This window comes from Colletes gigas, unplaced genomic scaffold, assembly GCF_013123115.1.
Source record: "Colletes gigas isolate AHSC1104 unplaced genomic scaffold, ASM1312311v1 Colletes_gigas_Sc00012, whole genome shotgun sequence".
NCBI classification, from domain to species: domain Eukaryota; kingdom Metazoa; phylum Arthropoda; class Insecta; order Hymenoptera; family Colletidae; genus Colletes; species Colletes gigas.
The window spans coordinates 9,122,987-9,267,165 of NW_025106641.1; the positions used below are offsets into that span (position 1 = coordinate 9,122,987).

General features: G+C 40.4%; 6 protein-coding genes across 11 annotated transcripts; 3 read left to right on the forward strand and 3 right to left on the reverse strand.

The window, feature by feature from the left end:
• Positions 1-34,130: 34,130 nt before the first annotated feature.
• LOC122398819 (protein patched) lies at positions 34,131-86,182 on the forward strand. The gene is made up of 11 exons (XM_043399039.1): positions 34,131-34,349; positions 48,134-48,326; positions 62,260-62,449; positions 62,992-63,061; positions 67,684-67,781; positions 68,479-68,692; positions 81,495-81,902; positions 82,636-84,474; positions 85,033-85,521; positions 85,745-85,868; positions 86,037-86,182. Exons 1-11 carry the CDS (start codon positions 34,131-34,133, stop codon positions 86,180-86,182), a joined length of 3,990 nt encoding a protein of 1,329 aa, XP_043254974.1.
• A 3,024-nt stretch (positions 86,183-89,206) lies between these two features.
• Positions 89,207-91,978, forward strand: LOC122399239 (guanylate kinase). 4 transcript variants are annotated; one of them, XR_006259253.1, is made up of 6 exons: positions 89,615-90,041; positions 90,159-90,426; positions 90,506-90,729; positions 90,799-90,906; positions 90,987-91,167; positions 91,896-91,978. XR_006259253.1 is itself a non-coding variant. In XM_043399773.1 (5 exons), the coding sequence occupies exons 2-5, from the start codon at positions 90,170-90,172 to the stop codon at positions 91,910-91,912; spliced, it is 606 nt and encodes a 201-aa protein (XP_043255708.1). In that variant the 5' UTR covers positions 89,207-89,316; positions 90,159-90,169; the 3' UTR covers positions 91,913-91,978. The 4 variants fall into 4 exon arrangements, 3 of the variants coding, with proteins under 3 accessions (XP_043255708.1, XP_043255706.1, XP_043255707.1); XM_043399773.1 differs by lacking the exons at positions 89,615-90,041; positions 90,987-91,167 and adding an exon at positions 89,207-89,316; XM_043399771.1 differs by lacking the exon at positions 90,987-91,167 and having other exon boundaries at positions 89,614-90,041.
• On the reverse strand, positions 90,156-96,504 carry LOC122399238. Of its 3 annotated transcripts, none has more exons than XM_043399769.1 (4): positions 96,127-96,504; positions 95,464-95,503; positions 92,881-93,926; positions 90,156-90,212 (listed from the first exon to the last, which is right to left on the reverse strand). In XM_043399769.1, the coding sequence occupies exons 1-3, from the start codon at positions 96,176-96,178 to the stop codon at positions 92,891-92,893; spliced, it is 1,128 nt and encodes a 375-aa protein (XP_043255704.1). In that variant the 5' UTR covers positions 96,179-96,504; the 3' UTR covers positions 90,156-90,212; positions 92,881-92,890. The 3 variants fall into 3 exon arrangements, with proteins under 3 accessions (XP_043255704.1, XP_043255705.1, XP_043255702.1); XM_043399770.1 differs by lacking the exon at positions 90,156-90,212 and having other exon boundaries at positions 92,646-93,455; positions 93,570-93,926; XM_043399767.1 differs by lacking the exon at positions 90,156-90,212 and having other exon boundaries at positions 92,646-93,926.
• A 1,978-nt stretch (positions 96,505-98,482) lies between these two features.
• Positions 98,483-103,611, reverse strand: LOC122398958. Its single transcript, XM_043399227.1, has 5 exons — positions 103,212-103,611; positions 102,465-102,791; positions 101,206-101,464; positions 99,852-100,321; positions 98,483-98,811 (listed from the first exon to the last, which is right to left on the reverse strand). The coding sequence occupies exons 1-5, from the start codon at positions 103,609-103,611 to the stop codon at positions 98,483-98,485; spliced, it is 1,785 nt and encodes a 594-aa protein (XP_043255162.1).
• A 6,426-nt stretch (positions 103,612-110,037) lies between these two features.
• On the forward strand, positions 110,038-112,005 carry LOC122398959. The gene has a single exon (XM_043399228.1). It carries the CDS (start codon positions 110,038-110,040, stop codon positions 112,003-112,005), a length of 1,968 nt encoding a protein of 655 aa, XP_043255163.1.
• Positions 112,006-115,027: 3,022 nt separating this feature from the next.
• On the reverse strand, positions 115,028-121,250 carry LOC122398960. Its single transcript, XM_043399229.1, has 4 exons — positions 120,049-121,250; positions 119,319-119,617; positions 118,525-118,788; positions 115,028-116,730 (listed from the first exon to the last, which is right to left on the reverse strand). The coding sequence occupies exons 1-4, from the start codon at positions 121,248-121,250 to the stop codon at positions 116,489-116,491; spliced, it is 2,007 nt and encodes a 668-aa protein (XP_043255164.1). The 3' UTR covers positions 115,028-116,488.
• Positions 121,251-144,179: the final 22,929 nt, after the last annotated feature.

Sequence of the window (144,179 nt, forward strand, 5' to 3'; positions counted from 1 at the left end):
CGTTGCATTGTGGTATTGTTTTTGTTGTGTATGTTTTTTTATTATTACTAATCATTACACACTATTCAGGGTCTTTGGGCAGTATTTTAAAGCAAGATTTAATAAAACATCGTCCTTTGTTTTCGATTTATACGCGATCGTATTATACGACACAGATAATACTAATATTTTTATTCATTGAACAACGCATCATTGCAACGTTAAGTAGAAAGATGATTCCGTTTCACGTAGAGATTCTTGGCGTTCCTGGACCTCCTACGTCAAGGTCGGTAATCCCACAGCGCTTCCTGGTGCTACCGTTTACCCCGTCGCGAGGGAAAAGAAGGATACGGCCGCATAATCTTGTGCTACATTTCGCGGTTTAAGGTTACCGAAAATATCCTGTATCCGGACATTGTGGGGAGCTGTAAAGCCAAGAGTCCACGTGGGTGGTCAGATCCCTAGGACAATCCTTTTGGTGGTTTCCTAGAAGACCGAGATTTCCAAAGAGGGGGGAAAAAAAGCAGTTTGGGCAGCGTGTAACGGGCGCGCGTGACTAGAAACAAAGGACCCCGTGTGTGGACGTTCGAAATATTGCGATATGATACAGTAGAACCTTAAATCGAACTGATCGACCCTTTCCTAAACAATCTTCCCTCCCAACACCGAAAATTTGAACAAATAAATTATTTCAAATCTTTCAATCTGGGATTCAAGTTCCTCTGTTGATCCATTTGGTTTTGCAATTTTTTACACTCCGACAAAGCTAATTTTTAACGATTTGAAAGATCGAAGAGCTCGAACAGAGGAAGATAGAAGTATTAAAATTTATAAATCAATAGAAGGAGTAAACCCTTGCCAGCTTCCCTTGCGTTCGCCATCGATTACAGAGAATGTAACAAATCAAATTTTAAATGTAATTTCGACGAGATTCGGGTTAATGAAGTCGACTGTCGGGGAACACGAATCAACAGGTGAAATTGCCTCCCCACTCTGTTTTCGAAGCACGTGAAATTGAACGTGCTAAATTTAACGCGCCAAGAGCGAAAGGGTTAATGGGTATGTACTCACGTGAGTTCCGGAGTAAACGGGAAAACGCGTTTTCGAGTGAAAGCGGGGATTTTTACGAACCACTCGGGACACTTTATCGCCGACGTGGCCCCATCGATGGACGATACCTGGATTCCACGTGGATAGACCCGTCATCGTGAAACGTCTTTACGTTAATAAACAGGATTAAGGGGGCCCCCGTAGGCGCAGGCTGTGAAACTATTAAGCCGGCATAAATCATATTTCGTGAACGGCCTAATCCGTAATCCCCCTACGACCAACGTTTCATCGTGCAAGTACAAGTGCAACGTGGACGAAAATTTTATTTAGAAAATGTGGAAAGAAAAAATATTGCTTTTTTTTCAAGAAAAAAGAATTGGAGAAAATACTCGTCTTAAATACAAAAAACATACTATTTTAAAGAAAAGTAATGAAACTTTCAAAATTTAAAGTAACCTATGTTACACTGGTTCTATTGACCAACGAATTTCATTGTACGATAAATAATCGAAATCTAAGTTATGTAAGGGGACCACACAGATCATCAGAAGGACCTAACTCAACAGAAAGAGACGTCCGTTGTTCGGGAAATAAAAAGACCAAGTGGCTCTGCTCCGAAACTCGTGGGACAAAAAAAGGCAATTTTCACGTCAGAGTTCCGAGAAACGAATCATATATCAGCAAAGGACCTAAAATAAGACGATTAAGTTCCCCGCGAGGATATATTAACGAAGATTCGGGACAAAGTAATATTTTCAGGCAAAGATGGTTTCAATACCTCGCGTCGAGATGGATGTTTGCCAAGGGAACCAAATAAAGGAACGGACACGGAGTTCTCTTGCTCCTTTTTTTTCCTAACAAACATTTTAACGATCCACCGTATTTGCCACGACGACGTTCGCATAATGTATTTTCAATGTTTCGTTTTTATCGCCGGGCGATAGGCAGTTTTCTGACAACGAAACACTTACTGCTCTCGGTGAGCCAACATTGATCACTCCCGCGTTTCGGATAAAATAACATTAACGTTACAGATCTTATCCGGCGTACAGTTTAGAATTTACAATACGATACCTGGTCGCGGTCCGGTTACGTTTTCGCGAGTGTCGACATATCGTTTTAGATATTTCCGGTTATACGTCCGACCACACACGACCATTCCCATCGTTTCGAGTTTCCATGATTAATCTCCTCGCGTTGTCCCTTCTTCTGCTGCTCTTTTACTGTTATGTAAATTCTCTCTATTCTACACTTTTTCTAATTAACTGTCATGGAACTCCAATCTCTCTTTCGATTGTTACTGCTTTTATTTGACGTTCCATACTGTTCAAAGGGACCGTAGACGAATTCAAAATGGTATTGAAAAATTGTTACAAAACTCGACTGGATTTTTGCAAATTTATCATGGAATAGACATTTATTTCCCATTGCATTATATATTTCTTGAAGTATCTATAATCGTTGGTAATTCTAGTGTTAATACTCGCTTATAAGACAACAATTTTATTTTTAAATTTAATTTTTCGTGAATATGTATAGACATGTCTATAACAGTTCACATCGATTTATTTTACATATTTTGTTATAATATCCTATCAAAGAAGTCTTTTGTTATTTCTTTCAATGCATTACTTTTACATGCATTGTGTACTTATGAAATTTACTTTTATTTTTGTCACTACATACTCTGGTTGAAAATTAGTCACAACTGCAAACGAAATGACCCTTTCTCTACCTTTCAGTAGCTATGTAAATGCTAATATTTATAATTTGTGCAAAAGTAAAGTGTCACATGATAACTACTGAAATATAGAAATACTTTACTGTACACCCAGCATGTCTGAGTAGATAAACGATTGAAAGGAATATACATAGGTGTGTTTAGCACGAAATAAAACTTACCATGGACCCTGATAACTGGCTAATCCCATTTCACGGTGGCACAGTTCGGTGGCTGATGGCGTAGCTTTGATGTAAACCGTGGCGGACGCTGTCCTCGGTCCCGATAGGTAAAATACAGACGAACAGGGATCGTTACTCCGTTAAAGTAGCTCCTCCGACTGTCATTATCTCTTCTCGAAAGTCAATCTGACGCAGCATGATACGAGGCGGCCTGTGAGAAAGTGCACACGTGTCCGTGGCTGAAGACAGGTAGCCAGTTTCGAATGTTCCCACACGTAGTTCGACCGCGTCCATAATTAATGTCTGACACGGTACAACTGGGATACATAAAATGATACTTTTTATCTCTGGAACGAGCAACCATAAAAAAATGTTGCTCCTACGAGTTCCGTTGCTCGTACACGTCTACATACGCGAGACGTTGGCCGAGGGAACCTTTCGGTGTGTCAATCACCAAATGTCACGCGAACCATGAACGAAATTATACAAATACAGAAATCACGAGGCATCTCAGTCTTCTTTGACGTTTAAGAGCTCGTTAGAAATTACTGTCGACTGGCATTCCTTCGATTAATTTCATTACACGGAAATTACACGTTCCCCATCTTTTTATTGCAAACTACAAATTCTATTTTCACGTTACGCTCTCTGGAGATTTCTCATATTTTTTTCTAACGATTTTACCTTTTTTTTAGGGAGATGCTACTTCTGGATGGAACAAGTATTGTAACCAATTGTCGACTTCGAACAAGAGAAGGAAGAATTGTAAGTACAGAATTGGCCATTTCATGTGTAATAAATAGTTTCGAAGGCTCTTCTAAATTTTTTTAAATGGGAGATGGTATTATTCGAGTCTTGTAATGTTGAATAGTTACTCGAACTATCTTAAAAATTAACCTGATAGTAACTAATTAAAATTAAGTTATTTTGAATATTACATCATGACAGTAACCATTAATGTTCATAGTTAAATCTTCCAATGATGTCACACTGTCAGAAAATTGATGAATTTGCATTTTTGTTTATTAGGAATAAAATAATTTTGACCTGCAAACATTAAAGGCTTGTACAACAATAAAAAGAAATTGTTCAAATATTATTCACATTATAACAATAATATGACTATTTTGATAATCTAGAAGGTTTAATTAGAAACAAAAACGAAGTTAATATTTCGGACGATTTCCACGAAAACAGTTTGCAACGCTTTATTTGGGCCTCATGGCACCAGCTGCTTACCTTTGAAGGAAGCGCTGTAAATGGCCACCTTCGGTCCAAATACGAGCCTCCGGAGGTCTTGTAAACGGAGTTTCTCAATCTTTCAAACACGCCAGATATTTTGTCGGATTCGTTAGCAGTCGTCTCGCGCGCGCGCGTTGCCGAAACATCTCAACGCTGGCGACGGGCGTTGAATAAACAAATGTTTTCGAGTGGTCCCAAAAATAAAAATCCGGCGGATTTAAATCCGTGGAACGAGCAGAGGCCCGTAGGTTCCGCAGGACCTACCCATCTGTTAGTAAATCGTTCGTTCCAGAACCGTCTGACTACTCGGCTGAAATGGGGCGGCGCACCGTCGTACATAAATCACGTATGACATACAACAGCTAATGGAACTTCTTCCAATAACTCATGCAATTGATTACTCGAGAAATTGACACGTGATCGGCCTGTTAATCTCCCATTAAGAAAAACAAGCAACATTGTTTGCAGAATGGTTCCTCGCGTCTAATTTCAAATTTGTCAGGAGCAACCAGACAAAATAATAGTAGATCTCACTCTGTCGATAAAGCAGGGTATCGACTGCCACCTGCTGGATCATCTATTGATCATAGATCAGTCTGTAACGTAACAAGCTTGGTACACTTAATTAGTTTTCACATTACTTGCTGAAAATGAAACATATACAATTTAAAGAATACATTGTGCAGTGAAACCTCAACAATTTTCAAAATGGTGGATACTCTTGAAACATAGAGCCAAAAATATGCAGTCTAACTGAACTATCCATTCGGTGTTTCGTCTCGTTTGACAAAGTGTGAAGTGTCAACTTTTATTTTTTCCACATTGTTGGAACCTCAACTATTTTTAAAATGGTGGATACTCTTGAAACATAGAGCTAAAAATATGTGTTCAAACTGAACTATCCATCCGCTGTTTCGTCTCGTTTGACAAAGTGTGAAGTGTCAACTTTTATTTTTTCCACATTGTTGGAACCCCAACTATTTTTAAAATGGTGGTCACTCTTGCAACATGGAGCTAAAAATATGCATTCAAACTGAATGGAAACAGCAAACAAATCGAACTATCCATCTAGTATCTCGTTTGACAAGGTGTGAAGACCCAAGGAAACGCGTATTTCAATTCGTGCAATTTTTATTTCCCCCTCCCCGATTCGTGGACGATTTCGTCGCAGTGTGGGCCCCGTATGATCCCCACATTATTGGAACCTCAATAATTTTTAAAATAGTGGACATTCTTGCAACATAGAGCTAAAAATATGGATTCAAACTGGATGGAAACAGAAAACAAACGATCCATCTGGTACCTCCTTTGACAAGGTGTGAAGATCCAAGGAAACGCGCATATAAATTCGTGCAACTTTTATTTCCCCCACCTCTCCCCCCTCGATTCGTGGACAATTTCGTCGCAATGTGGACCCCGTACGGTCCCCCCACATTGTTGGAACCTCAACAGTTTTTAAAATGGTGGATACTCTTGCAACATAGAGCTAAAAATATGGAAACAGTAAACAAACCGATCTATCTGGTATCTCGTTTGACAAGGGTGTGAGGACCCAAGAAAACGCGAATATAAATGCAACTTTTATTTCCCCCCCTTCCCCGATTCGTGGACGATTTCGTGGCAGTGTGGGCCCCGTACGGTCCCCGTGCAGTCACGTGGTTTTGTTTACCCCGAGTGTTCCCGTCGCGGCGGTGGTAGTACGGTCGGAATCGTCCGTGGCGAGTGTACGTACGCACGATCCGGCGGATACACCTTCTCGTGCAGGAACACAGGCTATCGTGGTTATTAAGGAAACAGACGAAGGAACGAAACGAAGGAACAAGCGCGTTGGGTGGTCCCGCCCCGCTGTTTATGGGGCACTGCATCTGCTGGCCCCGTATAACCCTCCGCGCTCGACCTGTGTGGTCCCACCTTACGTCCGACTTTACATTCGATTCACTACTTGCTAATGGTAGTTGCATTAGCATTAGGTGGCCGGTCGACTGTCTCCCGTGGCATTATACGCCGCGCGGACGGCCTCTGCTGTTACGCGATTTTTCGACGCCCGATATTGATCCGGTCGGGGGGATTTTTCTAGGCGTGGCGCGGAGAAAAATGACAGCTCGAACGGGGGGCGGAATCCACCGGTGTCCGTTGACTGGTTGAGAAAAGGGCACCGATTAAGCCGATAGAGACCATAGACTTCGCTACTTCGGGGACGATTACGTTTCAGCGGCTCGTAAATCCAAGAACCTAATGGCGGCCGTTGGAACCGTTTTCTAATCGAACCTGGACGAATTTTATGCGAACCTAAACGCATTTTATTGTCGATGCTCAGGTTTTATTGCACGATGTAGTTTTTTAATTGCGTATGGTTTATTTTCAACAAGCAATGTGAAAACTAACTGTACGAAATTAATTGGTGATCCAGGTGGCAATTACCTACTCTGTTTCATCGACAAAGGTGAGATTCACGAGTATGATTGCTCGTAAATATATTCGTGAATTTTTCCCACGGGAATACTTTGTTAATTTTACCATTACAAGAAGATGGTCTGGAAATTTAGTGCAAAACCAGTAAGCTTGAAAAGATTCTTCAATCTTTTATTTTTCGATTTCTTAAAAATTTCTAGTCTCTGATCCACGGCTGAAATGGGCCCCAAAGCCTATACATTTTTCACATTTTAGAAAAACGTGTTAACACTAGAACTACCAAAGCAGTCAAAATGCCTCATTCGTGATTTCTAATAAAGATTAACCATAATGTTCTAGAAAAGTATTGAACTATGGAAATTTCACTATAGTAACAATCGCGACATCTACGTTACTATACAATATAGCCATCATATTCTGCCATCTAGGTTTCGTTAAAAGGTGCTATACACGTAGTCGACCTATATTATATACTTTGTATATAAATACTATAAATGTACAAGTATAATTTCTTCAAACAACATTCCACCACCCATAAAAAAGAATGATTAAACACTGGTATATATCGTTTTAATTTCTCTGGTACAAATAAGTACATATAATTGTCGGTAGTTCTAATGTCAACGTCCTTGCATCAACCAGCATTTGCTCAAAGTTCGAAATAAAAAATCGAACGAAACACGTTCGAGCGCCACGGTACGCTTTAATGGCCGAGAGTATAGGAACCCGGGGGGTTGAAGAACTTTTAAGCGGATGGTTTGCGGAAGCAATTAGCACCCTCGAAGGAAGCTACGCGAAGGAATGTCGGCCGACGTGCTTGCCGCTTTTGTGAGTCGACGTTGAACGCGATCGGGCAGCGGCGCGCACAGTCGGAGAAGAAAGGCCCCGGGGGGAAGTACGGACAGAAAAAAAGTCGGGTATATCATATAAATAACGCGACGCGTAAGAACGGTCGGTGCGTTTTTACGCGGTGCGGCAGAAAATGGCGGTACGCAATCGCATAACTCAGGGAGCAACGATTGTTGCCCGCGTACCGAAAAGACTCACGGGGGTGGGAGAGGGAGACAATAAGATCGTGTATTTTATTTACCCTCCCCTTTTCGCGGACCTGCCTCGTTCACCCTTTTACTTTCCACCTTCTCCTCGTTGGCCCCAGCGACAGGATCGTTGAAGCAACGAAAAAGGATTCATGATAGGTCGTGGTAGCTGGGCCCCCGAGAGAAAGGGAGGAAAGAAAGCAAAAAGGGAGAGAGAATCCGGAGCGAGAGTGGGTTAGCGAGAGAACGAGAGGGATGGGGAGAGCGAGAGAAAGGACGGAACGGTGGAGTACGAGAGGGAGAGGGACGAGGAGAGGCGACACAACGCGTGTGGTCCACCCCGTACCGGACGACGAGCAGGACGAGACCAGAACGACGACAGCATCTTATCCGAGACCTCCGGATCGATCGATCAATGGCGAGATCGATGCCTTCTCGGTCGAGACCAATCGAGTACGCGGCACGCTCGGGCGCACAAGTATTTTTCACCCTGCAGGCGGCGGCGACGACGATCACGAGGTTCGCTGCACCCATCGAACCGCTATCAGAAGCGAGGACGACGGTACGCGTTTCGAAAAAAGTGCTTTTACTTTTTCGAGTACCATTACTTGCGCGTCGCGCGGCTAATTTTATTCCCGACGATTTTGGCGGACGGTGATTCTTACGAAGGGACAGGTCGAGGACGTTGCTTTTTAAACGATAGCAGGTGCAAGTTATAGTATGTACGTGGTATCGAGGAACCCTGATAGGGCTCTTCACGATGGGATTTCTGAGATATACTAATTTATAGTTTGGCGTTACAAAATAGAAGAATTCTTTAATTTAAGGTGAAGCTTTTAGTAGTGGGTGTTCAAATCCCCATAAAGTTACTTTTTTATTATTTTCAAGTGTAAAAATATATTTCTTTTATTATGTATATATGACATGAATATTAAGACAAAAAATTCTTCAATTTTTAATACAAAAAAACTGTAGTACAATAGCATTATATGTCATCATCGAGTAAATTTTGTATTAATAATTAGTATCGACGCTTATGATTTTCAGACATATACCAAATGTAGAATTATTTTACATTATTTGGTAATGATTAATATGGATGGCTAATATAGAAAAATACATGCTACATATGATACCATTTTACTACTGTACTTGTTACTATTTTTAATATTCAAAATTTAAGGATTTCTCTCTGAATATTTCTCTCATATATTCGTAATGAATAAAATGTATTTTTTCATTTCAAAATAATAAAAGAAAAAAAGTAACTTGCTTCATACCTGATCTAGCGACTTAACCACATCCTCTTTTGTAAATGAATTTAAATAATTCTACTACTTTGTACGCGTCAAACTTTAACTTTAACAAACTAGAATATCTCGAAAACGAAGGCCCATTCTGAAGAACCCTATTAGAGATTTTTGATACTACATGCACTTGCTACCGTTTCAAAAACAATTTCCACTACTGTAAAATCCTCTTGTTAGAATTGGACAATTTTGCAAGAGCCTTTCGTGCTAGATAGATATTTAGCTGCTTTCTCCAACCTTTGAAAAAAGCAATTGCAACGCAACTAGCAGAGTTCGAACATTCTCATGCTTCCTCCCGATAACATCGACGCAAGATTGAATTCCCGGCAAGCACGCAGCACCGTCATCCTCGATTTTGGTCTTATTTCATCGCGTTAGATCGCCACAAGCTGCGAACGCCCCGGCGTACACGATCGTTTATTAGCGGCGTAGTTTTTTTTGCAAAGCGAACGATAAACACGGAGCGTCCAGTTAGGCGGGATACGGCGTTGGTCGGTGTAAATCCGAATATCGCACCTAAAGGGTTAAGTGCTCGAGGATTTATACCGACGAGACCGTGCGGTATTAATAGTCGGCGGAGTACCAAAAAGATTCACTACGTTGCAACCAGCAATTAGCCATCGCGCGGTAAACGAAACGTCCGCGCCGCGATGGGCGAGTAACGATCCGATTGGCCTTAATTCTCCCGTGAAACGCTAAATCTACCCTCGAGCGGGTTACGGAGCGGGATCCAATAAAGTGAAAGAAATGGTTGGAAACACCGATCATTACCGGGGGTCCCACCGTTCGAGTGCTCGCGAGACGGTAACGTTTTCTAAGTATCCACGGGGCCCCGGTTCGGATTCCGCATACTATTTATTACGGCGTAACCATATCTTTCATTACCTTTACCTATAATAACACCCATTCATCGTCGAGCCGGCTCCGGGGCCCCGATATCCTCCGCCGTCGGTCGTTGGGTCCCGAAGGTGAACTCTCCCCGTGAATATGACGCATACATAGAGAAATCAGAGCCAGAAGGAGGAGGACAGGAGACAACAACGGTTGCTCCTGGACAGAGGACGAAGGAGGGCGAACCAAGCCGCCGTCGTTGGAGGATGAGGATTCCCCGTCGGCGTACCGGCCAGGGAGCTAGAGAGAGAGGGGGAGAGAGAGAGATAGAGCGGGCCACCCACGTCGAGGGCGCAAAGGCGATATTTAGCGGAAGGCAAATCTCTCTGGGGCCACCCACGTCGGCTCCTTCGTTCGTCGTCGGGGCTACCTTATTTCAGGGTGCAACCCGAACGAACCAACGGTCGTGTTGGCTCTCTCGTACGGTGCGTGAGCCACTGCTGGAAGCATCGGTGGACGATGGATCCAGGGACGACCGATCCACCGTCAGCGCCCCGATTCTACCGCTAATGGGACGACCCGACGAATTCGTTTAATGATCGACCGGCTGACAAATTTGCCTCGAAACCGGGCTACGCCTCTGCGGCCACGGAAGACAAATTGCGGGACCGCCGTGAGCCCGGATGTATCGGTATATCGCGATCGTTCGTGGAAACCGTACGAGACAACTAATTTTTGTGTGTACACGGGCTCACGAAAGTAGAGTTCCGATTATCCGGTACCCGGTTATCTGGAATGTCCGGATAATCGGTATGTGGTTGCGGGGGTCGATTATCATCATTTTTGGTCGATACATGTACCCTCGAAATTCTACGCACTTTTGAGAAAAAAGATTCTTTACCGAAAATATGATGTGAGGCCAGAAATAATTCAACGAAATGCAAATGTTTAGAAGATCGTAACTTCTGAACGGATTGAAGGATTTTAATGTTTCAAAATGCAAATAATGCGTATTTTAGTGAAGAATATGTGGAGATTCCAAAAATAATCGAAAAGTTATTCCTTAACACCGTAAAGTGAGAAAATCCCCATAAAAAGGGTCCAATTTTCAAAGGTCCATAACTCCTACAATAGTGAATATATTTCAATGAAATTTAGTATGGAAGTAGAGCTCATGGATACCTACAAAGAAGTATTAGACAACTTTTCCGTACAGCGTCAAACAAAATTATTAAAAATGAAATACGAAGTTTTAAGAAAAATCGACAGGTGGTAGGTGTCTAAATTTTTCGACGAAAAAAAAAATTTCAAATCGGTCTGAAAAAATTATTTTCGGTTGCAGCGGTTAATTTCAATCATTCTTGGTGAATACACAAATTTTCGAATTCCTACGCATTTTCGAGTAAAAAATTCGAGTAGGTTCCTAAATTTTTCGACGAAAAAAAAAATTTCAAATCGTTCTGAAAAAAATATTCTCGGTTGCAGGGGTCGATTACAATCATTTTTGGTGAATACACATATTTGCGAATTCCTACGCATTTTCGAGTAAAAAATTCAGGAAGGTGGAGAAATTTTTCGGCGAAATTGAAAAATTTCAAATCGTTCTAAAAAAATTATTTTTGGTTGCAGGGGTCAATAGCAATCATTTTTGGTCAATAGACATACCCCCGAAATCCTACTCACTTTTGAGAAAAAAATTCGAGTAGATTCCAAATTTTTCAGTGAAAAAAAAAAATTTCAAATCATTCAGAAAAAATTATTTTCGGTTGCAGGGGTCGATTACAATCATTTTAGGTGACTAGACATACTATCGAATTCCTGCGCATTTTCGAGTAAAAAATTCGAGTAGGTTCCTAAATTTTTCGACGAAAAAACAATTTCAATTAGTTCTGAAAAAATTATTTTCGGTTGCAGGGGTCGATTACAATCATTTTAGGTGAATAGACATACTATCGAATTCCTACGCATTTTCGAGTAAAAAATTCAGGAAAGTGGAGAAATTTTTCGGCGAAAAAAAAATTTCAAATCGGTCTGAAAAAATTATTTTCAGTTGCAAGAGTTGATTACAAGCATTTTTGGTGAATACACATATCCCCGAAATCCTACTCATTTTCGAGAAAAAAATTCTTTACCGAAAATAGAATGTGAGGCTAGAAATGTTTCTGTAATTTCATTTTCTGTAAGGGCAACCATCATATTAATAATATTTCTAGCTAACATCGAATATAAAGAAACATTGTTCGATTCAAAGCTCGCGTCACAATTTATTTAAAATCGAATTTTGCCAAAATGAGTAGGAAAAAGTCAGAAACAAGTAATTCAGGAAGAGAACCAATAGTATAATGGTACAAATAAGGAAAGTCAATGAATAAAATTGCAAAATTTATAAGCAGAAGTAAGTCCACGGTTCACTATATTCTTAAAAAATTTACTAAAGAAGAAACCATTATAAATAAACATCGCTCTGGTCGATCAAAAATATAGAAAAGAGTGCAGCATATTTGGGCCGAATAAAAAATTAACCAAAAAGATGGGAATGAATAAAATTAAACAATCTCGTAGGAAAACATAAACTTTCATATTTCGTACTCTCTATAGCGATAAGAAAAGTATCCGAAATTGTTATCTAATCGAAACACATTAAAATTACAGTTCCTTTCCAAATATCAATCATTAACAGGCAATTAGCTGAAACAGAATATTTCTGTAACCATTAGCACCCGAGCATACAAGATTCGATTAATTTTAACGACCCCCGAAGTGTGTATTCATAAATGACAAAACTGAAATTGAGAAAGAGACGCAATAATACACGATAGGCGTGACCGGCAATAAAATAATCGTAACGCGAAATTGATTTCGCGTATTACCGAAGCAGCCTATTCGCGTCATAAACGTTCATCAACGCTGCCACGATCGAACCAGTTCACCTAATTATACCGCTAAATTCGCTCGAAGTGATTTCAACGGGAGTCGTCAATGCGGCGCGGAAAACGCCGGGAACGCAGCCACGGTCTAACGAGAAAGCTTTCATAAAATTCCTACGGGATTTTATGACGGAGTTTACGATCGATCCCTCCGGGCAATCCTGGAATGTGTACTTGCTATGAAAAAAAAAAGACAGCGAAGAGAAATCTTGTATTCGCTGGTCGAGCCTTTTCGAGGGAAGAACAGGATGGAAAGGAAATACGTGATTTACGACAATCTGCGAAAATTCTAGACGCACCGGTTCCAGAAATGAGATAAGTTAATTATCGACCCGCGGATCCCGGTGTAATTGAATTAAATTGTCCCGGAAAGTCACTTAATTAGCTTTAATGGGCGACGCGGATACCTCGGATCGCCGGAAATATGAAAGGAAAACTATAAATTGCCTGTTGATCCGCGTAAACGCATGTTAAATAACCGAATTACTGATTACATTTAACGATGATATTTAATGGTAACGATTTAAAACAATATTTAGGAACGTTGGCGGCCGTGTAATTTGAATGGAGGGACAGATTGTATCTTATTATAAATCAATCTGTTCCATCGATCAGGAAATTACTTTTCTCGATATTAAATTATTTCAACGTAAAGATCGATCTCGGTACATTGTGAATTACACGTTAATACAAATATACCCTGTTTTCAGATGAACTGTCCAGGAGTGTACGAATCCTGGTACCGAATAGCGTCCTCCACTTTCTGGGTAAGTAAAAATGGCGATCACAAATTAATTTCAAACTCTATCAAAGGGTATTGATGCTTAGAAAAACTTTGTTTACGATTCTTTAGAGACAAATATGCTGTTACAAACATTTCATGTTATTAGTCCTCTTTAATCTTCTATTTTCTGGATAAGTAAAAATGGCGATTACAAATTAATTTAAAACTCTATCAAAGGATGTTGATGTTTCGAAAAACTTTGTCCACGATTCTTTAAAGGCAAATATGCTGTTACAAAAATTTCACGTTATTAATTCTCTTTAATTTTCTATTTTTTGGATAAGTAAAAATGGCGATTACAGATTAATTTAAAACTCTATCAAAGGATGTTGATGTTTCGAAAAACTTTGTCCACGATTCTTTAGAGACAAATATGCAATTACAAATTAATCCTCTTTAATTTTGAGGGTTGTGGAACTTTTTCCAAAAAAACGTACGGTTGTGAAATTGTTAATATTGTTTCAACTCTGACGCGAAACAGCTACGAGGGTCGATCTTGCTCGCGATCGGCCGGAGGGCAACCAAAGTGGATTCGCTTAATACCACCGAAGAGGGTTTCGCGAGTTTGCGTGCACGGGAACGTCATTACGCTCCCCGGTCGGAATAACACGTTGCACTCGTCTTTGCTTACACGGTGTACATTGTGAGCGAGGTAAATTAATAATTGGAGCATTTAGTAGAGACGGACGGGCTGTCGCTGCACGCCTCAACCACCCCTTCCTCCTCGGACCGTGTACAGCGACTTGCACACGTACACTACCGTCCATAAGTTCATACTAACTTACCATTGCATTTACTCGTTACAAATTAACATTAGATCCCATTAGGTCCCATAGATTCATGCTCTCGACATTCTCAAAAAGAGATTCTCGCGTAACAGTTCCCTTTTTTATTTTTTTCGTAAAGAATTAAAAGTTTTATTTTAATGGGCTTTTAGGGGCGTGAAGAGGAACCCTTAAACTGTAGGAAAATATTTTTTTAGTCCATTTTTTATTATTCGTTATTAAATAGTAATTAATCTTATCTAACGATGTTAACCATGATGTACTAGTACTGAACCTATTTTAAACAAAAAACATGGAAAGTTCACGAAAGTATAGCATATTGAAGACAGAAATATTTTTCTGATATAGAAATTTTTCTTTCTATATAGTTTTTAAAATTTTTTATATTTTTCGTCTAAAATAGCTTCAGTACCAGTGGAAATCATCCAGGTTAAAGAAAAATTTTCATTGTCAATTCCAATTTCTATAACGTACATTGTACACCAACATAACATCGTCAGATAAGATTAATTACTATTTAACAAAAGATAATAAAAAATGGACTAAAAAAATATTTTCCTACACTGTAAGGGCCCCCCTTCATGCCTCTAAAAGCCTAATACAATAGAACTTTCAATTCTTTCAAAAATAAAAAATAAAAAAGTAACCTCTAAATTCCAACGTTGTTGCACCAGAATCCTCCCTTAAATTTGATTTTATTACCTCCACGGTGTTAATTTAACTCCGCGCGTACTTAAGAGCCCGGTGACTTATGGACGAGAGTGTACGTATAAAATTGTAATGCAGAAAGACCGGCGTAAGGGAATTAAGAAAATGAAAAGAAAAAAAAAAAGAGATCGTCGAAAGAGGAAAGAGATTGATACACGGAGAAACGTTTACGGTGCAAACCTTGTTTCTTTCTGGTTATAACATGTTGCCAGAGCGGTCGCTATTCGGAGCAACGTCGCGGCCAGTGATTGAAATTAATTCGTAGTTTCCACTGACGGACTTTTATCGACGATAATCGCATTGTAACGTTCACGGGTACGCGAGACATACAACGGGTCGGTCACGAATACCTTGGCCGCGAGTTTTGTAACCTCGTGTTATGCAGATTTTTTCTGGCCACGCGGGCCGTTCTTGGTCGTAAACACGGCGCCCCGCGCGCCGGATATCGTCCGCGTTCTTCGAGTTCTCTTGTTCCTTTAATTTCGAAATCACGCCCGGTCTAACGTCGTTTTATTTATGGCCGCGGATAGATTCGTACCGTTTCCTGTCGCGCCAAGGAGAAAGGAGCGCGATTAGGACACCTTTTGCCTCGCGCTCCGGACGACCATTTGTACAGAAAAACTCGCCACTCGCGTTTTATCGCACGACATTGTCATACAGGTTTCAAATCTGATCTATCTTGTTATTAACAGCGGCTATAAACAGCACGAAATTGCAAAATTGTTTAACTAAAAAAAATTCCCCCAAGATACAGAGTCGAAACGCGGCAGAAATTGATCTCTTTTTATGAATTATCGAACGTTGCAGATTGAATTTGATTTAATCAAATCTAATTTACCTTGTTATTAACAGCGGCTATAAACAGTACGAAATTGTAAAATTGTTTAACTAGAAAAAATTCCCCCAAGATACAGAGTCGAAACGCGGCAGAAATTGATCTCTTTTTATAAATTATCGATCCTTGCAGATTTCGTTGAAATTGAACAAATCACGGATACAAAGACGATTTAAAAACCCACGTGCTGTCGTTTGCCTCCAAAACGGTTGTTCCAGCACGATAATAATCTAAAGCATCCGCCAAGAAGGTTCAGGAATTTTTATGCACTGAGAAAATCGACCGAAGTTATCCGGTCCCCTGATGCAAATCCTTTAAAACTGGCGCGCCAAACTAATTTTTGGGCCAACTTACACAAACTATTTCAGACTGATCAGCAATATTTCCCAGACTCATCAGTAGTTGCCATTCAATTTACATATATCGAAAAATATCTGGATAAATAGCTCGTTCCTTAACTTTCGACGGTGGCTAAATTTGTCAGAAAGTAAATATCGCCGTTTGTCTTTCAACGATAAGAATCGTTTGAAAAATCGGGACTGGCGCTGTATTTCACCGGGAAAGGTTAATTGTGGGCAGAAAAATTTGGCAGATCACTGTCCCCTGTTTCGCGAAATTTGCCTAATTCGATCGTTTCTACGCCGACTGGATATTCCTTACAAGGGGACAGAGGGATAAATAAAAAGGGGAATCGGTTGGCTTCGACAGGTAGATCGACTTATGTAACGGACGAGATTGTTCCGTTCGGGATTCGGGCCGTGTCCAGCGTGTTATCAGGGCCCCGCGATACCCCAGGCGACATTTTCTCCGGCTCGCGACGTGTTTCGAAAATTCGCAAAAGGAACAGGCCCGTTGTAGCCCGTGCTAAATGCGGACCACCCGGCCTTCATCGCGACGGAAGTTGTACCTTTCGAATCCGTCCACGGGAGATTTGCGGCCCCGCGGATCTTTTCTCGCTGGAATTTGCCTAATTCGCTCGTCTCTAAGCGGAACATGTGTCCGCCAAGCGTGGTGTCCCATCGTGGGTGCAACGAAATGATTTACGGGGCTGGCGTGAATTTGTTTTCGACGATTAGTCGATCGTCGCCGTTGCGCTTTTCCGCGACGAAATCGACGCAAATTAAATTCCTCTCGAGTTTCATAATTCGAATTTTTCATAAATTGTATGAATTATCGTATGTAAAGATTGTACGAAAGTGACTGTTTTCTGTTTTGGAACTTGGAAATGCTGACGAAAGGAGGACGATGATATCGAAGCAATCAAAGTAGCCGCGACACGCTTGCTGGAGGCGATCTCGGAATAACAGCTCCAAAAATCGTTCTGGTCCATTATTTCATTGCTCCCAGCGCTCCATCGACGCAGAAGGAAAATATTAAACGAAAAAGTAAGTGATTTATAGCAACAAGACCATTGTTTCATCCTTTACAGCGTCGGTCCGGTTATTTATTAAACAGACTGTGTAGATCAGCGTTTCTCAAACTGGTATCCTCGAGGTCTCAGGAAAAATTTAAATCTAATTTAGAACACTTCTTTAAGAACTATTTTCACAAATATTAACAAAATAAATATTTAAGAAATCGTTAAACAATGGACTAATTCGATCTCCAAATTTTTGCATAGTTTCGTGTTTACTACCCTTAATTTATGAGAACCAGTATATATAAACTTTGCATTTCAAAAGTAATAAAATATTTTTGCACTACTGACCAATAAAAAGAAAATTTCAACTCATATTTATATACACAAAAAAAAAAAAGAATTTAATTCCACCGTAGAGGGACCTTCGGAAAGGAAAGTTTGAGAAACGCTGATGCGTATCGAAGTAACGCAAAGTAAGTGATAAATTCAATCTTCCGTAATTATGAATAATTATAAGGTTGAGCATTCGTCCAGAGGACTTCTCGGAAATTTTCGAATGCGAACCGTACCGAGAATCGGCAATTTGTAACAAAAAAAAAAAACAATCTAAGAGAAAAACAACGATACCATTCGAAACCAATTATAAAATCGATTACGAGATTTGGTCTTAATTCATTCGACGTCCACCGGAACTTTTTCCTCGAAAACAATGTTCCAACGTTACCGGAAGTGATTTATCGCGCGCCACGACGATATTACGCGACCACGCGTACACGCGGGCAGATGCGTCGCGAGCGTTTCTATAGAGAGGTCGTGCAATCGGGATCTGCTCGCGAGATAAAATTTCAATTATATAATTTCACCGTCCGCATCCACGGACGATCCGGCTCGCAATTCATCGTTAGTACGATTTCAGCCGCTCACGCGTCGCGAGCGGGCCCGGCTTGGTGTGCGTACGAATGCGTGTACGTCTTATCGAGGTATCTAATCCTCGTATTCCTCGATCGTGGACCACCCAGGCGGTACACCGCGGAAGTTGGCACGCACGATTTGCACACGCACACGTTCCCGCGACTCGCGCTAGCGTATCGCGAACGACGTACCGGGTGTACATCGCGGCAGACGCGGGGCATTATCGAATCGCGTTACTCGAACCCTTGTCGTACGATTTAATTACAAGCGATCCTTCAAACGTACACTGTTGGGTCGCTGCACGCGAAACGGCCCTTTTCGCCATTCGAATCTCCCGCCTTTCGAAGTCGACTCCTGCGTTGCAAATGGCGTCGTATTCGGTGGATTTGAAAACCCTGCACCTCGCGAATTAATAAACATACGCGTGATTTTTGCAATTACGCGCAGTGGATGCGAGTGAATATTAGTTATTATCGAAAAGGAGAGAATTTAAGAAATTTACGTGCATTGGTATTGGAAATGATTGGACTACCAAGCATTGATTTGAAAAGAGTGGAATTCGCCATTTTAGAGAAAGTTGCAGAGAGAATTGATGTTCGTAAAGAGAGTTTAGATTTTAAATTTTGTTTAGTGTTGTCCTTGGTATGTAATTTGAGTCCTAGTTTGAGAAATGGACGACGGTGTTAACGTATACTTCTGTCATTGCAAACGTCGATGTGCTGGACCACTGATATCTAATCTTTCTGTTACTCTTTAAACGAGGTTCTATCTTTTCAGTAATGGTTCGAAACAAACTGCGGAGGGCCTGAACAATCTTTCAAACACCCCGTAGAATCGACAAAGCCCACAAGGCCGTGTCCTGCACGTGCCCGGTACCGAACGAACGAAAGTGTCGATGGTTGTAGCGCATAAGCGATAGCAACGCAACCGTTTATTTATGGCCGGATGATAATTACTCTTCGTGTACTCAATCGATCGTCAACGTTCCGCACGCCTTCGTAGCTTTCTTTCTACGATGGGAACAATCAAGGTACACGGCTGAAAAATCCGCATTAGACGAACACCGTGTCCCGTCTAATTGTGAACATCCATTCCTCGAGAGAAGGACGATCGATTATAACAACCGAAAATTTTATCGCTCGAAGGCGTCGTAACGTTTCTAACGAAAGGCAATAACGAAGCTGTTACTCGCGATGAGAGATATCACTTTGATTCTAATCGATGAACCTCGAGGTTGCGCCAGTATTCGATTTTTCTAATTAGTCAACGTTTCTATTTTAGATATGCTAGTTTCTGACTCGATGTGTCCACCAAATGCCTTGGTACCTTGGTAGTTTTAACACTAGAACTACAGACACTTATGATGTATTGTATCAAAGAAATTAAAACGATAGAACGCGAAGAAACAAGTGTTTATTCACTCTTTAATGGAAGACTACGTTTTGCAAAAATCCAGTCGAGTTTTATAATATTTATTGAAAAGTACGAATGTGTAATTTAAGACCAGTTTAGTAGTTCCAGTGTTAAAATGATTGGAATAATGTTGAGTTTCTAATAACGTTATATACGTGCAAAAATCCAGTAAATTTTTTACAATTTTTATTAGAAATTACGAATGTGCCATTTGGATCAGTTTGGTAGTTCTGGTGTTAAATTGGAATAATATTGAGTTTTTAATAACGTTATATACTTGCAAAAATCCAGTAAATTTTTTACAATTTTTATTAGAAATTACGAATGTGCCATTTGGACCAATTTAGTAGTTCTGGTGTTAAAATGATTGTAATAATATTGAGTTTCTAATAACGTTATGCAAAAATCCAGTCGAGTAAATTTTTTGCAATTTTTATTAGAAATTACGAATGTGCCATTTGGATCAGTTTGGTAGTTCTGTTGTTAAAATGATTGGAATAATATTGAGTTTCTAATAACGTTATATACTTGCAAAAATCCAGTAAATTTTTTACAATTTTTATTAGAAATTACGAATGTGCCATTTGGACCAATTTAGTAGTTCTGGTGTTAAAATGATTGGAATAATATTGAGTTTCTAATAACGTTATGCAAAAATCCAGTCGAGTAAATTTTTTGCAATTTTTATTAGAAATTACGAATGAGCCATTTGAATCAGTTTGGTAGTTCTTAAGGGGGAATGATTGGAAAAATGTTAAGTTTCTGATAAGGTTATGTGGTTGTAAAGAGGGTGACGAAGTCTATCGGTGCATAAAGTTGCAGTTAAACGGATGACCCCGAAGGTCTTGCACTCTGGTTGGTGGATCGCGAGTGGAAAACATCGCGATCGTCTGTTTCGGTCAGAGTTGAAGGGGTTAAAGGGGAGCAACGATGTATTGGATCGAGGTAAAGTGCGAAGTAGAGACGGGCCCCTTATAATAGCGCGGCTCGTTGGGTGGTCCAGCGTGGCCGCCGTGGGTGGCCGCTCACTAACACCGTTTCGATATTAAGCACAGCCACGTGCAACGTATACGTATTGCCGGTGATATAGCCGCGCACACGGCCGGAGAGGTGCGTTTAACCGCAATATATCATTTTACTTAGCACCGAAGCGGAGAACCTCCACCCGGTGGCCCACGAACCAGCCAGGAACGTAACAAGTATGTTCCGTGTCAACTTTACAACGACAACGTAGCAGTATTTATGCACGCGAGATAAGTTGCTTTCTCCTCCGCGGAGTTCGAATCGGTTGGAACTGGCCGGGAGAAAAGAGAGGAATTCCGTTGCCCGTCGTTTCCTTTTCAAACGTTTTATTCCATTTTTTCCCCTCCTCTTTCTTTCTATTTCCTTTTCATCTCGCTTACTTTTTTTTTTTATCCTTGCCTCGCGCCGCGGAGCCAAGTCGGTCCTGACGACGATGTAAGCGTTCTTTAACGAGGATGTAAATCGCGTACGGTGATTCGCGCGTTCCTCGTCAAAAAATCGTACGCTTTATCGCGGATTGTAAAATTGTAAATTATAGGAAGTTCTTGTTTCGAATTGCCGCAAGGCTCTCGAACGACCAAGTTTTGTCGTTTCTCGGAGAATCGAAGGAAATCCGTCGAATCGAAGACGAAGTCGACGCCCTTCCCGAGCGCCCTACGTGGGGAGTCGTGCTCCTGTCGACGTACAATGAGATGAAAAATAACGTGCTTGGACCAGGTCGGGTTAAAGGCTTCGTTGCTTGCACACAAACCTGCTCCGTCTCTCTCTCTCTTCTGTACAATCTGTCTTTCTTCTATTCGTCCTGCTGCCCACCCTCGCCCCGGATTCCGCTAAGTCAATTCCACGTTGAGGATACGGCAGAGGCGTCAGACGACGTGGGTGGTCCCCGTCCTACGCAAACAGAGCGTACGAACGGATACACGCTGGTTGAACAGGTAGTGCGCGCGGAAATTTACCGAGTTTCTGGATTCCGGGCCTCGAGAGACCCAAAACCGCCAGGACGATGGCGGCGGGTGGTGCCGCCGCGAGCCACCCTTGTTTTTACGCAGAAGCGTACCCCCTGTGCAACGACGACGGAAAACGTTCGGACGCGTGGAAACAATGTCCAAAGCCTTTGCTCCGATAACTTGGGCTAAACTGGTCCTTCCGCCCAGGGAACTGCGGTTTCGCCCGCAGCGATTGTGAGGCTTATTTTATGGCGGCGGTTCATAATGGACCGTGTATGTTTTGTGCGCCGCTCCGGCATCGGAAACTCGACGCTGGGCGAATCCGCGAACGCGGCGCCGTTATTTTTATGATATCTCGGTCGACAGTTTATGGACAACGACCAACGAACGTCTGCTTCGAGTGGATTCGTTCGCAACAGCGATTTCTTATCACCGTGCGCTTAAATCTAGCCCGGGATTGGGCTAAATTTTAGTCGGATAACGAATGAGAATGTTGTATAGACGATTAGAATTATTATAAAATTTTTAAGAAAAATCGACAGGGGTGACTACATTTTTCGACTAAAAAGTTTTAAATCGTTCTGAAAAAATTATTTACGGTTACAGGGGTCAATTACAAGCATTTTTGATGAACAGACATACCCCCGAAATCCTACTCATTTTCGAGAAAAAAATTCAGTAGGTACCCAAATTATTCGGCGAAATTAAAAATTTCAAATTGTTCTAAAAAAATTATTTTTAGTTGCAGGGGTCGATTACAATAATTTTTGGTCAATAGACATATTACCGAAATCCTACGCACTTCCAAGAAAAAAATTCGCACAGGTGCTAAAATTTTCGGCGAAATTAAAAAATTTCAAATCGTTCTGAAAAAATTATTTTCAGTTATGAGGGTCAATTACAATCATTGTTGGTCAATAGACATACCCCCGAAATCCTACTCATTTTCGGGAAAAAAATTCAGTAGATACCCAAATTATTCGGCGAAATTGAAAAGTTTGAAATCATTCTGGAAAAATTATTTTCAGTTGTGGGGGTCCATTACAATCATTTTTGGTCAATAGACATACCCCCGAAATCCTACTCACTTTCGAGAAAAAAATTCGAATATATGCTGTAATTTTTCTGGGAAATTAAAAAATTTCAAATCGTTCTAAAAAAATTATTTTTGTTTGTAGGAGGCAATTACAATCATTTTTTATGAATACTCAAACCCACGAAATCCTACGCTTTTTCCAGAAAAAAAATATTGTTTTTTACGATTAACTTTTGTTCGAAAGTTGAATGGGAAAGTTTATTGCTTTTCGTTTTTAAAAATTAAACGAGGAGAGCTTCCCTCCGATATCATGTCACGAGACCACCATCGAGCTCACCCGCTACGGACACGTGAACCCATACATACGCGTGCTCCTCCCATATTTTCGACGCCGCGCAACACTTATAAAAGCAGGCAATGCTAATTCAAACAAAGTTATCGTTCGGTAGATATATATTTAATTCTTTTCTCATTTACATACGGGCACAGTGGCGGCGCACGGAGCACAATGAGCCATTGTTGAGAGGCTCTGGTTCAGGTTCAATGGGCGAGGACCATCGGGGAGGACTTCAGTTAGCAATAATTCTTCTAGGCGAAATTAGAAACGCCGCTTAAGCGACTGCAGAGTCTCCCTTTTCCATAGATTTCGAGAAAATCGCCGAACAATCGAAAGTTAAAGCTTCAAAACTTCTCAAACTGGTGACTTTTCGCCTAATAAAATTTGAATGCAAATATCGTTTAAGTCTCCCAAACGATGGACTTCAAATTCGTTTTAATTTGACTTTTACTATTTCGCGTTCCAGTACAAGGTTTCTTTAATTTCTGCTTTGTATCGTTACCTTTGGGAGTCATTTACCGCGCAAAGCTTTTCACAGAACGTAACAAGAGTCTCCGAAAAAGCTGACGAACGAAGCAAATTAATTGGTCAGGGTACGCCGAGCCTGGAAACATTCATTTTTCAAATCGCTACCGTTCCCTCGTTCCCTGTTATTTCACAAATTTTACAAGCGCCCGTGGAAGGCGATCCGCCCACAACGCGAACTAGCATGGAAAAATGAAGACAGGAAGATCACGAGCGTGTACGTAGTGAAACGAAATAGCGTGAAGCCCGGATTATCTGTTACACCCTCGTCAAGGTGTCCCGTGTAGCCTTCGAGATTCATCCTGATAAGAATTTTCATGCTACGATAAATATCTCGTTAACGTGAGCTTTGGACGGAACGGTGAGCTACGCACGAAACCTTAAAAAGGATTCGACCTACGCAATTGGGGCCCTTGCAACGCGAAAACAGTTCTTTTAAAATTGATAGTTACTTGGAGTTATATTAACTTTCGAAACGGGGTTTTTAAAATTGATAGCAACTTACAGTTTGGATTCAGGGTAACCACGATGTAATCCAGTGCCCTTGGTCGATTTGCGCTTTGACCATATCGCTTTTCGTCATGGCCCGCGGTGAGCCTACGGGACCACCGACGTCGTCGCAATTAGTAAGACGGATATTCTTCTCCCTTGTTCTCTTGCTCCTATTCACCTTTACATTTTGCCTTTCCTTCAAGCGTGTGCTCCACTTCTCTAACCATCTCTCTCGCGCCCCTGCCTCCGTGTCTTCTCCGCTCGTCTCCAGTCTTTTCTTTCTATTCCGAGCCTACCTGTGAACAAATTTGCTTACAAAGTCCAGGGCCGATGTTTGGAGCAATCTACCATCGTTTAATTCTCATCCTCGGTTTTCTTTGCTCGTCATTTCACTGTACAGGTGTCTTTTTTTAACAGTCAACGCTAGAACCACCAAAATGGCTCATTCGTAATTTTTAATAAAAATTGTTAAAAATTTACTGTAATTTTATTAATTATTATAATATTGAGCTTGAAAGCTATGTATTTCACAGTGAGACCACTATTCTTTAAATCTCATTTTTCATCAATATGTGTACACGTGTACCATCGATTTATTTTAGACATTTTGTTATAATCTTCTATCAAAGAAGTCTATTTATACAATTTACTTTCTTTTCTTTTTTTGATATTGCATACTCTGGTTGAAAATTAGTGACCGCTGGAAAGGAGAGGACCCTACCGTACTTGGTTACACACAGCGCAATTACGAGTAGCTATGTAACACAGTAATTAGATACAACTATCCGTGCAGAACGTCGTTAATACCTTTCGAGCACTGTGGTTAAGGGCAGTCAGTACGATAGAACACGCGATATGCTATGAAACAAACATTTATTGCGAAAATCATTTCATTAATCTTCGCGATAGCTGCTTCTAGCTTGTAAGTACTCAAATGCACATAATTAAACCTTCGTATCTCTTCCATTATTTAGTTCTCTAAGAACAGAAGTACGCTCGGGCTTGTTCTTTTTCATATTTAATTTATCGGCGTAAATAATTTATTACCGCGCCAGGCCAGCGAGGAATCCCATTTACTTTTTTGCCCGGTGCGTACAACTTCATTGATATTTAGAGCTTTAATAAATGCAACGGGGGAAGAAACTGACGACATTTTCAACGTATCGACGTCAGAGTCTCTTCAAAATATTATAAATTATAAATTGCAAATGATTAACAATTGAGAAGCAAAGTGGAGGAAAGAAGAATAAAATGCAAATGTAAACAGTTTATTCGACCGAAGAAGACAATAACGGTGATGATGATGAAAATGAAGATGAAGATGAAGACGAAGATGAAGACGAAGCGAGTGTATGCTAAACGAGAGAAAATAAAAGGACTGATGAAGAAGAATTGCAGAGGCAGCAGCACGGCGGTTCGAAGTACACATAATTTTGCAAATTCATACGTTGAAGAGGAAGGAGTTACGTAGTAAACAAAACGTAAACATAAACAGTTGCAACAGTTTCTAATTAGAAAATTGTTAACTATTTCTAAATAGAGATAGAAATTTTTAGAGTTTGTTATCTCTTAAGTGCACGAAGCTCATTTCCACTTTTCATTCATAATTCAACTTTTTTCGATGTACCACTCTAGTTAATTAATTTGCTAGGTTTTGCATTACCGTATCGTGTATAGTGCGAATATAATTAGGGAGAGAAACCACTGTGACGAATCGGGAAACTGGAAATTTTACATAACACTAATTAGAAGAAAAAACACAATTTATACTATTCGACTAGAATTCGAGTATTAGAATTATATCCATTGGATATTAAAATCACTCGAGTGTTCGAACATTTGAATACAGAAAATTGCTCGATTTCTTGTTTTAGAATTTGCAGTGAAAAATTACACCCATAACAATTAATATATCCATACGAAAAAAGTAGTTCAAGAAATGTACTTTTGAAGACATTTATTTGTTAGAATTACCCCCCAAAAAATTGCTTTTATCTTCAGTCGTCGTTGATTTCCCCCCTCGATTTATTCGTCTTCGTACAAAGTTATTCCATTTTCAAAATGGCTGCCCGGTCGGGTCGTAGCTGCGGGTATCGATCATCGTCGCTGGACGTAAGGTCGTATCGCTAACAAACTTGTCGCAACCGCAACAACTTGTTAAGAGCCACCGCGATGGAGGGGGGTTGGGGCGAGAGGGGGGGGGGCAGACAAAGAATCCGCCGAGTCAACGAAGATAATGACAATTCCTCGTCCGGAACGGAATTCGTGGAGGGCACGACGAAGACCGGAAGTCGATGTCCCCGCGGCCTTTCGGCGCCGCGGCGGGAACAATGGCGGGGACGTATCGTAGATAATCCATCGGCGAAAAGCACCGGTAGCGGCCGTAGATGCAGATAGCCGCGGGTTACGATCTCCCCCCTCCGTCCTTCTCCCCTTTTCTCTTCGTCGTAGGTATATACCTATAGGGAAGAGTAACGATTCAGCTCGTTACAATGGTAAAGGACGAGATCCTCTCGTCGGCACGGGGCTCTCGTACCGGTCGCGATCCTCGACATTAGTCATCTCCGGGCTTAACGATGTTGTCCGACAATGTTGCGAGATAGGAAATTGACGGACGGGAAAACGAGGGAAGAAAACGACTGGGAGAGTCGAAACAATATTAGATCGCGGCACAGCGTCTGTAAGAAGAATGAAACTTAGGATAGCTCAGGATAGCGGTTGGGTGTTCCAAAACTCTATTTTATCGCGATTTCGTGATTTTCAGGGTCGCGAGCCTTCTTTTACCAAATATCCTGATCGATCCTCCTTTAACTCTTTGACTGTCACGTCATATATGAGTGATAGGATTTACCATTAATTAAATCTCATCTTAAGACGTCGAGGAAAATAAACTTGGGTAGAATTTGTGAATTTTAACAAGGTTATGAAAATAAGTACCGAAACAAATTTTGGGTTATCTAGTGTCACAATGGTCTAAAATCAAAATTTTACTTTCGAAACGCGCCAAGAAGAAACACATGGCCTGCTTCGGGCAATTTATTTCGATTTTTCCGACACGTCGATCGCCGATATCCGCGATGTAAATAATTTTCTCGCGAACGAAGGAAGGCGACTTTGCCTCGTATTTTAGCGCCCGACGAGCGTGCAACCCGTTAATTGCTCGCCCCCCGAACACGCAGGCGTAACGAACCGGCGACGAAAAAAAACGAGAATGGAACGGGCAATTTGTATTACGCGAAAGCTGGTGATACTAATACCGCGCGTTGCTTTTATGCGCCCATAAACTTACCAACGGTTTTATCCCCGACAGTTATCGATAGTTCGAGATCGACGTACCGTTACCACACTCTCTACCGGTGACGTAAATCTGGGCAAGCTTGTAACAGCGAACGGTTATGTTAATTCGATAATTGTTAATTTTCATTACTCGTACGGTTAGAGAAATTCGTAAAAATTGTTTTCGATATCCGAAACGGTATTAATCGGAGTGTGTTAAGTTAATAGCGCTCTGGGTCGAATTCGGTGTTTGTCGAGCGCGATAGCAGCTTGCGATGGCAGTATCGGTGATAGCCAGCTGCGGTATCGACGGGAGACCTTATTTTCGATGGTATCTGCGAAATAGAAACAAACGAACGGACGGACGGACGTGTATGCCGCATTCCGTGTTTATTATTTTGCCGGTGGGTGGTCCGAAGAAGTCCAGAGCCGTCTTGGTGGCCGATAGCATCTCTCGCGTCTCTCATGTGCACGCACCGTTGAACGCGACCAACGCAGTGAACGAACGTGGCGCACCGAGTCGTCTTGCGTAAGGAAGTAGTCGACTTCTCTCCTTCCCCTACGCCCCATTCTCCCATCGCCTCCCTTCGCTCCAGGACCTCCTTGTCCCACCACCAACGGTACAATTTTCTCATTTCTCTTTGTCTTTCTTCCCCGTTGCCCCATCGGGAACTATCATCTTACTCCCTTTTTTTTCTCTTTCTCGTGTCTTTGCTCATTTCTCCGTCTTATTGTTCTCCGCGAGTCTTTATTTCCCATCGCGTACGACTACCGCTCCATTCATTTACCGTGTTTCCTTTCTCGTTATGAAAAATAAAAATAAACGATAACTTTTAGATTTGTTTCTTTGTTATCGTGAGTTCTTTCTATTGCGATTTTTGTTGACGCATTATTCTTGTTTTATGACAAGTAAAACACAAGACAAAATTCTAATATTATCCACATAGAGGGTGTTACGCCACCCCTGGGAAAAATTTTACTGGAAGATTCGAGAGGCAAAAAGAAAACGAAAATCAAGAATATCAATTTCTTGATTGAGGCTTCGTTAAAAAGTTATTAAAAAAATTAAATTGAAAAATTTCAAATCATTCTGAAAAAATTATTTTCGTTTGCAGAGGTCGATTACAATCATTTTTTATGAATACACATATTTTCGAATTTCTACGCATTTTCGAGAAAAAAATTCAGGAAGGTGGAGAAATTTTTCGGCGAAATTGAAAAATTTCAGATCGTACTGGAAAAATTATTTTCGGTTGCAGGGGTCGATTACAATCATTTTTGATGAATACACATATTTTCGAATTTCTACGCATTTTCGAGAAAAAAATTCAGGAAGGTGGAGAAATTTTTCGGCGAAATTGAAAAATTTCAAATCGTTCTAAAAAAATTATTTTTAGTTGTAGGGGTCGATTACAATTATTTTTAGTGATTAGACATATCCCCGAAATCCCACTCATTTTCGAGAAAAAAATTTGAGCAGGTGCCTACATTTTTCGACAAAATTAAAAAAGTTCAGATCGTTCTGGAAAAATTATTTTCGGTTGCAGGGGTCGATTACAATCATTTTTGATGAATACACATATTTTCGAATTCCTACGCATTTTCGCGTAAAAAATTCAGGAAGGTGGAGAAATTTTTCGGCGAAATTGAAAAATTTCAGATCGTTCTGGAAAAATTATTTTCGTTTGCGGGGATCAATTACAATCATTTTTGGTGAATAGTCATACCACCGAAATCCTGCGCATTTTCGAGAGAAAAATTCAATACTGGCAGAACTTTAAACGTTAATAACTTCTTAACGAAGCCTCCATCAACAAATAGGTATTCTTGATTTTCGTCCTATTTCGACCTCTAGAATCTTCCAATAAAATTTTTCCCATGGGTGGCTGAACACCCTGTATAACTATTAAAAATTTCAGCAAAAATATTGATTACAGAAACACTTATCACATTTTTAGTATACACATGTCGAAGAAATTCTGTAACACTAAAATCATCTTATAGGAATGTTTTAATAAAAATATCCCGTCGTTAATGTGTTAACATCCTCGTTCTCCTTGCTGAACTTGATGAAGAATTTTCTAAATTTTGATTGCTCCATTCGTCGAAAAACACTGACAATATAATTTGTTTTAGATATCTTAGAAACGCCTAAGTATAAATCGGCTAAAGATGCTACGATTACAAAATTGTAATTATATTTTTATAGTTTCAAAGTCTCCGTGTAGATAAGAATTGTGCCCCGTTCGTGGCGTCGGCGGCTAATTCAGTTTGATCCGACTATATCCTCATCAGGGATCTGATTACGCGTTGATACCGTGGCGATGCCTGTAACGATGCAACCCGAACTACAGCGATGCATATTGTGGAAAATAGATCCACGGGGGACGGTCGCGCGGCTGCAAGCTCTGTTTCAGGCATGGCTCTCCCGCTATCTCCCTCTCGCACTCATTAAGCCGATGCAGCGTCGGCGAAGATCAAAGCTCGTCTTCTACGGAGGACCGCTTAATACTGGGTGGCGAGTTAAGAGTGTCGTAAAAATTATTAACGGTCCCTCCGCGCGCTTGTGCCTTATCGCTGGATCGCCAACTACAGTGGGGTGCATTCGTCGAACCCACTACCACAATATGCAATGACATTTCCTCTCCCGCTTTCGTCCCCCCCCCCCCTCTGCATCCTTAATTCATATTTGGGACTTTGTACTCGTCGAAGTTTATTTCACCGACGATCGGTTAATTTCCATGGATTTTTTTGGTACGCGAACGACAATCGACCGGAATCGTTAAACGCGTTTAAAGAAACCCCAGAAGCAGGAAAGTGTATAACTGTATATTAATTAATTAATTAATGCTGTACGGTACATTAATTTACAGTTATCGATGCTCGGTACGAGAGTCGCGGTCGTAACAACTACGGTCAATTTTTTTCCTTTTCCAAAGAAACGTACTTTCTTTGATATTAAGAGCAACCATTATTGCGTTTCGTTCTGGATCCGCTGGTGGAATCTTCGCGAAGGGATCTTGCCTTAAACGCGCCTATTAGTCGAGAAAGATCTTAATATCAGCCATCTAGTGGCTCGAAAAGGGAACGTTGAAATTTAATTAAAGACTGCTAAAAGGAAATGAGTAATTCCAACGATGCTCGATTTCTCAATAAATTCGAAGAAAAATGTTTAATTCGTTTGGTGGATACGTTTGGTATTTATAGAATTTTAAAAACGTTGCTTTTAATATTGACGAATGATATTTCTTTGAGACTTATGTCATCCATAAATAAGAGTCCTTCAAATTCAAAAGCAATTACGGGTTGTAAACAGTGCTGGGGCATGTAATCTGGTGCTATGTATTCTGATTACGTTTGTCACGATTACATCTATAAAGTAATAGCACTATAATTACAGGGTAATTATCGTAAATCGTTAAACCGTATAATTAACGTGTAATTACTTTATAGAAGTAATCGTGGGGAGTGTAATCAAATTAAATTTTCCTTAATATTTAATCTAAATTAAATGCATCTATTTCTAGCGATTTGAATAATAAATTTGAAAACGAACTTTCTGGCAAAGTTCAAGATATCTTTTCTCCAACCGATAGTAAGAGTGATCGAGAACTTTTTTAAAATATCTGTTCCCGACCCGCAACTTTTTCTCATAAAAGTTCCATTTCAACTGTTCCGACGAAGCCTAGTGAAAAAGTTCCACGACTGTTTCGACTCCTGAAAAATACTGTTTCTTTCGTTGCTATCTTAATCCGTGTCGGGTAGTCAACGAGAACAGTCGCGAGAGGTCTTCCGAATCGGTGAACGAAATAAAGACACGCGTCGGTCCGTATCGGAATCGAAAATTGTCTCGTATTTGGTGGAACAAGGTGTCGGGCTTGGTATCGCGGTGGGTGGTCGCGTATTTACACATTACCTCTTTCGATCTGCCAGTTTATCTCGCTCTCTCTTTCCCCCCTCTTATTTAATTTTCTCTGTCCCTTCTGCTCTCTGTCTCCCTTTCACACACGATGGCTCTGTCCTTCTTTTCACACTGCTCCTCACCGCGCGTCATACACGTGCTCACGAATATTGAGTGCGTGTGAGAGGCTGCCCAATGAGCGTTCCGGCGTGGAACACGCGCGCGCGCGCGCGCTCACGCACACGCGAAACGACGCACGGAAGTGGTATACGACGCCTAATGAAGTCGCATCGTTATGCAGATATTATGAAGACAGGTTAATAAGTTAATCGTCCGGTGTAACGCTCTTCCCCGTGGCTTAATGAACTTATTCGAAAATGCTGTTCCTTTCTCTACCCGTGCACCGGGGTGCCGTGTTTCGGCTTTATATTAAATTATTATTGCTCGTCCTGCATTTCCTCAAAGTGTACAAATAGAATCAAAGAAATAGGTCCGGTTAAAAAATCGAACACTTTGCGTTGAATGAAGTAATCACGATTTTCACAACAAATAAAAAACATAGATGGAATTAATGGAAGATTAATATTCTGGTAAAAAGGATATTAAAATAACAACAAAGCCATAGACGTTGAAGGTAAAACGTTTATTCGATTATACACGCATGAGATAACAATAATAACAGGACAGAATGCGGTTAAACCCTATACTTACTACCGCCAATCAAATCATAACCAGTGGCAGCGGAGACGCGTATAATAAATTATGCAGATTTGCTTGAGTATGCGGTGGCGGTGACGGTGGTTGCTCTGCGGTAAACTCCCGTATTTCCGGCCTCGATTATTATTGCCCAGAGCAGCAGCGATTTCGATCTCCAGAGGCCCGTAAGGGAGTCGTGTTTACCTTCGGTACATCGGTGGCCCTCTTCCGCTCGTCTTCGACTCTCCATCGCACGTCAACCACGTTCACTGCGCTCCTCCGCTCGCCCGGACCTTTTCCACTACAGAGAACGCAAGAAGCGTATACAAAACTTCTCAAAACGGTGTGGAGGCTATGACGAGAAGAGAGCGAAGAGAACGAGGGAACGAGAGAGAAGGAGATGCTGCGGCGATCTGTAAGCGCCCTTGTGTGCCTCGTGCGTATCACGTAGCCACTGCCGTGTGTAGGTAATGTTTTTGCTCGAGGGGAAATGGTACCGCGTGTGTGGTCCTGCGTCGTGCCCCCTGCACCCCCTGTGATGGCACATCGCCGTATCCTAGCAACGTAGAACGCCACGCCGATTCGGCCAATCACGAATGAGTTCCGATCGCTTCGGCTCCGCTCGGCTCATCTCGGCTACGACGTCATCGGTAACTCCAGGAACGTACCACTGTGCCGCGAAAATTGAGATTCACGACATTCCTGTCACGAACAAAATTACGAACACGGTATTCGGTCATTTTCCTTTGTAGATTCGTTGATTTTTCATGCCTAAACATTTAAACAAATAAATTTGGTAGATATCGGTACACTGAAGAATAATATTTACGTATGCCGTAAACGTAACCTAACGTAAGAATACGTTATTTGTATATTTCGAAGAGGATCAGCATCTAGCTAACAGCTAAATAATGAAAAGCGTATGTACTTACCTGCACTGTATTGTTCTATCAGTAAAATAATTATCCACGTAACACTAATTAGATGAAAAAACCACAAACCAAACAATTTATAATATTCGAGTATTAAAATTATATTCACTGAATATTAAAATCACTCGAGTGTTCGAATATTTGAATAGAGAAAAATTTGACGAGCAGTCTCGGTCCTAATCTAATCGAGGCCCATTGGTAAGGTCGTAGAATCACGGCCCTGAATGTTTGTGCAGCTCCGATCTCGGCGAGTGGCGCCGTTGGAGGGGGGCCGTCAACTATGGCCGGCGCAGAAGGCAGGCCACGAAAGAAATGTGGCAGCGCATTTCGTTTAGTACGGACTTAGACTGCTCTAAGTGGCGGTCACGCACGCCGGTGTCCGATCACGACGACGACGTCGTTTTAGAACGCGTGACAGAGAAATTCCTAAACTTTAACGAGAGTTTCCAGCTGCCCTTGCTGGACCGTGGAATACTCACATCTCCTGACGTCGCCTACGCCTTCTTGCGTAAACCGGATACTCGTCACAGCCGCGCATATACGAATTCGGTAGTCGTGGCGAATTTCTTCGAACGTAGTGTGAATTTTCGAACGAGATCTAACCGTGTCAAGTGACAACGATCGTGACAGTGACACTGAAGTGCGCGTGGCTACGTGCCACGCCAATATCGTGCCGATAGAGGCCCGATGCATGTTGCCTTCGTTAACACTGTATCACACGCATTTATGTTGTTTTTATGACACAAGAAGAAACACGCGCATACGAAAGTGCGGCAAGCGTCGTGCGAAAACAGCGGACGATCGACGATACCGTGGACCCGGTTGTCGCGTGATATTTCAAAACAAGCGAACTCGCGTGTGCGCCCTCGTGCTTGTCGGCGGTACTGTGAATCCCGCTAGAGGGAGATACAGAAGAGACAGAGAGAGGGAATACGAGGATCCCGCAGAAAAAGCAAGAGTGAGAGGGGGATAGAGAAAGAGACAGAAGGTAAAGACGAATCGGCGAAGAGGGAGCAGTTACGTATTTACTCTTCTACGGTGGTACGAAGCTAACCTAAAAACCGATACTCGGTCCGTTTTGTGCGTATACCATCGATGGGCACGATACAGCCGCGCATGCGCAGAACAAGTTGTGTGTACCTCGTGCGCGAATTTCGATTACTGTGCTGGTCGCACGTACACGATGTCGAGAAATCGCGCGGTAAACAGGAATGACTGATCGAACGTGTGTTGTGAGATGTGTTTGACGAAAGGTTCGTGCGAGAATAACGTGTAAGCACGGTAGCAGTGAGTGTGAAATCGTTTTCGTGTTCTTCGTGTCTCGTGTTTCGTTCCCCGACGTCGTGTCCGCGATCCGTAACGTTTCGCTTAGGGAAGAGAAACTCGGGCGATTTAGTTGAAAGAAACGTCTCTGGGGAGGGAGAAATATTACAAATAATCATACTGCGAAGTGTGCCGGGGCGAATGCATGACGGATCATGGTTTCTGCGTCCGGCCCCACAGGGATCCTAGCGGGACGCCCTTCTGGTTCTCAGTGCCATCAAAGTTTGTCGTCCCACAATGGAAGTACGTCCAAAGTTCACAGCGAAAAGCATGTAAAAACCCACGTAGAAAGCGCGAAGGAACGACACGAGTCAGACCTTTATATCAGGCCAAGTTGGACCGATGCTGCGATTGCGTTGGATCAACTCGAAAAGGTACGTTTCTGTCACGAATATAAAAACAGTTGTCCACGAGTATTTTGTATTCTATCATTTTAAATGCACCATAAACAAAAGATTATCAAACACTTGTTACAAGCTCATTATAGATTAGTTCAACGTTTATCAAATTCGAGTCTACTTTTCCGAATTTCATGATATTATTCTTTGCGTAATTTTCATTGCTTAATAAGACTGGTATTCCTAATGTGAGGAAAACACGTGTGAGTGTAAACGTGTTCCGTAACATCGTTTGCATTTCGTGATCCGTGTATTTAGAAAAGTAGGTACAATTGTATAAACTGAACCGATTCCAGCGAACGAAAATCGTTTTGGGTCACGGTAAACGCGAGCAGAATGGCAGGTTTAACGAGGGGTGCGTGTGTATTACTAGTTTACGCGTGATTTGCATGCGGAAAGAAAAACAAGGGAGTAGTACGTATCGTGGATAAGCCAGACGTGCCTTACGCCTGGCGTATAAGTAGCTTGTGGGTTTCCTATCGTGAAACGTCTAAGTAATCGATGAAGTACACGCTCTCTGCGGGTTGTACGGGCATCGCTGTCTCCACGAGCCCCTCGGTCAGTTACGCTAACCAGACGTAGATAATAGCGTGATCGCACGCCACTTCGTGAGTCCTCCTTTCGGTCGACAGTGGGACAAGATGAGAGTATAAATTTGATGCAAATTATGCTGCTGGTTTACGGTAACTGCGGTTGTTACTTTCTGTCAGGTATTACGACGCGCTTCCATTATAATACATCGAAAAGTGCTCTTAAACTACGGTTCCACGAATTCTCTTAATCGTAAGAATTTTGTTACCATGGGTATAGAATTTTGAAAAAATAGTTTCTCAGGAATTGTACACATTTCATATACAGACTTTACTCGTGTATTGTTTGTCGCAAGAATCGATTAATAATAACTAAAACTTGATATAGATAGGAAGAAATTTTTTTCAAGGTTACTTCAAGGTCACATTGTGTTTTTCAATAGTTTCTTTAGAGTTTATATTTTTCGTTTTGTAACATATCTGTAGGATAATTTGACTTTGAAATTTCTAATATAAATTCTTATTTTGCGGAGCTTTGATTTAAAAAATATTGAGTTTGAGTCTTTTAAAAGGAGTCTGTAGTAAAACACGGGGTTAAGAATCGCTACTATGCATAATTTAATTATTTCGTATGTGGGCGTTATCGGGAAGGAGAGTAGCCTCGAAAACAATGATTCGTTTTAGAAGAAGGAACCGAAGCTTCCGTGCACACTTAGTGGTATATACCCTTTCCACGAACGCCTCTCTAAATTCTCTTGCAGCTAGCTGTAAACTTTCACACACGCGGGTGGTCCGGAGACGTGTTTTTGAAGGTGAGAGCGTCGCGAGGCAGGGGTAGGGAGGAACGACGAAAGAAAGACAGAAGGATGGTTGAAGTATAGATCGACGAAGGATCGACTTCCTGCCAAGGAATACACCCTCCTTGTCTTCTGTGACACGAACCTCTCGCTCTCCTAAAAAAATCCCCCGACGAGGACAGGGACGACGATCTCGAGCAGTCTTGCGACACCGAGATCGTCCCTCGAGATCTTTCGATCTCGAATGCCAGGCAAAATGTGCACGGCACGTGAACCAGGGGCTATCGCCTTTCGAAACGGCCCAAACAGGGAGGGAGCCCTTTTCTTTAATTTTTCTGAGAACCCACCACCCCTGGTGCACCTTTCGGACACCTTCTGTCGTTAGGTTTCCCGTGTCTCATTTTCCATTTTCATAATATACCGTTTCACCTGCCCCTGCAATAGATTGGTATATTTAAATCAGGAAAACATAATTTTTTTTTTTTATCTTGTAAGTCGTCTTTTCGAAAAAGAACTCTAACACGGGCATCCTTCGACAGTCGACGCTCGATAACTTTCCCTTTTCGAAGTGGACCCACCACGAAGTCCCATTCATGCCACCCCGTCGCGAAGTATCCGAAAACTGCTCGCATTACACTAATAATAACAGTAATTACCGAGCGGTATTGGCACACAGCTTGCAACAGTAGAAATAATTCTTCTCGGAAGATTTTTTTTTCATCCCGAAACCCATATGTTGGACCACCCAGCAGGAACTTTTACGATACTGCGATGTTATCTTTAAGCGCTCTACGTATCGATGAAGTACGTCCTTCAGATTTACGCGTGCTCGAACGAAAAGCATGTCTTGGCCGCGTTTTCTTTCTTTCTCGTTCGGAGAACGAGTTCCATCGAAACGCACGGACGGGAGATTATCTGAAATCGCGTCTGTTTTTTGTATCCGCGTTTCTTTCGAAGATTACGATTAACAATTTCATTTCCTGCCTCGCACAAACGAGTATTTCATCTCGTGCAATTTCACGAGCCCGTCTTTATCCACCGTACGATATTCCCTGTTGCGTAATCCGCTGTTTCGAACAATCGTTTTGCCACATCGAACCCGAACGAATGGAGGCAAAGAAGCGTAGACAAAGAATAGCGGAAAGTAACCGCTTCGTAGGATGGAACCTTCGCGAGATTAGGTACTCCGCTTATGGGATCTCGTAGCTCGAATCTGGTTTGAAAAGGGGTTGCTGAACTTGTCGAGAATCGCACTACCACCGACATAACTATCACGCGCTGTTAATTTTGTGTAAATTAATTGCCTCTACATTTATCAACATTATACCCTTCGTCGTGCATCCGTGTGTATCCGCGTGATCTAACGCGAGAAAAAGAGACGAAGAAAAGTAGGTGAGCACTGTCAGTCAGTCACGACGATGCTTTTCGTCTTGTCGATCATTCGTGGAATATGTTCAAAGCACGAACTCTGTTCCAGTCGGACGACCACAGGTACATTCGCGACGTGGAAACAGCTTGTGTGACCACCCAGAGAGACTAGCTTGAGCAAAACGTTCTCAAGAACTGACGTTGGGTTCGCCTGTTACATATTATAGGTATACGTATCTCGAGTTGTTCTTTAGGAGGGATAACAGCAATTGAAAATAATGCGTTTCTTTTATTATCATCGCGGACAACTTTTCTCGACGATTACGCCGTTCAGGAGTCGCTGAAATTACACGTTAAACGTAGAGGTTCGAAACAATTTAACGTATGGAATAATTAGAAGTTTGTACAATGTAAAATCGCTCTAAGCTGTTTTTAAAATACCAAATAAAATGTATAAGATTCTAATTTGAGTTGAGTTATAAATATAAAAGGAAATAGTTTTGTGGGTTCTGTGAGCTTCCTAAAATGCAATAGCAATCGTAATTCAACTGTCTATTTAATTATTTTTATTGATATGTATTTTGCAAACTTTCTGCCCACTTAGACAAAGCTCGTAACTCGGTGGGCCCACTTAGACAAATCTCGTAACTCAACGGGCCCACTGGTACCTCCATATTTTACTGTCATTTAATGTCATACTTTACTGCCATTCAATGTCATATTTTACCGCCACAAGCGAACCCAGATGTCGCCCCCAAAGTATACAAGTGCGGTGGACTTCGTAGTTACTAATACAGACTAAACAACGAACGAAAGAAATTAACTACGACTGCCCAATCGCGGTAGTTGTAACTAAATGCAGTCGAAGCGATAATCGAACAGTTCGATAGTCGAATCTTCGAGTTTCGATAATCGATTAGTTCGATAGTCGAATCTTCGAGTTTTTTCGAGCTGTATCGATTCAACTATCGATAGGGGGTATCGAGGCGGTGGATGGCGGTGGCTAATTGATCGTAGCGACTAATAAACGGTGTCGCTAGTTGAATGAAAAAAGGTGAAGCGGTTAGAGGCGTTCTCGCGTCTAAAAATACGAGTACGCGCGAAATTCTCGATGCCACCGAGGGAACGGAGGAGCGCGAAAGAAGCGCCGCGGGCACCGAGGGGATTACGTGCATACGCTGCGAGGCGAGCGGTGCTCGTACGGGCGAGCCCCGCCACCCAGGGCGATCGGCGCGACTAAAGCGAACCGATCGCGCCGCTTCTCGCTCCCGTTTTATCGTTTACGCGATTGCACAATTACGATGTCACCGGCGGCGGGAGGTGGTGACAGTGGCGGCCGGCCGGCGTGCAACCGGCGACGGGGGAAAAAAGGACGAAATTCGGGGTCGACGGTCCACTTTTCTTGCCGGCCTCTCAAAAGGGAGAGCCACTCTGCGGCGGTGTGCGCCCCGCGTTCATGCCGGATGAGTCAGTCGGTCTCACGGGCACTGCCCCTACGATTCCTCTGTATGCATACTTGCGCGTGTGCATATAACTCTCAAACCTCGAAAGGGCTCGATTCTGGCTAGAGACGCACACCGTAACGCGCAATGAACAAAAGTAAAAACACTGAAGTATTTTTTGGGAGTGTTTTTGGCTTCCTGTACACAGTCATCGTAATATATCGATAGCTTGTTATTGTCCATTTTGGGTTTAATAATTTTATTTCAACTTTGTAATGCATTCTTCAGCCTTAAAAGGATCGTACTGGCAATTTATCGTGCTTCGATGTTTTTGAATTCCTATATCCGGTCATCGTCTAAATATAATAATATTTTACTCGACGTGTTTCTTATATTTTTGCATATTAAGTGCATTTTCTAGTTTTTTGACAATTTAAATTTCCCGTAAATGCATAAACATCCGCAGTCCACTCAAGTTTAATATATCGCCCAGATGGATCAGAAATATTCCTCTATTTCAGAATAAAAAATTTATTTCAATAACGACAGTAATAATGTCAACTTTCTTCCAGAAGTTTTAATAATGCGTTGCAAAATAGATAAATCACATTCAGAAATTCTAAGAATTCGTTCATGGACAAATTTTTTTATTTATTATTTCTCTTATTATTAATTGTATTATTTCTTGAGGAGTCTAGTTCCTTCAGTTCGTTTGCGTGAAATTCGTGGAAATACGATTCCTCCGAGTCGGGTAACCTTGATCCTGGTAGACGTGAACCGGAAGTGCGCATAATTTCTTTCGCGTTGTGTGTTATACGCGTCGATTACCACGCTCGATCGTGTCGTACGTATTTATGCACCTGTGCACGTATGCATCATCGCGAGTGTCCACTTACTCCAATTTGTTTACCATCCTCGAAGATGATTCAGTTACAGGCAACGGCCTCGACCTTCTGCGCCATCTTCTATACACAATCACTTATATATAATCGCGTGATCGTATTTCCTAAACACCGACCAAGCCATGCATTCCTCGTTCTTATTGTTCGTTAAACAATGCTTAATTCAACGCTCAACCCAGAAGACGAACCACATGTTACATAACTTTTTGGCTGGAATTTGAGCCACACTTGAGGCTACACTCTTATATTTGCAATAGCAGTACTATTACAGACATTTCTTTTTAGTAAAAAATTATAACGTAAGATCAAATTAATTTTATTAACCAAAATCCAAGATCATTCTAAACTATCGGAAATTAAGTAAATTTTCATCGAATATATTTGTTGAAAAATTAGAACAAAGTGCAGTACACGTTTATAAGGTCACACACAGCTGTTCGAGCGTTCGAACTAATGAAATTCCTTTCGATGCACGAATCCAGCGACAACTTTCGAGGGATCGGGACCGCGTCGGGCCAAAGATAACGATAAACTCCCGAGCCGTACTATTTTATAATCGCATCTTAATTTCTGGCAGCTGAAACCCTCGGTCCCCGAGCACAATGCTGTACATTCACGCACGTTGCGTCGGCCCCGACCGTCGAGTGAGATTAAAGGGCGCCGACACTACGTGTGAGGCTTTTACACTAATAATACCTACGAAAGAGAGGGCCTCGTAAACGCCCAGGGGGTGGAGGCGATGCCGACCAAGAGCACCGCCTTTCCTTGGGGACGTTGGTTACACGATACGCTTAGAAGCTCATCGAAGTCGTGCGATTCTAATGTATAACGCGTGACTCCTCTAACCCTTCGCGCTCCTATGTCGAGCTAAACTCCATGTAAGCTCGAATGAAATATAAAGCTCAAACTCGACAAAGAAATCGCTATTTTTTCTCAACATTAGATTTCATCAATATTTGCAATATAACATAGGTATACAACAAAATTTAAATGGAAGATTTAATGTAATTATCCCTCATTCGCAAGAGAAACATAGAGATTGTACAGAATGCTCTAATTAATGTAAAATGCAAAGAAAAGTAAGCAAAACGTACGAAAGAAAGCATGGAATGTTTCACAAAGTATTTGATGGGTCCATACCAAATTATCTATAAGAGGTTCTATAAAATTATTCAAAAACCAGTTTAGACTTACAACATTTAACTCTGTGGTACGTCAATATAAATTTAGTCGAATGATTTCTTAGTCAAAAATGTATATGTACCATATTAAATGCATTGTATTATATGAGTACAAGAAAAGCAAAATTGACAAAATTGACTAAACATCCAGAAGATTCCAAGACTAGAAATTAGGCTGAAACGAAACTGACCTACAGATCTACTTCCAGCATCTAAAGACCATCAAGCTAGCTTCGCTAGAAGGGAGCGACATCGATGGATGGCTTCCTCTCCAAGTTGTAGCTCGTCATCCAATTTACTTCGCGCAATTACAGTTTACAGATTGAACACGCCATTTTAGCAGATAGAAATGCTCGTCGGATGTAAATGAAACGATCGTAAGATTCAATAATCAGTTTGAACGTCAAACATTAATACCGATACGTATCGAGCATTACGTTGACGTCTTAAACAGGTCTTGAAATAAGTTGTCATTGGTATTAATAGGGTGCACAATACTTACTGACATTTTCAAACGCCATGAATTATTGAGACCTCAACGACACAACGATGCAGTTATTCCCAGACTGAGTTATTTAAATAACTTCGAACCAAAGCTTTGTTTAGACCACGTGAATCATATTTTTAAAAAACAACTTCCTAATTTTAAGGATTACATGATATAGCACATTTAATATGGTGTATCGTGTTTTTCATTGAATTAAATTTCATTTACGTTGATTTATGGTTATGATCTAAGGCTCCCCTTATAGGAGGTGGTTTCCAACTGGGAGATGCAGTCGAGAATCTGTTACAATGTCCTTACTCAATGTAAAACGTTGTAATTTGTATTATTTGTTCTTTAAGACCAAACAAGCCTCTCGTACTGATTTATCGATTTCAAAACAAGTGGATTGAATCAAGTTTTGTTGACTCAGAGATGAATTCTGTGACTCCAGTTGTTGACTTTAGAATGATCTTTTATAAGAGCATTAAAAATTTCTTGAATGTATCGAAGGTATTCAAACAGACCTCGATTTATATCGTTACAGGTCTTCTATCGATATCTGGATGTTTAGAAACGTTCTTTTGCATCACTTTTAATGTACGATGGTCTACATAGGCGTCTTTGATTTTTCTTTACTCCAGTCAGTTTCGTGAAAACGGGATAAAGGGCAGATTTTCGCGTGGAAAATTTTCAAACGAGCACACCGTAGAGCAGCCCGCTTCTAATGGCGTAAATCTGCTGTAAAGGTGGACGGCGTAAGTCAGAACGAAATGGATGGGACTCGAGAACGTCGGGTCGGCCGTCCCTTTCATCCTCGCTGAGGGATACACGCCCCTTGCTTGCTGAAACCTCTTCAACCGAGGCCCTTTGCGTAGGGTCAGTACCTGATTGATGTGCCTACCTATTGGTCAAACTTGAATCCTTCGAGTTGCGGGTATGACTTTGTCCTTCAAGAACCGACAATTACGAAATTATAGACCAGCATTATCCGCTGACTCCGCCAGCAATACATTTTTAACGCTCTCGACTCGTGGTCCTCGCAAACTAATCCGTAGTTTTGTGAAAAGGAATTTCTAAGAAATGAAGAATCAACGTAAGATGCTTTGCAAGTAATTTTCGTTTCTTCTTTCTTGCCTGCAATTACTACTCTTAGGGGGGTGGTGTCTCGTACAGTCGATCTTGTAAATCCCAATTTATTTTTATTTTGTGCGTATACCTGATAGTGATACAAATTCTCTATTATCTGTTTGGTTTATGGAGTAGAGTGCAGTTGATCTTTTATGAATTTCAATTTATTTTTATTTTGTATGTTTACGTAATAGTAATACAAGTACTCTATTATCTGTTTGGTTTATGGAGTGGAGTGCAATCGATCTTTTATAAATTCCAATTTATTTTTATTTCGTATGTATACCTATTAGTAAACAAATTCTCTATTATGTGTTTGGTTTAGGGGTTGGAGTCTCGTGCAATCGACATTTTATAAATTGCAATTTATTTTTATTTCGTATGTATACCTAATAGTAATACAAGTTCTCTATTACCTGTTTGGTTTATCTTATAAATTCCAATTTATTTTTATTTTGTATACCAAATAGTAATAAAAATTCTGTATTATCACATCGATTCAGGAGTAATTAAAAGCTTGGGGAGCAGTGTAATTGCAAGGGGATTGTTCCCACAATTTAGTTATGGCGGGTACAGTTTCCGCTAAAGGAAGAAACGCATTTATCAGCGCGTCGAATGAAGACATGATACAGTATTGATATATTCATTAGTCCCCTAATAAGAGAGAATCGCATCTCGGCAAATACAGAATGCTCGATCTCAATTACATTTACGAGTAAATCGTCTCGCCACTTATTAAGCGAGCTCGAACAAACTTGGCTCTGCCATTAATCACGCACCGTGCGCCTTTCGATGCCAATCGTGCATCAAACGGGAAGAACCGCGGAGTGGCGTGGTTCTTCTTACCTGTACGTGATTGCTCGAGGTGGAAGCTCGTTACTGGAATCCAACCGAAGGTTTTCCTTTCGAATAGGCATCGCCGGTGGAATTCTTCGGTCGATTAGAGCGCCAGTCGGATCGAGTTTCTTGCGGACACTTTCGAGCCCGTACCTACCGCAAGAACCTATTCGTTTATCTGGCGAGTCGCATGTCGTATCCGCGCGCGTACAGAAACCATCTCCTCCTGCCACCCCTCTTCGGTGGTGTAATCCCTTTCGACCCGAACCGCCGTCCTCTTCGTCGCGGCCACGGCGATTTCGAACGCACCGCGGGGATTTTCTGACGCGCGCAGCATCTAGACGAGAACCGGGAGATAGGCATCGGGCTTCGTCCACCCACGGGAATCCCACACGGGGTACGCGCGAGCATTCAATTTCGCCGTGGCGTGCGGACCCACGTTCGCGCGCGTTGCTTTTGTGTTCCACGAGCGAGACACGTGCCTTAGAATTCACGCGAACGCCACGGACGTACAGGGTGTTTCCAAATTGGACGATCCCGCGAACGAAACATATCTCCTCTCGTTAGAATCTAGTTTCAGGATCGTTTCCAACGTTCTCCGACTCTTTGAAATCTTAGTTATTTACTTTGGGGTACCTCGACTACAATTTCGATGGCTTTGAAATATGTTGTGGAGAATAAGGTTCTGAACAAGTTTTTCCTGGCACAGTGTGGCGAGTATATCTCGCTTTACAAGCGTGTGTTTTTCTAGTCATTTCTACGACAACACAAGAAACAAATTTTATTGCCCACATATAACTCCTGAAAATTTCAATAAAATATGTTAAGTATAAAAATACTTATCTATATCATTATTCTCGAATTCTATATCATTATAGGAATCATCGTATAGGAAAGTTTTAATAAAAATTCCCCCGTCGTTAATGTGTTAATAACTCCTAAACTATTCAATTTTTGACCTAAGGTCTCTAATACTTTTTTAAAGAGGATATAAAAATTCATTGATTTATGAAAAAACAAATACAATTGTACTAAAAAAATTAAGGTGTAATGATTCAAGATCATTTGATCTATGATTCAAGAAGCGTTACAAAATTGAAATAAAATTATTAAACACAAAATGGAATTATATTTGTACGAACCCCTAGTGGTTCTTTAAGAATGCATTGCTACTGAATGACAAGCTACATTGATCGATCCCAGAAATAGCAACTGGAATAAATCGCTTCTATTCGCGATTTAGTCGAGATTAGCACTTCAACTTTTTACATGGGTCGACGATCTGCTTAATTGCAGGCGAAACAGAATCCATTAAGCTTCTTTCGACACGCTGCGACGATAGAATTGAATGATTTATTTATCAGGCGGAAACGGATTTAAACCGAACAACAGTATCTTTAATCGTGTTCGAGAAGAACTGTTCGATCGAACGTACTGGAAACTGGTCGAATTTTCGCGAACGAAAAAGGTTCGAGATCAGCGAAGAAACCGAAAGGAAAGGCGAGGGAAGGACGACCGGGAGAGAGTAAAAAGGACAAGAGAAAAAGGAAGCGGAGACGCCACGAGTCGGTCTCGAGACGTCTATATAGCTGGGCATACGTGGTGGAGCGGGCCCAAGAAGAGAAGGAGGAATTCCCCCTTTTTCCCGTAAGTGGTCCCCGCGGACCTTATGGGGTTTCTCGTGGTGGGCAATATCTACATATTACAACCTCGTGGCGCGGGGACCACCGTCGTTGACATAAGATCCTGTTATGCTGTCTGCTATCTCTTCGCGAAGCTCGTGTCGCGCCGTAAAAAACATTAAAAGTACGAATAACATAAATTCGTTAAGCGTACCCCCTCTCCCCCGCGATGACCCCGTCGTACGGAGCATCGAAATCGTAGGACGAGTCGCGGATCTCTTCCGTTTCTTCAGCCCCTCCCCCACTACGATCCGGAGATCCTCCGCTCTCCTCGATCCCTTTTCTTCATACTCCCCGGCACGGATAATTGTTTAATCGGTCTCGTGCCGCGACTAGATCTTAAACGGGATCGGAGTTATGTCACGGGGGCTCCCGCAACCGCTGGATTGAGTTATTATAACGGGCTCGCCTCTCGATTGCCTTCGCGCGAGAACCCGAGAGAGCCGAGGGGAGAAGCCTGACTCGACGGAATTCGTCCTCGCGATATGTCTTGTTCCTTTCCATGAAAGCACCGTGCCCCTCGAACGCAGATAACATCGTCGTGAAATATCAAGTCGCCCTTTGATCTTCGTTAAGATTCGTATCCGACCGTCGACTCGTATTCTCTCGAGTAATAAGTTTCTAGGAGCATTGTCTCGAACGGGGGTGCAAAATGTCGCTGATTTATTCGAACTGGACCCTTGGTGTCTTGGTTACTCATCAACCACATATTCGTTGTCGATATAAGGGTTGAAGAAGAAACTTAGTAGAGCACAAGACTCGCGTTTATAGGGATGTTTTCCTAAGAGAAAATTTCAAACAAGTCCAAGACAGGGGTGCAAAATGTACATACAGGGTGTTCGACCATCCCTGGGAAAAATTTTTCGACAAAATTAAAAAATTTCAAATCGTTCTAAAAAAATTATTTTTAGTTGGGAGGGTTGATTACAATCATTTTTGGTGAATAGACGTACCCCTGAAATCCTGCTCAGTTTCGAGAAAAAAATTCAGGAAGGTGGACAAATTTTTCGACAAAATTAAAAAATTTCAAATCGTTCTAAAAAAATTATTTTAAGATGTGGGGGTCAATTTCAATCATTTTTGGTGAATAGACGTACCCCTGAAATCCTACTCACTGTCGAGAAAAAAATTCAAGAAGGTGGACTTTTTCGACAAAATTAAAAAATTTCAAATCGTTCTGGGATAATTATTTTCGGTTGAGAGGGTAAATTACAATCAATTTTGGTGAATACAGATACCCCCGAAATCCTACGTATTGTCGAGAAAAAAATTCTTTACCGAAAATATACTGTGTGGCCGGAAATGTTTCCATAACTTTTTAACGAAGCCTTAATCAACAAATTAGTATCCTTGATTTTCGTCTTATTTTGGCCTCCAGAATCTCCCATTAAAATTTTTCCCAGGGTTAACTGAACATCCTGTATAAAGTAATGACTTTTTAACATAAATAGATTAATACTTTCTTGCAAAGAATATCAAGGAGCATCAATTGATACAGTAAAAAATATATTCCATCTAAAAAATCGTTGATGACCTTCATATGTCTTCTCCACGTCCATTTACAAAAAAAACCAGTATCATCAGAATGAGCCCCTCTCAAAACCATTTGACTTCATTTCAAACATTTTTCCCTATTTATTCAAACTGTATGCTGAGGGTACCCTGATGTCTCAGCCATTCACCAACTAGATTTTGGCTATCGATACAAGGGTTGAAGAAGCTTACTAGAACAAGAGGGCTCGCGTTTACAGGGGATGTTTTGCCAAGAGAAAAATTCGAGTCGGTGAATTCAGTCGAAAACGGCGAACCACACGTCTCATAGTGGTGTTTAGGGGAGGTAGTCGGAGGCAGAGTTCCCCGGGGACCATGTGGCCGACGAGGATTGTCTGCACGTCTAGAGTTACCGAGTCTGGCCGGCCGCGAGGCCGCGGCACCAGAGTTAATTGGCTGGAAAACCTTGCTATCCGATACTCGACGCCCCGGCTACTGCTCTGAGATACGTAAGCGCGTGTAATCTGTATTTTCATCTGTACTGTCTATCGCGCGGCGTTACCCGGGTCCACCTCTTGGCTTCTGTCGAGCTCTAACTGTACTCTCCGTGGAGCCCCCGGACCCCGGGAGGAGAAAAGCGTCCGTTCCTTTTCTCCCGTGTCTCGATTCCGTTCTGATCCGTGCCTCTCCACGACCTTCCCTCTTCGTCTTTCTTTCCCTGTCGGCCAGGAAAGATAGGTATTGTTGCGGGTGGTCCACGGTGCACATTGTCAGACCGGCCACCAGGTAGTGTGCAGCGTTGCCGCTCGCAATGTTGCGAACGTTCCTCTCCCTTCTATCCTCTGTCCTGTCTCTCTCTCTCTCGCCTCTCCTCCTTTTTCGAACCGTTTTATTTTCGTTTTATTCGCCCCGTTTCTCGCTCTTCCGCGGCCGCCTTCCGTCTTCGTTCGCGTTTACGCGCCATCGGGACGAAACGACCCCGACGACCACCCCCTAGTTTCCCTTCGATTTTCACGACACTCGTCGTCGGTTCACACTTTCCCCCCCGCTGTTTACTATTTTTTTTTACTCCGATAGGGGGGCAGAGCCCGTACGTAGGACCCGCGGCCAGCTACTTATCATCGTCGAAGCCCACGCGGCCAATTTAAAGCGCTCCGGCTGCCGTTCCGGCCCGCCGCCCTTTAACCGGGCGGAATCTGTTTCTTTTCTCGAAAATCGTAGGCGGTATCGGCCTGGAATCGACGGGGCGGCTCGTAAACCTGTTGGAGCAAATCGGAAGATCGAGTATCGCGAGGCTGTTACCGTTGTCGGAACGATTTAACGACGGCGACAACAACGCTACTTTAGATACCGATTTTAACTACTGGCGATCGAACGATTTCAGACCTGATTTCTATGCGCAAACTGTTCCTTTCGAAGCTTGTAAAACAGTCGAGAAACTAAACTGCACCGATAGTTGTACAGTTTTTTAGAAAATTTTGATTTATTTGTGTTATTCTACCCCCCTTCCCCCTTTTATTTTATTCCAATCGATTAACTGATTGTGAGATTTTGCAAACTGTAATCGTCAATAACGATTTGAAGTAAATTTAACACTATAAGGATAAAAACAAAAAGGAAGTTTTATAAGTTCCTCCGACGAAAGGTGTCCTGCCCAAATTTTAAATAAGATAATGTTTCATTTACCAGTCTTTGTTAAGAATCCAGGAAATATCAGAGATTACATCATAGTTGCGAGTAATTAAAAATTGAAATAAACTTAGAATCTCTGAGAAATTATGAACATTTAGGAAATTGACACACTTGGAAAAGACGCGTAACGTAAAAACGTGGAATCCGTACCCCCTTTTTGTTGGACCAATCTTTCGTCGAGCCGTTGATGGAATAGTCTAAAATTGCGGGTCACCTTTCTCAGGGCAAGGCGGAAGGTCAAAGGTCTGTGGTGTGGATCAGGGCAAGGCTGCAGGATCAGCTGAGTCAGCTGGGCTACTTCCTGCAGAGGCACGCAGGCAAGGTCCTCTTCCTCGCGATCGTCGCTTTGGCTACGTTCTGCGTCGCCCTCAAGTCCGCTCAGGTTCACAGCAAGGTCGAGCAACTCTGGGTTCAAGGTAAGTGCGTCATCGTAATATTGCACGAATAATTTCCATCGATACCAAAGAAACCACAAACAGTAGAATAGATCGTTTTCGCGCTGGAAAAAATGTCTTGTGGCCCGCGAAAAACAAGATTCTTTTGGAACACGGTTGCCCTTCGTCGAACTTCCTGAAGAGACTTTCGTTCGTATCAAATCTAGTACCAGCGGTACCGATTACCGTCCAAGATTGATTACGCCTATTCGAAGCTGAGAACGAAAGTGCAATTGATTGTAGCAGTTTGTTTCTTGCGCGGAAATTACGCCAGCCACGGGTACAGAAATCAGAGGATTTGATGAATGACCATGGGACTTTGTAACTCGGCGATGGTACCGTCAGTTCTCTTTGTAATACAGAGCGCGCATCTGGTACGGAATGCATTTTCTGCGAACCGCGGTGCACGCTTGCAAGGTGTACGACACAGCTTGTGTGTTCGCGATGACAGGGACATTATTCTCTCCACTTTCAACGTTTTCCGCGTTCCCCTTAAACGCTCAAGAAAATTTGATCGCCGCGGCTCGATCTCTCGAACGTTATCCGTCGTTTCTCTTCAGCAGCTGCGATCGCGAGCAGGCTGAGGAACGATAACAATTTATCCGGGCGGCTTAATGGCTCGGCGTACGTCGAAATTAGGACGGAACTAGGCCGGGTCGCGTCCGTTCCTCCTCCGGTGTAATTTGTGCTTTGAGAACCGGACAGTTTCAGGTGAAAAAATACGGCCGCGCGAAGAGGGACAGATGGAAGCCAGAACGGAGTGACAAAACGAGGACAGAGAATCGAACGAAACCGCTTTACCCCCACGCTCTGCACACCGTACATTAGTTTGCTCGCTGGGTGGCCCTCTATATTTATCCGTGGTCCGAAACGCTAATTCGAACACCCCGTTGCTAACTTAAACTTCAGCCGCGCGAGCGAAATCGAAAGATTTCGAGCGCCTCCGTGGAATTACGCGGGATCGACCCTCACCTTTTGCCACGCTCTGACGAAATGCAATTATTTATAAAAAAAAAATTTTTTCAGGCCGTAAAAATACATTGAAACAACACAGTATAGTAGAATAATATCTCATTATATTTCGTATTGTCTTACGTGATTATTAGATCTACTTTTATTCCCGAATAATTATATAGTCGGACCATTATAAAATTGGACCATTTTTATGGGGTTTTTCTCACTTTTCGGTGTCAAGGAACAACTTTTTCAATATTGTTAGAATGTCTACATATTCTATACCAAAATACGCATTGTTTGCATGTTGAAATATTAAAATCCCCCAATCCGTTCAGAAGTTATGACATTTTAAAAATTCATATGTAATTTCAGGGAAGCATTTCTGGCCTCGCATTAGATTTTCGGCAAATAATTTTTTTCTCGAAAGTGCGTAGGATTTCGAAGGTATGTGTATTGACCAAAAATGCTTGTAATTGACCCCTACAGCTAAATATAATTTTTTTAGTACGATTTGAAATTTTTTAATTTCGTCTAAAAATATCAATACCTACTGGAATTTTTTTCTCGAAACTGGGTAGGATTTCAGGGGTATGTTTATTCACCAAAAATGCTTGTAATTGACCCCTGCAACTAAATATAATTTTTTTAGTATGATTTGAAATTTTTAATTTCGTCTAATAATATCAATACCTACTGGAATTTTTTTCTCGAAAGTGGGCAGGATTTCAGGGGTATGTCTATTCACCAAAAATGATTGTAATCACCCCCTGAGCCGAGAATAATTTTACCAGAATGATTTGAAACACTTTAATTTCGTCAAAAATTTAGTCACCTATTCGAATTTTTTTCTCGAAAGTGGGCAGAATTTCAGGGGTATGTGTATTGACCAAAAATGCTTGTAATTGACCCCTGAAACTAAATATAATTTTTTTAGTATGATTTGAAATTTTTTAATTTCGTCTAATAATATCAATACCTTCTGGAATTTTTTTCTCGAAAGTGGGTAGGATTTCGGGGGTATGTCTATTCACCAAAAATGATTGTAATCAACCCATGAGCCGAGAATAATTTTTCCAGAATGATTTGAAACACTTTAATTTCGTCAAAAATTTAGTCACCTATTCGAATTTTTTTCTCGAAAGTGGGCAGAATTTCAGGGGTATGTGTATTGACCAAAAATGCTTGTAATTGACCCCTGAAACTAAATATAATTTTTTCAGGATGATTTGAAATTTTTTAATTTAATTTGTTAATAATTTTTTAATGAAGCCTCTAGAATCTTCTATTAAAATTTTTCCCAGGGGTGGCCAAACACCCTGTATAAACACCAAGTTTAACACCAGCTTGTTTCTCATTTCTCATTGAATGTTTTTATCTGGATAAAAATCGAGGGACGGGTGTTTTACGAGAGGGAGACGAACAGCGAAAAGTATTCTGCGGTATCGGGGACAAATATTGCTTTCCACGGTCAGAGAGAAGTTACATTGCGGTGTCCCGGCTAACTGTTCCGAAGATTCTTTCGTCTCGGTTCGCCTGGCACGAACGCCGCGGTCGTCTTTCGCCTAGGATCAAAGTTAAGGCCATCGGATTTCCTCGAGCGCGAGTAAGAGTCCAACGGCAAGATTATAGACGTATCAGCGTTTTATGAGATTTTAATGAGCAAACGAGTTTGCACGGGATCGCTCTCGAACGTTGTTCGAGCGGCGTAACGATCAGCGAAGCGTGAATCGCGCGAGCGCCCTTTAAATGAAATTCCGACCGAGTGACGGGCAAAAATTTGTATCCGCAATTATTTCACGGGAAATCGTTAAAACGCCATCCATCTCGGGAGCGAGCTTTCCCTAATCGAACTGTAATTCGAGTCGACAACAATCCTTTCGCTCGATTTGGCCAGAAAATATTTTATTTCCTGGTTTAACCCTTAAGTGGATTATTATAACTATTTAATAAATGTCAATGTAATTATTTGAAAATTTATGTAATCCTCCGTTGGTTCATTACGTTTTAAGTGATTTCAAGGAAAGTTGATTTCCATTTAGCAATTTGGTAAAAATCAACATTAAGTAAAGTAATTCAGTTGAGATTGAGAGTCCAAAGGGTTAAATTATCTAAATAAAATATTCTATTTTATTCTCAGAAGTGTTGCTTTTTACTTGATATATTATTTTATTCTAATTGTAAACAAATTTTGCCCATTTTTGCTCGTGAAATAACTCGATAGAGCAGGAAGGGAACCTCATCGAAGCAATGGGGTTCCCCGCGTATCCGATCGAAGTGTATCGGGACGCGCACGAAAGCGTTCGAGACTAATTAATACCATATCACGAGCGCGCAACGGCGTGCAGAAAAACCGGCGAACAATTTGCACCGCGGTGTCGCGGCTTTTTGCGACCACGAGTCGTTATGCGTTTAAAGGTCTAAGGATAGGCGCATACTATCGATTCTCGATCGAGTCGAGCGCTGTCCACGATATCTCGAACGGGAAATCGATCGTATCGAACGTACTAACGACTGACAGTCAACAACCACCATCCAAAGTCAAAAGAATATTGCATCCAATGCATCTCGTACACGAAAATAATGAAGAATCGTTGTTAGGAATCACAATTTTAATAAAATAAAAATACTCGTAATTGGCAAAATGAGAAATCTAAAAAAATTCAATTTCTAGGGAAAAAGGATCTTAAAAGGAATTCATATCGTATGTGAAAATAAATTTCAACCAAGTGTCTTAATATTGATTTGATAATTTAAAAAATACAATACATAAAAAGATATAATTATAGTAGAAAAGAAATCGTTTTTAAAAATATATTTAGGTACAATTTCATTCTCAATCTTTCCTCAAATTTAATGTTACAATCACAAAATGGGGGTTGCAATTCAATATTCGGTAAATGGGCTCGATAATAATTCCTTTAACACTTTGTCCGCCACGTGACCCATATATGGGTGACAGAACTTTTAACAGTGGAACTAAAACAATTTATTCTCAAGTTGAAATGTTAAAGAAAATAAATTTTAATGTTAATTTTAAAGTTTTGGTCTTGTAAACAATTTCAGGATTTTAAACTGGCAGTGAACGTGTTAAATATCGATTTGTTTGAGTGGTACTTAGATAAAGATATTAGGGTTTGGGGTTAGGTTTGCAATTTAATTCTCAATCTGACCTAAGATGGGCTCGATGATTCCTTTGAATATTGATTTGTTAATTGTGAGCTATAGATTGAATAAATTGTATATTAGAGTCGATCCTCGAGAGTGGGTGTTGTAGCGCACGACCACGTGAGAAGTGGCCCGGCGAACGATACACCGCGTCGCGAGAAGAGGGCTTTCGAGATGGTGATTCGAGATGCGGGGATGCGTGCGCCGCGTTGGGATCGGTACCGGATATCCGTGAGGTGACTGCGTCGCGACCCGCGGCGGGATATGCGGGCGCAGTGTGCGCGCACGGGCAAAAGGGGCGAACGGATCGCGCGTAAAAGAGCGGCGGCCCGCGAGACGATTGCATCGGGAGACAGAGAGGAATTTAACTTTACGACTTCACGGTGCGATTTGACGATATTCCGTGGAAGGGGACCAGCGGGCATAAATTCAAACGGCGGAGAGATCGATAAACGTTGCTTTATGGTTTCCTCGATCTCGTCGGGGTTGAGGGCTCCGGCCGGGGAGTCGCGAACCCTGCGAGGCGAGTAATCAAGAACTCCGGGGGGATTTTTATTGGCGACGCCGGGCAAGGATCGTTTACGGCCCCGATTTTAATTGTTCGAAATTATTCACATTTCGCGTCCGCGGTAATTTTATTCGACGTACGCCCTTAAGTTACACTGCCGCGCAAAAGTTTGGAAGCAGTTTAACCTTAGCAGTTTACCTTAATTTCCACCTGGCGTCGTGGTTGGAAGTACATTTTAAGCGTTTCATTTTTGTCTTCTCATTGTTAATAATTCACCAACCGATATCTTATTTCACTTTCGTGTTCTCTATTTTAGTTTGTTCGAGGGCCAAGCGGCGTTGTTACAAAACGAACGGAAAACGTCGAAATCGTGTCCCCGGTCGCGAACGTTCGTCCTAGCGGGTCGAGCAGGTGGTTTCGTTTTTGTGAATCAAAAATGGAGTGCATCCACTTAATTCAGTCCCTTTTGTCCTTGTTTTCGCGCACGGCGGCGCGGTAGGTTTGCTAAACAGAGAGGCTGGCACACGCGCCAATATCTCTCGTCCCTTTCCCTCCGGTCTCTGGTCTCCTTCTCTTCCTGAACATCCGTATACGGCGGAGGTGGTTTCGTCTCGAGCCTCGAGAGGTAAAGACGGACAATGCGGTGGAAGGAGATCGGAAGAGCAAGAGTGGCTCCTTTTGCATCACCTTTGGGGGATAATACGTTCGTATAGGTCATTCCAAGAAACGGGAACGTAACGTTTCCATCCTCCAGCTACGTCGACACTTTGTCTTCAAGTACCGACAAAACCTCAAGATAAACATTCAATTGCAACGTGAAAATCGAGAACAGGATAGAATCTGAGAATCTTTATTTTGAGGTGCAGGTTTTCTGGCATTCGTCGAGCAGGAAAATCTCGGAGGGAAATTTGCGTGGGTCTAAAAGTCGGAAGTGGCTAGGCGTCTTCCTGGAACGACCTGTACCGAGGGCCAGGCGGCGCAAGGAGGCCGCCGCGGCTTTAGTGTGACAAGGACAGACAGAGGACGAAGGCACGACCGTGCACGAGGGCCGGCCGACTGCTTACATCTTCATTAGGCCCCCATGCCTCCGAGTGGAAGCGAGAGCCTGGCGGTGGGACGAAGACCGGGACCAAGAGAAGAAGAAAACGATGATGAAGAGGGAGAGGAGGACGTAGACCGAGGAACACGGGAGAGAGCGAAACGGAGGGATTCCGTAAGGCCGCAACGGGGATAAGAAAGTCAGAAGACCGTCGTCCAAAGACCCACCGGGAATCTGTTGTTGTTGCACCGACGGACGGACGAACGGCCGCGTAAACAGAGGATCTCATCTTCTGTTTACCACGTTTGCGATCGTCGGCGATCGTCCCGTCGCTTCCAGGATTCGACGCGCAGCGTCGTCGACGTGGTTTCTCAGAAACGCGCGGATCGTTCGAACGATCGTATCTCCGTCGAACGGAAGCTGGATAAATATTCGGACCAAGCGTTCCGGAGCTATCTCCGATCGAACGTCTCTCCTGCGGATCGAGAGCAAAAAGAAGTCATCGATCGCGTCCATCACGGCGGCGAACGTAATTTCCGTTTGGAAAGAAACGGCGACGGCGTCGTCGAATGAGAACCGCTGGGATTGGATGGGGCTCGGTTCCGGTGAATGGTCGCGGTGGGTGGCCCGGTGGGCTCTCTGTGTGCGCCAAGCCAACCCAGCCAGCCAACCAGCGGTGGGCCTGCGTGCCTGAGCGATTGAGCCAAGTCTCAGCTTCTCCGTGAGCCTCAGAGAGCTAAGCCTGCTTCGAAGGGGCCCCCTTCGTTTTCTTCTCTCGTCTTCCTCTTCTCTCCCTACTATTTAGTGCTCCGACTCCCTCAAAACTCCGTCAGGAACAGTCAGGAAAGGGGCCACGAGGGTTTCTACGCCAAGTAGCCTTAGACCCACCTTTATCTGGGGCCCCTGGCAGCCGCGGCGGCGGTTCTGGTCCTTCCTTTTTCCATCTCCCCAGGCCGCGTCTCTACTATCCGTCCGGTGGGCATCAACCCCGAAACTTTATCTGCAAGACCTACGATAATGAAGCCACGGAGATATCGTTTTATAGACCAGCTTTCGCGAGCATAATTGGATGTATCGTCGCGGCGGTCGCCCGGTGACTCCTTTTATTCCCAGTGGTTTCTTTTAATGTCGTGTCGCGCTGCCGTAAATCTGCTTTTATTGACTCGAGTCGCTGAGATCCACTTAGAGATTGGACCCTGATTTTCCAGGGCCCCCGAGATCCGTAGAACGCCGTGCTTTCGCGGCGACCGGTAGGTGTTAACTGCGTTATTGGCGTAATTGATGCGTCAATTATGTTGATTTATCGTCGCTTTCGCGAAAGTAGGCGACCCGCCGTTCTACGCTAACGCTACGCGATAAAAATTCGATCCGACCAGCAGATTACAGTGTACACAACTTGCGTTAATTAAGATGATCACAAAATAATCGAGAAACAACTATTTTTATCGTCGACGGTTTCGCTTTGTTTTATTCGTATTTCAAATAATAAAATTTCGTTCGTTCGATGTTACTGGGGGAAACTATGGCGCCCTTGGCATAAATAGCAAACGGAGATCCTGGGAGCACGTGGACCTTATATTTTCACACGCCGTAAAGCTGTCCACACGTGCGTTTCCACGACGCTGACAGACGTTCAATCGTTCCCCCGGGATCAGCTTCCAGAACGGAAGAACCCACTTTCCGGAACTTATTCATAAAGTGTCAGAAGAAATCGTTTCGCGGAACGTTTATTTAGCGACAGATGGTACCCACTGGTGCATGGGCGTATAATACTTCAATGGTGAGCGCGAACGATGCTTACAAAAGCACCGGAGCTAAGACAAAACGTGACTCATACGTTCAAACACACGTTTCGAGGGGCTCGTCTGGTTATTTAGACCTTTACAAATTTAAACAAAAAACTACCGAACGTTTGAAACCAATTGTAAGCATTCAAGTAATTATTTTTTATAGTCGCTTCTAAGTTCTAACTGCAGCTTTATTTACACGTTATAAATATGATTGTAGTCCTCGTAGTTAACACAAGAACTACCAAAACAGTCAAAATGATCCATTTGTAATTTCTAATAACGCTTGTCAAAAATTTACCGTAATTTTCTATAACAAATAAAGACACTATAATTGTTGGTAGTTCTAGTGATAATCACCTTAATTAAAGCAATAATCTCTTTGTATGCCGTTGGAGAAAACATTCGAATCGTTTGCTAGATTTTAGTGCAAGGGATCAATAATTATTCAGTATCGATGATATTATTGACATCTCTAAATCGACAGATTTCCGACTTACAACTTCGTCGTTAGCTTTAGTGTTTAAATTTGTATTTTGAAAACTGTGAAATGGTGGAAAGAACGAGGACCTAGAGGAGTTTTGCAACATACGTATTAACGGGAACATAGAAATTGCTTCAACGAAATATGGAAGAGGGTGGATACCCAGTCATTGACACAGGGTATGATTTCACTTGTGAAATCTTTTCGACGGGATGGTCTTGGGCGAGCGATGATCAATTTGCAGCGCAGGAGTGGTTGCCACGATACCGCAAAACCCACAAACGGTCCCAAACACTTTCCAGGAAGACACATATATTGTTAAGGGAAAAGTGGGAGGGGTGGTCTTTGGGCCCGAGTCCCCATCACGCGTCCACGACAACCGATCATTCTGCCTTTTAGACAAGCGTTTCATGGTCGACAGAGACGAGCATTTGGCTAGTAGTATCGCGAAATTAACGTATAACCGGTAATTGGACGGAATATCCCTTTAACGATTCGACGGTCGTGTCCTACCTTGTCCGGCTTAACAGCCTTCTCGTTTGAAATTTAAGGAGGAGAACTTAAGGAGGGCTGCCACCATCGTTGCTTCTGCTCCTACCGAGGCATTTAAGGACGAAGCACGAGAACCACGAAAAGGGGGTGGGAGTGATCTCTCTCCCCCTTCTCTCTGTCTCTCCTTATTCCGCTGTTGGTGTTCGGTGTTTCTGTCGGTTGCACGACCAAAGGGCCGCTCGTTGCACCTGCTCTCCCTCATAGTACGTCGAATGTTTCTTCGTGGTGGAAGAGGAACACGCGCGTGTTCGTTTCTTCTTTCTTTTCTCCGTCTTCCTTTCCACTCTTTTCCCCCTTTTCTTCTGGAGTCCTCTGTTGATCCAAGGCTCGCTCACGTCCGGCAGCCTCTTCCCTTGGGGCGAGCATCGAATTATCGTTAAACGTCGGTTCTCTTCCTCCGCGCCGCGGGTACGGGACCCCGGCGACTGTCGCATGTGGGAGAACGAGGTCATTTTATTCCCGGGGTGGGATTCCGTCGCCGCGCTTGCGTAATTATTTTGCGGTACGTGCAATTTTGAAGGTGCTCGTTAGCTCGTAAAGCGGAAATGATACCCGTTTCGTTCGATTTTGTCGACTGGGATCGTCCACGCTAATGCGTTTACTCCCGTGGTACAGTCGCGGCAGGAAATCGAACGCTCGACCGGGCGGTGGTTACTGTTACAACCGAGGGGACGTAGTCGCGTTGTCCCGCGGCGTCTTTGCGTCGATATCCGCTATTCAACCGCGAACGAAACGTGACTGATGACCATCGGACACCGAACGAGAGGGAACGGTAAGAATCGTTCTGTTCCCGTGGATCGCGGCGGGTGAATGAGACAGTCGACGAGGCTGAAAGACGCAGCCATTCAAAAGGTGTCCCAGAGGGACGGAGACCGAGGCGGATTCTTACACGGTACGATCACGGTAGCCGGAAGGGTGCAGATAGAACGGGAACGCGTCTCGCCCCCGTGAACCAGACAAGGACGGAGAAATAATTACAGAGACTACCCGCCGATAAATCAAGATGCGTCCCCTCCCTTCCTTTCTCTACCTCCCAGGACTCCTCGTATCTATCTTTCTCTCTCTGCTGAATCACAGGATAACTCTGCCTTCCTCCCCCTATTCCCTCCCTCGTTTTTCTCTCTCTCAGTCGTTCTGTCTCGATCCTGCCTCACCGGCTCCCCCTCTCTCTCTCTCTCTCTCTCCATCTTTATCGTGCTTTCCTCCGTTAAGACGCATGTTTCTTGCTACGTAGAGCGTAGAGAGTAGTGTCTTTATTACGCTCGATGGTCCGCCGCATTCTACAGGTTGATTCATCTTCCGCCGAGCAGGGACCTAGGATCGCCGCGCCTCGTAACGCCTCGGTTTCACGTGGGCGGCACGAGTGGCTGAGAAACTCGTTGCAAGTGATTCCGTCCGTAAGGAAACGATCCTCCCGTCGCCCCGAGGTCGCCGGATAGTCGTCGCGTCTACAAAATTTAGCTCGTTTCGGTCGGACGAGTCCGACACGCTCTTTATGCACCGCGCGAAATAACTTTCATCGCGCGATCGCGTACATGGTGTCCCGCGACGAGCACGACCAAGACGCGGAAACGATTCTACGCGAAAAAATGAATCGATCTCGCGGGATGACGTTTTCTCGCCCGCTGCTTCGTTCGCGAGAAAATCGAGCTCGAAGCTGTTTGGGGCACGGGTGTGCTTTAAATCTTTCTTTGATCTTTTTGCACGTTCCTAAGTTGATTATAAGAGAATAATAATTCCGATTCGAAGCAATAGTAACTATGTCTATAGCCAGACGCGTTGAATCGAATTTTAGTAAAACGCTCGCGTCCCCCAAAACAAATTCAAAGTCCGTTTTGTCGAAAACGAAGCCTCGTACGAAAAAATGTTACCTCACAGTCTCGATTTATTTTTTCACGTAAAATTATTAGCACGAATAGTTCTATTATTTTAGAGTCCACGTTTAGGGTAAGGTTATATTATCGCTAAAATAAAAAAGATACGTAGCGGTTTTCGACATTCCACGGGGTAACAGGGAGGGTAAAAGAGGAAGGAGGAAGGAAAAGGTCGAACGTGCGCAATCATGTTCCCTTCTTCTTCACGCCCCCTTCATTACTGTTCGTCCCTCGAGGTTTACGGTCAGAGTATCTGTCCCTGTTACCCAGGTCGGTCACGATGACCCTTCTGTCTTGGAACAGTATCTTTTCCTCCAGCATCCACGAACGTTCCCCCTAGAACTATATTACATAATGCTTCATAACGACTTTCATTAACTCACATCATGATACGCGTTCATTATATAAACAGTCCATAGATTAGAGCGTTGATTAATACAGGCAATTATTTCTGATTAATTATCCGCTTCGTTAGCTGGTAACAATTCAAACGTTTATGCCGAAAGCATTTTTTTTCGAGTCAACTATTTAATTGGTCGATTAGCGAGACTAGCATTTTTAGATTTATGACCTCGAACTTGTTAAAAATTTGGGATTTCTTTCCGCTTGTTATTACCGAATCGCTTTGCATAATAATCCAATAATCGGATCAAATTTGACAGACTTGTGTGCCCGATATAAAATTCAAAATTAAGCAATGAGTCGTCCAATTTCAAAGAAGCTCGTTGTACAAATAAAACAAAAGTAAGGAACAACTAATTAACCCTCCACGAACCAGCTGTTAGCTCCTTGTCTAGACACAGGGGATTTTAGGATGACGTTTTAAAACGATCCGACGCTACAAAAAGCGTGCCGAATATTTCATAAGCTCCTCGAGGCCCTACAAACCCAATTTTATCTACGGTCGCCTCGACTTTGAAATCTCTTTGTCTAATAAAAATGTTCGTGATTTTTTCGTAGCCGAAACGTCGAAATCTGACAGAGAGCCAGCGAGCAAGCACAGTAACCCAGGTCGTTGTTTCTTCGCGCCGCCCTCATTATTGTTCGTCCTTCGAGGTTTACGATCACGGTATTCGTCCCTGTCCCTCAGATTGGTCACGATTGAGGCCCGTACGTTCGTTTCCACTCGTACATCCCTGAATATCGGCTCGAAAGACCGCCCGTTGACTCTTCCAGGTGGTTCTCCGTCGACCAATGGGCCCGATTCCTTCGACAGTCCCGTTTGGACGAGCCTGTAAGAGGAGTACGTGGTGGAAGGTTGAGAACCGTCTTGATAGCGGGCAACACGGGTGGTCTCCGGAGGCCGCGCCGTGGCGGAACGAGCAAATACGCCGTCGGCATTTTTGACGGTGAAATCTGACTAGGTGGGATCCCGACGTACCCCGTGTCAGACGTCATTCCCGTGCCCTTCCTGCGTTACTTTCTGATGAATATACGTATCTTCGGTTTGCGCTTTTGGTCCATTCCAGGACACCCCTCCTTGCCCACCCTACTCAAACTTCTTGCCTACGACCATAGACCCCGATCGTGATTTTGGTGGTCAATGAAAATACTCTATCCAGAAGTTTGGAACAAGATGAAAATGAACAAAAAACATTGTTCTCATCAGTGACGTCGAAAATAAAATAGTTTGTTAGAGTATCGTGGCAGGGAACCGACTACGCCGAAAATAGTATGCGAACGGGTTAGACGACCGGAAGTTTAGATGTAGATGAAAATGAATACCAATATCTTTTGAAGTACCGTTGAGTGAATGTGTACTTCATCAACCAGAAGTTCGGGTCAGTATTTTTCGGGGCATCGTTGTAGAAATTAAGTATATTTGTACAATCGTCTTCAGTATTTTAGAATTTTTTATCATATCTTTATGGAATCGTTGCCAATGGATTCGTGAGATTCTTCCGGCGAAAATGAGTCCAAACACGACCATGTTTGGACTATTTTTAATTAGACGAAATTTGTACCATTTTTGAAAATCCGTCAATCATGTCTGACCAAAAGTAGTCCAAACTAGGTCGTGTTTGGACTCATTTTCATCGGACAAGCATCGCCAATCCACTGGTAATACTTTTATAAATATTCGATGAAAAATATAGCAAGTTTTTAAAAGTTTGTTAAACAATGAAATTCAATACTTTCTACGTACTTTATTATTTTCGCTGAATAAATATATATGATGGCTGAAATGGTTTAATTGCAGTTATCTGGTGAAAAAATATTTCACTTATCCGGAGATTATTTTCGTTGTTCAATCTAATGCAGTAGTGGAAGGACTGTATCACAGAGTCCACGATTCTAATTGCACGTAACGCTAATAGTTCCGCCATCAGTCAACTAATTACGCTCGTATAAACAATCGACGGTGCGTCGCATTTCTCGCGAAAGTGTCATCGATTACTTATTTTAAATAAGATCGATGGGTTCGCCGTTTCGCCGGAGGACGAACGTTTTGAACCATAACAGAGCTATTTCTATGTCTTCTTCTGGGAACGCTTTCATTGGTACCCTGCCAGAAATTTTTCTCGGTATATCCGTAAAGCCGCAGAAACGTGTGTTACGATACTGGCCACGGTCGATGTTTCTCTTCGAGGAATCGTCCTGAAGCATAAACATTACCAAGCCGCCGAAAGCTTAAAGTGGCACGAGTCGCGAATAAAGCAACCAGTCAATCGCGACGGAGTTCGTGACTGCTCCAACGTGGGTCCGTTCGCCGGAAGGCTCAGGTAGCGCGTTCCGGTTTGAAGGAAGACAGCTGTGTTCCAAACCTTATACCCGGCGTTATTGAAAATTACTCGCTAATAATGAAAGCTACACGCGTAGAGGAGATACAGTGTGGCGATCGCTCGAATAGCCTTCAAATAAATAATATGCTTTTTCGGATATTATTGTTTGTTATGTTTCGTATTATAATTTTTAGTTACTTTGGTCAAATAATGTGGATGTAATTGGCATACATAAAAAAGAACTAAATATATTTATATAATTATAGTAGAAAACAAATCTTTTTTAAAAATACATTTAGATACAATTTGAGTCTCAATCTGACCTAAGATGGGCTCGATAATAATAATTGTGAGCGATACTTAGATTGAATAAATTGTATAAGTATATTAGGATCCCTGAAAGAGCCATAGTTTATCCACAGAGAATTTCATACCGAGCCATAATATTCTTTAGACAAAGAGAAATCGAAAAGTCCTTTACCATTTTTCGATCAGAGTTCTCGTTTTTGAGGTACGGGGAGTCAAAGTTCTTACACGCGAAGATGTCATGGGCACGTGTTTGTCGTGCGCGCATGTGCCGTCGCGCACGTTGGGATTCAAAGAGCACGCGCCAAAAATGGCGTCGGTAAACTTTAACTACTCGTATCTCGAAAACGAAGCCACAGATCGCAAAACGGTAAAGGACTTTTCGATTCCTTTTTGCACAAGGAAGCTGTTTGTTTCTGTTTGATCTCGATGTTTACGTCATTTGGTTAGCGTTTCTTTAACAGATGGGGCTATTTTAAAATTGTAACTGACGTGTCGTGATTGTTTTTTTCGGTCGCAGAAGGCGGAAGGTTACAAAAAGAGCTGACCTACGCCTCGACGGAACTGGGTGAAGCAGCCGCCTCGACGCATCAGCTCGTCATCCAAACGCCGAGGCATTCCGGGGCGAATATTTTGCACCCTGCCGCACTCAAGGAACATTTAGCGATCCTGAAGGCGGCGACGCAGGTTACCGTACACCTGTTCGAAATGTAAGGACCTTTTTCTCTCTTCATTCTACTTTTTTGCGGGAATTCGAAATGTCCGCGAGTGGGCAAGAAAGAACGGCCGTCCCTGACCCTTCGCGAGGTTTCTACGAGCGAATTTCGTTATACTCGAAGCATTTTTAACAAAGACACGACAGTTTATTTACACATTATTTGCTAAAAAAATATGCACATGTAAATAAAATGCAAAATTGAAGTAGAAAACTCGGTGAATCGAACTTACGAACGCAACTTGATCAAGCATTACGAGTCACTTCGATCCTGACCGTACCGATCGAAGCTCAGAGATCTAATCGGTGCTCGCCGATAGGAGTAGATCACGCGAACGACCTGGCATCGGCGATAGCTCGCCCCTCTTTCTTGCAAACTTCGCGGACACCCCATAAGTGTCGGGGAGCGGCTTAGAGAAGCGACTGCCATCGTTTCAAGTTTTTCTGGAGAGCTCCCCGAGCCGCTTATCGGCGGGACGGGGGTTAAAGGGATGCAAACTTGTATTCATGAATGCATGTGTTCCGTGTCGCTTGCAGCACGTGGAGGCTGAAAGACATGTGTTACGCGCTGAACATACCCAACTTCGACATGCACTACATCGACCAGGTAATTTAAAACTACCACTACTTTATATGTAGGTGATACGTAACCGTGTGCGTGTATCGGCGACGCGTTCGTAACTATTCACGTATTCGACGCGTGAAGTACGATACCGCGTTATTGCGCACGTACTGCGACTTCTCGATTTCTGTTAGGAAATCACGAACCTAGCGATGGCTACGACGACACTCGCGATCGTTACTCGATCCACCACCCAGACAAATTTCACGTTTTATATCTCCCTTACGTCGAGGAATTCTATTATTCTGAGCATCGAAATCAACAAAATACCTTTAAAAATGAATACCTTTTTGTTTGTTCGACTATGTTATTAACTTACTTTGAAGAAACAAATGTCAGTAAATACGCGTTTCACGGCAGAACAACCCCTTATCGAGTTAACTAATGTTTCCCTGCGACGTTTTCTGCGATCATCAGAAACGAGTGAAATATTTAAGGTGGACAGGTGGAACTCGACGATTTGCAGAGGAGAAACGCGGGTAAATTGCTCTCCGCGAGGCACGATAAGAGAATCGTTTCCATCGCTAGGAATTCCTGGTTTCCGCGACACTTTATTTTTGTTTCTCGATATCCAGTTATTGAGTCGTTCCCCGGTGGCTCGCGCGAAGTCGTAAACGTCGAAAATTCAATACAATGCACGAAAAGTCGTACCCGCGGCTCTATATTGGATCAAGACGTGCGTGTCTGGTCACGTGTGGTGCGGTCGTTTCTTGCGTTGCTAACGAGCAGACGCGTTAAAACATCCCTAAGCATACCGGGGCCGAGTGAAAAAGGAAAACCGTCAGTCACATCAGAGACGCCGCGTGTCGAATGCCACTTCCGTGACGTTACGAGCGGCGTTTCTCGAGAGTACTCGATTTTACGTTCCAATACTAAATTTGTCTCGCCTTTGGGGAACGACCGATTATCTCCACGCTCGCTTTCTTTGATCTTCTAAATCCGCGTCGATTCAGCGAGTTAACAGCTCGAGGGCACACCCGACGCCTGTTTTAAATTGCGTTAATTATTCCGAGAACGTACGGTCGGAAAAGGCACGTCGAATTAACCAAAGATGGGCTGGATCCAATTCGAGCGACAGTTGCTTTTCGTCGGTCGCAAATTAGTAACGAATAGAATTGCTACGATACGAATAACGAATAAAATTTATAAATAACGCCTAAAGATCAAACGATTTACGCGATACGAAGTTTCGTACGAACGGAATCTGAATAGAAGTTGTCGACAAGGACCGATAGCGTTAAATTCGATGAGATCGTAAGTCCAGATCGGTCGAAGAACGTTAGCGCTAATGCGATTCATCGAGATTCAATTGAAAAATTTATGTCAAATGATAGATGTTCCGGTATCCAAGAATCGCCCCGAGCAACCGACTAAATCACATGGCGGTGTCCTGTATCTCAGACAAACAGGAATATTATTATCCTGCAGCCAGGTACAGGGTGTTTCACTTTTAACGCGAACGCGCTTTTCGTTTTTGATGCTCGAAGTCGCTGATAGCCAATTTATACGCACAGTAATTTATCGAATTCGTTGTTTGTTTAAAATTTAATAAATCAATTAATTAGAAGATTAGATTTCGGGTGAAACGATGCACAGAGGGGAAAGTTGAATCGATACACCGAGTGTGTCGATTGCAGCCTGCGCGTATGCAACTGGAGAAATCATCGGAGCTTCTGCGGTTGCAGTGTTGCAGGCACGTTGCCTCGTCAAACGTATTTGTCCTCGTCGGTGTCTCGAAATTTATACGTTCTACGCAGTATTCTTTACGAGCATTCAAACTACGTGAAATTTAGTGTGTCATAAATTATGATTGATTTATTGTTCCATAAAACCTTCAGGCTATTATCGTATTCTCTTAAAATTGTCGCGATAAATGTACAGAACGTGATCGATTGTGTTCGAGATGCGCCACGGAATTGGTACAAACGAATTCCGAATTCTCGCGACTAAAATTCCGGATCGAAACGTTTCGATCGTCCAGGCTGCTCTGGTTTTAACTTGGATCGTGCAAATTGAAACTCGAGTCGAAAAGGAAACGATCGGTGAATGAAAAACATCGATGAACGTAGAATGGCGAGGGGGAAGAGGGTAGAATTATGAGCAAGGTCTAAGCTAAATGGGCGGCAGTGCAATTAGCTTCGCATAATGACGGGGTATCGGCACAGCGTGTCATGTGTGGTCCGTATTCTTGCTCCTCCCTCGTCCTTATTATACGCAAATGCGAGCCAAGAGCAGTAAATACCTATTTCATGAGCTCGTTGTCCTTGTCCTCCCTTTTTCCTGTTTCTGTCGCTTCGACGCTTCCTGCTCTATGAATTCGTTAAGAGATTTTGCACCAGGAATGCACGCAATCTTAATTTTTTCCTTTTACTTTCGCCATTTAATTCGAATAAATTCAGCAAAAGATAGTCTACAGTAATATCTACAAAAGTAAATAATTAGGTACATAGAGTAGTATGTACAGCATCATATACTGTAAAATTTCGATTATCCGGCATACTCGGGACTGTAATTGGACTATACCTATGAAGTGATACAAACGAGAAATTGGACTATTTTTATGAAGTTTTTCTCAGTTTACGGGGTTAAGGAACAACTTTTCGAAGCTTCCACAAATTTCTAAATATTCTTCACCAAAATACGCGTTGTTTGCATTTTTAAACATTAAAATCTCCCAATCCGTTCAAGAGGTATAATGTTTTAAACATACGCATGAAATTTCAGAGAAGCATTTTTGGCTATTTTCGGTAAAGAATTTTTTTCTCGAAAGTGCGTAGGATTTCGAGGGTATGTCTATTTACCAAAAATGCTCCTAATTGACCCTCGCAAACAAAAATAATTTTTTTAGAACGATTTGAAATTTTTTTTTTCATCGAAAAATTTGTTCAACTTTCTGAATTTTTTTCTCGAAAATGGTTAGAATTTCGAGGGTATGTCTATTTACCAAAAATGATTGTAATTGAACCCTTTAACTAAAAATAATTTTTTTAGAACGATGTGAAATTTTTTTTTTTCACCGAAAAAATTGTCCAACTTCCTGAATTTTTTTCTTGAAAATTCCTAGGATTTCGAGGGTATGTCTATTCACCAAAAATGCTTCTAATTGACCCCCGCAACCGATCATAATTTTTCCAGAACGATTTGAAATTTTTTTTTTCGCCGAAAAATTTGTCCACCTTCCTGAATTTTTTTCTTGAAAATGCCTAGGATTTCGAGGATATGTCTATTGACCAAAAATGATTGTAATTGACTCCCGCAGCTTAAAATAATTTTTTTAGAACGATTTGAAATTTTTTTTTTCGCCGAAAAATTTGTCCACCTTCCTGAATTTTTTTCTTGAAAATGCCTAGGATTTCGAGAGTATATCTATTGACCAAAAATGATTGTAATTGACTCCCACAACTTAAAATAATTTTTTTAGGACGATTTGAATTTTTTTTTTTCACCGAAAAATTTAGACACTTATTTCCTGTCAATTTTTCTTTAAAATTTGTTTTTGTTTGTTAATAAACCATGGGTAATGTAGTAATACAGTTCATTAATAAATAATACAGTATATAGACCGTTAAAACAAGATTAACATGTACCTTAAAGTACGAGGAAATGAGAAAGTAATGGCCAAAAATAATACCTCAAATTGAATTGGCAACGTCCGATGCGATATCTCAGTTTACGTTTCACGTTTAGTCGGATAAAACGCATGCTCCGCTCTGTTCTCGGTGTCGGATATAAAATAGAGCCAATAAATTCAGAAGAAAGAGGCGAACGGACACCGTAGACACTCAATACGTCCTCGATTTAATTTTACCGCGCTGTTTTGTCGGGGGATCGAAAGGACAATTTGACAAATGTCCACGGCGTTCCCCAACTTCTATCCAAAATTCGTATTATTCGTAAATCAAATGGACCGCTAAAGAAAGCGAGACGACTCGTCGGTTGAGCGGCCTATTCGAATTTCTGAGAACGCACAGGTAGCCCCTAATAATGCCCCGCTACCAAGAAAAACCTTATGGCGATCGTTAGTGTCCACTATCGGAGAAAAGGAGAAATGATCAATGAGGAATGTAGCATTCACAAGTGTAGTTTAAGTTATTAAACGTAAACGTTCCGACCTTACGTCCTGGGTCCATTAGTTCACCTATCAACGTTTTGTTTTATAAAATTCAAACGCATCGTACAGGTCGAGTTTCATAAATTTTTGCTCCGATTAAAAATAAGATCGAATAAAAAATTTTGCAATGGCGAAACGTTTACTTTTAGCGAAGTAAACTTGCTCGCGACTGTTAGACTCTTCGTTAATTTTCGCATTGTAGCATTGCACATTATATATTTAGGAGAAATTATCGTAAATTGGAGCCGGGAACGGTACGAGTTACATAATGACGATGATTAAACGCGCGGAATCATAATAATTTCGTTCCTGCCCTCCGCGGTACGAGGATGAAAATTGTATTAAGTCGATCGAGAGTACAATATAATTTGACGATCGACGGTTCGTTAATCGAACTCGCTAAATCGATTATTCCGCTGTACCGGTCGCGCCCGTAATTTTTCAATCGAACCCGAAAGTATTTTCTTCAGGCACGCTGATGGACCGTTGTTTTTAGATCTTCGATAGTATCATACCGTGCGCCATCATTACGCCCCTCGACTGTTTCTGGGAAGGCAGCAAGCTCCTGGGACCGGAGTATCCCGTCCACATACCGTAAGTACAAGAAAAAGCACCGTCTTCGATTGCAAATTATTGTCCGGGGGAATGATTTCGTCGCGCGAACCGGCCGCTTCCGTAGCGAGGTAGATCGCGGCTTAAATTCGCAAATTAATTCACGGGGCAAAACGGATAAAATTAATCGCCGATCGGCTCGCATTCCGCGATTATCGACGAGGATCAAACTGTTTAATGCAAATGCCCCTCGGTGGATGTAATTTGCTTGCTCCGACGAATTTGTCGCCGATTAAGATACTCGAGGACCTTAAAATCGAGGCTGGACAAAAATACGCGTTTCACTGTAGAAATCCTTCTTTTATTTTTATACGTTACCACGGAATAATTCATTTTTGTTCTCTCGTTTATCGTTTTACCGTAGAAATCCCCTTAAGGGAATGATGTTTTTATTTCCAGCAAAGTAAACGTTTGATACGTTACGACAGAATAATTCATTTTTGTTCTCTCCGTTTATCGTTTTACCGTAGAAATCACTTTGAGGGTATCTTTTTTTATTTTTAACAAAGCAAACGTTTGATACGTTACGACAGAATAATTCAATTTTTGTTCTCTCCGTTTATCGTTTTGCTGTAGAAATCCTTTGAGGGAATCTTTTTTTATTTTTAGCAAAGTAAACGTTTGATACGTTACGACAGAATAATTCATTTTTGTTCTCTCGTTTATCGTTTCATGGCAGTGGGGCGCAAACGAACAAGCCGGTCCAGTGGACGAATCTCAATCCGTCGTGGATGCTGGACGAGATGAAGAAGCTGCCGTTCGCGTTTCCGTTCAAAACGCTGGAGGATTACATGAAGAGGGCCGGGATAACGAACGCCTACCAGAGCAAGCCGTGTCTCGACCCGACGGACCCGGAATGCCCGGAAACCGCGCCCAACAAAAAGTCCCAGCAGGTAAGCAGGCCCTGTTTGTCTCCGAGATTTCCGGTCGCGGCAACTTCACGACCAATTAAACGCGTCTGTCTCCTGGCCTAGAACGCGAAATAAAGGATTCTTTCCCGATTTTTTGCTCAAACACCATCGCTAATAGCCCATCGCGATCTTCGAATATTCGTGAGCACGAAAAGACTCTTAACACCAGTTCAGTGTTATTTAAAACTGTCGAGGTTTCACTGCACAGTGTATTCATTTGATCTATTTCCAACAAGTAATGAGAAAACTATACGAAGCATGTTACATTACAGGTACTCTGCTTTATCGACAGAGCGAGATTTACGATTTTTTGATAAATTATCAGGGCTTTCTTCGTTGAAAGGTTTTAAATAATCATACAAAAATGAGATGTTTCCCAAGGTAAATACACTTGTCCGTTTAAAGAAAAATGGAGTCTCGCGAAGAGTGGTGCCCCCGAGTTCTTCCTTTCTTTCTAGTCTCGTTCATATCCGCGTCTGGTCACGACTCCAGTTCCCAACACATCAAAACGCATCATAAATGGTCGTCGTTCGTTTTCGCGTCCGGTTCGATAGATTTCCCTGCCGCGATAGCCCGCGTTTCCTTCGCCCGCGGGCGGAACGACACCCGCGCATCAAGCATTCTCCTTTGATTTCGCGCGGCGAGAGATTTCTCGATTTCGGTCGCGCCTTACGTACAGACGATCCCCCGGCACGCTCAATCAAGTATTCATTACCGTGGTCGCCGGCTCCGGGTACGGAATACTCTCCAGACATCAAAGCGAAATGGACGTCGCTGTCCGGGACCTACCGGGCTCGCTACGTGCACGCAACCGGTCGTAGCTGGCAGCAGAATTTCAAGTGGCCTCTTATTATTCTGGACATTGATCCTATAAACGAATCTTAGCGTCCAGGCGCTTGTACATTGTTTCATTGCGGCCTAAGCGATTCCCACCTTACGAGTCGGCATTTTGATAGCAATTTCGCCTACGTGATACCCACCGCGAATTCCTTCCACGGATTGGCGACGAAAAGATCAACTTTACTTCTTTTAGAAAATATTAATAATACATACACTGTCGCTGCTGGGATAGAAAACAATCTTTTACTCAATCTTTATATAATTTTGATTGGATCATTCGATGCAGTTTTTAAATTTCTACAAATTGTATTAAAGCATTTGTGCCCTAGACGATGCTTGTTTATTTTCATGTTTTTCTTAATGAAATTTTTATCAAATTTTCAATTTAACAACACAAACTTTCCTTCTTTTATAAAATATTAATAATATAGAGACTGTTGCAGCTGGGATAGAAAATAAATTTTTACTCATCTGAAAACTGCAACCTTTCATTTAAACCATATAATTAGGTTGGATCATTCGATGCAGTTTTTAAATTTCTACAAAATGTATTAACACGTTCACTGCCCAGATGAAAACTGTATAATATTCTGGAAGATTAAAATTTTGATTTTACACCATTGTAAGCTAAAATTTGTTTCGGTACTTATTTTCGTAATCTTGTTAAAATTCACAAATTCCATTCATATTTATTTCCCTCGGCATCTTAACTTGAGAATTAATTTTTCTAGTATCATAGTGGTAAATTCTGTGACCCACATATGGGTGACGTGGCAGTCAAAGTGTTAAAGCATTTGTGCCCTAAACCATACTTTACTTTCGTGATTTTCTAAATTAAATTTTTATCAACTTATTTCCAATTAAAATCGTCGCCACAAGTAACGATTACCCCCCATATCTGCTTATAAATATTTAAAAAAAATTGTTTTAAACAAATCTAGCCTGAAATTAAATTTTGCGTAATACAGAGCGAACGTTTTCAGCAACGAAAGGGTGGCAAACCCGTCGAATCGCCCCCCGAGAGAATAATCGTCGGTAGCCGAACGTTCTGTGTACAATTGGACGCGCACAGAGAGCTCCCCAGAGCGAATTAACCGCGCAAGTCGTAATCAAAGAACGCAGAACCGTTCGAACGAACGTTTCACATGTTACAACCTAATATTTTACGAGCATCAATCAGCCGGCATAAGCGGGCAGACCGATAGCGGGCATAAATCGCGGCGCAAATGAGGCCCGGACAGAACTAAAGCTAATAAACGTAGTCGGCATAATTGCACGCGGTCTGCGAGTTATAACATCAATCCCTCTGACGCAGGAACAAGCGTGCTAATAAGCGGTCGCGAAAGAGCTTTTTGCTCGAAGGCGGCGTACAAACGTTACGAGCGCTTCGACGGTGGCGTAATACGTGTCACGAGCTTGCTACTTGCTGTAACGCCACCGCATGGGTAACAAGAACCCCATAGAGAGAGAGCATCGTGTAATTACACGTATCGATCTCTCGAAAGGTTCTGATATTCAGAATCAACGCGGTCCCTAGTTAATGTTCGCAGAGTCCATCAATCCCCAGAACGTGTTAGAAGGCGTAACGTTTATATTAACACGTTGACTGTTAAAAACTGTCAAAACTGTACAATTTTTAACGAGACCAAAACTTCGATTTTAAACAATTGTAAACTGCATAACTTAAAATTTGTCTTGGGTACTTATTACCGTAACCTCGCTACACTTTGTCCTATTCAAATTTATTTAACAGTTCAATTTCAATTTCAGAATGAATTGCTTTAGTTCCATAATGGGAAAGTCTTGTCACCCAATTATGGGTGACGTGGCAGTCAAAGTGTTAATAACCAAATTATTCTGTTCTTAACGCTAGATTTACGGGCATTGATCGCGCGTATATTTATTGATACCTTTCGTGTTGACGATTACCTTACAATACGATTTTTCTTTTAATTAGAATATGTATTCAAGCTAGTGCATCACATAAGTTGTTAGAAAATAATATTTACGCGCTCTGCAATTTTAAATATGGAATCAGACATCAAATTGACGGCTTTCATAAATCTAGTGTTAATAAGCAAAAATGCAAATTGATATTCATCCACGAATCAATTTTCCGAGACTGTGACATCATTGGAACGTTTAACTCTGAACATTCATTCATAACTCTAGTGGTTACTATTATACTTAAATACTAAACGTACACATGTGAGTCAGTATCCTCGAACAGGTTAAACTTGAGCTACAATATGAAAATCGTGTAATTTAAAAAGAAAAGTATATACTTTGATTTTCGAACGATTTTAGAATCTGTATAACGATCGACAATTTCCAAGTACATACCTCCCTCGTTGCAGAAACAATACAAGGTTTCGCGATGAAAGACAGTTTGAGATTAGTCTAGTTTTGAAGCGGACAATGAACAAATGAATAATAACGAGTCGAGGAAGTTTGAGAAACAACAATAAAATAATCGTTTAACCGAGGAAGAGGATCGTTGATCTCGCAAGTACAGCTACACGACGTTATTCGCTGGAGAATCGTGGCACTAAAAATGGAGGGGATCGAGGATTTCGTAGGTGGGCCGCTCTCGGTGACACCGGTTCGAACGGAAATCGAACGATCGCGGACCCTTTTTGCAAGGAAGGGGGGACGAATTTTCGGGCGTAATAAGATACCGAAACGAGCAATTTTCGCCGCTCCGGGGAGAAGAAATCGGGGACGACCGCGCCTCGAATGAAACGATTCCCATGCGAAATCGACGATGCGTATGGGAGTCGCGTGGGCCGCGACCAGAGGTGCATTAAAATAATAAAATCGAGAGATGTGCGTCATTATTGCGCCACGTCGGTGGTCGCGACCGGTACACACGCGCGTACGCGTATACCTTTTCACGACCAACACATTACGCGCCAGTCATTTCACTGTCATTAACATACGACCAGATTCCAGCCGCTTGCACGTGCACGCACGGATCCCGATGAATTACGCCCGTGTAACGAGGGATCCGTAATCGTTTCGCGGAAATTTTCAGATAGAAACCTGGCCTGAATGCGCAGAAATCCGAAACGACCCACCGCCGGCCGTCGAGCGACATTTCTAACTGCAATTACGTTGCGTGGGCATTACGGGTAATTGCGGACCAATGGTACGGATTTTTAGATCGCTCGAATTGCCTCGCGTTGATTCGGAATTCTCCAAATTACGCTAAAATCTTATTTTTTCTGTTCTATGTATAAATATTTACTTTTATTTGACAATTCTTTTAATACAATAACACAATTACGATAACAAACGTCTAATCTTCAAAATATAGAACCTTAGCACTGGTCAATGTTCACTATATTAAATTCAACAAACGAATGAATATCTTCAAAAAGTTTCAGATTCAAGTATCGTTGGAATTGCCTCACGTTGATTCAGAATTCTCCAAATTACGCTAAAATCTTAATTTTTCTGTTGCACGTATACATATTTATTTTTATTTTACAATTTTTTTAAGTACTCGAGCACAATAACAAATGTCTAATCTTCAAAATATAGAACCTTAGCATTGATCGATGTTCACTATATTAAATTCGACAAACGAATGAATATCGTCAAAAAGTTTCAGGTTCAAATATCGTATTTAAATTAGAAAGTATCTCGACTCTTGCTGAAACGATCTTAATTACATAAAAATTAGTTTTTACTTTCGATAACGTTAATGGCGCGTTTAAATACGGCGATAGTGAAGTTTCGAAAGCTTTACCAGAGATACGATTCCTCCGAGCGTGTTTATTTTCTTCTCTTCTGTGCAGCGTATTTGCAAAGATTACCTCTTCATCCCCTCGATAAAAGAGAACACAGACAAAGAAAGGCACAATGAAATTTATATACAAAGACGCGCGTTGCATCCTTTTGCACGATACCTTTGGCTCACGTGCACACGCAAGTATGAAAGGAGAGAGAAAGGGACGGGAGAAGAGAGAGAGATTGCAGGGGGAAGATACAAGGCGCGGTCAATTAATTTCGCATAATTGAAAGCATGGATTTATGTCGTCTGTCCTCGGAAAGAAGGCATCTCTTGGCCTACCTCTCCTCCTTACTCTTCGTACGATTTCTCCCCGTTTCTCGTTTACTTTTTGCCACGCACACTCCGTGTCTCTCTTTCTTCGACCGTGGTCTTTCATTTCTACTTCTATTTCCATACAGTGTGTGTGCACGCCTGTACTTAAGGTAATTACACTTAATGGCCACGTGGCGCAGTCAGCCCTCGGCGCGTTGGAACATTTCGAGCATAGCTGCGGGCAGAGAACGTCCCTTGTAACTGTACGCAGAAGGGAGAGTGGCCGAATGTGTTCCGCGTGCGGAGAACGAGAGTATTTGCAATATACAAATAAACATCAGAATTCGAACGGGGAACCTTTTGAACCACAATTTGGAGTGTTGAAATTTAACGCGCCAAAAATAATTCCAAAACGTGGCATTTCTTTTGGAAAAAATCGACAATTTTTATGACCAATTGTTCGAAACAAAGAAGAGACATAGAGCTAGCTAGTAGAGAATATCGTTGGTCAAGAAGTCAGCGGGTGGGATCGTTGATAGCGTTCGTTTTAATTATATTTGTCGGTGAATTAAACTTTGGATCGTCGAATTCGCTCGTGCAGGAAACGGCGTCATGCTGCCCCGCTATCCGGGTGTTCCTTGTCCCTGATTCGCCGACCAAGCATCCCCGGCTCGTTAGGCAGTCCGAGAAAGATCGAGCTTTCTTAGGAGGCGGCCTAGCCCGAGGCCTTTTAAAGATTCCTGCTTTTCACGACCGCTTAATGGAATTATTATCCAATCCATGCTGATCGCATAATTAATGAACACCGGCCTGGGATCCGGGGGATCGATAAGATCATCGATGAAGAGCAGATACGTGATCTCCAGAGGCGGGGGGGAGCCGCATCCGGTGAAAATCGGCGACTCATAGCGCAGCTGCGACAGTCTGACCAGACTGGACACGATTAAACGGGGATATCGCAGACATTTTTCCAAACGCGATATTATTAGCTTGGTTATTGCATCGGGATTGCATCGTCAGTGCACAAACTAAATAAAAAATAGTACTCTTTTTTTTTTGCAATTGCACTGTTCGATAAATTTTAATCCTCACAGAAAAGGGTTTGAGAGTTGCAACACTTTGAAGTTTACTAAATTTTGAGATTAATTTTTATTTTAAATTTATTTTAATGTTAACGAAGACGATTTCGACGATGCTAAGAATTTCTTGCGTGTAATTACGATACGATTTATCGAAGACTAAAGAGACTGGAAGCCTGAAATGGGAACTAACTGTAGCAGTCCCTTGTACCGCTGGAGATGACGTAGTAACAAAGGAAAGAACGAGAAGTATCCAGGTGCAAGAGACGCGCGATTCGAGTGGAATATAACACGACTACCGGTTCGCTGTCAGCGGCTCGGCAACGCTAGTCGAACACGCAAAGAAAAACAAGAAAAGCGTGCCAGTAGTGCGCCGACGTTTTGTGGCACGCATAGTGTCCGTTCGTGGAATTACGTAACGCGACGTCCACGTGCAACGCGTCTCGTCCGAATCACAGGTAGAATCACGATCGAGGAGCTTTATCTGGTATGCTGGAACGATATCCGGTAACGTCGGACGCAACTGTCTATACAGGGTGCGGCGGCGGCCATATTGGATGCGTGCGTGAGGTCATTCGCGCGCAAAAATGGGTCAAAATCGCCCCTCCAATTTTACGTTTCGAGAGTCATTTCGAAAATTATCCTATGCGTACGTTTATATACAATTTGGAAAACGTTTCACGATTGTTTTTGTGAACTATCGTTGCCGTAATTAGCATTTTTATTTGATCGATTCTTCTTAACCTTTTCAACGACCTCACGGTGGCCGCCATATTGGAAGCGTGCGTGAGGTCATTCGCGCGCAAAAATGGGTCAAAATCGCCCCACAAATTTTACTTTTCGAGAGTTATTTCGAAAATTATCCTTGTCGTAAGTTTATTCACGAAATTTGGAAAACGTTTCAGGATTGTTTCTGCGAACTATCGTTGCTGTAATTAGCATTTTTATTTCCTAACCCTTTCAACGACCTCACGGTGGCCGCCATATTGGAAGCATGCGTCAAAAATGGGTAAAAATCGCTCCATAGATTTTGCTTTTCGAGAACTATTTCGAAAACCTGAACCTCTTCTTTGTCGTGAATTTATTTATGAAATTTGAAAAAAGGCGATCGAACAAAAATTACCAAAATTTTATTCTTCACATTTGATCGTTTGGTGTGAAATATCGTTGCTTTTATTAGCATTTTTATTGTAACCTTTCGAGGTCGAGGGATTTTATCGCTCGAAAACGGGAATCGTTGAGATTCGAACGGTTTTCTGCCCACGAACGAGTTGTTTTCGACAAAATCCGTGAACAAGATATCGCGGGGGATAACGATACAGCGAATCGACAGTTTGGACACGCGATGATCGTGGTGGGTGGGCTCAGAAGTTACACGTAGCCCGCGTTGGTATGCGGGTGTCGCGCCGCGACTGTATCGGGAATTAAAGGATGTCCGTGTGTCGCGAACGGAATCGCATTAAACGTGAATTCCTCGCGAGGAATCGGTGAAAAATTTCGAACGTCGTCGGGGCATAATTGTCTACGGTAATTGCACGCAAAAAAAGAGAAAAAGTTAATCGCGGACTCGCATTCCCCGCTCATTTTTGCCACCGATTCGTTCGTAATTTCCACGAAACGCGTTCACATTCTTGAATAACGCCCTCGAAATTTTGAAAATCAAATTATTGAACTTACTCTACGCGAAATACCAAAGTTTTATCGTAATTAGGTGTTTGGAGACTTTCGAGCAGCAATGCACACTCGTCCTCCAATTTCTGCGACCGTGACTCGGTTATTTGCTTAATTATTATGCAACGCCCGACGATTTAATCGCTGGTAATTAATACCACCTCGTTAGTATGCGATCAACCACCGCCGTATCTCGTAGTTTTGCACTTCCCATTATTCGTCGTTCCCTCGTCCCCGGCGATTTTCACGAAATTTGTTAAAACCCCTCCGTCCCCACGATGTAATTAATTGGTAATTATCGAGCACTTACGTAATTGCTACCGGTTGCTCGACGATCCTTAGACGAAAGGTATGATATGCAGCCTGTCCGCGGCGGAGAAATTTAACGTCCACTTCGGTGAAGTGGATGTCCGCTGTCGAGGGAAATTTAACGAATAACCAAAGACTGACACTGAAATTGCTCTTGCAAATGTCCACGATTGATTGCATTAGCAAAGAACAATTTTCCATAAACGTTCATTCGTTCTGGACAGTTTCGAAATGCATAAACGTTTTATTGGAAACATCATTTGATGTATTTAAATCATCACTGTGACCAGTACTAGGACATGTTAAGTGAATGAAAACTATTTTATAATTTATAATTTTTATTTATAATTTTTAATTTTTATTTATAATTTTTAATGATAAATTATTGATAATAATTAATGATTATTTATAATTTTTAATGATAAATTATTGATAATAATTAATGATTATTTATAATTTTTATTTTATCTAAAAATGAAAGGACAGACAATTATGGAACTCAAAATTCAAGTTTTAAGACCCGGTTTAAAAAACACTCATACATTAAAATGTAGTTTTTCATTTAATTAGGATATATATTTATATCGTAAACACTCATACATTAAAATGCAGTTTTTCATTTAATTAGGATATATATTTATATCGTAAACACTCATACATTAAAATGCAGTTTTTCATTTAATTAGGATATATATTTATATCGTAAACACTCATACATTAAAATGCAGTTTTTCATTTAATTAGGATATATATTTATATCGTAAACACTCATACATTAAAATGCAGTTTTTCATTTAATTAGGATATATATATTTATATCGTTACAAATTCAAAATAAATTGCTAATAAATAGTATTTGTGATCTACTATTAATTCGAAAGAATAATGTTATTTCACAAGAGGTAAAAAATGTTATAGACAACTCTTGTTGCATTCCTGATTAAAACCAAAGATCGTTGCACCTATTTTTATGGTATGTTTTGTATGTTTTGGATTTGATAAAGTCTCGTGCAGAGGAGTCTAAAGAGCATAACTCCGATGATGTAGGTAGCCTGGGCCAAGGTCCGTGGCTTCCACATGCGATCCATCGATTTGGAAATCGTCCATTCAGATAGTCCTGAACGATTTTAGCATAATAACAGGGGGCACCATCGTGTTGAAAGACGACGGTGCTAACAATCCTATCCTCGTTCAACCGAGGCCCAAGGAATTGCTGCACGTATTGTCCTGTCTGTTCGCCCCGCCTTATGAAATCTCCTAAACTTTTCTCCGATTTCATTACATTTTTACCAAAAAGATTTTACTCTAAATTCGAGACGTTCAATTAAATAAATTTAAATAGGATCATGCAATTTAACGCTAGAACTACCGGAAGTGGTCCAAATGATTTCTAATTTCTAATAAAAATTGTAAAATATTCGTTGAAAACATTTATCCATTTATTCCATTGCATTGTACATTTCCTCGAGTATCTATTTAATTTCTTTGGTACAAATAAATACGCTAAAATTGTCGATAGTTCTGGTGTTAAAATTATCTGAATTCGAAGTGTTGATCTCTTCGAGGATACTGACCCCTATGTTTATGTCTAATATTTACATTATTTTGAATATTACATCATAGTTAGATTTTTCAATGATGTCAGAAAATTGATGGACATTGTGGGTGAATGTTAACTTGCAATTTTGTTTATTAGGACAAAATAAGATTATATGGAATACAGTTTATTCACGGCCTCTTTTTTGTTTCGTTTAATAAATTCGACGAAAGTTTAAGCATTTTATCGAAACTTTTGTGAGTTGGTGTCGTCGTGGAAAACTATTCCACAGCAGCCAAGGTACGATATTCGATTTCGGTGGGTCAGTAACCGACTATCTACGGATCTTCGGTGCGTGGCCGAGACTAGAAGCCCGCGTCAAGTCACGTTAGGAATTCTTTTGCCCGTCGAAAGAATAATTCTGGATAGAATGAAGGCTCGGAATGGGCGTTCCTTCGTGCCCCGTGAAATGATAAAAACGCGATCGTAAGTGAGACACGGGCATAGGGTGGCCCTGGGGTGTTGCGGACCTCACAGCGAGATTTTATGGGTACCTATAAAAGGAGCATACCAGTCAGGACTTTAAACGATCGCCGTCTAGTTGCTTGGACCTTGTCCAATGGTTCCCTATATCATGCCAAGATAAATAACGCGGACAGGACGAACCGTGGAGATGCTTATCCCCTGTAACGAATGTATTGTGACGGCTGCACAGTTCACAATTCGTTAGCGATCATTCGACCGGACTCGTAAAGACAATATTTTAAACAACGTCGCGCGGTTTTACGTACAAGTCGGTCCCCAAGTAATCCGCGAGAATTCGTTCATCGTTTTGCATCCGTTAATAAATCTCGCGAACTTTTCTAACCGGTAAATTATCGCGCCATTCAGCCATCGAGGAATCGATCATTGAACGTAACGTAGTGTTTGCGAACTCAACGAGACAGGATGCCTTTGATTGCTAGACGTTGGATACTGATTGGTGGTTGCAACCATTACGAAAGGCGTTTATGGGCATAATATGTGCGTACATTTACGCGAATAGAATTATGCTGTTGGAGTACTAGTTTAAATTAATATATGATTTCTAACTCTCGCACGATGCCTGGACGCAAATGTTATACTCGGAGGGAGGGGAAAATTTGTCTACGACCTACATAGCTTGATCGATAGATTAGACGACCGGCGAACGATAGATCCAGATTCGAATCTCGGTCAAGTAATTTCAATGGCCGTTTCTCTTTACTGCGATCGGAATTCAATTTCGCTGACGTGACTTCTTTCTGTTTAACCCTTGGAAGACTTCTGAAGAATTTAGATGGAGATTTAGGGGACAAGACCCAAAGATTTTCATTTTTTTCAAGATGGAGTTTACGAAAAAATAGTTTTCTATTTAAATTATTCACAATTTTCTTTTCGTGCCCCCTACTTTGAAAAATACTACTCTACATAGCATATATTAGAGCCTTATAAATTCAATCTCGATTTCTTAAATAATTTTCTATTTTAATTATTCACATTTTTCTATGCAAACATTTTTTTCTGTCGTGCCCCCTACTTTGAGAAATATCTACATTGGTCAACCAAGACGAAAGCATACATTAGAGGATTACAAATTTTTTTGAAAATTCGAATATCGATGTTCTACTATAATTGTTAATTATACTAGAGCTTTGATCTCGATTTTTATAATAATTGCCTATTTAAATTATTGACATTTTTCTACGCAAACAATATTATTTTCATGCCCCCTACTTTGAAAACCACTACTCTACATAGCATATATTAGAGCCTTATAAATTCAATCTCGATTTCTTAAATAATTTTTTATTTTAATTATCCACATTTTTCTATGCAAACATTTTTTTTTGTCGTGCCCCCTACTTTGAAAAATATCTACATTGGTCAACCAAGACGAAAGCATACATTAGAGGATTACAAATTTTTTTGAAAATTCGAATATCGATGTTCTACTATAATTGTTAATTATACTAGAGCTTTGATCTCGATTTTTATAATAATTGCCTATTTAAATTATTGACATTTTTCTACGCAAACAATATTATTTTCATGCCCCCTGCTTTGAAAACCACTACTCTACATATAATATATTAGAGCCTTATAAATTCAATCACGATTTCTTAAATAATTTTCTATTTTAATTATTCACATTTTTCTATGCAAACATTTTTTTTTGTCGTGCCCCCTACTTTGAGAAATATCTGCATTGGTCAACCAAGACGAACGCATACATTAGAGGATTACAAATTTTTTTGAAAATTCGAATATCGATGCTCTGTAATTGTTAATTCTACACGACCTTCGATCTCGATTTTTAAAATAATTGCCTATTTAAATTATCCACATTTTTCTATGCAAACAATATTATTTTCGTGCCCCCTACTTTGAAAACCACTACTCTACATAGCATAAATTAGAGCCTTATAAATTCAATCTCGATTTCTTAAATAATTTTCTATTTTAATTATTCACATTTTTCTATGCAAATATTTTTTAACATCGTGCCCCCTACTTTGAGATAGATCTACATTGGTTAACCAAGACGAACGCATACATTAGAGGATTACAAATTTTTTTGAAAATTCGAATATCGATGCTCTATAATTGTTAATTCTACACGACCTTCGATCTCGATTTTTAAAATAATTTCGTATTTAAATTATTCACATTTTTCTACACAAACAATATTATTTTCGTGCCCTCTACTGTAAAAAACACTAATCTACATAGCATAGATTAGAGAGCATAGCTTAGGGGCTTACAAATTTTTTTTGAATTTGAATATGGATGCTCTACTATAATTGTTAATTACACTCGAGCTTTGATCTCGATTTTTAAAATAATTGCGTATTTAAATTATTCACATTTCTCTATGCAAACAATATTATTTTTGTGCCCCCTACTTTAAGAAATACCTACATTGATCGACCAAGACGGAAGCATACATCAGAGGTTTACAAATTTTTTTGGAATTCGAATATCGATGCACTATAATTGTTACGCGCGTTTCGATCTCGATTTTTAAAATAATTGCCTATTTAAATTATTGACATTTTTCTACACAAACAATATTATTTTCGTGCCCCCTACTTTGAAACCCACTAATCTACATAAAATAGTTTAGAGAGCATAGATCGAGGGTTTACAAATTTTTGTTTTTAATTTGAATATGGATGCTCTATTATAATTGTTAATTATGCTCGAGCTTCGATCTCGATTTTTACGGTATTGGTAGTATTTTCGACGCAGGCGCTTACATCAGACGATCTCTTTTATCAGGTACCAGACATAGGAGCCGAATTAACGGGCGGCTGTTATGGTTTCGCCGCGAAATATATGCATTGGCCCGAGGAGCTGCTCGTTGGCGGTGCTAAGCACAATAAGACCGGTCACTTGACCCGCGCAGCTGCACTCCAGACTGTTGTGCAGCTAATGGGAGAGCGAGAGCTTTACGATTTCTTCGCCGGCACCTACAAGGTACACCATATCGACTGGTCCCAGGAGAAGGCGTCTCAGGTGCTCGAGATCTGGCAGCGGGCGTTCAGCAATCAGGTGAAAAAGCATCTGGAGGCGAACGGCTCCGCGCCGTACAATTTGTACGCGTTCAGCACGACAACAATGAACGACATACTTGGAAAGTACAGCGAGGTGTCCATCATGAAGATCGCCATTGGGTGCGCACTGATGGTTAGTAAAAAGTTCCTGGGAACGTTGCACGCGGTTTGCTGAATCGAAATGACGGCCATGCAAATTACAAGCATTGCTCTTTCTGACGTTTCGAGTTCAACGCAAAAAGCAACATATGCACTGCTTTGAACGATTAGAGAATCAGAAAGGTCTTTTGGACAGTCGAGGAAATAGATTTTCTAATTATTTTTAGCAGTGTCTATTAATTTCTTTTTTATTGTCATCTGTGATGCTGCATCATAAGCTTAAATTGAATGATAGATGTCCAATAATTCAGCAAACATATTTAATTTTCTAAGCACTTATACTCAAATTTGATAAGAATCTTGTAACATATGTGCTGCTTCAAATGATTAGATCATGTTTTTTGAAAGGTTGAAGAAAAATATTTTGTTGAATTTTGCGCTTGTACAGGAATATTCTCCAATTATTTTTAGCAGTGTCTGTTAATTTCTTTTTAATTGTCAATAGAAATATTTGTATTGTAAACTAACACTGCTAATGTTACTTGTATCAAAGGGGTCGAAATTACTTGTTTCAAGCCAGAGATACAGTATGTGATGCATCAGAAGCTTAAATTGAATGATAGGTGTCCTATAATCTAACTGAAACCTCACCCACTTCATAAAAACATTAATATGTTTCCATTAAAAATAATTTTTATTATACATGACCTACTCTTAAGGTGAAAGGAAACTACTATAAAAATTTTGAAAATAAATCTCCGTTGCAGCTACTGTACGCCGGCGTGGTGCTTCTTCGATGGAAGGATCCAGTGCGTTCCCAAGCTGGTGTGGGTATAGCGGGCGTGATGTTGATCTGCGCGACGGTGGCAGCTGGTTTGGGGTTCTGCGCCCTACTGGGTATCCCCTTCAACGCGGCTACCACTCAGATAGTCCCGTTCCTGGCACTCGGGCTCGGTGTGCACGACATGTTCCTGCTGACGCACACGTACGCCGAGCTGTCGGTGAACGAGGTGCCCAGCGGTGAACAGACGGGGGTGGTTCTCAAGAGGACCGGCCTCTCCGTTCTCCTGGCAGGTATCTGCAACGTCTCGGCGTTCTTCGCGGCGGCGCTGATCCCGATCCCGGCGCTGCGCGTGTTCTGCCTGCAAGCTGGCGTCCTGTTGCTGTTCAATCTGGCCGCGATGCTGCTGGTGTTCCCGGCCATGGTCAGCCTGGACCTGAGGAGACGTCGTTCGGGACGCTCGGACATATTCTGCTGCTGTTTGCCGTCGAACGCCAGCAGGAACAAGTACGCGAACAGGACGAGCAACGGCACCGCGAAGCAGACGGTGACCAGGGCGATACCGCCGGAGCGTCGCGAGACCTGCACGCAGATACTGACGTCGCAGAACGCGCAGAACGAGTCCTGGGTGGGCGGGAACATCGACGTGGACACGGAGAAGCAGTGCAACGAGGTGGACACCCTGACGGGATGCAGCCAGGACGACTGCCTGAGCTTCTCGTTGACTCAGCTGGCCGCGAGGCACTACGCGCCGTTCGTCACCAGGCCAGCGACCAAGGTCTTCGGTATGATGATACTGATCGCGGTTTTAGCCGGAAGCGTCTGGCAAGCCATCAAGGTCAACGACGGCCTGGAGTTGACCGACCTGGTGCCGCAGAACTCCAACGAGCACGCGTTCCTCGCTGCGCAGTCGAAGCATTTCGGGTTCTACAACATGTACGCGGTGACCGGTGGCGATTTCGAGTACCCGAACAATCAGAAGCTGCTGTACGAGTACCACGAGGCGTACATGAGGATAAAGAACGTGATCAAGAACGACAACGGCGGTCTGCCGGAGTTTTGGCTGAGTTTGTTCAGGGACTGGCTGAGGGGGCTGCAGATCGCATTCGATAAGGACTACGGGAACGGCTGCATCACGCAGGAAAGGTGGTACAAGAACGCCAGCGACGAGGCGATCCTGGCTTACAAGCTGCTGGTGCAGACCGGCCACGTTGATAATCCCATCGATAAGTCGCTGGTTACTCAGGTCAGGCTGGTGGACTCCGAGGGTATCATCAATCCTCGAGCGTTTTACAATTATTTGAGCGCATGGGTGTCCAACGACGTGCTGGCCTACGGTGCCTCGCAGGCGAACCTGAGGCCGGAGCCGCGACAGTGGATCTACACCAACGATCACGAGCTCAAGATACCGAAGAGCAATCCGCTGACCTACGCCCAGATGCCGTTCTACTTGCACAAGCTAGCCAACACGCAGGAGATCACCGAGCTGATCGATAGCGTGAGGAAGCTGTGCAGGAGGTTCGAGGAACGGGGACTGCCGAACTTCCCATCCGGCATACCGTTCCTGTTTTGGGAACAGTACATGGACCTGAGGAGCTGCCTGGGCATCGCTTTGTTGGCTGCACTGGCGGCCAGCGTCGCCGTAGTCGGTATACTGTTGCTGAACCTCTGGGCGGCTCTGTTGGTCGGCTCTTCCCTCGCCGCTGTCGTGCTACAACTTCTTGGAATTATGGGCCTCTCCGACATCAAACTGAGCGCCGTTCCAGCCGTTCTCTTGGTTGTCAGCGTCGGGATCGCCGTGCACTTTACGGTGCATATTTGTCTGGTGGGTATAAAGGACGCGGACTAACGACCACGACATGGCCCGAACGAGCGCTTCTTTTTTAACTGGACCGGTCTCAACTTGTACAGACCAGTGAGCATAAGCCGTATCTGTTCATTGTGTGGTGAAATGTTATACTAAATAGTCGGGATTCCAACGACTTCTAGAAGCTCTAAGAATTCATGTCGTTTCTTGGATTTCCTTTTTCAAATTGTTTGTCGATTCTTCAATCTCTCTTTCAAGTCTGCAATGTATAAGAATTAAGAAACAATATTCACATTAATTGTATTTAATTTTACCACAGAAACATGTTTAAATTAGTGTAGTAAGTAGTAGTAGCAATAGCAATAGTAGTTGTCTCATAACAGTCTTTTTTTCTTTTAATTATAATAGCTGCAAATGCTGTTAATAGTCTATAATCTTTGTTGTACCTATCGATATCTTCAATTTGAATCCAGTTCCATTGAAAAAGTGCTCCCACGGACCGTCGACTAAGTCACGAATTTAATCATCCAACGCATCATCCAATGCAGTCTGTTTATAGTTTCCTTATCATTGCAGAGCTTCATCACCAGTATCGGGAGCAGGGATCGAAGGATTCGTTTAGCTCTGGAGCACATGTACGCGCCAGTAATACACGGGGCGGTGACAACATTGCTGGCCATTGTCATGTTAGCCTTCTCCGAGTTCGACTTCATCGTTCGATACTTTTTCCTAGTGTTGATCTGTCTGATCGGCATTGGGCTGGTGAACGGGCTGTTCTTCTTTCCCATTTTGCTGTCTTTGATTGGCCCGTCGCCGGAAGTGATACCCAACGATCATCCGGATCGTATTTCAACGCCGACGCCGCCCGCCTCGCCGATCGTCAGAAGATCGAAGCCGCCAACGCCACCCAGAAGATCCTACAAAATTGATAACGCCAGGCTGCACGCCGAGCCTTCTCTGACGACGATTACCGAGGAACCCAATTCCTGGCACAGCACGCAAGAGTCTTGTATCATCGTTCAACCGGAGTTGAAGGTTGAGACAACGTCCACGTGCGGTAATCAGGTACGCTGCGAACCGAACAAACAAGATCCGAAGAAAGCTTTACTCCTCTTCGTTATTTTCATGGAATAAAATTTTCTTTTTGTATTGAGAGTGTCTTGATATCATCTGCTACACGCTTCCTATCTTTAACCGCTTTACGCTCGAATCGTACGTTAACTTGTTCAACCTGTACTCGAAATTCACGAAGCATGATTAACGCGTGTGATTTTGTTTTGACTAACAGAACTGTAGCGGATCAGATACAAGTGGGTCTAGTCGAATGTCACCAGTGACGTCAACATCTCATATCACAACTAAGGTCACTGCGACGGCTAATATAAAGGTCGAAGTCCATACACCGTTGACCAGTGAGTATCCACTCCGATGTCGAAAATCAATTACTCTTATCGTGCAATTAAAAGAACTGCGCAGACAGTAACATCACAGGATCAACTTAGAAATTCAAAGAGTCCTGAAACACGTGGTGTACTATGGTTCTTTTTTTGCTATGTACTGATTTCTGTGTGATATTATTGTAGGTACAGTGGATCGCAGCGAGAAATGCAGGCACACGACTTCCAGTAGCCGAAGGAGCTCGCGCTGCAGTGCGAACGTTAATGCTGGGGAGTCTTCCGGTTCCGGTTCTGAGCCGGATTCAGACTCTAACCCACACAAACACTAATGGCAAGTACCGGGGGGACCGGCAGCTGCTGCTCAAGTACCATGCAAAGCGGGAACATACAGAAGGCTGACTAGGATAGATTTATAGCTCTTTTCCTCTTTCCTTTAGTAACTTATAGCGATGTGCGGATACCCAAATTTTATAAATACCAACAGCTCTGTTCGAGGTAGGTTCGCATCAAGTTTAAATACTCAACTATTTCATCACATTCAGTGTCTTACATATCGAATATACAAAACAAGAATCTACAGAACTGAGAAAAATTTTAATGGGAGATTCTGGGGGCCAAAATAAGACGAAAATCAAGAATACCAATTTGTCGATCGAGGCTTCGTTGAACAGTTATTAACGTTCAAAGTTCCGCCTGTAGAACCACTATCGCGCGTGCGCAGTTGCTCGAAGATTGCCGCGTTCTACAGGCGGAACTTCAAACGTTGATAACTTTTTAACGAAGCCTCCATTAACAAATTGGTACTCTTGATTTTCGTCTTATTTTGACCTCCGGAATCTCCCATTAAAATTTTTCCCCGATTAAAAGAAATTTGCGAACGAATCTTGAATAGCGCGTGAAACTAAAGTTCCCTAAGAAATGCCAACGATCAGAGTTTATCGGAGTACTCTCGCATCGCTGAGAACGCAACGTGCTTATTTTGAATTTTAAAAACAAAAGTATTATGTATACTCAGAAAAATATTTCTTTATGCTCACTCACCGAACGAACGCGTGCAGTGAACGTTGTATATAAATGTTCTCAAAGACGCATTTATATTACCTATCATACATTCAACTCAAAGTACGAATGGAGCGTGTGTGCCTCATTTCCCTATTCCTACCGTATTGAATGTATGATAATTATTGGGATAAATGATAACGTGCGATATTTTTAATGAAACGACTTAAGAGCACGTCAAAGAAGATGCTTTACTATGCTCTGTGGTATACGACAGTTTCCATGAAACTATAAGGATATTATTTAGCAAAGTAGAAAAAATTTAATTATCCGTTCTATGTCTGTTGATAATACGGCGGCGAAAATTATGAAACGCAAAGTGATCCGGACGTTTGTATAATATTTTCTAGCGGTTTTGTCGTGCGGTCCGTTAAACGAAATAAATATATGGGTATTAACATTTGTTCGAAATGTTAAGTTTATCGAATGTGCGAGACTTTATCGAGATGTTTTCTTCTAGAAAATACGAATAGCATTGTACGCATAATGTGTGCACTGAGGTTTCCGCGGACGATGAAGCGTCATGTTTTTGGGTGAATAAAATGCATTTAGTGAACCATTTGTACCTATTTTGGGTACTTGGATGGCTGAAGATTTTCAGATTACGTTTACGTAATGCTGTTAGAGATTAACTTCTTCTAATTTAGAAGTAATTACGAAAATGTAGACTTTTAACGACATTTTTTGTAATGACTACAATGTGGTGCCTTGAGAAAAAGAGTATAAAAATTTTTGAATAACTACTATTTATTATATGCTAACAGTAACATGCAGTGTGTATATGACTCGAGCGATATTGAATCTAAAATCTATTTATTATTTATTTTATATCTTCACTTTGATATCACGACTATTTAAAGCGATACGTTTTGTACAATGCCTATTTCATATAATAATTTGTAAAAAAATACTTAATTATTTATGTCACGCTATATAATATTTTTATAGAAAATCGTTACTTAATTTAATAAAGTTAAGTCAATCTATCTTGACACGTACCTCTAATGTAAAAAGGTGTAATATATTATTCCACAACTAATATCTACGAGTATATTTTGATAAGTATGACGCAGAAATAATGTACAATAAGAGAAATATTTTTATGTAAAGTCAATTTGTAAACATAACGAACGCAGACACGGTACTTAACATGTTAAACGCCCACGTGTCCCGTAAATGGTGAATTTATTTTAATAACGTTTTTTACTTCATGCAATTTGCAAAGTTTATAAACAAAATTCAATCCTTTTTCCTTAACCACATTAATTTTTATAAAATATCGACAGCGATTGATTACTGTAAACTTTAACTGTTGTACAAAATCACAGATGGCGTTTAACATGTTAATAAAAAAGTTGCTCTATAATAGGTGTGGAATTTTTATACAAAAAGTATATTAAAAAACGAATAGTCAATGTACCTCCACTGTACATGCCAAATTTTATTATGTATTATCTGATTATACCAATTTCGATAAAAAAAATTCGTATGCCCTCTAAACGTAACTCGAAACACAAAGCCAGTAATTTTTCCTGATGCTAGGTTTCAGCGGGAGGTGTAAAAAATTACGTTACTATTACCTTTAATATTGTAGAAGCTAATTATTTTTATGTACTGAATATAGAAGCAATTAATTGTATGATTTATAATATTCATTTGTACATAAATATAATGATGATATTGTAATAATTTGAAGTATATGTTATTTTTCTTTTCAATTTCCTCGTTGCTCTCAAATCGTAATAAAAAAAAACATTATTAAAAATTTTGTTTACGATAATACACGTTTTAAGACTCCCTGATCGTATTTTAACTATTGGAAAAAAAGAAACTCTTTTTACTATTCCTATGTATGACCGTACATATGTATACAATTATTAGTGAGCTTCTGTATTTCTGTAGAAAGAATATTTCGTTATTTTATTGTCATTGTGGTAATTGGGTTATGTGTACCTCCATAGGCCAAAAAGTAGAAATGCCTGAGCAGTCGAGAATGTCGAGATTTGAAATCGTATGCCATTGTGGCATCGGATTTCAGTTGTTTCGATAACGAAAAGAAAAGGCTCATTTTTGTCTTCTCTCTCGATTTCCTCGAGATGGTGATGAAACTCTACAAGCTCACGTATACGTTAGGCATAGTACCTAACCTGCATGTAGTATCCAACCTGATAACATTGCCCTCCATAAGGTAGTGGGGTGAACTATCGATAGTCAGCACTGTCGATACTTTCCGATAGTTTGCAAAAATGATCGTCACCGATAGTACTATCGATAGTTCTCCATCTCTAGTAGGTATTCATTTCAGTTCGTTCCGAACGTGGGTGCTCCCACTTTTCCTTATGAAAATACTAACCACATGTAGCAGTAGTACTTAATAATTTTCTAATATTAATTTCTTGCAAAGGTGAGACGATTTTTGATATTTTAGAAATTATTTCTCCGTCTAATGAATCGAATAGGACAGAGAGAGAGGAGAGTGCGGCCGATGAAGTTGAATTATTTTCACGAACTAATTTTCTTTTCCCATTTGAATTCGATGTATTTCAATGAGAATAAAATAATGTGTGAAATATCAGCTGTAATAAATGAAATGTTCGATCATATCGAGGCAAGGCAACAATGAATGTGATATTTTAATCGTTGCGTATGGTTCAAGTTTCCATAAGAGAACTCGTACAATTTGCGGTATGTTTCGCTCCAGGAAATCAATATTTGCAAGACTTTGTAATCTTATTTCGTTTCATGGCTCGTAGGCATCCCGACGTGTCGTAAACGTCACCAATTATCACGTTGGTTACGATCGTTGAAGTTTCGTTCAATATTACGCGCCTATTTTATATTTGATTTTTCTATATTGATAATATTTCCGGCATTTTTGATCAGTCGTTTTCAGTTCTTCACAATTTCGTTTCCATCGTTGAGTGGAAGTAACTGCGCGATCGTTCGCAAAAATGTTGATAAACGTCTACGTCTATAATTTTCCTCCGTTTTTAAAGTGTCTATTTAAAATATAACAACCTGTGAATATCATGCACTATTTTTAAATTTAAAGTAATAACTTCTAGTTGATAAGAGACATTTTTTTTTTAAATATGATTTCATTTTCGTTGATTAGAAGCATTACAATAGGTATGAAAAAAATGATTTGGTTCCACTAAATCGAATTCTTGTCTTATATAGATTCTATGTAATATTAAGTTTAACAATAAATATATAAATCTATGGTAATATAATGGTTATTTTTAGGTGCTCGTAATATGTTTCACAAAGATCCCCGTCCATTAATACTGTGCGGTCCATCTGGAAGCGGGAAAAGTACATTAATAAAACAATTATTCGAGGAATTCCCAGATAAATTTGGATATTCCATTTCACATACAAGCAGACAGCCCAGGCCGGGCGAGATAGATGGACAACATTATTATTTTACGACTAAAGAGAAGATGCAGAAAGAGATAGAGCAGGGTGAATTCATCGAAACTGCTACCTACAGCGGAAATTTATATGGCACTAGGTGACTATAGATTTTAAATTACAATTTTCTAATAATTCTTACAATGTTTGTTTCAATTATAAGAGTACTTTGTTTTCAGTAAACGTGCGGTGGAAGATGTACAGAAAGCAGGCAAAATGTGCATATTAGATATCGATATGCAAGGTGTGAAACAAATTAAACAAAGTTCCCTTAATCCTCTGTACGTATTTATTAAGCCACCATCCTTGAACGAATTAGAGAAAAGATTAAGAGACAGGCAAACCGAAACGGAAGATTCTTTACAGCGTAGATTATCTGTCGCTAGAACCGAAATAGAATATGGTACGAGTTCCCTAAAAAAAACTATGATTAATAGTTATTTGTAAACATTAATCTATACTAATATTTTAGGTGAACAGCTTGGTAATTTTGATATGGTGATCGAAAACGATGACTTGCCTAAGGCTTATAACAAGCTACGAGAGTTTATACTCTCAAACTTAGGACAATGTAAAACAGGTACGTCATGGAATTTGTATACTAGCGTTTACATGCTTTGTACATCATTTATTATTATCTATATTTTTAATACTTTACAGAATGCTAAACAAATGCTTCCTAAGGATGTGTACTAACTGGAAACTGTAGTATAATCATTTATCATGTGATTTATAATAATAGATAATTATTAGATAATGAAAAGTGCATGGCAAACTCATGTCTAACGATCGAAATACTAGAATCGAGAATAAACTTAGATAAATAATTTTTTATACTGCAGTAAGTTGAGTTTAATATTGGAAAGTAAATATAGAAAAAGATGCTTTAAATTTTTTATGCGTATAATAAGAATAACTTAGTATTACTTCGCTCGATTAAAAGTTTTTCACGCAATATGTTTGTTTGATGCCTTTAGAGGAAGAGAATTTATTTTTACATTTACAAGTGATAGAATGTGGGTAGAAGTTAGTATCGTGCGGTTACCCGACGTGTTGGTTTCGGGTCGGGTATTTTTCTCAGTTTCAGGCGGGGAACCTAAAAATTTATAACATTTAAGTATCTGAATCTGAAAGTTGAACAATTATGTTTTCTTCATATTAATTTAAATAAGGTTTAAGTGCATGTTTGGGTTTCCTACCCGACCCGAGGCTCGGTTACCTGCACATTTCCCTAGTAAAGGTGTAAGTTGTACCTAACTTTGACGAAACTTTCACTTTGTCGCAGAGTAATCGAATAATTTAACACAACATACGGTGTTAAACAGATGTAGATATTTATGACGAAACTAAAACTGTTAGTTATTATTCGCATGACTAAGAGTGTTCGGAAATTATACGAAATATTGTTCCCTTAAAAGTTTGATCGTTTCTTACTAATTCTTACTAATTTTACTGCCACTTATACTTAATTCGCATTAAATAAGTATGTGCATGTTGTACGATAATGCAACAAGCTTTGACTTGTTTTCATTTTTGGTAATGGTTAACGAGAGCGTGAAATGGTTGTAGAAAAAAGGATATCTTAATGTATCTGTGGGGAGAACCGTCAATTTGTGTGGAAACAGATTTTAGAACGGATTAGATATCCAAAAGTAAAAAAAGTGGAGAATTAAATATAATATTCTAGATGTAGCTAACTGAGATTATTCACCAAACGAAGTTGTGTTCCAATAGCGTAGGTTACTTATAAAGTACTTGTGATTTTGTCCTCGTACTTGTCTTTATATTAACAGACATACCATTAATTACGTCATTTCAGAATCAATTCACAAATTCATTTTTTGCCTCATCGAAGTGAAAGGAGAAAGTATCGCGCTGACATTCCTATATAAAGGGTCTCATATATATTTTGTTCATTCCATTAAGGAAAATCGCGTTCGAAACTTAAAACGAATGTACTCGCATATTTTGAAAGAATAATCATCGTTTCATCATAATCATTTTTATATCATTATTTTCATTGTTTCGTTCATCGAACTTGAGCATGTTGTTGCTTCCACGATCGTGAAAAGTAAATATTTTCCTATACATGGTTATTACTTGTTAATACATGTATGGTTAATTTGTATAGTGATAATGTAATATTTAAATAGACAAAATGTAGTGACATATGTACATGTTGTTATAGAAAGTTATACTATTGTTGTAACATACTATATTGAATAAATATTTTAAATGGTACATCATTCTTATAAATTGTTCTTAACAAACAAAATAAGCAACGTTTAATCAACTAAATTATTTTCGAATATCCCGTAACGTTTGTAAATTCTAGATTTAATATGCGTGTAGTGTTTTGTAAAATGTAGATGAATTGAACGCCTTTGAAGTAATAAACGACTAACATGTGCAACATAAAAACTATTACATCCGGAAACAAGTCGGATACGACAAATGTTTCGTAAATTTTCAATAATAAATTCGCGAGACCAGAAAGATCTCAGTGAAGATCCCGATCTGCAAAAGGTAAACTTTATTCTGTTTTAATACCAACTTTGAATTATTCACGATTGATGACGTCGAGAGTAGTCGCGTTTCGGCCATTCCCCGTGATGATGACGAGTCTTGTGTTTGGGCACCTCGCTGATTTCGATGGACGCTACCTTCACGTCTTTGTCCTCCTGCGTCTTCTTCATTTCCTCTCGAATGATATTGTCCCCATAATTTCTAGGCATAGTCTCTTTCGCGGTTTCCTTCGCCTCGGACACGACGCGATCTTTATTCTCTAAAGACACGATCGGTTTCTTCGAGAAAATATAATTAATGACCTGAGGTCGAGGCGCGAATATATTCTCCGATGGATAAGGATCGACGATCGATTTAGGATTTTCTGCATCCTTCATCAAAGGTGCATTAGCCTCTTTGGCGCCCAAAACTTGTACGATTTCCTGTTTGGAAGGCGATTGGTTCTGGTATCGAATCGATTCGAGAGTTCCCAAAGAATTTTTGCCAGCTGTGTCTCGTGCGGTCAATCTTCTCATCGCATTCGGAATCCTTTGATCGTCGGACGATCGAATTCGTCCTGACAAATCCGACGGTTCCTCGCGAACTTCCTCGTACAATTCCCGCCTAAAATCACGGCCATCTTTGAAGGCGTCCGGTCCAATTCCGCGGTCTGATTGTTCGATTCCGTATCTCGGGTCAGGGACGACTATTTGTCGACGATATATGGGATCCTGGTACCTGGCACGATCCAAATAACTCTCGAGGGTGTTCCAGTTCTCTAGGTCCCGGGAAATCGCTCTTCTGGCCAGACTGGAGATTTCCTTTATGTCCAAAGGTTGCTCGTTCGCCCGTGGCGGGAAACGATCGTCTCGTGCGTCCCGTGGAACACTTCCCGCCAAATTCTGTCGATTGTCCAGTTGAACGATGTTGTTCGAGTAGGCGAGGCGTTGGGAAGGTATTTGATAGCTCTTTTCCAAGACTGCCCCTCGGTCGAAATAACGTTTCTCTTGATAATTGCCACGGAGTTCGTCGTTGCTGTCCGGATAATAGGCTTCGTAGAACACTGGCCCCCTGTCGAGATCGTAGCTCTCGTAGCTAGGGGAGGAAGAATATGAGGTTAGGTCTTAATTTACGGGATTTGGATTAGGTCGTTATTTACACAGTTACTTTCGAAATTTAATATGTATATTTCTACGTATCTTTAACGTAAACTGTAGTAATAAAGGCATTTAATGAAAATAAATTAAGAGTTGATAAGTGGTTAAAATGCTGCTTATGAATCTAACCTTAACTAATGTAGCTAGGGGAGGAAGAGTATGAGGTTAGGTCTTAATTTACGGGATTTGGATTAGGTCGTTATTTACACTGTTACTTTCGAAATTTAATATGTATATTTCTACGTATCTTTAACGTAAACTGTAGTAATAAAGGCATTTAACGAAAATAAATTAAGAGTTGATAAGTGGTTAAAATGCTGCTCATGAATCTAACCTTAACTATTGTAGCTAAGGGAGGAAGAATATGAGATTAGGTCTTAATTTACGGGATTTGGATTAGGTCGTTATTTACACAGTTCCTTTCGAAATTTAGTATGTATGTAATATGTATATTTCTACGTATCTTTAACGTAAATAAATTAAGAGTTGATAAGTGGTTAAAATGCTGCTTATGAATCTAACCTTAACTGTCGTAGCTAAGGGAGGAAGAATATGAGATTAGGTCTTAATTTACGGGATTTGGATTAGGTCGTTATTTACACAGTTACTTTCGAAATTTAGTATGTATGTAATATGTGTATTTTTACGTATCTTTAACGTAAATTGTAATGTGTAATAAAGGCATTTAACGAAAATAAATTAAGAGTTGATAAGTGGTTAAAATGCTGCTCATGAATCTAACCTTAACTATTGTAGCTAAGGGAGGAAGAATATGAGATTAGGTCTTAATTTACGGGATTTGGATTAGGTCGTTATTTACACAGTTCCTTTCGAAATTTAGTATGTATGTAATATGTGTATTTTTACGTATCTTTAACGTAAATTGTAATGTGTAATAAAGGCATTTAACGAAAATAAATTAAGAGCTGATGCGTGGTTGAAATCTAACCTTAACTATTCATCATCCTCTGTCACCATAACTGACTCTTTATTCCCAACGTGGCAAAAACTGAATGCCGAGTATGAAATTTCGTCACGTTCTCCGTGCAAATATCCACTTTCACGGTATTATTTTTCTCGTTATTAAAACAATTCTCCGCGAGGAATTACTTTTTCCCTCGAGAAGGAACTATATACAGAATACTTCTTCAGAATTCATAATCAGATTGAGACGAGCGATCTCGAATTCTTATACAAGTGACAATTATAAAACCTCATAAACTATAACTAGTCTGTTTTAATCGAATCAATGGAATTAATTATTCTTTAATTTCTTCAATTTCATTGGAAAGGGAAAATATATTTCTATTACAAATTTTCTATTATTGCTTCCGTGGATCGATTATAGGAAAATTCGTTTATTGGAAATGTATTTTTGTTCCTCTATTTCGAGCAATCAACGTTCTACTGTACCTTGGTTCCCCTCTCTGTTTGCGTGGTGTTTAAAACACAAAAGTAGAAATTTAATTACTTACCGGTGAATATCGGAATTCCACGCGAGAACCGATGATATTCCTAGCAGAAAAAGAGACGATTAATTAAGTGGTATTTTTATAGCTGCTGATTTCAAGCTTTCGGAGTGTGGGTGGAGGTACGATCTCAAGTGGAATGCACTTGACGTATTCGATTCAAGTGTAATTAACTGCAATTAGATTGAAATATTCGCGCGGTTTTATTTGGAATTTATTTCGTCGCGTTTCGATCGTGCACGAAAAATTGCATAGCTCGACGTGAGAAATGCTATTCAAATTTACAAATGACAACAATTTATCGAACATCTCGTTATTAATAATGTTTCAGAGACATCGAGGCGAATTTCTTTTTTCTTTAATAAGATATTATCAGAATATTTTCTTCAGTTCCATAGAACGAAGATCACTTTTAATACGAATTCTATAAACTACGCCAAATAATTATTTAAAGTCACAAATATTTGGTATAGTACGATCGATATTTACATAGTGTGATTCGTATCGGAAAATTGGAAAATATCAACGTTCGTGAATTAATATTAATTATTGAATTTCAGAATTTAAAACGAAACACTAGCGTTCAGGGTCGCCTTCGTGTTTTTTTTTCGCTGACAAATCGAACACGAGGATGGGAGACGTAAAGTTAGATGTGAATTAGGTACGTACCTATCGAAATTGTTATCGCTATCGTTGGTAGCAGACAATCTTTAAGAGCCATGATCCTATCTTGTAGCAACGACAACTGAGCTTCTACGAGGGACGAGCACGCGTATTTTCAGATGTCCCTAAAATAAACCACCATTTCCTACGGGCCTCGCTGACTAATTCTCACGTAGAAACCGGCGCTGGAAAACTCACCGATGCACACCGCGAATATGGCTCGATAATACGCGAAAAATATCATCGACAATAATTAATGACGATCGCTTCCATAACTGTTCGAACGTCTCGTTCGAAAAGCAATTTTATCCGCGATACGGTTTCTCGATCGATTTGATCAATTTATCGAAAAGTAAATGATTGAATGGAACGTCTCCTCGTTACATTTTCAGCTCTCAAACGTACGAATAACTGATTCACTGTGGCGCGTATAAGCTTTTATATTCAAGCAACGATAAATCTGTCGTTTGCTGAATCAATTGTTTTCTCGTCCTTCCTAATAACACATACATTTTAATGGGAGATTCTAAAGGCCAAAATAAAACGAAAATCAAGAATATCAATTTCTTGACTGAGGCTTCGTTAAAAAGTTATTAAAAAATTAAATTAAAGAATTTCAAATCATTCTGAAAAAATTATTTGCGATTAGGGGGGTCAATTACAATCATTTTTGGTCAATAGACATACCCCCGAAATCCTACCCACTTTTGAGAAAAAAATTCGAGAAGGTATACAATTTTTCGACAAAATTAAAAAATTCGAATCGTTCTAAAAAAATTACTTTTGGTTGCTAGGGTAAATTATAATCATTTTTGGTGAATACACATAGTTTCGAATTCCTACGCGTTTTCGAGAAAAAAATTCGAGTAGGTATGAAATTTTTCGACAAAATTAAAAAATTTCAAATTGTTCTAAAAAAATTACTTTTGATTGCTAGGGTCAATTATAATCATTTTTGGTGAATAGACATACCCCCGAAATCCTACCCACTTTCTAGAAAAAAATTCGAGAAGGTATGGAGTTTTTCGTCAAAATTAAAAAATTTCAAATCGTTCTGGAAAAATTATTTTCGGTTACGGGGGTTAATTACAATTATTTTTTGTCAATAGACATACCCCTGAAATCCTACGCATTTTCGAGAAAAAAATTCAGTAATTGCTTAAATGTTTCGATGAAAAAAAAATTTTCGAATTGTTCTGGAAAAATTATTTTCGGTTATGAGGGTCAATTACAATCATTTTTGGTTAATAGACATACCTTCGAAATCCTACGCATTTTCGAGAAAAAAATTCAGTAAGTGCTTAAATTTTTCGATGAAAAAAAAATTTTCGAATTGTTCTGGAAAAATTATTTTCGGTTATGGGGGTCAATTACAATCATTTTTGGTTAATAGATATATCACCGAAGTCCTACGCATTTCCGAGAAAAAAATTCAGTATGAGCGAAACTTTAAACATTCGTAACTTTTTAACAAAGTCTCCATCAACAAATTGGAATTCTTGATTTTCGTCCTATTTTGGACGCCTTTATATCTGTATACGATAAAATGACCGATTCAGTCGTTTTCGACATTCGGTTTTGTCAACGATGCGTAATTAAATTTAAATAGAATATTTACAAATGAAATTCAATTTTTCGCTGATTTTACAAAGAATAGGAGTTTCTTGCTCAAGGATATACTCTCGTCTGCGTTCAGCTGTGGTCATCGAATAAAACTGAATACGTAATATATCTCTGTGTACTGCGGCGGTTTAAATCGAATATTCTGTTTTATAGAAAGTTTGGTTGCCTGTAGCGACGAAGAAATCCCACGAGCGAAAAGTAAAGAATTCAAGATGTAAGATCCAGAACTAAACACAGTTTATTGTAGATGATTAAACCCTCCAATGGAAGAACTACTGTTTTACTGATTTTAAAGTCTCCGTTTCCGCTCTGTTTCAATATTTCAAGCGATGCAAAATATTCAATGATACTATTTCAAGTTCGCCACTCTCTATGCAAAATAATTTAATCAGTCGTATATTGGATGAATATTTTGTATGCAAAACGTGGAAGATATTTTAATATATTTTTATATTGAATATCTGTTGTACCTCGTTATGCAATGACGCAAAATATTCAATGATACTACTTTGAGCTCGCCACTCTCTATGTAAAATAATTTAATCAGTCGTATATTGGATGAATATTTTCCACGCAATATATGGTGGATATTTTAATATATCTTTATATTGAATATTTATTGTATCTCGTTGTGTATTGCTTAAAAGTTAATCCGCAAGGGATACCATACGAGCGTGTCGTTTATTATTGTTACCACGTGAACGAGGAAGTAAATGGAATGGAAACAGAACGACCGCAATTATTCGACCGTGAAATCCGTTTTTCTTCTCGATTTTCCAAAGCTCAGCCAGCCTTTCTCGTTGAAGAAGACGATAATGGACGACAGCAATCCCGTCCCGAGCACGAAAAAGCAAACTTGCACGTCGTTCAATTGGAACGGTACGAAACCGTGTTTCGAGTGCCAGTGATGACCGTCTATATTCACTTTCATCTTCACCGCGATCTCACGGATCGAATGGATCCTCCACTGTGTCGGCAATCCAGCCTGGTTCAATTTGCCAATTATCGCGTTGATTCTTTCGCGGAAAATCGAGTTGCTTGGCAGGAGACACGCCAAAGAGAACTGGGCTGCAATCATCAACAGAAGTCATCAATCTATTTTAAAAAATAGCTGAAATTTTAGAAACACCTATTGCTAATCCATATATAAAAATCGTGCAAGAAAACACAACGATTTTTTAAAAGAAAGCCTAAAGGGGTTGAAATTAAGCGGAAAGTTGGATGGAAGAAGCCTCCAGCAACCACTTTAAATTATAAAAATACTCTGAAAGAGGCTTGAAATAAAATTATTAAGAAGAAGACAAAAAATGTCTTAAATTCATCCTCTTTGTGATGTATTTTACTAAATTTAAAGTACCTTGTAGAACAGCGTTGTCTAAAAGTTATCTTACTCGAAGTCATTCGAATGCTGGAGGTTCTATAATATTATTAATGCGTCCCAGTGACACTCCTATTGTTGTTAACGGGGTTAAACTCGCGTATTCGTCAGGGTGCCGTCCGTCGAAACATTTTTCAATGGGTTTTACCAACAGTGGTATTACACACTATCCGTCACCGTTCTGTCTGACGCTCCCTTTGAAGAACATTTGACGGACGGTTGCCTGATGGATAGTATGGATTCGGGTTAAGTCGCATGGAATAGTAGGATCAAATATGATATAACGCCCCAAACGATTCATCGATGCCAGAAAATGACGCGTGCAATATATTAAATACCTAACACGATGTACTGTAATCGAGACAAAATTCAATAAGGGATTGTTAAAATCCTCCAAACATCCAAGGATAAAAAAAAGCAGAGATGACTGTAAAATTTCCAAAATTTTCTTCGTATCAGTGAAAATAATGGAGATAATTACTATCATCAGAGCTATTTAATTATCTAGAATATCGTGGTCTAGAATTTCATTTGTTGAAACGGAATTTCACTCGTTAACTGAATTCCTGTATGATTGAATCGACTGATCTGAATGTGAAGCACGGTTATTTGAGCGAAAAATCAATAGCCAGTGGGAAGATTCAGTGAACTTTTATCATATGTACTATTCACCCCTAACAGGGGCGGAGGTAAGTGGAGTTGTACAGTATTTATAAAATTCATCGCCCACCTGGGCATTCCTTCACAGAGTGAAGCATGTGCGCTCCAGTTTTGTCTATCAGGGACTCTTTTATTAAAGGGCAATACTGATCCCTGAGGAGTCCGCTGATATTGCGATGGAAAGCGGTCTCCTCGATGTTGTTTGGCGCGTATATCATCCTATCGCGCAGCTTCCTCAAAACCGGACTCAAGTCGGGATCGTTCTCCGACCCGAACACGTCTCTGACGCTGTAAGAGAAAAATCCTATGGGCAGTCCAGATGCTTCCAGCTCCTCCATGTTGTCGATATCCTTGTAGAACATGTCTTTCGCGAAGCAGTCGTAGAGCGCGCCGTTGAATATACCTATTAGAGTCACGCTGCTGAAGAAAACACCTGCCAAGAGTCGCCTCTCGGCGCTCGAGTTTGGCAGAGGAATCGGGCAACCTGCGCTGGCGAGGAACATGTGGAACGCTGTGGATTTGATGTCAGCTTTTTTAGCCCTGAGGATGAAAAAGACAACAATTTCTCTGTTAATTTGGAAGCTGGAAGTTGCTGGTAATTAGCCAGAGGATTCTTAATCCTTTGCACTCCAATGACGATGTTACTCGATTTAAAGTCTATGTATACCTAACTAACGAAACTTAGAATAAAGTAATTAGATAATTTCTCTGGGACAAAGGGCAATTTTAATATTCTTTAAAATGGTATCACAATATTCAAGGGAGTGCAAAGGGTTGACAAATCTGGACTCAGAAGTGGACGTTCTTTTACAAGTTTTAATGACCAAAGGATATGGGGCTTTTCAATGGAGAAAGAAAAGGAGAGGAAATCAAAGGAGCTAAAGAGATGGTTGATGAATTAGGAGTAGGGATTCGTACCTTGCCCCACTCCTCAATATTCCTCGAGCTGGGCTACCTGGGTCTGGGACCCGCATTCAGTTTCGGGAAGCATCCGTGGAAGCTGTTATTGCGAGGTATCCTTGTCAACACAGCCCGTGGAACATTGAGGAGTGGGAGAAGGTCGGAGAACAGTAAGAATCTACTGTGCTGCAGGTAAACACCTGAGACAACTCATCCAAGTACGTTAGAGAATCTTACGTATCGATTAATAGTATAATGCAATGAAAATAAGTGTTTGCTCATTCTCTTATAGAAAATTATGGTAAACTTTACAAGCTTCATTAGAAATGAATCATCTTGACTGCTTTGGTAGTTCCAGTGTTAAATGCGTTGGTTCAGCTAGTGTCTGGAAGCCAACTCGAACGAAGAATAATAACTCCAAGTGTGTGATCATTGTTTTATACGTAAATATGAATCTTCGAGCGTCTAAGTTTACCGCGATAGGGGGTTAAACAGTGGACGATGAAGTTTGATCGCGGCCTCACCTTCGTGGCGTAAATACTTGCACGTAGTACCATGCCAGGCATACTATAATGTGCGAAAGTAGCATGCATAGCCATAAAGAGGATTCGAATATGTAGTATATCCTGAAACCCTTTGGTATCGTGGCTGCTTTCGGCGTTACAACGCAAATCTTGTCGAAACCCACGGTTGTTGTAAATTCCACGCCGCTCATATCGTTTACATACTTCTTCACGAAGAACGTGGCGAAGGACGCTACTACTCTCCGATACACCACGTCGCCTAAACAATAAAACGATTTTCACTACTCGATAGAAAATACATCACGTATCGTGACTATAAAACCAATGTAAAATTGTCAATTTTTATACGTTGTTGAAATAATGATAAGTGTAGCATATTTGAAATTGTGTTAAACGATATTCTGCCAACGAAGGGTAAATTGTATGGAAAAAGGAAGAATTACAGAAAAATTATTCCTGTTTCATAACTATAAAACCGCAATAACGGGGTACTCTTTATTAATCAAATTATACGAATATTACGCTGAGAATAGAATTGAATTCAGTTATAACAATAATTTAATAACGCGTAGAATTGAATTCAGTTATAACAATAATTTAATAACGCGTAGAATTGAATTCAGTTATAACAATAATTTAATAACGCGTAGAATTGAATTCAGTTATAACAATAATTTAATAACGCGTAGAATTGAATTCAGTTATAACAATAATTTAATAACGCGTAGAATTGAATTCAGTTATAAGAATAATTTAATAACTAATTTAAACAATTTGAATTAGTCGATTCTTTATACTTAGAATAAATATAATTCAACTGTTCCTAAGGAAACATACTTTTTTCAAATTTTAACAAGAATATATATAACATTGAAAATTTTAGGGTGATTTCACAGTTATGACACGTAGTATAGTAACATAGGAATAGAAACATTCTTGTAATCTTAAAATTTTATAGTAGAACTATTATTATCCGAATTAATGAGACTATTCAGTGAGAGATCTAGAAAAATTAAAAAGAATAGAAAAATCCTTATAATCTTAAAATTTTATAGTGGAACAATTTTTATCCGAATTAATGAGATTGTTCAGAGAATCTAGAAAAATTGAAAGGAGAAGAGGGTTTAAAATAAAATGGCGACTCATCTAGGAGCGTTCATCAAAGTTAACGCTTTCGTAGGACATATTCACCCGTTTGCAAGTAAAATGAAAATGATAACTAATGAAAACAGCTAAAAAACAGTGAACTTCGTGATTACCTAGGGCCCCGCTGATCGTGCCGTTTTTCATCAGGTGACCGTACCTTTCCTCGGTCTTTGGCTCGACGACGTTTATGGTAAAATTCAATTTCTTTGCTATAACGCCTAACAGGATCCCGCTGGTGCCATTATATCCCCCCGAATAAGAGTAGATTGAATTTGGATCCACTTTCCCTTGGATTTTACTAGCTTCCTGGATTTGATCGAAAATGCTCACGTTGAATTTGTACCGGTTGAAGTTGAGAGTGCGTCGGTACGTCAACGTCGATAGCAAGTGCAGCATGTGTCTCTTCGAAGTTGCGTTTACGGCCTCCAGTTTTCCCCACGCTGAAACGATTGCTCTATTAAAATGCTAAATAAGTACACGGGGTGTCGTAAAAGCCACCAGACTATCTAACAACAAGTTCCACAATTAATTATCTATTTTTCGAGTAGAAATTTACAAAGAGGATGTCGAAATCTACCAGCGTATCGGTATAAATTATAGTTAAATCGGTGTCATCGAAGGTCTTACACCATCCTCGTGTTCTATTTCTCGAGCACCCCGTGTGCATGGTAATACGTACGTACATCGCGACGGGGCGTATCTTTAATGAATTTAATATCAAGCGTACATGTAATATTCATGTAATCCGATCGTTCAAGCCTAACGTGGAGCGACAATTTGTCGTATATGTTACGCTAAAACGCATTTACGGTCGCGGTCGACGCGTTCTCGTCGCAACACTTTGTTAAATATTTGTGTACCCGTTTCATTAATCACGGCGAACGGATTGTAGGAGTATATATCGCGGTTTTTGTCGTCCGACAGTGGCTCGTTTGCAAATACATTTTGAATGCGACGCTCCAGCCAGAGTTTCCTAAGCGTCCCATCGATCAACGGTTTTCTATCGTTTAACTTCGCCAGGGAATCGTTCCAAATCGTCAGCACGATGAAATGCTCCCTGCTGTTCCACTCGAAGGGAGTTTCGGCGACTAACAATTTCTCAAAGGCGTCGTTGTCACCGAAGAAAATAATGTTCACGTTCCAGAGATCCAAATAATAATCGTTCTTCTCCCGGGTCCTACGTATGCTCCATTTACGATGAAAAAGATTCACCGTGGACGCGAATCTTCGTATTGCTTGTCGTTTATTCGCGTTTGCCATTGGTCCTGTGTTCGATGTTATTGAACGATAGCAATCTCGATAGTGGTTCGCGAGAGAGTGGACTTTTAATAAGACAACTGCTTCGCAATATTCGGTAGTAGTTTGAAGGAGAACGTCGAAGAAGTGGCGCAGAGTTTCCGAGCTGTTCGCGAAAACGCCATGGAAAACGAAGGTCCTCGTTTTGGGGAGGGTGCACAGAATCTCTGTCCAATATTCGATAGCTCGCTGGAACGTTCCATTGGGATCTGTAGCTTGACAGGGAATCGATGGTACCAGCAAAAGTCCCACCAGTAACGTTCTGAAAATCATCTGGAGAACAAATTTAAACAATTATAATACTGTTCCTTATTAAAAATAAAAATAGAACCGATACTAGAACAGTTATAACATCACTTCCTTCTCCCTAGTTTCTGCTATCACTACAATCTTACTAATGAAGATACTTCAGCCATTTCTGTTTCAGATTAGCGGATGGAATCAGCCAGTGGAGCAGCCATTAAACAAGAAGTTACAACTCCCACAATTTTTAATATCTTTCCACGAAAAAAATACTGTGCATGCTCGTAAGATGAGTAAATATATCCGCAAAATCACAGCACGAAACAGTCTATCTACCAATGAAAAAAAAAATCACAAAAAATGACAGTCTAGATACCTTTTCGGAACAGTCATTAAACAAGAAGTTACAACTCCCACAATTTTTAATATCTTTCCACGAAAAAAATACTGTACATGCTCATAAGATGAGTAAACATATCCGCAAAATCTCAGCACGAAACAGTCTATCTACCAATGAAAAAAAAAATCACAAAAAATGACAGTCTAGATACCTTTTCGGAACAGTCATTAAACAAGAAGTTACAACTCCCACAATTTTCAATATCTTTCCACGAAAAAAATACTGTGCATGCTCATAAGATGAGTAAATATATCCGCAAAATCTCAGCACGAAGCAGCCTATCTACCAATGAAAAAAAAATCATAAAAAATGACAGTCTAGATACCTTTTCGGAACAGCCATTAAACAAGAAGTTACAACTCCCACAATTTTTAATATCTTTCCACGAAAAAAATACTGTGCATGCTCATAAGATGAGTAAATATATTCTCAAAATCTCAGTACGAAGCAGCCTATCTACCAATGAAAAAAAAATCATAAAAAATGACAGTCTAGATACCTTTTCGGAACAGTCATTAAACAAGAAGTTACAACTCCTACAATTTTCAATATCTTTCCACGAAAAAAATACTGTGCATGCTCATAAGATGAGTAAATATATCCGCAAAATCACAGCACGAAACAGTCTATCTACCAATGAAAAAAAAAATCACAAAAAATGACAGTCTAGATACCTTTTCGGAACAGCCATTAAACAAGAAGTTACAACTCCCACAATTTTTAATATCTTTCCACGAAAAAAATACTGTGCATGCTCATAAGATGAGTAAATATATTCTCAAAATCTCAGTACGAAGCAGCCTATCTACCAATGAAAAAAAAATCATAAAAAATGACAGTCTAGATACCTTTTCGGAACAGCCATTAAACAAGAAGTTACAACTCCCACAATTTTTAATATCTTTCCACGAAAAAAATACTGTGCATGCTCATAAGATGAGTAAATATATTCTCAAAATCTCAGTACGAAGCAGCCTATCTACCAATGAAAAAAAAATCATAAAAAATGACAGTCTAGATACCTTTTCGGAACAGTCATTAAACAAGAAGTTACAACTCCTACAATTTTCAATATCTTTCCACGAAAAAAATACTGTGCATGCTCATAAGATGAGTAAATATATCCGCAAAATCACAGCACGAAACAGTCTATCTACCAATGAAAAAAAAAATCACAAAAAATGACAGTCTAGATACCTTTTCGGAACAGCCATTAAACAAGAAGTTACAACTCCCACAATTTTCAATATCTTTCCACGAAAAAAATACTGTGCATGCTCATAAGATGAGTGAATATATCCGCAAAATCTCAGCACGAAGCAGCCTATCTACCAATGAAAAAAAAATCATAAAAAATGACAGTCTAGATACCTTTTCGGAACAGCCATTAAACAAGAAGTTACAACTCCCACAATTTTTAATATCTTTCCACGAAAAAAATACTGTGCATGCTCATAAGATGAGTAAATATATTCTCAAAATCTCAGTACGAAGCAGCCTATCTACCAATGAAAAAAAAATCATAAAAAATGACAGTCTAGATACCTTTTCGGAACAGTCATTAAACAAGAAGTTACAACTCCTACAATTTTCAATATCTTTCCACGAAAAAAATACTGTGCATGCTCATAAGATGAGTAAATATATCCGCAAAATCACAGCACGAAACAGTCTATCTACCAATGAAAAAAAAAATCACAAAAAATGACAGTCTAGATACCTTTTCGGAACAGCCATTAAACAAGAAGTTACAACTCCCACAATTTTCAATATCTTTCCACGAAAAAAATACTGTGCATGCTCATAAGATGAGTGAATATATCCGCAAAATCTCAGCACGAAGCAGCCTATCTACCAATGAAAAAAAAATCATAAAAAATGACAGTCTAGATACCTTTTCGGAACAGCCATTAAACAAGAAGTTACAACTCCCACAATTTTTAATATCTTTCCACGAAAAAAATACTGTGCATGCTCATAAGATGAGTGAATATATCCGCAAAATCTCAGCACGAAATAGCCTACCTATCAATGAAAAAAAAAATCACAAAAAATGACAGTCTAGATACCCCAATACTCTTCACCGCTATTCTTTTTTAAAACCCGAAATAGAACAGTTACAACATCGCTTCCGATCGTTTGAAATCGAAATTACAAGAGTCTTCAAACTCCGGTGAATAGTTTCGCGAATTTTATAGGGAAAGGCTTGGGTCACTGCACCGGGAAGAATCTCGTTTAATCGAAATATATCAGAGCACTTTTTCGCGGAACGTCGACAGCAACGCGGAGCAGGACCACGGAAACAGGCAATCACACTTTGTTTACCCCGATCCTTATTTATTCGCGCCTCGACGTCCTTCCAAACGATTCGAACGATTCAGCCCCGTCGAGTTCGATCAAAAATTTCTGCCCGATTGCCTTCGAACCTCGTTGGCTCCTAACGCCCGTCACAGTCTGTTCTCGATCATCGTCGGGGGGGCTTCATCGACGGAGATTCGGATCGACCGGCCATGGAGATCGTATCTCGCGAGCCCTAAATCGCGGCGGGCGTTTAACGGAGGATTCCGTTCGATGGGAACAACGCAGGCGGCGAAATTTGCACCCTTATCCGACCGTCATCGGAATACAGGGCGGGTGAAAATTTAATGGAGCCACTGAACGATAACACGGAACCGATATTGCTCGGACCTGTACCTTAACGACGTTCCGGGGTACGGAATTTCGAGATTTTCGAGAATGTCGGGACTCTTGAGAATCTTTAAGATCCCCGGAAGTACCGAGAATCTCGTCACTGTTGGCAGATACGCCACTCTCGGTGATCTCGAAATTTTTTGCGAACCCCTTCCATTAAAAAATTTTCGAATAGAATATTTCAATTTTAGAAAGCAATAAATGGCAGAGTGTTTTTTAAAATAGATATTTTAACGAGATTTTGAACCTACTTTCATTCAAAGGACTTTTAGCGAACGTTTTGAAACAATTTAATCGAAAGAGAATTTTGAAGTATTTTTTTGCATAAAAATAACTTTGTAACGGAAACAATCGTGTTATTGTTTTTAAAAGCGTTGTGAAAGCAGAAACCACGCGAACGCGATACTCTGAACATTCCTTCACCCTCTTGTGTTTAGCAAGAATGACGAAAAACTAGTGTTTTTAGAGTTTAGAAAAAATTGCCCGAAATCACACGCTTTTCTGTATGTCTTAAGTGGCGATGTTTAATTATTTCGCGCGACGGAATATTCGGAGACTTCAGTTCCCCATTAAAGCTCCAAAAGCGTTCGAAAGCTAACGACACGACGATGGAAGAGCATTATTCGTTTTGAAGGTACATTAGACCCAATTAACTTTTCACATATCGCAGCAACCTTTGATTAAATTCGAAACTGTCAAGACCGTCGAGCAGAATGACTGCAAAAATCATTAATTAACCGGTAATGTCATCGGTAATGCATTTTACTGAACTCCCGACAACAAGGACGCGTCAATTTCAAACAATGGTTAATTTAATTGGGAACTGTCACATCCTGTGTGCAACGGAACATACTTAATTACGCAGTGAAATTAATAAATATGATAAAAAGCACCGAATATAGGTAACGCTTGACGCGATCAAATGGACGTATATATTCTCGAAACTCGGACCAAGTATTTAGTTACGAAGAATTCGAACCTAATATGTATAAATATAATTTCTATGCACTATTATCTCGTAAATGAATGTATCGAGAATAATATAATTAGTGGGCATAGAATATAAAAGTCACGTACGAAAGAAAATGGTGCCAGAAGACGAAGAAGAAGACACACGAGTTGCAAAACGATGGCTGTGCTGGCAGTTATGGGCGACAGAAATAAAATGGACGATTAACCGGGAACGCTCGTGAATTGTACACATAGTGGAGGGTCTACGGGGAGACCGTGAGAAATTAGGGGACTTAGCCGGAGAAACAGGGTCGTTCCAGCGCAATTGTCCAGAAACTTCTGACGCGATACTCGACTTAACGACCTGTCAAACGGTTGACGCGGAGATGCCCCGAAATTGCGATGCAAACGTTCCCTCGATTTACTCGTGGTAAACAAAGGGGCATAGAAAAGGGTCTATTACAGACTTTTCGACTGAGAAAATTAAGTAGAGAAACCTGGCGCTAGGACAGACGCGATAGAATCGTGGTGCCACGAAGTTCGTAGTTTCTTCCACGAGTGTCGTCCTCCAAAAGAAAGGCAGAGTATTTGTTGCTCCTAAGATTTATAATCGTTCGATCTTGCATGAAATCCTCGTTTCCAATTTCTTCGTTTCTTCCTATAGAACGTTTCCTTGATTCGTAATTTCTTAATTTCAAATTAGGTATCTAATATAATAAAATTGTGAAGAAGACTTATCTTTCGATTTTTCCTCGTTTCTGCAATGTTTATTTAAGTTTTCTTCGTCTCTTCCTTGCTTTCTCATCTCCCCTCGCAATCCTCACAGTGTGGTGTGCCTTCATGCTTCGTGACGCGGTCATGGTCGCGATCATCATTTATCCTCGCATGTTTCGTCAAGGCAAATTGTTATTTGCACGCTTCGGGGCGTTTCCTTCCGGGCTCCCGATGTTTAATAAATAGTTGTATTCCAATGTTATTATTACCGGACCGATTTTCTCTCGTTCCGCGTCGCATCGATTCGTCGTCGATCGACAGAGTCCAGTTTGTCGTTGCATCCCTCTAGTCGATGGGTGAGTTTAACATAATAAAAATATTAGTTTCGAAAAGACAACAGTCTGAGTTCTGAACTCTGTTGTACATCTATCTTGGAATAATACAACGTTGTAACAAAAGCTTCGCACGAAACTTCGGTAAAAGTCGGTTTAAAGACTGCGTTTCGCGTTTCCCGATGCAGATCGATCACGCGATTGGGAAAAAAATTTGGCGGCAAATTACACTACGGCCTCTTCTTATCCGTTTTTCCATCGTCAGTTTCGCGGAAAAACATCGCTTTTTTACCGAACTTCTTGCTTTTATTGCTCGACGCCGCGTCGGACGGAGTTATTTACGACAGTTCCGCAGTTCGAAAGCTTCTTTCTACGTCAACGTCGACCCGGACCAATGGTTTTTAACATTTTTAATCTCACGGCACGGTTTGAAACAGTCTACCAATTTTGGTACGCGATAAAATTGTATCGACACGCTGAGAATTTTAATTTCAAATGGTGCAATCGACTCTCAATTTCTTTATTCGACGATTCATATACGTAGAACATCTTTTCTTTGGTTCGCGATAGAAATGTATCGCTGAGAATTTTACAATTAATGGAGCAATGGACTCTTAATTTTGGTATTAGAAATTGCAAATAAGATACGTAAAATAAATTAAATAAAATGGTGGCACAAGTTCAAGAATCATTAATGCTATCGCGATGAAGCCAGAGGCACCCTGAATCGTAGTTTCTCTCCCGCTAACTCTAATCCTTCAATCTTCTTACGTTTATAGGCTCTCGTCGAACAGCTGCACGAATATTTACGGGAACGTCGTCTCGATATTTTTGTCCTGGTTCGGAAACACAACAGATGCTTCCAGCCTCTCGCCATCTTTAACTTAAAGAACAAAGCTCCTGAGAAGTAGTATCATCCTCGGAGGCCATCGATCGCTTCTCTTATTGTTCGTTGCTGAAACATCGAGCATAAGCTTCGAGTTACCTAATCAAGATACGATCGAAGAATTTCGAAACGACGGGAAATTGAATACCCGATAGAAAAGAGGATCACCAGCAATGGCGAGTTCATTCGTGCATTTCACCCTCGTTAGCATCGTATTTTTAACAGAATCTTCCTCGTCATTGGGGAACGGTTCCATTTATCGCAGATTCCACCCGTCGATCCAGGAGACCCAGAATCTAAAACAGATTCTGGAATTTATCCACGAGTCACCGGAGTTTCGTCCACCGAGAATGTCCATAATCCTTCCCGAGTTTCGATCGAACATCGCTGACGTTGTTCTCAGCCACATCGGGCAACGCGAGACGGTAGTTCACAAGATAAGAGCCAGAGACTTGACCTCGAAGTTCATCTCGACGAACAAGATACGACTCACGTGGACCATCTTCGTACGCGATTTGTACACCCTGAACATTTACGTTTATTGGCAGCCCAAACTGTGGAGGGCCAGCAACCAGTACCTTATCTTTTTCAGCGATAGCGAAGTTGCAATATCCTGGAAGGACATTTTCAAGAACCTGTGGCGGAAATATGGCGTCTACAGAGCGGTGATCGTTCCCATCCAAGACGAGTTTAACTGTCTCTTCAGATACGCGCCTTTCGAGGTTCACGACGACGATTTTGGCGGTGTGCATAAATTATGCTCGAAGAAATCACCGAACGAAGAGTCGAAAAACGTCCTGCTTCTTGATAAAAACACACGACTGTTCGAGAACTTCCACAACTTGAACGGTTATCCTCTGAACGTGGTCGCGTTCGAATCTTTGCTAATGGGTGTCCAGTACGACGACAAAAAGAGGTTGAAGCTGAGCAAGGTGGATTCTCAGGTGTTGTACGCTTTGGAGGGTTCCATGAGGTCGAAATTCCACGTGAAAGCCACTAGAGCCATCGATTTCGGGTTGGCCTCAGACCCGTTCGATCAGTCCTTGAAGGAGATCGAGAGTGGCAGCACAGAGATGGTCGCCACTGGCTTCTTCGTCAAGTCTTACACCCAGCATCGCCACTTCCGGTTCACCTCCGCCCTCTACGAGGACAAGGTGTGCTTTCTCGCGCCAGACTCGGGCCTGGTGCCCAAGGCTTACATGCCCTTTATGCCGTTCGACAAGGACTTGTGGGCCCTCTTGGCTGTATACAACGTTGGGGTCGTGTTGCTCTGGTGTCTGATGAACTATGCCAACCGATCGTTGCAACGTCGACCAATCAACTCGTCGACAACTCGAAGATCGTCGACGAGACGCTCGGGAAGTTTGAAGGATTCTCCATCAGAGCCTCCAGAAGTTCCTGGCTACCTGTTGACGTTGTTCCGCTTCTTCGAGCTGTTCTGCTACCCTCTTCAAATCGGCGACACCCCAGCGCAGAGGGCACTGCTCGTGGGCACCCTGTTCTTCGGGCTGATCATGAACGGGGTCTACCAAAGTTGTTTAGTGTCCAGCTTCAACAAACCGTTCCATCATCCTCAGCTGCACACGCTGGAGGACGTCCTCGACTCTGGGAAAATGCTGTTCACCAAGTACGCGAATCTGAAAAGCGTCTTTTTGGACGACATGCCACTGGACAGGGTGCTGGAACAGAGGATCCACGTGGTGAACAACACCAAATCGACCAAAGGCATGGTGGCGTTCGAGAACATGATCGCCGTTTCGCGGTACTTCTCGATGGTGCTGGGCGATTACGCGTATTACGACGAGGAGGGCAATCCTTTGTTGCACGTGGTCGACGAGTGTCCCATGAACTACCGGGTGTCGTACGTGTTGAGATCGAACTCCCCCTACGAGGAGAGGGTGAATTTCGTGCTGGAGAGACTGAAGGAAGCGGGGATGCTCGCGTTTTGGTTCGACAACATGACGTATCCGTTGAAGATCGTCAAAATGAAGAGGCTGAGGCGGAACGATAGAACGATCCAGCTAACCCTGGAGCACTACTCGCTCGCGTTTTTACTGCTCTTCGTCGGCCTGCTCGGCTCCGCGATCATGTTTCTCGTCGAGGTGTACACGGCTAAAAGAGCTAAACGCAAGACACGGTAGTGGATGAAATTCGTACGCGATTCGAAGCGTATTTCTTAGATGGGGAACTCGAATCGTGGATATAAGGGATATTCGATGCGAAATAAAATATTTTATCGTCGTCGCGAAAGCTTTACGAGCTTCGTTTCTCGAGGCAATCGTGCCTTAGATTTCGGAACTTGTGGGAGACGAATACGGAATTGGCTCCTCGTCGAAGGATCGAATCGATGAGAACGATTTGTGGGCTTTCTTAGCTATTTTGTAGCTGAGAATTTATGAAAATATATTAGGAAGTGCACAGTGGCCTAAATGTGAAGACGAATTGGTATTCCAGGCAGAGTTTCTACGCTTTGGTCTTCCGATCGATCTAAAGTGGCGCGAAACTACGTTTACGTTTTTACTCTGGTGTTTCTCGATATTTTTTATTTAACCAACTGTCATTCGCGTGTCTGTGAACGGAGCAGCTGTTTATCTCGCGCATCGACGTCGATTCGCCGATCCCTTTACGAGACAAGTTTACTGCGTCGTTAAAATGGATTCCCTATACTTTTTAACGCCGTAAGATACGCGAACGCGTTTATTATTTATCCGACTCGACTACGTTCGAACAAGGGTTTCGAAGCTGTAAAGGGTGGGTTGGAAACGCCTTGAAAAATTTCATTTCACGTTTGGATTCTTTCTGGCGTTGTATCGCACGTTTTAGGACACCCTGTACTTGTAATTAAGTTCTTGGGCAAGAGAAAAATCAATTTCCAGTGACAAAGTGAGTTGTGTGTTCATCGATCAGGCTCTGCCTGACGTTGACGAGTCACGAAACGATTTTACCGAAATCCGTACCGGTTTTAATGCGGTTAATTTTAACCGCGGGGAGACACCGGCCGCAGAGTCATTAATTATTAATCGCGTTATGTAAAACATTATAAATTTTAACGTTCGTTATGCAAATTAAGCAGAATCATGAATTTCACGTGCGTGAAAACTTCGTTAGTTAGCAGTGTCATTGGGCAAATTGTTAATGTCATTTAGATCGAGAGCTTGAATATCGTAAGACTGTGCTTTCGTAAATGGATATACAATTTTGGAGTTACTTTTTTTATTAAAATTTATTTTATTTACAAATAAAGGAATTTTCATTAGTTAATTTCTACTACTTCAGAGTGCATTTAGACGGCAAACAAAATTGCATATTACATATGTACGTAATACATATGTACGTGTGTATCCTCAAAGTGTCATAATTTTTTGAATTTCCGGGTTTGGGGAAGCTTCCCTCGTTACTCATCTCTTCGACGTGCCTTTTACAATGAACCCTTTTTAAATATGATAATGGTGTCCAGCGACACTCGTTGCACACACTTACTTTCACGTTCGTTCATTTTTGTAAAACAGAATGCGAAACGAGTTTAACAATTACACACTCGGTGTTCCCGTGGAATTTAGCAAAGACCAAACGATAGGCTCGGAGAAAGACGGAGAATTCGGAGCACGTACTTCATTTCTTCCGAGCTGACGCTCCGCTAAATACGATTAAGTTGTACCTGTCGGTGTTACGAAAGTGCTCCACCGTCAATCTTCTCTATTACTCCGCGAAACGTTCGATTTGAATCTGTTGGAATAAATCGTTGGACAGAATCCTCGAAGATCTTCTTTCACGGGGAAGAACTTTGAGATCACTTGGATGATTACTATCCTTCTATAACTTAGTCCGATCCTGACGTCACTTGTCCATTATCTATATTTTTTAAAGTCTCGTTTCACTTTCTATTTAATAAAGTTTCCGAAATTGAACGTTAAATATGGCATTGCTCTAATTTGTTAATCGTCTGATTTAATTCTATTATCAATGTATATAAATTCTGGTTTTTTTAACTTTTAGCAACAACCGTTTCAATTAAACGTTTTTAAATTTCTCACTCCCCCGAGAGAGTAGAATCGGAACAAAAAATTTATTGCAGATTTTATTCTGCTTTAAATGCTCGCGTTAGGTCCTCCGTTCGAACGAATCCTCTTTAGAGAGCACTTTTGTTAGTCAATTTTTCATATTCGTTGCTCATTCACGACCGAATACTGTTTTCTCGCCGCAGTATAAATATTCATTCTGTGGAAAAACACACGCGCACGTATCTCTGCCCAATTGTAGTTACACAGCGATTTCCGCACAAATATTTGCAATTCGTGAAAAATATTAAATCCTTTTACATAAATGTATATTTTATTAATCCGTGAAATGAGAAATTTCATGACACTAAGAGGGTGATAATTGTTAAACTAGATGCGTAGGAAAATTTTACTCTTCTACGCTTCTCACCGAGCATTGTGAACAATTTTAGTAACATAAGACGTTCCAAAAACCTCGAAACCTAAAATAAGACTCCACTGCAGTTTGAAAACACTTTAAGTGGTTTTGTCAGAGAGTTATTTGCTTAATAAATTAAATAAATATTCCTTATCTTCTTTATCCACTCTCCCTCGCTGCGCATTCTGAGCTAAATAGCAGAAGAGAAATGTTGAAACCTCGAAAATAACTTAAAATCGAACTGCACTCCAGCCTGCAAAACATTCCAGTTAAATAGATTAAATGCTCTTATAAATAATTCTTTACTTCTTGCTTGATATTACAGATTGTACGTTTCTTAAACTATTTCAGTTCTAATTTAAAATCTTAAAATACTTCACTCTCTTCCCTGTAATCTATTAAAAACATTCCTGGACATTCTTTTAATCCCACATTATTAAATGTAAAATAATATCATTAGACGAAATACTATAAATTTACTATCCTTAATTATACAATATTAAACGACGGGTGGAGGCTTTTAATTGCATACGAAGGAACAAAGGACGAAGAGTAAGTTTCGTTAATTGCACAGAAATGTGTAATATTCTGCAAACCTGATTAGAAAATTATGACAAATGTACAGTGTGAGACGTGTGTAACGTGGTATAACGAGGAATATATACAGTGCAGAATAGAAACATTTCTGCGCGTCAATTATATCTCGTAATAATGCCTTTATATCCGGGGAAGTCTAAAGTCAACCATTGCGAATGTGGTTTCTTCGTGCGTTCGCGATTCGAGGATGCTCTCGCCATATTCTCGTAAATTTTATGAGCAAATCCATCCAGGAACGCGGAATAATCGCGTGTGTGTCTCGATGAAGATACATGGTAAAATTACTATTCACAGGATCGTTGCAATACGAGCGTTCTATCGACGAGGATCGCGCATCGAGGCAGAAATTGCAATTGCCTTGAATCGCGGGGGGGGAAATACTCTTTAAAATTGTTTAGACCGCGCGACAAGTCCCCGGGGCAAACAATTTTACAGAGATTTTTCTGCGGAGGAAGCGATGAATTATTTTTCGTTTGGAATCCCGCGTAACTCGCAACGAGGATAATAATATTTTACCGCGATAAATAATATCCGGCACGTTGGGAATAAAAACATTTCCCGTGCGCGGTAAAGCTGGTTCGTTTTACGCAATACCGAAACATTCGATACAATTTTTATTGGACAGATATCGGGAACTAAATACGTGTATAAATACCTCGATAATTACTACCGTCGATATACATTTTTATATCGTACTGTCTGAACGAAACTTCCCCTTTCAGGAGGCGTTATTAAATTTTTATTCGGGCAGCTCTGATTTTGGTCTTGCTTTCCCCCTAAACGGATCACCGTTAATACATTTCGTACTATTTTCTTCTTCCCGTGCAAGGATAATAAATTAAATTCGAGTCCGCCATTTAAAGGCACCTTTATATGAAATAACAACGCCAACGGATACATGGAAAGGTTGAAAGTAAGTTTCTTCAGCTCTCGCGTTTGTTCCTTTTTATCCCGCTGCTAGTAGCTTCTCCAGAAATGATCAAAGGGCGCGTTACGTCAAGTTGTGTACACGTGGAAGCAGATTCTAACAGTCTGTCCATACTTTTCCGGTAGTGTACGTGCTATCCGAGTTCTGAGTTCTGAAGTCGCGTCTTTGATATACGGATCGTGCCTCCTCGAAAATATTCCCTCTTGTTTTTTTTGTCGAAATTGTATATCGATACGAAACGGAAACCCGTCACGAGTACTGTATTTTATTCACATATCTTATTCCATTAGAAACAGACGCGAAGTTGCAAATATAAATCATAAGCAACTTTTAAATAAAAAGCAAAGAGCCTAAATTGGCGAACATTGCTGTCAGAACAAAGGAATAAAAAAAAAACAGCAAAAAGTGTCGTCCATCTTGAATTTAAGGGTATCCGTTTTTTGCAGCTAGGTCGGCAAAGGTGCAAGAGGAAACGACGAATATTTTTTAACGCGAATTCAACCCCCATTCGCTTCATTTGTTCCACCTCTGTTCGAATGACGCGTTTATTTGCGCCCGGGGCAAAAAACCATAGCGATTTCCAGGTCGCATTGTCGTTTATATTCGTTTCGTTTCACCCCCCCGTGGCAATGTCTCGTAACCGTTTCTCTGTTTCGTAGAATTTTTATTTCGCGGGGGCCCGGCTATCGGGGATTGCTTTTTCTGCGCTCGCAAACAAACACGATCGCGCTGGTCGTCAGGCCAACGTAAAGGATCCCGAATGGGATGAACAGATGCCTCATGGTGATCCTTTTGTGGGCGAACGAATCGTCGGCTCGGTGTGCACGCGTCTTCGATTGGAACACGCCGCGGTACCATTTCCCGTAGAAGCCTCCGTTGTTTAATCTACCCAGAATACTGTTTATACGCCCCCTAAACGGCGATCCTGCAACCAGATGTTAGTTTCGTGATCGAACGGCTGCGATAAATATTAACAAAAAAAAAGTCCCTCGCTCGTTGTTGATACGAGCCGGCTACAAAGTTGTGAATATGAAACTGTTCTGCTAGGAAGCTCGTCCGGCTCGAAAAAAACACGATTCGATGCAGCTTTACAGGCACCGATAAAAGTAAAGATATTAAAAAGGAAGCAACGATAAATATTCTGTCGTTATTGCAAATTGTTAATTTAAAAGTACGTCGGAGAAAATTAAATGTTTTACAACCAATTGAAATTATTAGATACGTAATTTCACCCCCATTTTATGTTCGATTGTATGTAACGATTAGAATAAAATGTTCTCTGTTTTTAAATGTAAGAAATAATTAATAGAGTTTGAGAAACGTTGCCACAAAATGGCGAACGTGAAACAGTGTTTGCGGTTCGCGATTGAGCGTTTCATTAGGCTTGAAGGCGGTAAACAACCTGACCTGTTTACACTCGTTCTATAATAAAATAACTGTGCTTCAACGACATAGTAGAGTAAAAGGGGTGGCGGTAGATATAAATGAAAGCGTTCCAAAATTATGTATATGTTCCTTAACCGTTTTTCAACGCACAAATTTTTAATTTTAGATACTGGCAACAATAGAATTAAAAAATAGACCAAATCATTCTTGACACAGTTCTTCCACAATTATTTTCCTTTATTGGCTCTCGTTATCGAGGTTTCAAAGCGTCGATCATAGATCACATGCGTGAAAAGTGTTCCAATGTCATTTTTCTCGAGAAAATTTATGATCCGTCTGTCAGTAGCGGTGGATAAATCGACCAAAACATCGAGTTTATTACGGCGTGAAATGTGGCGGAATTCAAATTGCGTGCCAAACGAATTGTCATGGGGGATGAAAAATGAAAATTATGTTCGCGAGAAACGTTGCACGTAGTGAAACAGAGTCTAAAAAAATACGGGAGAACCGACAAAAAGGTCGTGGAATTTATTTTTTTGAATTAAAGTCTGCTAGAATTTTAAATTAGGCCCCCGCTGTGCGATGTTACCACAATCGAAAACAGATGGAGAACAAACTTTTTTAAATTACGTTCCATTCGCAAAAAGGGCGTGTTTCACCTCTGGTTTTTATTCGCGCGCGACAGCAACTTCGGTTCGATTTATTTACTTTGGAGTTTAATTAACGTTTGCGATCGTGATTAACAAATCACCGGGAGACGCGTTTAAACGTATCGAAATTAACATTTACAGACATGTATTTAGTTATGGACGATTATCCGTCAAATAAAATACTTATTAATTCAGGGATTAAATTATCATTTTATAGTGCAAACTGAATTAATTTCGGTATATGTAGCACGATTGAACCACGCTTACGTAATAATTTACTATGTAATATGCAATTAATTGTAAATGCACATCGATGGAGAAAATTCTTATTTAGATAAAAGTTTATTTCTTTTTGCATTTTAATAGCATTAGAAATATTTGTTTAATTCCATGGAGATGAACGTACAAAGAAGCAATTAAATATGTAAATGATTGATTTGACGAGGGTAACTGGTCATACCTCCAACTCAACATTTTAGACATGATTTTCAACCCTCTTCAGAAAAATAAATTTCATTCTCAGACGAAGGAAAACGAAGAATAGCCACGGTGTCTCGATAAAAGCAAGTTTCAAAATGAAAAATAATCAGTCTAATCTACGTTTAGTTGAACATTAATTTAATATCCTCGTATCTTCTGTACCAATGGATATTGATAAATATTGAAAATTGGATGACACCAACCTTTCGTCATAACGTTGGCGAGGATATAGTCCTTCGGGCACTCTTTGACAAGATGCAGCTTTTGTCTCTGGAATTCGTCGTATCTGAAAGGTAACGTTGTCGGTCGATGAAGATACGCAGCATCCTTGGTCTCGAAAAGTCTCCTATCAATCTCCGTGTCGTTTGCATATTCCATTTTCTTGCGAAGACGTTTTATCAACGGAGTCGTAGAATCGCTCAACGCGTCCTCTATGATGTCTCGTGAATTGGTCAAAATTGTCAGGCCTTAAAAAGAAAGGAAATAAGACTTCATTCACACCCCAAGGAAAATACAGTAACAGTGAATCTATTGTACAATTTACCATTTAATTCTACAAATAAGGAGCAGAAGAATTATTCAGTCAGGCTTTGAAAAGAAAGAAAGAAGAAAAGAAAACTTCATTTACATCCCAAGAGACAGAGAGTAACAACGAATCTACAATTTACTATTTAATTCTACGAGCACATGAAGATGTCAACAGAATCCATAATTTTTAATTAAATTTCTCTGCAAACGATTCATATGGAGGCAGAATGTACTTAAAAGAATCGTCGAGTATGCGTTGGAAAGGCTGTCACTGTTATGGAATTTTATTGTGAGAACGTGTTATTAAATTTCTGTTGTTATTTCCCTCGTGCCCTCCTTCCCCTCTATATTATTCATTAGCGGGAAAAATGTCGAGCGATAATATAGCACCGAGCAGTCTGTACAGGCGAAGTTACGAGATCCATTCAATCTCAGACGGAGATCAACAGGATCAGAGTTAAGCGCTCACCACTCTTCTCGAGTTCCTCCAAAGTGTCGATGTCATTGTAATACAATCTCTTGCTGAAGCTGGACGCAAGCTGAGACGTGAACACGCCATTCAGAATAAGGCTCAGCCACAAACTGCACATCAGCAGAAATCTCTCAGGGAACCAAGGATGGCTACGCTCAAAGGGTTGCACCAGTTGGAGAACCACCTTAGTCAAGTATTTGCTCAGCGACGCGAGACAGGACAAAGAGGCTCGCTTGAATTGTTTCCAATGCCGAGGTCCGTTTCTAAACATTCGTGACGATTCGGGTGGATAGACCCTGTTATCAAAAGGAGAATACATCCTAAGATAAACGGCTTTCAAGATAATTTTGTGGCTACTCCGATTTAAGAAGCCAACTTGCTTGGCAAGTTAAATTTTATCGCTAATCGCTAATAATCAACGTTTTCGTACCAAAAATTTTTGCAGAGGGAAAAGGGTTGTCTCGAATAAATATAGTAAAATTTTTAACAACGTTATTTCTGCATCATATTCGCAGCTGCTTGTTTTGTGTTCTCTCGTTATGTTTTTAGCAAAAACTAATATTGATCACGTTCGTACGTTTTCTTTTAGACTGCTGTTCCAATTATTCTTTTCTTCCATTTTCCATCGACCCCATTTTTCGCGAGAATAAAAATCACGGTTACAGATCAAATATAGTATATTCAAATCCGTGCAAAGTCTGCTTTATTAGACACTTTCTATGCTCACCCAAGCGCTTTCTGTTCCTTTTCAGAAATCGGGACGATTACAATGCTTCGACCTGGACGCTTCTCGAGCCTCCTTCTTTTCCCCGGCATGCTCGTGTAGATCATCGTGAGAATAAAGTGGCTGGAGAACGCGAGCAACCAGGCGCCAAGGCTGAAGGTCTTGACGATGATCAAGTGGTCGGGAACTGGCGGAGCCTTTGGGACCAGGACGCAGAGCTTGTCGCTGGTGATGGCCGTCGTGAACTCGATCTGCCTGGTCAGGTAGTCCTTCACGAAGAACTGATTGAACGTGACGTCCGCGTACCCGTAGACCAGGTGACCCAGGGTCCCGTAAAACACGCCTTTGTCCTCCCAGCCGAACTTGTCCTTGGACGGTAACAGGACTGGCGTGATGTTCATCATTTTGGTGACCTCGTCCAGGTACATGTAGTCTATACCTTCGTACTTGTTCCCCGACACGAGCATCGTGGTCGACTTGAAGATGGAGATCTTCAGCGGGTAGAGCTCGAAGCTACGCCTCTGATCGTCGAAGAAGTCCGTGACGTCCGTCGCGTTAGGATGATCGACCATCAGGAAGTCGTCCTCGTTGACCTTGACGCAGAACCAATCGCAGCTACTGTTCAAGAGCTGTTTGATGTGGTCGCCAGCGTACTGGAAGGGATCGTAACGTATCGCCCTGTCCTCCGTGAAGAAGACCAGTCTGTAGACCCTTCTGAACCTCCAGAGTCTCTCGAACGCCCATCTGCAGAAACGTTCGTCGTCGAAGGTGTCCGAGAGTTGGTGACGTTTCCCCTGGAGGAAGTAGACGTTCTCCGGATGCCAGAACGAGACCAAGTACGGCGAACCGAGGATGTCCCTGAGGTGGTCGGTGTTCGAAAACAGCAGCAACACGCAATTCCCAGACTCGATGGTCTGATTGGCGCGTTTCACGGTCGTGTTCATCAGAGACATCAGGTGCTTGAGCGTGATCAGTCTGGTGGAAACGTTGAGACGGTCCAAGGCGACACGGGGGAAGTCCAGAGCGTCGTCGTCGAAATCGTCGAAGACTACGGTCAGCATCCCTGTGTTGCTCGTGTTCGCCCACTTCTCCAGGAACGGGTACACGGAGGAGTGGTCGCTCGATTGACTTGGAACGACGAACTCGCAAGCGACGTACAAAAGAAAGCTCGAAGATAAGAGGATCGTTGGGAGCTTCGTGGACATCTTCTGGAAATGGAAAATTTTTTTTTCTGTTTGTTATTTTAACGTAGTCAATTCGAATATTTTACTTTAAAGGCAGATACAGGTATCTCGAGTGCCAGGAAGTTCTTTTTTTTTTGAAGAGGGACGTGTATCGAAAGTTAATTATCTTTATTTTCGTATTGTATCTATCGTTCTATTAATTTTGATAATAGCGTAGGGTTAGCGAGATATCGTTTCGGAAAATACATCGAGCTGTCGAGGCGTTGAATCGACGATCGGGAAACGAAAGGTAATCCCGCGATTTGATGGAACTACGTTTCAACGAAGGACGAGTTAATTCACCCGACCCAATAAGCTTGCCAGTGGACGCCGGAGTTTCCGATGCTGGTTGTAGATCGTAAATTTGCCCGCGAATCGAATCAACATTTTCTCTGGAAACAGTTTAAAGAACCACGGCAAACAGGATTTGCCAGGATTCGTTTAGAAAAGTTCGTCACTCTCGTTAGAGCGTGCCTTTTAACAGGCTTTCTTCTTTTACGTTCGACAATAGAAAATATTTTAAATAAGTTTCGTGGTAAACATCGGTGTTCTTTTGTTTCGAATCGATCTGTTCGCGTTTAAAACGACTCAATTGTGGCAAATTAAGGAGACCCGATTCGAATTTAGAACGACCGGCGACGACTTGTCTTTCGAATCTTCGTTTCGTTATCAGAAACGTCTTCGGGGGACACGACCCATTTTGCTCGATTTAACTCCACGAATTATTCGCACCGGAATAATTGCTTCGATGTTTCGACGACGGGTAATTTCGCGTTCTCCGTATCCATCGGTTTCCTCAGGAGAAATTTCATGATGTTAATTTACCGGAAACAGAAACAGTGCCTTCTTTAACACCTTGATACTTCCAAGCAAGGTACAATGGATGCATTACTTTCGGGTATTTGTGTCTCAATTAGTCACGCGTTTATTCGGGATTAGCGTCCTAAAGTTAGGAAAGGGACTGACATTTATAAATCCCTTTCCATTGTTTTCTCTTTAACTTTTCAACATCTACAAACTAACATTCTTTAATGAAAATTAATTTGAAAGATGATCGAGGCTGGGAAAAATATGTAATTTAAACTTGTAGAGATTACAGAGCCCAGAGTAGAAAATATTAAATCAATGTTATCCAAAGTAGTACAATATACAGGGTGATTGGTCGCCCCTGGGAAAAATTTTATTGGAAAATTCTAGAGGCTAAAATAAGATGAAAATCAACACAGTATATTTTCGGTAAAGAATTTTTTTCTCGAAAGTATGTAGGATTTCGGGGGTACATGTATTCACCAAAAATGATTGTAATTGACCCCCTCAACTGAAAATAATTTTTCCAAAACGATTTGAAATCTTTTTTTCCGCCGAAAAATTTCACACCTTCCCGAATTTTTTTCTAGAAAGTGGGTAGGATTTCAGGTGTATGTGTATTCACAAAAAATGATTGTAATTGACCCCCACAACTAAAAATAATTTTTCCAAAACGATTTGAAATTTTTTTTTCTGTCGAAAAATTTTACACCTTCCCGAATTTTTTTCTAGAAAGTGGGTAGGATTTCGGGGGTATGTCTATTCATAAAAAATGATTACAATTGACCCCCAAAGATAAAAATAATTTTTCCAGAACGATTTGAAATTTTTCTTTTTCGTCGAAAAATTTAGGCACTTACCCCCTGTTGACTTTTCTTAAAACTTCGTTTTAGATTTTTAGTAATTTTGTTTGACGTCCTATAGAAAAATTGTCGAATACTTTTTTGTAGGTACCCATGAGCCCTATTTCAGAAAAATGTTTCATTGAAATATATTCACTATTGTAGAAGTTATGGTCGCTTGAATATTGGACCATCTTTATGGGGTTTCTCTCACTTTACGGGGTTAAGGATCAACTTTTCGAACATTTTTAGAATTGCTACATATTCTTCATCAAAATACGTGCCGTTTGCATTTTGAAACATTAAAATCGTCGAATCCGTTCAGAAGTTATGACATTTTAAAGATTCGCATGAAATTTCAGTGAAACATGTCAATGGTATGGTCAGACATTATATTTTCAGTAATGAATTTTTTTCTCGAAAATGGTTAGGATTTCGGGGGTACGTCTATTGACCAAATATGATTGTAATTGACCGCTGCAACTAAAAAGAATTTTTCCAGAACGATTTGAAATTTTTTAATTTTGTCGAATTTGTTCACCCTCCTGAATTTTTTTCTCGAAACTGGGTAGGATTTTGTGAGTATGTCTATTGACTAAAAATGATTGTAATTGACCCTCGCAACCGGAAATAATTTTTCCGTGAATGATTTGAAATGTTTAATTTAATTTTGTAATAACTTTTTAACGAAGCCTCAATCAACAAATTGATATTCTTGATTTTCGTCTTATTTTTGCCTCTAGAATCTCCCATTAACATTTTTTCCAGGGGTGGTCGAGCACCCTGTATAATGAGGTTGAGGACGCGAAAGAATGAGAAATTGAATAGCCAAGGAATATATTATTTTTATATAATTTCGAACACGCCGCTCATCTCGTTCAGCAAATGCCATCGAAATTTCAGCCGGCGATAATTATGCAAAATAATTGCAGCCCCGGCGTTGTTCGTAATTCAACCTCGAAACGCAATACGTTCTCGAACGCACACGAATTAGGGCGTTAAGTGGCTAAGATTACAGTTTCCGCGAATAAAGGGAGAACGAATTTGCAACTGTCTCAAGCTTTCTCTCGTATAATTTAGCGGTGCCCGGCTCTTTGCAATCTCCACAAACGAAGCGACGTGATAATAAAGAATCGTGACGCTGCGAAACTTTTCGCACCGCCTCTTCTTGATGTATTTCGCGCAACCGTTGTTTTCGTCTATTTTTCCACCGGACGGTTAGTTTGTTCTGAAATGTTCGTCAAGCTCGTCGACGAAAGTTTGGATTTCTTAACGGATTAACCGGAACGGGACACGATCCAGCACTTCGTCAAGATAAGGATTTATGGAATCAGCGAAGCATCTTCTTCGCAAATCCGCGACAAGCAAAATACACCTTCGAGTTAAAGCTCGTCGACTTTGGATTCTTTTTGCCGGTATTTTTGTATCGATTTATTGCTCTTACGCGCGCGACAATATACCTTATGAGGGAGAATAAATCCCTCGTGGCAGAGATGAGGGAATTAAATAAACAGCTAGAGTTAAAAAAAATTGAAGCTTCGGTATCTCCACTTTATTTCGTTCTACGCGCTTTCTGCCATCCATATTTCGCATCTACGCTTTGTATTCTTTATTTTCTAATCTCTGTTTTTCAGCTCTCAATTTCTATTTCCTACCCTTTGCTCTTCAGCCCCTGCTCTCTGTACGCCCCTAATTAGAGATAGTATCACGAGAGTGACAAATCTGCAGAAATGAAAAAAATAACAAGAAAAATGTAAAGGATCCAGCGAGATGGAAAATCTAATGGACCGTGTCGCGTGTTTGACACCCTTGCTTTATTTTCTACATTCTACTTTGTATTCTCTATGCTCGTTTGAGCGATTGTTTTCACACTGCCACTGACATTCAAAGCGAAATCGCTAGTTATTTCATGTGCACCAGACAATCGCCATTAGAACTTCTCGACAAAACGAAACAGTTTGGAATTTCTTAGAAATTTAGAGATCAAACGCTGTCCAACAACAGACCACTGAATTTAGCTGTTATTTCACGGTAAATCGAAAGCTGACAGCACTTAGCAAATTAAATTTCAAGCACCATTGGCGGCTAATTGCTTCCGGAAATTATTAAATAGATTTTAATGGCAGGTCTTTGTCGATAGTTTCGCGGATTTATTCGTGCTTGACGCTTAGAAATCGTCTCGTCTCCGCGATTAATATTGCAATTAATGGAATCATATTTTATGATTTTATCCAGAAATCGGTACTAGAATTCATTCGATTCTTCACTTTTTTATTGGTTTTCTTGCAAGACGAGGATCCTTTCTTCGTTTGGATTTTGTTGATTTCAGAACTACTTGCATTAAATTTTTTTTGATCAAACGAGAACCAGAGAAAAACTAGAAAATTTCGTCGGACAAGGACGTTCGTATTTTCCATATAGATTAACATATTTTTACGAAAATTTACGAAAGTACTCTTCGAAGTTCGTACGTTTAATACACATGTATGAAAACCGACAAATATGCATGTATTTCTAGCACATTGCTCTGACTATCCAACGAGAGCCAAACACAGAAAAAGGGAAAATGTAACTTTTCTTGGTTAACGGAATTATTAATAAAGATCCTCGAAACGAGTGGATATCCTTTTTCTCTCCTCGTGTCCAAGGATAAATTATCGTCCAGCGTCGACGAACGAGCTGTCGACCTACGCGCCGCAACTTTGTCAGGATCAGGATTTACAGGGACGTCGAGTTGCACGCGTTTACGTCTTTTGTGCATATCGGACCGCCGCGAAAGCGTCTGAGAATTTCATTCGTGTTCCGCTCGCGCGAAAGGCAGGAATTCGTTTGTTTCTTCGGATCGAGGACGTCAGCTCCTCGGGCGTAGCTTCCAGTCAGGATTAAATCCGCGATGGCGAGGGGATCGATACGGGAAAAAGTAGATGCAAATTTTATGGATGCCGAAAGCGAGAAGCACGTGGGCATCGATAAAAATTTTTGTTTTATCTTGAAATCAGGAATCGTTCGAAAGAATATTTTTAAATTCGCTGCTCCGACGATTAATCGAAAGAACAGTTTGAAAAGGGTTCGACGTAGATTAATGACAAAGAGGAGAGTTTTTCCCCTTTATTGGAAGTAGATACATACGGATGTGCAGCAGCTGGAAAGTACGCCAGGTCACATTTTATCGACGATTACTACCCTAAATTGTTGAATTATGAGGGCTATCCGGGCTCTGCAGTTATTGGCAGTTTTTAATTGATTTTAACTAAAAATTGGATCCGCAGTGTTATTAACTTCCCAGTCGCGTACTCGATGAAATTTTTTCCAATCCAACGTTTTATTCGACCATCGGTAAACGTCTTTGTGGAGATTTGCATTGATTGCACATATTTTTATCAATATACGTATATATTCGTATCGTTGTATTGATCAAATTTGATATATATTGCCAACGAATAATATTCGAGTTTTGTAACGTTAAATATGAAGTATTGAAAGACTGATCCAAGGGATGTCTTGCTATTATCTCGAATAATGGAGGCTCTACCGTGTTTCGGGAGCCATCTTCTCGACAATGGGGCGCGAAAGCCCCGCAGAAATTCACCGGTTGCCCTCCCCCTCCTGTATATTTACAGGTACTTGATTAAATTTCTTCCCGTCCCCTTGGGCAGCTGTTATTCACGAATAACATCGTCCCCGATACTGGGAGCGATGCTGATTTGCATTCAGATCGCCTGGAACGATTGTGCGTTCGATACCAAGCAATAGGGCTGAAAAATATTTAGATGCCATCGATACATTTACGTTACAAATTGATTCTCCGCGTTACAGAGCCTTAAAGCTCTCCTTATACGATGTTTATTACGATTAAGATTCAGCAGTAGAATTATTTGCTCTAAAGTATCTATAAAAACATTTCTCTCAACCAATGTTGATGTTTTATTTTACAAACTAATTTTGAACTTAATTCTTGGCCTGTAATTAAAATTTTAATTTTATACATAACCTTTTAGTCAACAGACTGCACGTAATAACTTTCATAATTAGTGACATATCTACCGAATGTAATTTAAATCTTTATGACGGGAATAGTATATTATAATTTTCGATATCGGTCGCATCTAAATACCATTATAAGTGGATCATGTTCTTTATAGAGTAATGAAAGCTTAATGAAAATCTTTTGCTTTTATAATTCCGTAGTCTATGCATTTTTGCTTGTTGAATTAATTAATCACTTTTACGTATTAATCTGATCTCGAAGTTGCAGCTGGAGAAGATTAAGTAAATTAAAAACGATGAAACTTCGTAGCGAAGGACGTTTCACTATTCCGTCGTGAATTTCCGCGTTCTCGATCGCGCAATGGTTGTCGCGTGCAACGATATGCACGGAGGGATTGCGTAAACAGGAAACACGGAGTTTTATCACCGATATTATGTCAATTGCAAGTACGTCGGTCGCCCAGAGTTCTTTATTCCGACGAGAAATACGAGACTTTCGCGATGTGTACCGACAAAGGAGCGAGGAAAAACTTACGCGATATTCTTACTGCGTTGCTAACGAGCTTCCGGAAGAACGCGGTAACTCGAGACTGTCGCATCGACGGGGCAAAAAAGTGTGGCGAAATATGGCGGCGCGAATCGCTCGAGACGAACTTCGTACCGATACTGAAACTTAAACTGAAACTCCATAGACGCTCCTGCCAGAATCTAAAATCCGATAAGTGGATAATAAAGTGGGTCGATATCGTTCCGATCTACCCACGAAAAAGTCCCCGGTGCCTTATGCCTTATGTTCGTTGCCCCAACGGATCATAATCTCCACAGCCCGGTAGAACTCGAGAATACGTGCATAAATTCGCTTCGTGTAGACAGAACTTGTTTAGCGAATAACGATCGTGAAATGTTTATTTCTGTACGTGTAAAAAGATTACGAAGAGTACAGACAAGAAATCGTGACGCGTTGGAGCAGCGAGCATAAGGTGGGCGTAGACGTTTTTCGATCGAGCGTGTCTTCCTTTTTGGTTGCGTGAGCGTGTGCGTCATTTTAAATAGGGATTGAAGGATATATTTCTGTTCGCTAACGATACGTATCATAATCGTGGGAGCTTGTATAATTTATTATCGTCGCTACGATCGTGGCTGTGTGATACAGCATAATTTACAGCGGTGATCGTCGAACGAACCTTTGAATTTTTAACTATGCTTGTGCGTGTGTTGCGTGATTCGAAAGTGTCGGGAACGGTTCACGAATAAATTTGGCTTAGTTTTTAATTGACATCGAAGATAATATTTTTTGGGGGAAAAGAATAAAAGGAATCTTACTTCCTTGTGAATTAATAACCGGGGCACGAAGCTTCTAATTTTAGTTTTGAGTTTAGAATCAGCCTCTGAAATATTTACAGTGAGCAAACAGCTTTTATAGATGTAATAATTTCGTAAAAACTACTAATGCTATCAGTGGATAGGTCACTAGTTCTATTTATATTTCGACGATGAAAAAGAAAATTATTTAATATATTTATTGTCAATGACGAATAGGGGTTTATCATTACACTTCCCAATTGAACACTGAAGTTGCTACGATCTTTTAACGATGACTTCGATTCTGTTTTCGCGTCCGACTAGGCCTTGGCTATACTACTGCGCGTCGAATATCAGTTTCTACTACTTGCTCGTGGCGCGTCGACGTTCGAAACGGGAAACACACCTTCAACTTGTTAATCTTCCTGATGGTATGTAACTTTTGGTATCCCGTATTCCCATATTCCGTAAAACAAACTTACGCCGACGCGTTGGCTCTCGTTAGTTGAATATTTATACTCGCTAGGAAGGCGAACTTCGATTGATTCAGGAAGAGCAGTTCATTTCGAATGCAAGTTAATTTTCTACTAATACTAGTTAATCGATACTTGGTACGTCTCGTTGAAAAGTCGGATTAAATAATCCAACGAACTCTCTCGTTTTTATTTCAATCCTCCCCGGCGATTGTTTTAATTTTACATTGAGTTTTAAAAAGCTCGGAGCTTTCATAATTCATAAACGGTTTAATGCAGGGCTGTTTGCCCTTTCTGTAGAAGACTTTTTGGTCTCAGATGTGCCATAGCCCGATATTGGTTTCCATGGGAAAAAGTTCGACATCGTGTAAGAAAGCAGTTCAGCAGATCACGTCTATTGAACTCCGACGACGGGCTCGAAAGTAGTTTCCGTGGAACTTCGACAACGCGGAAGAACGTAAATTTTAACATGTTCCGAAACTAAATGTTAGAACGATGGAAAGTTGTTCCAGCAGGCTGGTTCCAATGCAAAATACATTGGAAACCTCAACGATGTAGACCTGTTATACATTTTAATGCGCACGAGCGTAAAGATTATTTACGAACACGATATAGCTAATTTTTTAAAATGATAAACATCTGTTGAAGAAGATTTTAAAAGACGCAACACTAGATGACAAGATTAAAGAAGTTTAAGTTTCATTTCTTAAGTGGATCGTAGAATTTGTAATCGCGTAATCGATTCAGCTCCTTTCGTCCTACTAAATTCGGTCGCCACGTTCGACGAAATGTACACCAATTACGGATCAGTTTCGAAACTGTATGGAATAGGAAGACTCTACCTCTGCGACATAGAGGCGAGCTGTGCGTTCAACAGTAGTTAGAAGATCACGCGTTCTAAAATTCGAATGGTATATCGTATTCCCGCGCGCGTCAAACGAGGTGTATCGTTCGAGAGGTACGAAAACGATACGTTTGGATCAGAGTCGGGGAAAATTTTATTCGAATAATAGATTACCAACAAAAACCAATTTATTTGAACAAAAAGGTAAATTCCATTCCGTTCCCTGTAATTTTGATGTCCCGTTAACGAGCTGCAGATAAATAATTGTTTGCTTTTATTTGTTTTAATTCGTTCAAGCACCCGTTCCAATTTCAAAGGCACAGAAATTATTTTATTCTTCCGTCCAAAGGTATCGAGAAACATTAAAGTTTTCATTTTGACAATTATTTTCACAGCTGTTTGATTCGTTGGCAAAATAGAGAAATTTGGCTATTGCAGAAAATTTGATAAAAATTTGGGAAACGCTGTCCCAGACAATTCGTCGTTTAGGAAATTTCCTCTTTGATATTCTTGGCCACGCGCATCCACGGCGCCGCGAATAGCAAGCCTCCCGGAAAATGAAATTTGTCGACGTCGTCGGGACGCTCGAAGGCGCCTCCGACATGTAGAACGTGGTCACAATGATATCTCGATTATCGAATGGAGTCGTGTCCATCGAGACAGTCTGCGTTCGCTCGAGCGATTGCAATCGTCTCGAACGTACGATACACAACTTTTTGTCGCGAAACGACGTCCCGACGCGGCGGTGCGGACGCCTGGGATTTTCCGACGCTCGTGTTCAATGAGCCACGAAACAATGCCATCGTCCCCGACTATTACACTGGAAATGAAATTTTTTTCTTGGCCAGACTGGACCGCGTTTGATGAATTTTTTGTCGCCAGATTTTGCGTCGTTTGTCTTGTCCCATCGAGAAGGTTATAAATCAAATACGAGGCATTTATTAATTCCATAGTCGAAACAATGACGTCCTCCGGTTATGCAAAGTCATTAAATTGGCAATTTTGCCTGTTGCATAGTTTGCACCCGTGTTTTCTACGCGTTTACATCATCAACCACATTTTGATACATGGAAATAGTTGATGTTAAAGTAAACGATTAATTTCGCGTTGTTTTTTCGGGAAAATATTGCTCTCAAAGGAATTTAATTATTTCCAAACGTTATTGATAATTAAACGAAGCTTTCAAATATTAATCGATCGATTCGTTCGGTGTTGTTTTTCTACCGAAATGTTGCATTTTGACGCGTAATTACGCGCCAATATTATTCGTAAATGAAATTTCGCTTAAAAGCGTGCCTCGGTCGTACTTTATGTTTACTTAATTATGCAATTTGTTCAGTACAACGACAACCCTTCCCAATTAACTTAATAAGCGCGTTATAACAATACTTATATCTGCAAAGCACCGGGTATTGTTTATTCGATTAAACATTTCGAGAAGGGAAGGATAAAATACCATTTTTCATTCACCGAATGAAAATAATGATTCTCCTCGTACGCGAATTATTTCCGTCAGAAATTCGGTTTTAATTGCTTTACCCACACCCTTAATTCAATTTGTGCAAGCAGTTAAACAAAAAATTCAATGATTATTAACATTAGCGAATACGATAATAATCCAGTAAAATCTCCAATATGGTTTTAATCGTAGCTCGTTATTATTTAATCAAAATTAATTTTTTGTATTAAATAAAGAAAGAGACTTACATTAATTTTACATCAAAATGGATCTTCCTTCCTGCTTCCTTTTTGATAAATTTTTTAAAGGATAAGAAGTGGCTGAAGTATATCAAAGGTTACTCGAAAGTACCCTTTTCTAAAATCAATAATTACCGTCCAGTTTAATGTACAGTTATCCGTCTCTGATCGTATAATTACTAATTTATATTTAATTATTAATTAGTTTCCCCAATGTGGCAAAATTTCGCGGGACGCGTCGAAATCGTATCGATAAACAAGATCTTTGTTGACACAGAAATTCCCTCAAGTACCGAGCGCCCGTAATTGTCTGCTAATGGCGGGCAATAATTTAATTGGCCCCTACCGATCGCTATGGAATTTTTCGCTCGAACGGATAGGCCCGCCGATCCGTCGGATTAACAGTTATGAAAATGGATTCAATCGAGCACAGCAACGCGATGATAATTCGTTGCCGGCCAATTGGCTCGATCGTGTTTGTAGAGAGATTTGATTATAAGCCGGCGAGAACAATCGCGTAATTGGCGTTCGATAGAAGAAAAAAAAAATGAAAGGGTAATGGTTCGTATCAATTGTAAAGAGCCCCGACTCGATTTTCATGCTTAATCAGAGCGTCCGTGTTCTAGCGTTAATTGCCTATTCGAGTGAAGAATAGGTCGATCGAAAGGTGGAATTTAAAGAAAACTTTGACTATTGTCAGCAAAAAGTAATCACTCGAAGACGACGTTCGAAATAGAATTGGAGAAAAAATAAATCTAAAGACATTACGTGTATAATGATTAAAGACAAAAAGAAAATAAACAAATTTACAGTTTTGTTGACCAGCGAGAAAACTTAAAAAATAGATTCTGTACAATATTGCGTATCTTTGATAACATTGAAACTAACGTGATTCCTTGATTAGAAGGACATCGATTATCGTCTATTGCCTTAGTCACAGTAATTGGACATTGAAATTACATTTGCCACGATTTCTGTCCCGGTGCTCGATGCATTTAATCCCCTTTAACGACAAAGGTTCCGTCCTGATCGAATCGTTTCAATAGTCGTGCATCCGCGTCAGAATATCGAGTACTCGAATCGTTAATATTCTTTTTGCGTCTGAAGGAAGCTAGGTTGCTAAGGACTAGTAATGGTAATTCGCAAGGGAATTCAAGGAACTGAATAAACCATTGTGAGCGTGTACGGGTCGTTCGTGTATCGAAAATCTCCGCCACGGTCTTGCAAGGGAAGCGCAGCGAGTCGGAAATGCCAAGGAAAGAAAATGAAAAGGAACTAAATCAAATGTCATTTCATATTTTAGACCGGAGTCCTTTTACTGTGTCGTGAGTAGGTTTCGCTGCTTTTTTCCATTTCTAAGGGCCCTTCCCTTTCAACGGACGCCGGCGGATGTAAAAGGAAACGATGGCTGCAGTCGCGCGATTTTTCTTCCGATAAGGGAAGACTGAGAACTGTCAGGCGCCGATTTTTTTGAAATTCAAAGTGAATATTCATTGCTTCTACATAAGATCTCTCGTTTTCCATTTTAACCTATATATTTATGCGAAAATATATCTTTAAGCCCTTCAAATAGGACCCTTCAGGTAGATCTTTCGTAGTACGATAAAGTTGGTCGTTTAAGTTTTAGTAATTTTTGAAAGACTCACTTATTAGATTAAAATAAAAATCAACGGGGAAGAGGTTATTAAATTAGTTGGGTAAATATACGTTTAAATGTACGAATATTGATTCATACTTCTGCGAAAGGTAAGATAGCAAACACGTGGTGTGTGTAAAGGGATGGTCGTAAAGAAGGTAATCAACTAAGATCGAAATGTTGATTTAGCAAGGACTCAAATATTATTCTACTGCCATTTGTAATTTACTAAAATAATTTTAGCTTATGTAATTATTTAATTATGAAAGGTAAATCCTTCCTTATAAAGTTTACTGTTGGTAAAAAAAATATTCTAAAAGTGTGTTATTTACAAAGAAATTTAATTTTTAGCTTTTTAACGGCTTGGACGTCGCCACAAGTAGAAGTGATGAGCTATGGTCAGACGCGCCATCCAAATTAATTATTTCGAAAACGAAGCATTCTAAATTTTCGACTTACAATTTTTGCTAATTCGAAGCTCGAAGCTAGATGAAAACCCCAGACATTCCCATTAATTATTTTAGCGGAAAATGATAGATTGCGGGGGAAAGAAACGATTTATTAAAGTCAAATTCAATTAAGTACGTTTCTTGTGGGAATGCGAATTAATCTGCAACACAGTAACGGCTGTTTTATAATATAAATTACAGCTGTTACTTTATTAATATAGTAGAAGATATTTAAATAAATGATCAATATTAATTCCCGCCAAGGAGATACAGTTTCCCTCGATACGTATACACGCGCGTAGAAAATATTATTTCGTTCAATGGAAAGTAATATTCGGACTTTCGGTGCATGTTATATTCATATATTCATATTTCGAGATGACTGATTCAAATTTTCCTCCGACGTTTAGATCTTCCCTTTCAGAAACATTTGATTCAAGAGGTGATTACGCGTACACTTTTCCAAATGAAACTGCTGAATGCAAACAATTTTTTTTCTACACAGAATGAAAATAAACTGTATTTCAATGGAAAATCTCAACTTCTTGTATCGCTATACGAAACAATAAATAGCGTTCGAACGATATACTCAAATTTAACCGATTGCAGAGTAAAACTATACGGCACCAGAAAAATCAGGGAAAAAGATTGCAACCGATGCTTGTGTCAACATTCGACGATCGTTGTAAAAACATTCGTTCCTGCTATTTTTTTTCTCTTTTTCAAAATTCCACACAGAGCTGTTTCTAGAGCAGCCTCGTGTGTTCCTGGCCAGTAGTTTCCTTGACATTCTCCGTCGTCCCTGAAACCGATTTTGCATAATTAAGTGCATCGACGCCGGTAGCCTCGTTGACGAGACAAAGAACTTTTTTGCAAACGGGTCTCCATGGTAGAGCCTCTAATAGCGAGCATGGATGCTGGGCGTCGAAGGAGCACGGGTATCGCGCAGGCTCTTTCCTGGAGAGAGAGAAACAGGACACTGAGAGGGAGCAAAGGATCCTCGTGAATTTTCACCAGTATCACCGTGACCATCAAACAGAGTCCTCGACGCGGTGGTTTCCGTTAACCTGTTGCCCCTCGGACGCGTCGAAACGATCCCGACGACCGTGTTCGGTAAATTCGACGACGCAGATGAATGTCGATCGGGCTCCTTTGACGGGAACGTTATGGTAATTAAAGGGAAATCACGATGCAACGTGCACGTGTTGGATAAATTGGTGCCTACGGCGTGGGTTAACGTGCTCATTGTGTAAGCAGATTTGAATGATTTCGAAATCTCCGAGACTTGCGTGAAGTTTATCGACACTGTGTGTATAGTGAAATATATTAACAATTTCGAGTCTTTGACTGTTTTTGTGGAATCGATAGTGTGTATTAAGAGGCTGAAATAATATTTAATCACAATTTATTGACGCTCAACGTGGATTTCATCCTTAAGAATCTGCGATACATCTCACTTTGTACGTATATCATATGTGTAAACATTGGGGAACAGGAGGTAATTAGGTAATTATAATTTATTTTGTACCTGGAACTCCTTCATTCTCATGAATAAATAAATTAATGGATTGTTGAAGTATCGAATTGCTCGCACTGGATGTCAATAGATTGTAATTGTTTGTTATTTTCTTCTTTGTGATTCCCTTTGTGTGTCAACAATTATTGAAATTTACGAGGAAATCGTTAATGTAAACAATTATCAAAATTTTTCTTACATTTCATTCTATGCTTTTATTGAATGCCTTAATTCCACAAATACGGTTTAATTTTAGGTTTGCAGACAATTCATCTACATTTTTCTCAACTTTGATCCATCATCCATATGGTTAATTTTAACAGAGCAGTCTTTTTAAAGCGTGGCTATTTGTTTGAAAAATAATCGTTTTAATGCCATTCATTTCGCGATCATTGTTTGCTCTTTCCCTAACGTTCTCGCCAAAGTAACCTGTTGCTTAGCAATCTGCCGCAGACCAATTTATAAAAGAGACAAGGAAGAGGCTGGCTAAACTGTCGCGACTTCGTCGAGAGTTAGGGACTTACGGTTCCACCCGTGTTGTGGTCATGGAGTTTCGGGATCAGTGTAGATCCGAGCGGAAAAGAAAGACGCGTTCCGTTTTCGAAATGCTCTTGAACCAGTAAATTACAGTTGAATTGTTACCGCCTTGAATGCGCCGCCATTGTTTCCGACAATAGAAACCCAAGGGAACTAACACGGTAAGTGCTTAATGCGCCCAACTATAATGATTCTCGAGTGGTTGTCGAAATAGAAATTCATCGTTTCGCTCCTGAAATTTACTACCTCCGATCGCTACACAATTTCGAAACTAATACCAAGATATTCCCTGATAAATTTTTCCAGATTTTCTACTATTATTTTTATACAATTTTATTCTCTCTCGTTTCATGTTATTTTTCTGAAAAACTGGATATACAGTAAAATTGTCCTCCATGACTTTTTTTTTTATTTACGTTTGAGAGAAAACTACGCAGTATAGCTCGGATCCTAGACATTTCTGCATTCCATGATATTTCGAACGTCTCGTACACGTTTCGTCGCTTTGTCGAAGACTGTCAGTGGTAACAAAAGATTCCGGGTTTTTTTTTTGAGAGAAGTTCGTGCATCGGCGAGCTCTGTTGAATAACAGTACCATTCGAAGTTTCAAGGTAAATTTCCAGCAGAAGGATGATGCGAGTCTCGCTACCGTTCCGTTAATAATGCACCCCGAAGTTCTTGGGCGAACGTTCTTGCGCCGTTGGAACATTATCTGTTATGGAGCCTTATTACAAAAAAAAAAAAGAATATCGACCCGGCGCGAAAACTTAATAATTAAATTGCACGGTACACGGAAGTCTCCCGTGAACTTTCTTTTTTTTTGATTCGAAAGTTGAAATTATCCGATCGGAGTATCAGCATCGTTCGTTTCGAGGCTGCAAAATAAACTGTTCCATCGATATCCATTAACGTCGCCCTCGATAGGCGGCAGTTTGGGACGAACGAGACCCGTCTTTTGTTTTTGTTATTTGGAAACCCGGCGAGGGTGGAATTACGTAAACCCTTCGCCCCAACATCAATTTAATTCTAATATATCTTTGACCTTCTACAGACAGTTATTTTAAAAGAGCACAGCATGTAAGAGGCGAGAAATTAATTAAAAGAAACAACTTGTTTATTCAATTTCGATGATTGCTATAATCCCTCTAAGAACACAAAAAAACAGTGGATCCTAAAGGATTTAATGCTAGATGGAAAAATTGTACAAGAGGATTGAGTCTAATTATCTCGAGAGTAATAGAATTCATCGCGAAGATTTTAATGATAATAAAAATACACTTGTTCTCATTTTAACCGGACGTTTTACGTTGTAATGAATGAACACCTTTTCGTATCGGCCTCGTGCGCGAAAGATGGACGCCGTTCCTCGTGGAACATTAATAAAAGTACCGATTTATTAATAAGGTTACAATTATTTTTCAGAATGTTTTATCACGTTCAATCTTCCATCGCGTTGAATGAAATTTTTCGCGTTCCTGGAAGTGAAGCGTCGCTGGATAGGAAACGTCTCTTTCACAAAGTGATGATTCAATGAAATTCGTGTTTACTTATACGTTCAATTTACTTTATGGAGAATGTATGAATTGCATTTGCCAAGGTTGGTGTAGCTTTCGACGCAGAGTTAAATTTACAGTGCGTTCCTTTTGCAGGTAGCTCGTGAAATTCTGAATTTGATAGCAATGGTTAACGTTACGTAGAAAATTATGTGAAGCATACTAACCAACAATCTCAACATTTAAGGAAAATATCGTGGACTGGCAACACGATTTTTGCATCGAATAATAGTCGATACATAAAAGAATATTGAATGTGAAAAATAAATCCTATAATGATTTTTAATTTATGCAAAATGTCAGTTTGCTATCGATATAATTAATTAAATTTATTTTACATTTTTTAAATTAAATATTTTAAATGTACATTGAAATTCACCGTCGTGTTTACGTAACTAAACTTATACTAAAATCATTTCGTTGGACAATATTATATTCTGCACTCATCGTTTCGTGCAGACGCGCATGGAGTTTTATGAATTATTTTACAGTGATATTATTGTAGCTTGTGTTGAAAAGTTAAGTTAATTTCGCGAAACTTTTTAATTGAAATTGCATTTTGCAATTTTCCTTCGTTCATAATAATAATAATAATAATAATAATATTCTCTTCTCATCAGCGAACACTTTGCTTTGACATTGTCGCGATTGTTATAAAATTCAATTACTTTACAGAATTCGTTTGCTTCTACGAGACAATTTCTTTCTTGCTCCGTTCGAATAATTTCTATTTACCTCGAGATAATTTAACTTTTCGTTATTTTATTTCAACTTTCGGGAATATATTTTCAACGAACGAATAAAGATGGCGGGGAACTTTCAATTATTTACAAGATCCCTCTTGGCGCTATCGAACCGTCGGACTTCTTTGATGCACGGATCCCGCGGCTATGAAACTTTGCGATGGCGGAGCAATCCAAAAGCGCGGAAAGCATTCCCTCGAAAGCTCCGCCGACTTGCCACGTTAAATTCCAGAATGAACATCGCGTTCGGGAACTTTGTTTGAAATCTCGCCGACGCAACCGCCCGGAGAGCGGTCGATTTATTTATTTATTTACCTGCCGGTTGCGACCTTCCGAAAGCTTCCACTGTCCTTTCCAATCGTGCCGGTTGTTTGTCTTGCGATATAATTTTAATCTGCATCAGATCGATCCTCGAGTAGGAGGCAGGTAAACAAATAATAAACGAATAAATTGTCCAGTGAAAATATTATATTATAAATACAACCAACCACGAAAACATTTAACAATGGCGGAAAATGTTAACTCCTTCCTAAACTCCCACCCTCGTTATTTTTGTCGCATTTCTATTCTCCCCTTTTCTTCCAATGCTATCCCCACTTCCCGTTTCCTCGTAGCTTCACATTTCCACGCTTAGTGCTCCAACGTTTTGTTCCTCTTCCTCTTTTTGTTACCGTACTCCCGCTTCTTTAAATATCTTGTCAGTACAAGTTCTTATTCGAAATATCCAAATTTTATGTTTTTACGTGCCACGTAAAACTCTTAACTGTTTCTTTACGCCAGGTAAATATCTTCTTGCACGGTATAAATTTGTTGCAGCGAATATTTTTGTTTACTGCGTGATTCAATATCCTCGCCGCGCAAGCGTTGCGTATCTATGTCAAAGGGTATAATATTCGTATTGAAAACTTCTGACCGTATAAATATACCATTTATGCGGTACGCCTGTATATCTATGTTTTCCTCCTTGGATCGACATTGAATGAAAAATATTGCAACAGACCTTTAACATCGATCGTGGAGAAAATTTACCTCATGACGTTAAAACGTCAGCAAGGAATATTAGAAAAGACAGTAATGAGGATAATTTTAACGAACAGTTTATGCACCGTATCTAGAATTTTTTCTAAATCTGTCTGGATCCAAATTGCATCGAAGTAACAAATCGTTTCTATCGAAGTAAATTCTTAGAGCGTGAAGGATCCAAGAACTTGATTTCCACACGATATTATTCAAACACTAGAAGCATCCAGATAGTTGACCAACGCCATCGAATGTTCGAATCGCGAGAGACATTCTTCTCAGCTGCCAACGATAAAATTTCTTTATTCCGTTTATTCTTCCTCCGACCTGTTCACCAGGGTCTCGATATCGTCCATAAATCCTTTCCAGTAACGCGCAATATTCCTAGACAACACCATCGGCAGCTTCGCCTCGAAAGAAACTTGCAACATCGCGATGATCCGTGATACAAATTCTTTTTGGCACGTCCGTGATTGATTCCGCTCGTGCAGCGATCCAATCAGTCCTTCTTTCACCCACGATTCGCTTCGAAATCAAGCATTTTGCATTCCGCGCGATATCCGATACCTTCGATAACTTCTTGAATATTCCGCCATGACGGCGGTAGAGCTCGCGAGCTCAGAAAACTCTTATTAATTGAACTTTCGTGCTCTTCTTCATCGCGCACGTCACACTCGAGCGTTGCTCTTCCAATTATCACGGGTTAGTAGAATCTATAGTGCATACCCAAAGCTTAATTGCTTAGGAAATTGATCATGCGGTTAGCAGTAGACTCCATCAAGGTCCTGAGCTTCCGTGACGTACACTTTCATAATGGGAAGTCATTCTCCGCGATTAACTAGAATCTAATCCTGATAACAAGTTGGATTTCGTTGTCTCAATCTTCATCCAGTGGCATTAAGACTCCCACGCATCGTGGAATCACTCTGCATAGCAGTTTTCAAGTTTCAAAATCATTTTACACTGGATTTACGGAAGCCTTCAATTTGATGGATGTTTGACTCCATATTTAAAATTGCAGAACGCGTAAATATTATTTTTTAATAATTTATGTTGAATTTTATTGATGCAATGGCATGAATACATATTCTAATTAAAAAAAAAATGAAAGGTATCAATAAATATACGTACGATCAATGCCCATAAATCTAGTGTTAAACATACAGTAAATATATAATTTTCGTACATTTTATTTAGGAAGATATTAGATTGCAATGTTTAGAAAATATTGTGAGATATTGATATGGGTAAAAGAAAGATTTTTTCAATTCTTCTAAGGGGTTGACACGTTCCCTGTTTAATACGATCTTATTTCAACCTGTCCACGTTACCGACTGAACGACAAAAATTTCATTCGGTTCCTTTAAAGCAGGGAATAAAACGAAGAATTTGTGCAAGTATGCGTCGATCCAGGCGCGAAATTGTCCATCGCCACCGAGACACGGTGGACGTCGATCGGAACGCGGTCGTGTGTCCATAATGGTTTAGCACACAAAGCATTTTTCTCGGAAAAGCGGCACAAGTGGCGACAGGACACGGCAGGACATGTGTCCCGGAACGATAGATATTTCCAACAGCCATGTGCTCGAACTTTTCCGGGACGAATCGATCGACGTTAACCGGTTAAGTACGTTGCGCGCAAAAGACATCGAAAAGAACGTTTTAAAATGAAATTTTATTCAGGGAATCTCCATCGGAAGAATCGCTTACAATAACTTTATTTTGTGTATCGCGTTGTAATAAACCGGGAAACACGAAACTAATACAAAGTGTCCAATTGCGCAATCGAAAAGGGATCCTTTGTGTCTAAACAAATCGAAAGTATAAAAAGAGTACATGTTCCGATTTTTCCTCGTGAAATTGTAGGACCGTATCCTACAAGTGGAAATAAACGAGAAACGTTACACGAAGGTCGACTGTAAACGCTTTTATACGAAGTTAGAAGCAAATATTGGACACAATATGAAATAGGTAACAATGGAAAATCCATTGTAGAATATAAAAGGTCGATCATATTTGTTCCATGTATATATTCGCGTCGATGTTTAATGTTTTTAAAAGATTCAGCGTTCTTCCATATTGGAAATTTGGAAATTAATTTTCACGGGAACGAAAATTTTTCAGTCGTTTGATAAAAAATTTTATTTTACGCTTCGTGTAAATTCATCCACATTCCTGACTATAATTGCTGAAACACCACGTGTGTATACCGGTTGCGTTGCAGCGAATGCAACCCAAATCTAACCTTCGTACTCGAATAAATCTCTCGTGTAATGAAAGTCTAATATTTACGGTGGTGCTCTTTTCCGCGAAAAAATATATTTTTGAAATATACTCCGTCATATTCTTTTAATTTTTGCCCGCCGGCGAGAGGGGCGCCCATTTACGTTGCTAAATATTCCCGATCCCCGGCGCGGAATACGTTATTTTCATCAAAATTACCCTCGCGAATATACAAAATATGTTAAACGAACCACGGTTGTTCCGACGATACGCATGACCACGTCTAAATGCAACATCATGAATAATTTATTACTCGTCTATACACACAATGTGGATCCGATGTTCGACAGATTTTGCGGGAGCTGTGTTATAAAATCTCTGGCGGCAAATCTTTTTCCTCGAACACTATTCGAGCCCCAAAATCCCGTCTGAGAAGTATTCTTTCGATGGAACTTCGTTTCGATGATATTAAGGGTGTATGAAGACTTCAGACGATTTTTAAACCAAAGAATTATCATATAATTGCAGTAAAATTCGTCTAAATAGCACAGTGCAAAAATTGAGCTACATAAAAGATAACAGGAACAGATTTCCTGGGGCACTATAATAATTTAATCAATCTTCAATATCTCGTCTCAGAAGTATTCTTTCGATGGAGCTCCATTTCGGTGATATTAAGAGTGTATGAAGACTTCAGATGATTTTTAAAGCAAAGAAGATCATATAATTGAAGAAAGAATATCATATAATTGAAGAAAAAATTCGTCTAAATAGTACAGTGCAAAAATTGAGCTATACAAAAAAATAACGGAATCAAATTTCCTGGGGCACTATAATAATGTAATCAAGCTTCAAAATCTCATCTCAGAAACATTCTTCTGACGGAGCTTCGTTTCGATGATATTAAGGGTGTATGAAAACTTCAGACGATTTTTAAACCAAAGAATTATCATATAATTGCAGTAAAATTCGTCTAAATAGCACAGTGCAAAAATTGAGCTACATAAAAGGTAACAGAAACAGATTTCCTGGGGCACTATAATAATTTAATCAACCTTCAATATCTCGTCTCAGAAGTATTCTTTCGATGGAGCTCCATTTCGGTGATATTAAGAGTGTATGAAGACTTCAGATGATTTTTAAAGCAAAGAAGATCATATAATTGAAGAAAGAATATCATATAATTGAAGAAAAAATTCGTCTAAATAGTACAGTGCAAAAATTAAGCTATACAAAAAAATAACGGAATCAAATTTCCTGGGGCACTATAATAATGTAATCAAGCTTCAAAATCTCATCTCAGAAACATTCTTCTGACGGAGCTTCGTTTCGATGATATTAAGGGTGTATGAAGACTTCAGACGATTTTTAAAGCAAAGAATTATCATATAATTGCAGACAAAATTCGTCTAAATAGCACAGTGCAAAAACTGGGCTACATAAAAGATAACAGGAACAGATTTCCTGGGGCACTATAATAATTTAATCAACCTTCAATATCTCTTCTCAGAAGTATTCTTTCGATGGAGCTCCATTTCGGTGATATTAAGAGTGTATGAAGACTTCAGATGATTTTTAAAGCAAAGAAGATCATATAATTGAAGAAAGAATATCATATAATTGAAGAAAAAATTCGTCTAAATAGTACAGTGCAAAAATTGAGCTATACAAAAAAATAACAGAATCAAATTTCCTGGGGCACTATAATAATGTAATCAAGCTTCAAAATCTCATCTCAGAAACATTCTTCTGACGGAGCTTCGTTTCGATGATATTAAGGGTGTATGAAACCTTCAGACGATTTTTGAAGCAAAGAATTATCATATAATTACAGACAAAATTCGTCTAAATAGCACAGTGCAAAAATTGAGCTACATAAAAAATAACAGAAACAGATTTCCTGGGGCACTATAATAATTTAATCAACCTTCAATATCTCGTCTCAGAAGTATTCTTTCGATGGAGCTCCATTTCGGTGATATTAAGAGTGTATGAAGACTTCAGATGATTTTTAAAGCAAAGAAGATCATGTAATTGAAGAAAGAATATCATATAATTGAAGAAAAAATGCGTCTAAATAGTACAGTGCAAAAATTGAGCTATACAAAAAAATAACAGAATCAAATTTCCTGGGGCACTATAATAATGTAATCAAGCTTCAAAATCTCATCTCAGAAACATTCTTCTGACGGAGCTTCGTTTCGATGATATTAAGGGTGTATGAAGACTTCAGACGATTTTTAAACCAAAGAATTATCATATAATTGCAGTAAAATTCGTCTAAATAGCACAGTGCAAAAATTGAGCTACATAAAAGATAACAGGAACAGATTTCCTGGGGCACTATAATAATTTAATCAACCTTCAATATCTCGTCTCAGAAGTATTCTTTCGATGGAGCTCCATTTCGGTGATATTAAGAGTGTATGAAGACTTCAGATGATTTTTAAAGCAAAGAAGATCATATAATTGAAGAAAGAATATCATATAATTGAAGAAAAAATTCGTCTAAATAGTACAGTGCAAAAATTGAGCTATACAAAAAAATAACGGAATCAAATTTCCTGGGGCACTATAATAATGTAATCAAGCTTCAAAATCTCATCTCAGAAACATTCTTCTGACGGAGCTTCGTTTCGATGATATTAAGGGTGTATGAAACCTTCAGACGATTTTTGAAGCATAGAATTATCATATAATTGCAGCAAAATTCGTCTAAATAGCACAGTGCAAAAATTGAGCTACATAAAAAATAACAGAAACAGATTTCCTGGGGCACTATAATAATTTAATCAACCTTCAATATCTCGTCTCAGAAGTATTCTTTCGATGGAGCTCCATTTCGGTGATATTAAGAGTGTATGAAGACTTCAGATGATTTTTAAAGCAAAGAAGATCATGTAATTGAAGAAAGAATATCATATAATTGAAGAAAAAATGCGTCTAAATAGTACAGTGCAAAAATTGAGCTATACAAAAAAATAACAGAATCAAATTTCCTGGGGCACTATAATAATGTAATCAAGCTTCAAAATCTCATCTCAGAAACATTCTTCTGACGGAGCTTCGTTTCGATGATATTAAGGGTGTATGAAGACTTCAGACGATTTTTAAACCAAAGAATTATCATATAATTGCAGTAAAATTCGTCTAAATAGCACAGTGCAAAAATTGAGCTACATAAAAGATAACAGGAACAGATTTCCTGGGGCACTATAATAATTTAATCAATCTTCAATATCTCGTCTCAGAAGTATTCTTTCGATGGAGCTCCATTTCGG

Bases quoted from the DNA above. Each gene is read 5' to 3' on its own strand.
- LOC122398819 (XM_043399039.1), top strand. From the start codon at position 34,131: ATGGTTTCTGCGTCCGGCCCCACAGGGATCCTAGCGGGACGCCCTTCT. The intron at 85,522-85,744 runs GTACGCTGCGAA...TTTGACTAACAG, and splicing joins CGTCCACGTGCGGTAATCAG to AACTGTAGCGGATCAGATAC. The intron at 85,869-86,036 runs GTGAGTATCCAC...GTGATATTATTG, and splicing joins AGTCCATACACCGTTGACCA to TAGGTACAGTGGATCGCAGC.
- LOC122399239 (XM_043399771.1), top strand. From the start codon at position 90,005: ATGATTTCATTTTCGTTGATTAGAAGCATTACAATAG. The intron at 90,042-90,158 runs GTATGAAAAAAA...GGTTATTTTTAG, and splicing joins GATTAGAAGCATTACAATAG to GTGCTCGTAATATGTTTCAC. The intron at 90,427-90,505 runs GTGACTATAGAT...CTTTGTTTTCAG, and splicing joins GGAAATTTATATGGCACTAG to TAAACGTGCGGTGGAAGATG.
- LOC122399238 (XM_043399769.1), bottom strand. From the start codon at position 96,178: ATGGCTCTTAAAGATTGTCTGCTACCAACGATAGCGATAACAATTTCG. The intron at 95,504-96,126 runs GTACGTACCTAA...TTTTTCTGCTAG, and splicing joins AGCGATAACAATTTCGATAG to GAATATCATCGGTTCTCGCG. The intron at 93,927-95,463 runs GTAAGTAATTAA...TTCCTCCCCTAG, and splicing joins TGGAATTCCGATATTCACCG to CTACGAGAGCTACGATCTCG.
- LOC122398958 (XM_043399227.1), bottom strand. From the start codon at position 103,611: ATGGCAAACGCGAATAAACGACAAGCAATACGAAGATTCGCGTCCACG. The intron at 101,465-102,464 runs GTAATCACGAAG...TTTATTGTTTAG, and splicing joins CACGATCAGCGGGGCCCTAG to GCGACGTGGTGTATCGGAGA. The intron at 98,812-99,851 runs GTGGGCGATGAA...TGATGATTGCAG, and splicing joins CTCTGTGAAGGAATGCCCAG to CCCAGTTCTCTTTGGCGTGT.
- LOC122398959 (XM_043399228.1), top strand. From the start codon at position 110,038: ATGGCGAGTTCATTCGTGCATTTCACCCTCGTTAGCATCGTATTTTTA.
- LOC122398960 (XM_043399229.1), bottom strand. From the start codon at position 121,250: ATGTCCACGAAGCTCCCAACGATCCTCTTATCTTCGAGCTTTCTTTTG. The intron at 119,618-120,048 runs GTGAGCATAGAA...TTTTGATAACAG, and splicing joins AAGGAACAGAAAGCGCTTGG to GGTCTATCCACCCGAATCGT. The intron at 118,789-119,318 runs GTGAGCGCTTAA...TTTCTTTTTAAG, and splicing joins GGAGGAACTCGAGAAGAGTG to GCCTGACAATTTTGACCAAT.